The 144,179-nt window shown below is 29.0% G+C and overlaps 5 protein-coding genes across 6 annotated transcripts in view; 4 read left to right on the forward strand and 1 right to left on the reverse strand.

Moving 5' to 3' along the window:
- The first annotated feature begins 12,673 nt into the window (after positions 1-12,673).
- Positions 12,674-36,538, forward strand: LOC123305785 (nuclear receptor subfamily 2 group E member 1). Its single transcript, XM_044887614.1, has 9 exons — positions 12,674-12,767; positions 12,849-13,010; positions 30,207-30,863; positions 31,080-31,400; positions 31,456-31,535; positions 32,303-32,431; positions 34,611-34,850; positions 34,926-35,007; positions 36,264-36,538. Exons 1-9 carry the CDS (start codon positions 12,674-12,676, stop codon positions 36,536-36,538), a joined length of 2,040 nt encoding a protein of 679 aa, XP_044743549.1.
- A 3,142-nt stretch (positions 36,539-39,680) lies between these two features.
- LOC123305760 (beta-catenin-like protein 1) lies at positions 39,681-43,715 on the reverse strand. The gene is made up of 5 exons (XM_044887575.1): positions 43,578-43,715; positions 42,622-43,512; positions 41,680-41,828; positions 41,406-41,587; positions 39,681-40,201 (listed from the first exon to the last, which is right to left on the reverse strand). The coding sequence occupies exons 1-5, from the start codon at positions 43,605-43,607 to the stop codon at positions 39,720-39,722; spliced, it is 1,734 nt and encodes a 577-aa protein (XP_044743510.1). The 5' UTR covers positions 43,608-43,715; the 3' UTR covers positions 39,681-39,719.
- Positions 43,716-45,329: 1,614 nt separating this feature from the next.
- On the forward strand, positions 45,330-53,404 carry LOC123305782 (cAMP-dependent protein kinase inhibitor beta-like). Of its 2 annotated transcripts, none has more exons than XM_044887608.1 (3): positions 45,330-45,507; positions 49,699-49,932; positions 51,523-53,404. In XM_044887608.1, exons 1-3 carry the CDS (start codon positions 45,417-45,419, stop codon positions 51,579-51,581), a joined length of 384 nt encoding a protein of 127 aa, XP_044743543.1. In that variant the 5' UTR covers positions 45,330-45,416; the 3' UTR covers positions 51,582-53,404. The 2 variants fall into 2 exon arrangements, with proteins under 2 accessions (XP_044743543.1, XP_044743544.1); XM_044887609.1 differs by having other exon boundaries at positions 52,507-53,404.
- A 3,218-nt stretch (positions 53,405-56,622) lies between these two features.
- On the forward strand, positions 56,623-59,350 carry LOC123305755 (nucleolar GTP-binding protein 2). Its single transcript, XM_044887570.1, has 3 exons — positions 56,623-56,758; positions 57,199-57,417; positions 57,531-59,350. Exons 2-3 carry the CDS (start codon positions 57,208-57,210, stop codon positions 59,280-59,282), a joined length of 1,962 nt encoding a protein of 653 aa, XP_044743505.1. The 5' UTR covers positions 56,623-56,758; positions 57,199-57,207; the 3' UTR covers positions 59,283-59,350.
- A 59,223-nt stretch (positions 59,351-118,573) lies between these two features.
- LOC123305750 (TLD domain-containing protein 2) overlaps positions 118,574-144,179 on the forward strand; it is a 146,013-nt gene continuing 120,407 nt past the window's right edge. Inside the window, exon 1 of the mRNA XM_044887558.1 lies at positions 118,574-118,748. Within this exon, the coding sequence (XP_044743493.1) occupies positions 118,615-118,748 (134 nt within the window). The 5' untranslated portion in view covers positions 118,574-118,614. The remainder of the gene's footprint in view (positions 118,749-144,179) is intronic.

Here is a 144,179-nt window from a genome sequence, read left to right on the forward strand (position 1 = left end):
CTAGACCAGATTCAGTGTAACTTTTTTATTTCTTTGTATTTTTTCAAATAAAAGTAAGTAATTAAAGATTTGTCTAACTTTTTGTATAGTTATAATAATCTTCAGTGTGACATTCTGTAAGTAACTTGTTTAAAACCTTTGAAAATTCACTGTATATAATATTCTGTAAGTAACTGTATATAATATAATATATATAAATTAAATATAATATATATGTATATAATGTTGCTAAATTCTAGATCAATTTGGCAAACTGACGAAATGTTAAAAGTAAGTAACTTCATATAAACCTATACCTATATCTATAACAGTATAGGTACCAGTAGCATGCACAAGCAAGTGAAGTGATCATATCGTATCATATATATATATATTAATTAACAGGAGATGAACATTTATATAACATATAAAGTGTATATACCTATCTACATACTTATATAACAACAGTAGATAGATATATAACATACATCAGTTCAGTTCACTTGAATTGTAAAAGCTTGAGTGTATGTCTGTTGTTACAGAGTTAAATGTTATATGTATATATCTATATAGCTCTATCTACCTACCTACATATGTAACTATAGCTCTAGTAGCTATATAGCTCTACGTATGTATATATACCTAACAATCTGACCTAACAAACTGATGAACATGATGACATTATACTATCTTTATTTAACATATATATAATATTATATAATATGTATTCATTCTAACTTATAGATAGATATAAGTTAGACAATATAGTAGATACACAGATACATATAACTGATATAACGGTATCGTTCTATATTCTGTTCGTTCGTCGTAAAGTTACGTTTTATGGTTGTCTAACTGACTACTATATCTATGTTTGTTATCTACATTATGATTGGTTCATATCACATTTATATGTAACGCCCATATAACATTGTTAGGTACGCCCTGCCTCTGTTTTCACTTCACTTCACTACACTTCACTGTATATGTGACTGTTCGACTCATTCGACTTGAAACTTAACTAACATCGAACAATAATTATCATTATTTATAAGAGTAGGTAGGTAATGTTGTAGGTAACTGCATTGTAATATAATATGATTCAATATTATAGATTGTTTATTAAGTAAAGTATTTAAATAAATATATTTTATACACCTACTATGACAAACGAGCCAGCATTGATATATATGTTTATATAATTGTATCTAGTTTATTAGCCTTCTAAACTTTTCTCGGTTTAAGTCTTCTAGTTTTTGAACTTCTTGCTTACTCTCTATTTTGACCTTTTAGTTTTTTTAGTCTTTTAGTCTTTTAGTCTTTTAGTCTTTTAGTCTTTTAGTCTTTTAGTCTTTTAGTCTTTTAGTCTTTTAGTCTTTTAGTCTTTTAGTCTTTTAGTCTTTTAGTCTTTTAGACTTTTAGTCTTTTAGTCTTTTAGTCTTTTAGTCTTTTAGTCTTTTAGTCTTTTAGTCTTTTAGTCTTTTAGTCTTTTAGTTTTTTAGTTTTTTAGTCTTTTAGTCTTTTAGTCTTTTATCTTTTAGTCTTTTAGTCTTTTAGTCTTTTAGTCTTTTAGTCTTTTAGTCTTTTAGTCTTTTAGTCTTTTAGTCTTTTAGTCTTTTAGTCTTTTAGTCTTTTAGTCTTTTAGTCTTTTAGTCTTTTAGTCTTTTAGTCTTTTAGTCTTTTAGTCTTTTAGTCTTTTAGTCTTTTAGTCTTTTAGTCTTTTAGTCTTTTAGTCTTTTAGTCTTTTAGTCTTTTAGTCTTTTAGTCTTTTAGTCTTTTAGTCTTTTAGTCTTTTAGTCTTTTAGTCTTTTAGTCTTTTAGTCTTTTAGTCTTTTAGTCTTTTAGTCTTTTAGTCTTTTAGTCTTTTAGTCTTTTAGTCTTTTAGTCTTTTAGTCTTTTAGTCTTTTAGTCTTTTAGTCTTTTAGTCTTTTAGTCTTTTAGTCTTTTAGTCTTTTAGTCTTTTAGTCTTTTAGTCTTTTAGTCTTTTAGTCTTTTAGTCTTTTAGTCTTTTAGTCTTTTAGTCTTTCAGTCTTTTAGTCTTTTAGTCAGGAACAAGATATACGATGATCTCAGTTATTAAAACGAACTCAATTTTTTAACCCGTTACTTGGAAGGTTCCTTCACTTAACATATTTCATCATGAAAAATAAATAAATATTGCTAAACTTGAAAAAAGGATTACTTCTAAAAAAGAACACAGATGGAGAAGGAGAAACAGTTGAAGTATCAAACATCTCATTTCCTCCAGAGTACAAAAAAACTTAAGATAACAACAAAACTCAAATGATTGAACCAAATATTAAATATGAGCTGTAATATCAGCCAAACATGGGTCATAAACATATGAATAGCAAGGAAATTTCCTGTAGCGGAAATTATTAAGATAAAATAAGTTGATGGATTGATCATATCTTTTGTAAATTTGAAAAGCGAATTTAACGCTTGATTCTTGATTAAAATTATAAAGGCAATTTTAAACATTGAAGTACGCAATCGTAGATGAAGAAAAAATGCGCAGTGTTAGCAAAATAAAGTAGCCAGTAACAGCCATTACTGAAAAATGAAAGAAAGAATGAACTACTAACATCAAATAAAGACTGTATTAAATACTACACAGTCAAACTTAGCACTAAATAACAGTAAGTATTGAAAATTGAAGTGAATAAAGTCAATCATTAAAGCACCCTGTATAATATTATGTATAGAATGAACAACTTGTAGTATTATAAGAGGGCTGGTAGGTTGGTAGGTTGGTAAGTTGGTAAGTAGGAAGGTAAGTAGGTAGGTAGATTGTTATATACAGTACAGTATTACAGTATTATGGTTGTATACATACATACGTACATACATACATGCATACATATAGTTATATAACAATATAATAGAACAGACTTGTATAATATAATGGTATGGTGTGGTGTATATAACATTATATTTAAAGGTGGTGGTTATATTGACAAAATGGCCTGCGGACTTGATGAGAACTGTGAACATAACATAACACTATATACTGTATACATATACATGTTTTATATATATATATATATACATAGTATATACTTTACTTTACCAGTCATTGTTAGTATGTAGATAGTAGTCAGTATATGACTAGTTGTAGTCAATGATATATTATATGGTCTAACGTTAGTCACTATTATATGACTGATAGTATCTGATCTGATCTGATCTCAATAATATATTAACTTACACTTATCATTCATTTATTGTGATTATATTTTAATTGTGATTATATTAATTATAATTTATGTAGAATTATTATATTATTGTTAAAAGTGTGTTCTTATTAATTGCAGTGTGATTATATTATAATATATTAATTTATTTAATATATTTAATATAAATAGTGAATAGTAATTTTATTTTAAGTCTTTAATATAATTTATTCAAAATTGAGCCGGTTACATCATTTTGGGGTAAATTACGGGCCGGTCAGGTCCGAAGAATGGGAACAGGTATGTTTTATGACAACAATTTTATCTTATTTAATATTTAAATTATAAAAATAAATGATTACTATTAGTCTTTAATCACATTATTATATGTATAAAGGATGTCTAGTAATCAGCGCGTTTGAACAACATAGTGTTAGAGAGAATAGACGAATAAGTAGAAAATTACATGTATTCGTTAGGTGCATAGTAGGTGGAGGGTGCAACTGAACCGATTGCAGCGCTATCATCTTTTAAAATTTGCAATAAATTGTTTTATTTAAAATATGACTCATTTTCAATTGTTTACATGTTAATGGTATAGTAAATGTTACATTAAAAATTATGGAAAAATAACAACCTTGTTGCATTATAAATTGTAAAAATAAGAGAAGAAATTTCATAAATAATATTTTTTAAATGTCAATTAACATAATTATTTATTTATATTTGTTTAGATAATAGTATTTTATTTTCAATGTAAATCATTTCCAAACGATAGACTTAAATAAGAATAATAGAAAGAACTAAAACTCATGCATGGTGCGAATACGCTTTTTTTAACTTGACATATTATGCTTAAAATTCGACAATAAATTAAATTGAGTAATTCGTTTCAAACGAAAAATGTTGTTTTCAAAGACGCAAGTCTTACGCGGGTATTTAATTTAACCTAAGCTTTCACGTTCAATTAAAATCACACTCTGATTCATAACTAGTTTTTCTAAACTTTAACTAGAAAGTTTTTTTCGAAAAGCATCCAGATTCTGTAGAAGACATACGAAAAAATATATGGGCTACTGATAGCTATTGGTTGCTAAAAAATGTTTCGTATTTAATAAAGTACAACTTATTATTATTATTTTTTGTGTTGTTTACTTTTAAACATGTATACGATATTTTATTTACATCAAAGCCTCTCGAATATAATTGACGATTTTTAATATGATACATACAGCGTAAACTAAATATTGACAAATATATTGTCTAGTAATCTTAATTAAAGAGAATTGAAAAAAATACACTCGAACCAGGACACGAACCCGGACTTCTTGGATTCATGCCAACTTTTTAATTTAAAACGTTCTTCTGTCTCTTACCAGTTTAGAAGCAGAGAGATTGCCATCTCTTACCAGTTTAGAACCTGAATAGTATTTATGGGCTACTGGAAATGGGTAGTAAAAATCTATTTTAATTTAATAATGGAATCCGTGGGAGTATACTTTACGATAAACATCCTGTATATATAGGAAGAGTCAAAAAGATTGTTCTTATCGAATTTCCTTTTGATGTTTTGATTTTGTTTAAATAGGTGTTAATACTTTAATGATAAAAACTCAAAACTGAACATCTATAACTGCCATACACCAAGATATAACCACAATGGTTAGGTTATATAGGCTGTCCACGAAGGACACACTTAGGCTATAGAGCCCATTGTGATACCATATATGTGTTTGACCACCTTTCCGCTGATAATTTATAACCACAATAATCATAACAATAAAACTTATGTTTTAATATGATTGTTATTTGATAATCCGATTTGAACATGTGAGTTTTTCTTGCATACGCTACTGAAATTCGAGCCATTTATCCTGCCTTATCCAATATATTAATCCATTAAATGTATACTTGAAGATACAGTAATAATTTAAGACTGATTTTTAGTGCCCAGGCTTCATAGAAATGGGATGCAAAGTATAAAACTCAAATCGAAATTAAACATATAAAAATCGTATCAATCGCTATGATATAGGAGCTTTGGAAAATTAATTTTAAACAATTTTTGTTTAAATGATTTTGGATCTAAAGGTATCATAGCTTGCTGGTATGACGTGAAAAAAACTACTAACTCTTTGTATTGGGAGTCAAAATGCAGCCGACAGACGATTTGTGCTCAATGTGTTTTGTTATTTCACCGTAATTGTTATAACACCTTAAATTGACCTACGCTAGAATAATACGTCATAAATTGTGAAAAATTAATATTTTGTGAACTCACACCTATGGATTATTTTCTATTGAGATGTGTGAAGTCGTTAAATTGCGTCGATAAGCCACGCGCATAATAGGTGAAAAATACATCTTTCAGTCACTGTGAGATTAATACCAAAACCAAAAAACACAAATAGCATAATAATTGGCCTTTTATTGAGATCAATGCAATGGCCATTCATATTACTTTTATCTGTTAATTTTTGATTTAAGGTTATTGTTTCGCTATGGGTATACCTAGTGTCAGAAAATTATAATTGTTTAATGCGCATTAGCTTCATACGTATGTTAGTTTGTTAGTATGTAACGGAAAATTTAAGCATGATTTTGACCCTCTTCAAAACGTCGGTTTAACTCGATTTAGCATATTTATCAAGGACCAATGACAATACAATAATTTGATAATATTTGTTTATTTGATTATCCTAATCAGGATTTTCAGGATTAACGATTTCCATATCTGAAAATATACACATTTACTTGCGCTTCCACCATATTTATACTAAATTTTTGATAAATAAATAATAGTCTAAAAAATTAAAAAACCCAAAATAAATAACTTTTTAATGACTATACTTTTACCTATTTAAATTTATTTTCTTCCTTTTAGTGCAGCTCTTTACAAAGGCGTGTTTTTTAGTTTTTTTTTTTTTTTTTTTTTTTTTTTTTTTATATTAATAATTTTTATTAACTATTAATAATTTTTATACTAAGAATATTACAATTATTATAAAAGTTTGAAGTCGATAGACCGTCTCTAAGTTGACATACCTAAACTTAATTGAAGTTCAGATCATTAGCACGTAAAGCCAAAGGAAAAGTTGCAGTGTTTTTGACAAGTTTTTTAATTCTAGCCAAAAATTAACTGTCAGATATTTTCAAAAAGAAATAGCTGAAAATTGAAGTTAAAATATTTTAACGCAAAGTTGAGCAATTTAATAGTTGAGGAGAAATAATTTTATTAACAGAATTTTTTAACTGATTGTACATTGTATATTGTATGTATAGAAACAGTTGATTTGTACAGTATAGTTAAAAATTATACATTATTTCCCAACACGCTTATATACTCTTATTGTTCATATAATCCAAATTTTGTTTACAATATTGTAGGTTTATTAACAGGGTAGTGATATATATCGAGGGGAGAGAGGTCAATAAAAGATGCACCAACATGATAAAGCAAGTTAACCGCGCAACACTAGGCATTACACCTACTTCGTATATACAAATATCTCGAGTAATTTATTGGATCAAAAGACTTCTAAGTACATTCTGCTTGGTCTCTTACCCATATCACTGATCTTTTCGAATGTAATCACTATAGAATAACCTTATATGCAATTTGTACCTACTTTTCACGTTCTCATTTTTTACCCACTTAAGAATATCCCTATCTCTTTAGTTCAAAAAGTTAAACTTAAGTATATACCTCCTACTTTAACATTTATCTATCCATCTTCTTCATTTATAATGAATGTTAGACACTTGTTATCTTCGTACGTACGTAACTACCTACCTACCTACCTACCTACCCATTTGAAGTTGTGAGTAGTAGATAACTTTTTTTAAATGGTTTTTTTATAATGCAGCTGTTATACACATTTAAATAAAGATAGATAGATGTGTATATATTTAGTAAGATAAAGATATAGAAAAGTATACACATAGATATATAAAGTATATAACTGCGTACCCACTTAGTTATATAATTACAAGTCAAGAATAGCAGATACAAAGTAGATAGATACATACCAATAATTACATTAGATTTTTTTATTTTTTGTTCAAATCAAAGATTTAATTTAATTATTTAATTATATAATTTTATTTTTACATTATATTTTTGAATATTTTAATTAATTTTATTATAATAATAATCATTATATTTTAAATATAATTGAAACTAAAGACTTATCGAAAGAATATAAATGAGCAATTAGATAGTTAAATAAAAAAAAATCAATTTTTGTATTTTATTTCAATTTTTGTCATAAATAATATTGAAATCCACCAAGAAAATTTAAATATAATTAATAAAAATTTAAAAAATAATTCATAGATTACAAATGTTCTTTGGGCGCTGTGGCTTCACTTCGATGTTAATTGATATTCTACTAGACACAGAGCTACTGTGACTTCATCTATTTCATTTTAACCGATTTATATTAAATTTCATATAATTTTACAAATTCATTCTCGTTGATTTTCACTTCAGTATTATGTTCGATAATATACAGAAATAAAATTTTATAGATTATAATAAAAAAATAATAATAAAAAAATTAATAAAAAACAAGTGAAAACAAACAATTGACTGAGTTAATTGTTGAAATACCATGCATAGACAGTGTTGTTGATTTTGAGATTAGTCTATCACATTTCACATACATACATGTCACACATATATAACTAATATAACTGATAATCCCATATATTACATACTATAGAATTTTCGCCTTATTTGCGTCCTCACGGGTAAACAGTGATGTTTACGAAAAAATTTATCAAACAAAAGTTGTTTTGTTTTTTATGAGGAACATTTTTTACATTTAAACCCTTGTTCTATCTCTAACGGTTTACAAGATGGATCCTACGGACTCATTGACCTATGTTGCTCATTTACGAACTCGACCTCACTTTTTATGTCCTGAGTACGCTATAAAAATTTCATCTTGATATCTCTTTTCGAGTTATCGTGTTGGCAGACAGGCGGACAGACGGACAGACAACCGAAAATGTACTAATTAGGTGATTCTATGAACACCTTTACCAAAATTTTTTTCGTCACATCAATATTTTTAAGCGTTACAAACTTGAGACTAAACTTAGTATACTTTGCATATTACATTCATGCATGGTATAAACACAGTTATCATAAAGTTTTAAGTTTTCACTTCCGTCGACAGTTTCTATGACTAACTATCTATTTTTTTCTATTTAAAAGCTGTATAGACTCACTAGAACTATGTCTTTCAACAGTACCCAATTTCATAGCAAACGTCACAGTTAATTTAATAAACATTAAAATAAAGATCAACGATTTTGGAACTCAAAATTGATTCTTTCGACCTCGAAAATAAAATCATTGATGAGTCGAAAATCTCAAGAATTTAAATTTCCCTGTGAAATTCAAGTTATTCTACAATCGACTGTTATATATTTGATGTATATATACCAGCAGACCTATATAAATATATAATAATATATTCCATGTATATAATATAAAATAAATTATTCATACAGTTAGACTGATAGTAGGTATTAAAACAATAAACAGATTAACAACATAAGATTAAGTCAAATTAGTTGGTTGGTACTAGAATACTAGAATACTAGATAGATAGTAGATAGGTATAGGTATGTAGGTTTGGTAGGTAGGTATGTAGTTACTTTCTAGATTGTATATTTATTTAAATTAGATGATCAGTATCTTATCTAGGTTTTATTCATGTTTTGGTTACTAACCACACGATTTAAATATATTTTAATATATTATAAATTCAACTTTAAAGTAACTACAGCAGTGTATACCTAGTGTCTCATTTTAAACCATCAAACTGAAATTTCTTTTAACGAAGGGCTTTTGTTAAATGATCCAAGGAAAAGTTGTTCAATTCGAAGGGGGATTTCTCATAGAGGCCTTAAATTTGAATTTTACTTGCAAGTCAACTCAAGTTCATAGCTAAGATTGAAGAAAAGTTAAAATTAGAAAGATATTCTTTATAGAATAGCAAACAACTTTTGTTGGAAACATTTTTTCGTTAATCTTAGAATTTTGGGGGAAAATCAAATACAAAAGTTTGTCGATACTGGTTTTTTGATTTGATTTAAACGGAAGCTAATCAATTTTCAGCAAAAATTGTCAGTTTTTCTATAAAGAATATAAAAGTTCGAGATAAAGCATCACCGTCTTTCATCCTTTCTCTTTTACTTCTCTCAACAAACCTTTGACATGTTACATGATGTCTTTGGCACCCCTGGTTTCCCCTAGTACTCAACCTTTTGGCCACTCAAGACAAAAGAATTTGTCTTTGATAACTGTATTCAGACTCAAGGGAGCCCGATTCACTCCCATTTCGGTAAAACTATTAAAGTTTACATAATAAGGATTGTAAAAATATGCCATTTAATGCTTTAATTTTAACTTCCGTTATCGTAGTGGGATAAAATATGCATGATGTTTTAAGTGTAATTATCAAAATCGGTCCAGTAGTCTATGCATAATGCTGGAAGAAACAAACAAATAAATAAATAGAAAACCATAAAAATATAATAGAGTCTGTAGTAAATTAAAGAAAGTATCATTATATTATAGTATATTAGTATACTTGACAAAAAAAAGAACAATAATCTTATGATGCAACAAAGCATTTGTAAACAGAATAAGTGCAGCTTTATTATCTTCTAAGAGAAAACGTTTAAAGGTCTACTACTATATTATCTTTACAATATGAATTTCAAACCACGAGGTACTACTTTTTGGAAGCTAATAAAAAAATATTACGCAAATATGTTGAATGTAAAAATGTTAAGTATGAAAGTATATTTGCTTTAATTTTGAATAGAAATATATTCTGAACTTATGAAAAAGATCATAGTACCATTAAGAGAAAAAATTAGAAATTTTTGCCTCAAAATTTGCAAAATTACATAGGTCTTATGAGTGTCAATTCATAACGCCGGAAATTGATGAATTGTAAAAAATTTGCACATTTTATCTAAAAAAAAACTTTTCAATGCAGGTAGAAGTATTCCTTAGATTATAAATAACGAATTTATGAATACTATTCAAAAATTATAAGTTTAAATAATTGGGTTATAAATTTTATTTTATACAGAATCAAAATAATATATAACTTAAAATTACGTTGACTTTTGTAAGCAAAATGAGTAGATTTTAAATTCTAGTCAAATCGGTTTTTATAAATTTTTACAATGCTTTTTTTAAATTTTGATTATGTAATAAATTTGATAGATAAATAATAAAATTAAGATAATAAATATTGTATTATCTTAATTGATTATAAAATCACTTGTATCCCTAGTTGAAAAAACAACTCAGAAATGATAGCTGATTTTTGTCCACTGTTTCCTGCCTCACCAATGCTTTACTACCTTAACAGTTAGTTTTGAATAGAGTGAAGAGCTTTACAACCACGGTTAATAAACTAAAATATCTTATATTAAAATAGATTTAGTTTGGGCATCTACATTTATAATGACTTATTTATATTTATTGAAGCAAAATAACATTGGATTAGTTTAAATTTAATGTATTCGTTGCGAACAGAATCAAAATTAGCGGCACTTCTATATCGTTTCACTATATCCACATAATCCAACATTTATGTATTAATATTGCCTATACTTTTAATTAATAATATTATTTATCAGAAAATTTAGGCAATATTATTTGCATAAATGATGACAATATTTGGCGATTGCGAAAACTTATAAAGAATAAAAAATAGTGCATGCGTTCTAAAATTCAAAATAGCTGATATCATTAGCTTTTTATAACAACGCGGTTTATTAATCAATCAGTAGGCAGCAATTTCATGCTGCTCAGCATGATGGATTTATTTTAGAATCAATCCAATATAATGAAATAATGTAGAGCTTATATATTCGCACTCCACACTAAGCTCAGTTCTGCACGCAACAAATATGTAAAGCTTTAATAACTTGAAGGTCCATTCATCTATTCATCATGCCAACATATTTAAGAACAGATTTAATTTGATATATTTACAAAAGAAAATTTATTGAAATTATTGTGCTTCTAGAAGACTTCTTTCTTATCTCATTCAAACTATCGAAGTGAAAATCAAGTAACTCTAGACTTTCTAATAGTGCTATCATGTTTGTGTAAAATCTTTAAAACATTATTTGTAATAAAATCATACAACTTTTAGACCTGCCGTTTCTGTTAAAAGAAAGTCATTGAGAACATAAACGTAATAAAAACAAAGAATAAATTTTTCAACCATTCGACAATTAGAAACATTCTATTTAAAACCGTAATCGTAATATACAGTGTGTCTATTTAAGTTGGTTCCATATGAAAAAGTTTTTTATTATAAAGTTTAGGAAAAAAAGTTATTCTTTATAAAAATCTCCGCTTTCGAAAATATTAACATTCAGCTATTCACTTTTGACAACAAATGCACAGGGTGTTCACAAATTGAAAAACTTCGATAGGAATGTTAATGGTCGTTTAAAAATGGAGACCATTTAGAACAGATAGTAAGGGAAACGGTTCAAGAAATCACCATCGAGATATGTAAGAGTGTATTTAAAGAATTTTGTATGGAACACGAACGTGGATACGTTGAGGCAAAAACGAATTGAAGATAACTAACTATTGTTACTTATATCAACAACAATAATAATTGTATTTGTAATGTAATGTATGGAAAATAAATGTCCTGCATTAATCATTTTGTTACATATCATTCAAATAACGTGTTTTATAAATACGATTTGCAAAATTTAATTTCAAATTGAAGTAGTCAAAATATTTCCATCGTTAAACAATTCATTCCTAAACAGTTATCTTCAGTTCGTTTTTATCTCAACGTATCCACCTTACATACATGTCATTGTTCTTTCACAAAATTTTTTAAATACACTGCTGCATATCTCGGGAGCTATTTCTTGGACCGTTTCCCTAATTATCTGTTCGAAATGGTCTTCGTTTCAAAACATCCATTAACATTTCTATCGAACTTTTTCAATTTGTAGACACTCTGTACATTCATACATGTCAAAAGTGAATAGGCAGCCAACTTAAGTAGAAAACCATTTGCGATTCCTTATTTTGCGATTGATAATAACTATACAATATAAAATAGGTAGGGTGGAATTGATTGGTGAAAATCTCTTTTAAATGCGATGGTGGAAGCGGTGAGAAGCTGTATAGCAATATTCTATTTGCTCATTAAATTACTTTGTGCCTGTAATAATGGTTCAAGTTTGATTCTTCTTTCTTACTTGTATATGCACGAGTGGTAAATATATCTTCTTAACACATTGGTTTCTTGTAAAGGGCCCCAAAAGGTTCGAAATACTTTAAAAAATCACTAATTAAAGCGCGAAATGAACTAGAGCAATAATGACTAATGAATAATGATGTTCTAGAAATTTGTCGTGCTTACCCTGGCAATGCAGCTAGTATTATTATAAATTAATTTTCTTGGGAGTTTCCATAAACTTCCACACTAAAATATCTGTGTAATGTTTGTATGTTTGTTACAGGTGATCGTTTATTGGATATACCATGTAAAGTATGCGGTGATCGCAGTTCTGGTAAACATTATGGAATATACAGTTGTGATGGTAAGTAGTAAATTTTTAAATCAAACTAAATTACATTAAATAACAATAATTTATATCATATATGATGTATTTGTATCGTAGGATGTTCAGGTTTTTTTAAACGTAGTATACATCGTAATCGTGTGTATACATGTAAAGCTGGTGGTGATTTAAAAGGACGGTGTCCAGTTGATAAAACACATCGTAATCAATGTCGTGCATGTAGATTACAAAAATGTTTTCAAGCTAATATGAATAAAGATGGTTAGTACAAAAACATTACTTTTTCATTTTAATTTACTAGCTTTTATATTCTATATTTGAAATTATTATATGAACTTGTTCAAATAGTTTCCAAGTAATCAGTGCTACGGCTGTTGATCAGAAGAAGACAATTGATTTTAGAGCATTTATATACACGACAATAGATTTTAACGATATCTAATTGACACTAAAATTGATTTTAGTATTGGGTTACTAGTACTAATATATTGACTAATATATGGTAAAATTCGGACATTTTTACACAAATCAATAACATTGGTAAAATAAAATCATGAGTTGAACAGAGCCAGAACAAACGCTTATAAAAACACCGTGTTTTTGAGTTATCATATCACCGCACCGTCCAATATATTGATGGATCTTCAATCAAAACTGGCATCACAAATTATTTATATCAATAACGTTTTAATATCCTCTTCAGATGATCAATACATTAATCACTCTCGATATTGACTGAATAATATTGAGTTTGTGAAGTTAAACTAAACGTTCGATTCTCTTTCAAATATACTTCTCAGACGATCAATATATTCTTTAATATCGATATTGGTTCAGTAGGTAATATTGACCGAGTGTTATCGTAGTTGGGTTAAATTCAAACAGGTTCAATTATGCTGGGCTTTTTTAATAACTCGAATTTGGTACCTTTAGCACCTAATCTAATACATATATGAAGGTAGAAACAAATTTATAATTTTTGTATGTAGTACTTTTAATGGTTGGGCTACACAAATTTGATTTATTTGACAAATATACTTCAATAATGTAAATTTCATTAAAAAACGTACGGTTCAAATGTCGACAAATCAATTGTTATGTGGAAAAAATTTCGCGGATTTTGTCGCAGAAGTCTATAAATTTTCTTCGCTTCAATAGCCAAGGAACCATTATCTATTTTTACATTTAGTTTTAATACATTTATATGAGAAAGTAATTGAAAAAACGTTTATTCGTAAATATTTCTGTTAAAAGAATAAACTTTGATAGTTTTTAATATCATATAAAAATATTTAACATTTATATAAATGAAAAGTTGAGAAAAATAAATTCATATATAAGGGAATCAAACCATATATTAGGGCACCATATCTAAGTATGTTTATAAGTTTATTATGGCACTGTTTTTACAAAATTTAGGCACACAATTTAAAAAACAATTTCAATTCAATTATAAATTATAAAGTAACCATTGTTCTTAATCTGCGAGACACAATAATATGCAACACCTATCCAATTATCAAAATTATTGTGAATTACGATTTTTTTAAAGGACTCCGCAATATTAGATAGGAAAATGGCTTTCTGTGAAACTTTTTCTAACCCATCTTAAAATGTTCTTTGGATCACTTCGATGAAAGATACAAATACATTATAGTTTTAGTATATGACTAGGAAAATGGGTTTTTGGGAAACTTTTTGAAACCACCCCTAAAATATTATTCACATTCATTCTTATCAAAAAATCTTCGACCACAAAACTTTTGAACGAGTAGTTTTCGTGCTACAGGCGATTAAAGCAAATCATATATTACATTTATAGTACCTATATGTCTAGGAAAAGGAAAAGTTTCTAAATTGTCCTCAACATATTCTTCGGATCGTTCTGATCAAAAGCTCTCTGGTAGTTTGCGAGCTACGGGCTTTCAAAGCTACACATACATGACAGTTTAGTCCGTAGCTCAAAAACTACCCATTAAAAAGTATTGCAACTGTGAGAACTTTTGATCAGAACGATCTGAAGAAGATTTTGGAGGGGGTGAAAAAATTTCACAAGAAAGCCATTAGTACTATAAATGAAATATATATGCATTGCTTTAATCGCCCGTAGCTCGAAAACTAATAGATAAAAATTTTTGTGACCGTGAGAGTTTTTTATCAGCAGGATACAAAGAACATTTTTAGAGTGGGTTAGAAAAAGTTTCACAGTAAGCCATTTTCCTATCTTATATTGCGGGGTCCTTTGTAATTTGTATACCTCATAAATTTAAGATCTCGCGAACATTTTATTTTGTCCGAAGTCCGAAATAATAATGCAAGGTGACTTCTTACTTAATTGACTAAGAGTAAACCTTAGCTATTTTATTGAATATAATGTAAGTATTTGTATGTAGGTTCTACTATACTTGATATAGTTTATATGTAGGTCCTACTATTTGTCTATGTTGTAAAAGCATATAGATGCTTACTTCACGAACTTACACACTTAGGTACAGTAGAACTTATAGAGTTAAATAATAAATAAAACTTTAATTAAAATTAAAAGTTAAAATAAATATTAATTGTTTATACTTACCTACGTAGGTAGGTTCATGTAAGTATTACAGGTATCTATCTATAATCTGTATCTGCAGTATATAAAATTTATATATATATATATATATATATATATATATATATATATATATATATATATATATATATATATATATATATAATATTTATATTAAATTTAATTTCTAATTTAAATTTAATAATATTAATATTTTACATTAGATTTACCGTACTTTTAAATTGATTTTATATACTACTCACATTATCTTTTTCATTTTATATAAATAAAACTTTTTAGTTATTTTTAGTTAGTCTTAGGTTGAATTAGAATTTAAGAAGGCAGTATGTATTTTGTGTGTACGTACTCACCTATTTTCTTTCATCTCATTTATTTTCATACGTATAAAAATACTTCAAATTTTTGATTTGATTTCAAATTTCTCAAATACAAAAAAAAAAATTGTAACGCAAGAACTACGTTAGCTAAGCAAATCTCCTCAGGAATTGAAAAAATAACACATTTTTCTTAAAATCGAATATTGAATTTTTAATATTTCAAGAATTTTTATTCCGAAAATTAAGCGTCCAGAGAGAGAGTCCTTTTTGCTGAAAACTGATCAAAAAATATAAAAATATTTTATTTTTTAAAAATTCAAAATTTTTTACCTTGCGGTAACAACTACCTGTCCCCTCCAACGTTTATTGAACGATTTTTTTCATTCACGAATTTGACCTTTCGAGATTAAATTGCTACCGTTATAAAGCGTATATATATATATATATATATATATATATATATATATATATATATATATATATATATATATATATATATATATATATATATATAGGTAGGACAGATGAACATTTGAAGAAATTTTTTCAAAATTCCATCATCAGTACAAAATCAATGGCTCCATTTCCTTCGGAACTTCGCTAAAAAAGATCATCAAATAGGTCAAATATTTCAAGAAAGTATACGACTATGACTTTAGTACGTATAGATTGTGCATATAGACTGATTGTTCACGGCTTACAAAACAATGCTAACTTTCGCTTAGCGAAAACAATGCGCTTTCCTAATGAATACTTGAAAAAGTAGGAATTTTAAAAATTAAAAACAAATATTATTTTTATAAATTTATTTCAATCTTCTCAAAGTTCCTAAAACTCCGTCAGCAACAAAATATAACTGAATTTTTACATGAGTTATATAAAAATAAATTGTTTGATAACAAAAAATTGTCAAAATTTTAATTAATTCTTCGAATTTTAAATAATTTGTACCCCTTGGTTAGTAAAATAGTAGTATAAAGTATCCAAATGTTTCTACATGTCATATGAGCACGTGCAGATGAATATCTCGTTCCTCAAAAAAGCGGTACTAAAGAGTACATTTATCTAGGAAAGGGTTAAGAAAAAAAAATCGTACAGGTGTGAAATAAACTTTATGTTAATATATTTTCAACAGTAAGTACATTTTCTTAGAGTACTCATCATATGTAATGTTATAGTAATATCATCTACAATATTTTAACTGGTGCGTTTTTAACGATATAGACTTATAGTATAGATATCAAATGAGAAGAGAAACAAAGAAAATTACTTGTTTTTTTATTTTATTTGCTTTTTTAGTATTTAATTGAGAATTCATTTTTATATTGTCTATCTAATTACGTGAACTATAAATGAAAATATTGAATTAAAATGAAGTAAATAAATACTTTGTAAATACAGTAAATAAATGGTGGAAACGCAAATAAACCATGCAATATATATCTTGTTACAATATACTATACACTTATTTGCGCTTCCACCATATTTAATAATTTTTGTAAAACACAAATTACATGTTCTTTTTAACACCTATTTTTCCCAATGGTTTGATATAATTCTAGTTATGTAGGACATTCACTATATATTATATTGATATCAATACTGTTATTGATATATTGATAATATATATAAAATTTATAATATAGATAGGTATACTGATATAGTGTTCTGTAATATAATATTATTTATTATTTAATATAAAAATTGTATTGTCATATAAATAGATATAGATAGATGGATACAATGTATGTAATATATTAATGTATCTACCTACCTATGTATGTACATACATTGTACCTATGTAGGTAGCAGTAGTGTATAGTATAGATACAATATAATGTATTCTCGCTGCAGGGTATTAATTGCATTATGTTAGATGACAAAGGATTCGATTTATTTATTACTAATGTATTTTATTTTATTTATATACCTACCTATATAATATTATTGTAGGTACTACCTACATAGATACTATCTACCACTAAATTAAATATACAAAATTCATATTATTATCAATACCTAAATAATAATGGCAAAGTAGGATATTTATTGAATGAACAAATTTATGTTATGGACATTACTTTTTTATAAATCAACATAATGTACATTATATCTAACTGTAAAATAGCATCAATGAATCAAGACGGTCTGAAAATCACTTGCATTATTTAGATATAACCTTTACATTTTATTTGACTACAAGCCGCTATTCATACGCTTTGCTGAGCAATTTAAAAATTAAAAGAAAAAACTAAAGCGTTATAGCGTTCGCCTACTTTGCCCTTACTTATCTCCCTCCTCCATAACACTCGCAATATCAATAATGTCAACTTTAAAAACAAAGCCATCACATGGTATTCTTCAACACTTGCCCCCGCTTTTCGCCAATTTCAACAAAAAGGATTTTTTTGCGATGTTCACCAAAACGGTAAGTTTTATCATAAAATTAAATGGGACAAAAATTGTACATCTAGATTCTAGATGATAAAATATAAAAAGTGTCTCATTACTTTTTTTTCTAAGAGCCACTGTTTCTGAGATAAAACGATTCATAAAGTTGGAATAATTGTAATCAGCATAATATGCATAAGTATGCCACGTATCGGTGAAGCTGTAATAAAATATGTTTCTATCGGTGTAAATTACATATATAAAATTTTTACTTACCTAATTTAAAGATAGCAAAGAATTAACCTTGTTGCATTAGAAATTGTGAAAACAAGATACGAAATTTCGTAAATAAATTTTTTTAAATATAAATTAGCATAATTACCTACTTATTTAAATTTGTTAAAAAATATTATTAAATTTTCAATGTAAGCCATGTTTGCAACCCATAAAATTACATATCCATCCATAGAATCATACTACGATTACAACTCGTCCAACTTTTTGAATCGTTATATCTCAGAAACATATTGGCTCTTAGGAAAAAAAGTATTGAGACATTTTTTTAATTTAATTATCTGATCGACAATTTTCGTCTGAACCAATTTTATGTTAAAACTTACCGTTTTGCTAAAAATCGTGAAAAACCCACTTTTTGTGACCTATGACTTCGAATACTCCAATCCTAGCAACTTTAAACCGGGTGCGAATTTCTGTACATTTACTCCTATTTTTTTGTTTTTGTTTAATAGGACCGGATAATTACGGACTAATGGAATTTTAAAACTTTTGTTTTGACTTATTATTTGATTTACATAAAATCTTTGCTTGAATGAATAACTAATTATAATGATAATTAAAATTTAAATAACTTATAATGATAAATCTACTATTATATTCAATAATATTATACAAAAAAATAATAATACTTTAAATATAAGATTTTAAATAAATGGTTATTTAGTTTGTATGGTAAGTAATATGAGGGTGCAAGAGTGAACATTGAGCATTAAATGGTTGCTGCATTACTACTATATTTATACTTACAACTTATCGCAACATGTGTTAAATATCTCAGAAGTATTAATTTGTTAACAATATCGTCCCAATATAATGATTTTATTTTAGAGATGCATTTCATGCTTTTAATCATATCTGATATTAAATATATATATTTTTAATTTATATATAATATTTGATTAGTTCTTTAGAAACTTACAAATAGCATCCCCATCTTCATTTGAATACAGAAATTAATTACATCAATTATTCCCGGTAAAGTCTACTAAAACTCTTTGATCCTCAAAAAAGCACCCCAAAACCCAATCTCATGATCAAGCAGAGTGAAAAATTTCAAAGCATTTCACGTACAGATAAAAAATATTCGTTTTTATATTAGGAACAATTTTCTGATTTAAAATGTTCTTCTCTTACTTTAACGGAACGGAATCGAGTATACCTTTAACTGATCTTAGAGGTCGAAGTCCAATCCAACGTATTTATGAAATGCCCACCTTTGATACGAACATGCTCATAATGAAACATTTGTGTGTATCTGACTTACCATGGAAAAAATACCTCATTAAAGGGTGATCAAAGACTTCTGGGACATACTGTGTAGGCTATGCTTTACATGGATGAGTCGTGGGGAATACACCAGAATCCAGAACAAGAGTGTCTTCTATACGTGAAAACAATGCAAATAAGTGAAAACAAACAATTGATTGAGTAAATTATTGAAATACCATGTAAAGACAGTGGATTGCGCAATCATTTGTGTTTTTACGTCATGTAAGTAAAGACAGATAGCCAAACATACATACATACACACTTATCTGACATTACCATATAATACATACTATATAATAAGCGCCCAATTTGCGCTCTCGCGAGTAAACAGTGATGTTTACGAAATAATGTTTCAAACAAAAATTGTTTATTTTATAAGGAACATTTTTTACATTTTAATTTTTGTTCTATCTCTAACGATTTACAAAATGACAAGACCCAATTGACCCATGAAGCTCAATTACGAACTCGTCCACACTTAAATGTCCTGAGCACGCTATAAACATTTCAGCTTGATATCTTTTTTCGTTTTAGAGCTATCGTGTTAACAGACAGACAGATGGACAGACAACCGAAAATGGACTAATTAGGTGATTTTATGAACATCTATACCAAAATTTTGCTCGTAGCGTCAATATTTTTAAGCGTTACAAACTTGGGACTAAACTTAGTATATCTTCATATATACATGGTATAAAAACCCAAATGTTGTTATCCAATTTTCATTTGTTTTCAAGATATAGCGTAATTAATTTTTTTTAATTCGTTACGTAAAGAACCCTTTAAGCAGAAATGCTACAACATTGAGGTTTTTTAAAATCACTTTCGTGAGTAGAAGACACTCCTGTAGTTCGCTGCATTACTCAGAACTCATCCAGTATAACAAAAACGGTCGTACTCAAACTTATGCAGGACATGGTCTATCAGATAAGCTAAATAAACAAAAATTATTATTTAATTTAACTTAATAATATTACCATTCGACATTAACTAACTGAACTGTTTAAGATATGAATATCAAATACATAATAATAACAAGTGAAAATAAACAATTGATGGAGCTAATTGTTGAAATATCCTGTATAGACAATGTTGAATATGAGTGCTTGCATTATTTAAATCAGATAAGTTGAAAAAAACCAACAAATTTATGGCAACCTTCCGCCACCTTTAGTCCTAGTTTTCAAAAATTATCTAAAATATTTTCTTTTAGTTTTTTCACAAGGCTTACCAGTTGAAGGAATCAGCATACAAATTTTCAGAGAATGGACATCAAATTTTTGTATGAAATAAAAGTTGTTTGTTTTTTTATGAGAAACATTTTTTACATTTAAATTTTTGTTCTATCTCTAATGGATATAAGATGGGTCCTACCGAATTAGACTCAATTTTTATATTTTCTCATTTACGAACTCAAACTCATTTTTTACGTCCTGAGCACGCTATAAAAATTTAAGCTTGATATTTTTTTTCCTTTTTGAGTTATCGTAAACGTTATGACGGATATACGGACAGACGGGTGGACAAAAGAAAATGGACTAATTAGTTGATTTTTTGCACATCTATACCAACATTTTAGTTATATCAATATTATATTCGTATTATCAATATTTCATTTCAGCACAAACTTGGGACTAAAATTAATATACCTTGATATATATTTCATATATACAGGGTATAATAATTATTATTAATATACATATAATATAAAGCTATATATATATAGGTAGCTACATTGTTATGCAATAATAATAATGATAATAATGACAATATAAATTAAATTTTTGGTTGGATTAAAGGTGCCATTAATCAAATAATATATACATATATATAACCTATAGGTATTATATGTATACCTGCTAGATATATACATAAATGATACCATAGGTGTATATAGCAAGGTGGTTGGAACATGTTAATAATATTACACTTTTACAAGGTGGTCCAAGTTTAAAAAACAACAGGACTTTAGCAAATGGTAGAAAACGTTAAAATAATGACGATTGAAATTTACACTTACAGCCGGGAAAACTTTTCTATATACAGGGCGTTTTAATTTTGGAAAAAGTGACATTTTTGGAAGTATTAACAATTCGGTTACTTAGAAAAATTGAAATCTTAGTACATAGTATAGCCTAAATATCTTTCATGATTTAAAGATTATGGTGATAAATTACGAAAACCAACGGTGGAGACTTGGCCATAACCCTGTTTCGAAGCGATTTGACACACCACTGACTTCATTGAAAATGAATAAATACTAACGTTATGGTATTTTAATGAAGTCAGTGATGTCAAAATTTTCTTTGAAACTGAGTTATGGAACACACATATATCTATTGCTAGTTTTTGTAATTTAGGTCCATATAAATTTTAATCATGAATCTTAGTTCATAATGTTTGCTAAATTACAATTTTTGCTAACAGCATTTTTGGCAATACCTCACAAAAATGATATTTTTTCCCAAAAAAACATTCTATTATTAGAAAAGTGAAATTTACAAAATTTAAAAAACTCCCGACAAATGTTTCGGGTACGGAACCCTAAAATCACATTTGAAACATATCCAAGAACCGCCAATTTTAGGGAACGGGACCCTAAATTTGCACTAGAAACATAGCTAAGAGCACTCTCCATTAAATTACCTTTCAAACAAAACTAAAAAAAAACAAATTTTTTCATCAGTTTAGGTCCTACGATGTCACAGACAGGCAGACACACACACACACATAGCAGTCAAACTTATAACACTCCTTTTTTTTTAGTTCAGGGATTAAAAAGGAGGCTTTTCCAGCTATAAATGTATTGAGAAATTATCATTATTTTAACGTAATTTACTATTTGTTACTATTTTAACGTTATCTACTAAGTTCTGCTGTTATAACTTGAACGACCCTTTAGAAGGAGAAAACACCTAAACACAAGGTGTTGAAACATTGGAAAAAAATGTTACGTTTGGATTCGAAAAATTGTAAATTTAGCACACAATTCCCCAAACATTAGATATTTCATAACGTTATTGTATTTGCAATAAAGTCAATGGTGCTAGAGATTTTTTCCTCGAATCGAGGTGTCACAAAGATACTTAGCTTTTATTGTCAAATTTCCAATTTTTCCAAGCAAAGCAGCTATTTTGACCATACATTCACTAAATATCCTTTTTCTTCAAAAATTAGAAAAAATGCATTTTCTTGGATATAAATATAATTTTAAATTTTCATTATTTTAACGTTATCTACTATTTAATGAAGTTCTCATGTTATAATTTGAATCATCCTGTATACATACATAAATTGTAATATGTTATTATGGTACGTAGATAGGTAGTAGGTAGGTAAGTAGTTATAATGTTATATCATCATCATATCATATCAAATCACCCATAGCTATACATATACATATATATGCATACAATCATACATAGAAATGAATTAAATTCATAATGTAACATCCACATCACATAATAATAAAGTGCCAAAAGCAAAAGGTGTTAAAGTTCATCACATTATTGTAAAGGTTACTTTTTAATAAATACACACATATAATACATATATCCGTATTTTCAACTTAAATAGTTACTGATACGTAGGTAAAATGAAATCTTATGTAAAAGAGTTGATGTATTTGTAGGTGTATTTATTAATTCCTATCCTATGTATAAATTTTTCTCAAAGTCAACAGTTATTGGAACTATTGGACCTATTGGAACTATGTTCCTTATGGCACGTTATGATTTGTTTGCTGGTTGGGAGGTAAAATAAAAAAAAAAGTGCAACAAATAAAAACGACCCCAAAATTCTACAGTTGGTTACCTAGGAAGCTAAAAGCTTTTTAATCGATTCAGCTTGTCATGAATTTTGAGAATATGCAAAAATATTTTACAATCTGTCAATTTGTATTTTATGTTCAAAATTTATGTTTTATCATTCAAAAAAAAGAGTTGTGAGTTCATCAGAAGTTAAACATAATAGAGAATATTTAAAGTAAGTACAAGGAAATTTTATGTTATGTCATATTAAATATTTTGATCAAACAAATTGTGGTTAATGTACGCACACATTGGGCTGACTACTAATTCAGAAGTATGTCTTTTTTAAAATTTAAATTAATTCATAAAGTATAGAGTAAAAGTAGCTATAATATTTAATTCTTTAAACACTAGAACAAGTATTTGACTTCTTAGATAAATACATAAAATTTCATAAGTTATCAATATTGTTTTTTTAACCTACGAAAAATACAAGAAGTTATGTCCTATCGATTCGACTGTATTCTTGTTGTTGTGTATGTTACGCAATATCTTTGTTAATTAAAATGAACCAATTTATGAATTCATTTACTGTTAAACCAAAAATTGCATAACTAAGAGAGCGCGGTACATTGATTTCAAAAAAGCACAAAAGTAAAAAAGAAATTAAGTACCTCGACCAATAATTTTCTTGGGAACAAGCAATTACGTTTTTAAATCGATGATAACCATATCCTTAGCTTTTCGCGAATCTAAAATACTGACCGGCTCTCTGACTCAGGTATAAAACTGCAAGCAAAATGTAAACATTAACTTAGAAAATATAACAAAATGTAAAGTAAAAGTGAAGTTCCAATAGTTGACTTAGAGAAGTGAATGTTACAAATTAGGTTATATGTTCTATGAGTTCTTATTTATTTATTCCATGGAGACAGATTTTTAGTCCTTTTTCAACCGCTAGGACCGCCAATAGTTAGTCTTGAATAAATTGAATCATTGGCGTGGCCTAAATTTAAAAAACATAACGCAGACTTCGTTTAACTAGCAACCTGGTGCTGAAAGAGCAATAAAACAGGAATTAATCATAATTTCCACTTTTACTTCAAGTTGTAGTGGACACAAATTTATGTTTATGTCTAGAAGGGCGTAGTTACAAGTAAAAACTTACATACAAACTATAAATATAAAAATAAATGAGAATTTAATTAATTTATAATAGATAGGTACAGTTGTTTTTATAGTTAACATTTAAAAAAATAAATAAGAAATAGGTACATTTTATTAAGAAAATAATACATTTAATTAAATAGAAGATATATACCACAAAGATAATAAAGATATCAGAACATATTCATTGTATATTTTATATACCTTTTACATTATATAGACATCTATTAATTTAATTATCTTTTACATAAAAAAATAATAACAAAAATATAACAATATAGGTACTTATATAATAGATATATTATGTAATGGCATAGAACTGAAAATTAAGTGAAATTAAAAGAATATACTTTATTTAAGTAGTTAATATCTTTTATTTTATTTTTTACATAAAATCTTTTTTAATTTTAACTAACTAATTATCAATTATCAAAACAAAAAAAGATATTAGAAAAATTGATAGACGATAAGTTTCCATTTGAATATTAATCTAATAGTAGGTAATTTACAGTAATTCAAAACAGATTATTCGAATAGGAAAAAATGTCAAAAAAATACTTGCAAATATCTCCAAAAATATTTGAAAAAAGTTGTGTTAACGATTTAAGAAACATGCAATTCTCTATATAAAAGTTTATTATCAAACTTGAAACATTTTTCACAAGATCTGAGGAAAACGCGATCAAAGACTTCTTGTTGTTTTTGTTTATTTTATACATGTTCTGTGATCATCGTTTACAAAAACGTACATATCTTGAAAACGAAAAATTGTACGGTAATGAATTATAAATCAAATTCAAGAACAAAAACAAGACATTCTTATGAATGTGATTAGGGTTGCGTACCCGATAAATATGTTGGGGTTTTTTAAATTTTGTAAATTTCACTTGTCTTTATTATTAATGAAACTGTAATGTGTAATTATCTATTGATCAATTTTTTGTATTCTTTTGGATTCTTGTTATACCATGTATATGAAATATTCCAAGGTATTCTAAGTTTAGTCCCAAGTTTGTAACGCTTAAAAATATTGATGCTATGAATAAAATTTTGGTATAGGTGTTCAAAAAAACACCTAAATGGTACATTTCCGGTTGTCTGTCTGTCTGTCATCACTCAAAAACGAAAAACCAAAAGAGATATCAATCTTAAATTTTTATAGCGTGCTGAAGACGTAAAAAGTGAGGTCGAGTTCGTAAATGAGCAACATAGGTCAATTGGTTCTTGTAAACCGTTAGAGATAAAATAGAACAAAAGTTTAAGTTTAAAAAATGTTACAAATAAAAAAATTTCTTCGTAAACATCACTGTTTACCCGTGAGGGCGCAAATTATGCGCAAATTGTATAGTATTAGGGAATATCAGTTATATATGTGTGACATGTATGTATGTGTAATGTAACAGAGTAATCAAAACTGTCTATACATAGTATTCCAACAATTAACTCAGGCAATTGTTGTTTTCACTTGTTTAGAATATAATTTTATTTAAATTAATATTGTGGATAATTCTTAATTTTTTTTATATATTTATCCGGATAAATAACAAAAATCGATAATTATTTTTCGTTCGATTTTTTTCTAACCCAAATTATAATCAATGAAAGACTTATTGATACTAATAAGTATCTATAAGTCTACATTGATTAGAATGTGGCATAACAACCCCTATATACTAACTTATACATTCTTGGATATATGTAGATACTTAAATAAGTACCTAAATATACACTGTAGTATGACTGAATACATCCGTTTAGTAATGCATCTAAGCGAAATGTATTATATACATATATTGTAAGGCTACAGATACGATACACAAGACTTTTGTTGTATGCATGCAGAGAGTGGGAGTTTTGTTGCATACAAATATTATTAATTATCTAAAAAACTTCCACTCTCCAAGCGTCTCCCAATTAATGTTAAATACATGTATATAATACATCTCGCTTAGATGCATTACTAAACGGATGTATTCAGTCATACTACAGACATGTATATGCCTAGATGGTACAAAAACGGCCTGTATAGTTATATGTTCTAATAAATTTAACTTTATACATATATATACATATAGTTAGTTAGAGTTGTTACTGTTACATTGTAACTTGTAAATATAAAGATATCTAACTAACTACCTACATAGGTACTTAAATACAATATGTATGTATGTATGTATATATGTATATGTGTGTATTATATAAGTTATATGTTATATGTTCAAGATGTTCAAGTTCTCATCATTAAATATAACTATATAACTTGTTATAATAGTACATACATACATACATAGTATAATATAAAAAGAAATTATATATAAGTATCTATGTATGTAGCTAATATTGACTATAATATACTAAGTACAGTCTGTATAAAAACATTATTATCATCATCGTTTATTCAATTATCTGTAATACATAATAACACCTCAATCAGTAATTATGCTCTAAAATCATCGCAGTGTTTTTCAAAGCTGCAAATTTAATTAAATGTCAGTGTGGATCATTCCTTTGCAGAATAAATCTCCGTTTTCCACCCAAGAGTCCCCAATAGGTTCACAGTGTTTCCTTTAAATAGCACAACAGGTACATACATACTTACCCACACTTATCTCGACGCCCTCGTTAGTGTGCAGCGTTTTTACATTGAATTGGCTTGAAAATGTATGAATGAAAAAAAAATAGAAATGAGAGACATACAGCACGCAAATTAATTGTTAGAGCTGCACAAATCAGAAACAAAACTGCACAATTTGAGTAGAACAGTACCTTAAAACAAATGTGCTAAAATTCTGATATATTTGTAAATATTATCTCAAAACTTGTTTGAGTATATGTATCGAAGTTCAATAAAGTATGTAGGCGAAAGGGCAAATTAGGCAGTGCATTCACTCATTGGCCAGAGGAATAATAAACAATTTTTGGAATTTTATTAAGGAAAATTGTTTAAAAGTTTTCCGATCACTTTTCCCATCTTGCAACATGGATTTGTATTATCATTATGATAATTTGAAGAAAATGGCATTGATGATGCATAAAGGCATATATAAAAATTGGTCTTGCTAATATTTTTTTAAAGTTTTTCCTTAAAGCAACGCATTATTCGTTTTCGACGGAATTTTTAACTTCTTTATACAAAGTAAAGAAATTAATGCAATAACAAAAAAATCGGAAACAACAAAGCGAAAAAAAAATGGAAAAGTAGACTCGATACCATTACAAAATTTATTGTTAAATTAAAATTGATTAAAAAATGAAGAAGTTATAAGCATTCAAAGATTTCAAAGATTGGTGCCCGCATCTTTCTTGCAAAACATAGTTAAGTAATATCTATGGCAATACCGTGCAATGTGACATCACTAGTCTATATCTTCGTCTTTATTTAATTAGAAGGTATAAACCATTATAACTATTGCAACATCTTGTTTCCTTTTAGGTACTTCCTTTTATGTACGTAGCGATGTAGAAATTTTGCTTTTTAGAGAGACATTTTGACTATCCCCGAAACCATTATGACTACTAATTAAATAATTAACTTTTAACAACGCCTAGGTTAATTATCAAAAAATTTAAAACTTTTGTTTTTTTTACCATTGAAACGTTCTATTCTTAAGAAAATATGACTTCAGAACTAACATTTTCCTCATTTTCTGAAAATATGACAGGGACGACTGACTAGTCTCTTCCATAAATAATTAATTTTAACGAATAAGAATGAATTTTAATATATTTTTAAAAAAGACATGTTGTATACCTATCTATTTTACATAATTATAATAACAATTATATACAGATATATAATCAAAGTTAAATGTTTTATTAAATCACATTATAAATAAAATAAAAAATAAAATCAGCGAATTCATCCATCTCATGAATCTATCCATCTGTATTCTGTATTTACATTTCTTTATATCTTTGATGTGTATAAGTGAACTAACTAAGTGATTATAAATGTTTGATGTATTCATATACATACTACATCTACCTACCTACCTACCTACCTACCTTTATATGTTTGATCTTTTATATTATAAATCTACTTATATAGGTAGGTAGTTAGTAGCTAGGTTGAATATACCTAATGTAGAATATAAAATAAAAAGGTAAAGACTTATACTTTTATATACTTATTTACAAAAGATAGCGTTATAAATTGTGGTTACTTTATATCCTTTACAATTTTATATCTACATACTACCTACATAGGTAGATACGAATTATAAAAACCACATTTTATTTAATTGCTACTAATCTAAATACTTACTTAGAGCCGTATTAAGGTTGGTGGAGTCCTTGGAGTCTGTTGATGGTGTTGGATCGTTACCAATAAACGTGAAAAGTCGGGTGAAGAAAAATGAATGCGGATACATTCTTATTTTGTCAACTCAATGATATTTATTATCATACGCGTCGGGAGGGAGTCCAAGGGAGTGTGGACCCGCACCCCGTTGTATTGAAGGAAAATACACAGAAAAATATTAAAAATTAATTCCTCTACTCTTTTCTATCAGTTCCACACGAAAAAAATTCATATTTCACCATTAATTAAACGTACAGTAAATATGCTCAATTCGTCAATAAAACCATACCATCGCTGCTTCCAGAAGTTTTTCTTTTCTTTTTGTCACATTCCACGATTTGCATGCATACTATAAAACAAGCCATACATACAATCTTAGCATCCAAGTCTTTGTTTTTTTAGAAACGTTTTTGTTTGCCAGTAATGACCTGAATTTATTAAAAGCTACATTTGCGAGGGTTACACGCCTCTTGGTTTTAAGTGCACATCTACCGTTTTCAACTATAAGAGCTACAAAGTAGACATATTGGTTCACTTGTTCCACCATGATGTTATTAATTTTTAACTCGCATTTGGTTTTTGTTTGCTTATCACCATGCACCTTGTCTTACTTCTGTCTTTTTTAAGAATTAATTCCAAAAATAAATTATTTAAAATCGTATTTTCTAAGGTATTTATTAAAAACTTCAAAAATCAGTATGCTATGAACTTGGGATACGAATATCATTTATGTCTGTCACATTAGCCTTGCTTTTTCAAGAATATTCTTCTTTAAATGGAAGTTTATACCAATAAAAATTGGTATGTCCCAAATCAAGTTACTACGATTTTGTCGAAATTGAACTTACAAGAGAGTAAAATGGAGTTTAATTATATATGTTTACAGGAAATTACATCTTGCATGAATCTATTTAAAACATGATCTAAATAGTATTCAAAACAAATGGTAAAAAAATCACAAATTATTTACATTTTTACGGGAAAATCTAATTTTCTATGAACATTTAGGTACATGCCGAGATACTAAACATGAAAACTAGATTTTTTAATATTGGTTTATATTCAAATAATCTCAAAATAGAAACTTCCAAATTTTAGTGTATGTAATTTTAAATTAACTAGTTAACCAATTCATTCAGAAGTACTTTCCATGAGATCAAAATAAATTTTTTTTTTATAAATAAAATCAATGAATAACAATCATTAACAGCCATAAGATAACTTGTACAATTACAAAATCAATGAATAAACTAATGATAAACACCTGTAGCACGTATTTAAAATGTAGTGAATTATAAAATAAGTCTGTATTAATAATTCAAATATTCAATGTTTATGTATATAAGCTGTATGTTAATGCGATTACATTTATGCATATAATTATTTATTTTATAGCTGTACAACATGAACGTGGTCCAAGAAAACCAAAATTACATCAACAACAAACAAATCATCATCAACATCAATCACACCACCATCATCATCAGCATCACCAACATCATCATCATAGTCAAGTTGTAGCTGCGGCTGCTGCAATGCAAGCTGCAGCCGCAGCAGCCGTTGCGGTTAATAATAACAATAATAATATGGAACATGGTGGATCAACATTATCATCAGTTGCAGCAGTAGCAGCGGCAGCAGCACAAGCCCATCACCAACATCCACATCACCATCATCATCATCAAAATGACATAACAAGTTTACATCATTATCATCATCATAATGCTCTACCACCAATTGTACCACCACCACCAACATCATCATCATCATCATCATTATCAGCAGTATTATCACCACCATCAGCATCATTAACAACAACAACAATACAATTACCTTTACCTTTACCAAATATATTGTATACACCAACGCATCATCAACACTACAACTTTGATTTATTACACCATCATCATCATCACCAACCGAATATACCAGGTGTATCAGCTGCAACTGTACGTTCAATACGTTCATTACGTCATAATGCATTCACTGCAGCAGCTACTGCAAATTTACATTCAATTATTACAAATACAGATTTAACACCAACTGTATCTGGCACAAATAATACAACTGCAACTGCAACCTATTTATCAAATTTATACCCAACAAATATCAATATAGATACAACACCACCAACAACACAAACAACTACAACATTATCATCATCATTATCATCACCATTATCATCTTCATCATTAGCATCATCAATAAATCATCATCATCAGTATAATAATAATAACAATATCAATAATAATAATAATATAAAACCAGCATTAAATTTATCAATGACATCAACAACATCATCATTAGCAACTACAACAACAACAACAACAACAAACACATCATCATTAGCATCACCTATACATTGTGATAATACAACATCATCGTCATCATCAATAACATCAATTATTGATGCAACTAATGTAACAACTACGACAACAATAATGACAAATACTAATGATAATATTATATCAACTAATTCAAATTTATCATCATCCGCATCATCGTCATCGAAATCGTCAATAAAATCATCATCATCATCTGTATCATCAGTGTCAGCGTTTACTTCACAGCAGGATATTGATAATACAGGTAATTATTCTACGAGTGATAGAAATAACATTCGTACTAACTATATTATTTTCAGGTGGAGGTGCTGGTGCACATTCAACATCAACAACACATCCTAGTTTACTACAAATATTAATGTCTGCTGAAAAATGTCAGGTATGCATATAATTACTTAACATAGCTTTTCAGTTTATTATTTTGGCAACCCAAACGTCAATTACAACTCATCTAATCATCTCTTTCCTTTGCTGACAAAAAGATTACCACAAGGCCAAGATTTTAAGGCCATTTTATTCTTACTTTATTAACAATTATCTAAAATCCCATCAGTTTTGATTTAGCCAAAAAGGATGGAAGAATATTCATCAGTATCGATCGGAAACATGATCACTAGCTTCATAATGGTTTCATAAACAATCGATTATAACTCGCAGATCCTTAAATAGAGATATACCTACATAAAGGCTAATAGGGTTTAAGCTCTAAGCCTACAAGTGCCACATATTACCTCTATTGGTTTTTAAATCTTGTTTTTTGCTGCCCTAAAAAAAATAAATTTTTCTCTGGCAGACTAAAATCATATCAACATTATCTGCATACCCCAGAAATTAACTAAAAATTGATCCTCTTGTATTTAAAAGTAACTTAAAAGACTTTTTCGGCTCTAAGTCTCTGAAAGTATTCCATTACTTTCAACTCTACAACATGTGTTCTTTCATGTCATTCTAATTAATTATATGAGTGTACAAAGTATCCCAAAAGTTCTCAAGTTATCAACGCTTTTTCATACTCTTTATACTTCAATTATTTTGACATTTCCTTCGCATTATGTTATCATCATTAATCTTCATATTTTCCTTACCTAGCCTTTTACCTTTTTGTACTTCAACTAAGATCTCTTACAATGATCTATCATATTTCAGGAGTTTGTATGGAGTGCTAAATTACAAATGCATAATGATGTGCTTGCTGCTTCTTCACATTCATCGTTAGCCACAAGTCCTTCGCCCGCTCTGCATTTAACATTATCCCCAACATGGGAAATATTACAAGTAAGTTTTATTATATCAGTTTCAAACCAATTTTTTTCTTATCAAATAATATTACAGCTGCTACAAGTTTTGTGAATTTTTCTTCGATTTTCAAAAGATCATTTTATTGTGTATTTACTTGCTTATGAATAATATCCGGCTCGAAGGACCATATTTATTTTAGTTATTTTTGATATATACTTCACATTATATACTTATATAATTACATATATTTGAATATCAATAATATTATTGGTGTAATTTTAGATGTTGTAGGAGTTGACTTTGTAACTTAATGTAACAAACATTACAATTACTACCAGAAGTTACAACCAGTTAGTTGTATGACATTACTTCTATATATTGACTTTATACATACATTGGTTGACTTTTATATAAACTCCGCCTTTTATATCAGGTTTATATTTTATTTATATACTTACATTATATTATATACTTGTATATACATTTTATTTATATTATATAAGTATACTTATGTACAGATAGATATACATGATATAACGTTATTTATTTTATGAAATTGATTTAGTTGTTGCAAACGAAAACCTTTTGCATTACTACGTTATTCTTAAATCACTATATAAATACATATTATGTGTTCTTTAAATAATTTTATATGGTTATTATTATCAAAAATTGTAATCATCTATGTGAAAAAGGCTCTAACTCCCACTATTTTCCAAATGCTACTTTAGCTTTTCCAAATCTGTCTACAAAAATACGCCTTTTCATGATACTAGAAAGCTCAAAATCCGATACACTGATGAATTATGTTAATCTCAATTCCAATTTGAGATCGTTTTGGATAGTTCTAAATCATTTTTTTCTTAAATTAATTAAAAATTAAATATATTAAAATTACAACAAAGTTTTGGATTATAAAATAATCTTTAAATATCAAAAGTATTTTAACAAATTTAAAATTGTTTTCATATTCTTATTTATTGTAATATTTGATTTTCGTAGATAGGGCTTTTTAACTTATGACGGCAACACACCAAACATACCTACCACTAAAAGTCGTTTTGGTGAGGTGAACCCAAACCCAGCGCAAGATTTAAGAATTTGCCGGTAGTAGACACTGGAAGACGCCAACTCCCTTATTGTATATTTGAATGTATTGTTAACTTTTTTTAATCTGCGTTATCGATAATGGGACTCTTTCTATAGAGAAAGGGATAACGCAGACAATTATAGAAATGAGGCCAAACCACCAAAAACTTGTTAATTTTTTTAAGCCTACGTAATCCACCATGGTGCTCTTTTTTATTTTTGGCCCATTCAAAAAAAATTGTGTCCTTTCTAAATCTCAATTTTTGTCGACGCCAAAATCTGCTGCCATAAGCACGAACCTTCTCTTCCTGCCGGCAAATACAACGCTGATAACACCTTTACTAAAGTAATGAATATAGATAGTTCTTATAAATTAAAACCTTATTAAATTTTACTAAATTTACTATCTACAGACAGTAAATTTCGATGCCTAAGGTTCTCAAATTCAATAATTATCTTCATAATTTACACGATTTTAGTTAGATATTATATATTTATTGGGTACCTAAATAAAACGACAATAAAACAACCGTATAAATCTTCTTGAGATTTTGAGGTAATTTTGCTATGTTCAGAGTTCGATAGCAGGCAAGGTCGATGCAAAAATTCTAACTATTTTAACTAACAATTTTTTTTTATCCGCCTTAATTCGATCAATAGAAACAGAGATATTCCCCAAAAAAACGTCCCCAAAGAAAACAATATAGAGAAAATGTGTCCAAAACTGCGTGCAGAAGGTTGTGCGGAACGTTCTGGAAAACTCTGTTTTTTACATCGAAAGAAATCTATTTAAAAAAAATTAGCCTCCCCAGAAAATTTTCTGAATTGATTATCAAAATCCGGTAGATACCCCCCTATATTCAAAAACTGTTGCATAAATTTTTTTAATGATTCAGAATATTTGGAAAACATCCCGAAGACCGCGTTAAGCTTGAGATACTAGTTCTAGATAAACATAAAATATACTAAATTTTTAGCTTACATGAAATTTCACCACCATGATTAGATAACTCAAAACTGCAAATTATATCTATTTCCCAACATTTATTATATTTTAGTCTTATAATAGTATTTTTAGTATACCTGTATACCAAATTAATAAATAATAAAAATTTTTATTTTAAAGGAAACAACGGCACGTTTATTATTTATGGCAGTACGTTGGGTACGTTGTTTAGCACCATTTCAAACATTATCAAAACATGATCAACTATTGTTATTACAAGAATCATGGAAAGAATTATTTCTACTACATTTAGCACAATGGTCAATACCATGGGATTTGTCAGCATTGTTGAGTTGTACGCAAGCTCAAGAACGTTTACCACATGACACGATTACAATCAATGAAATTAAAATTATACAAGTAAATATCAACAAAACATTCACTTGTTCACTTGTGTTTATACTGACATCTATGTTGTTTATTATTTTATTGTAGGAAATAATGTGCCGTTTTAGACAAATATCACCAGATGGCAGTGAATGTGGTTGTATGAAAGCTGTTATATTATTTTCACCAGGTATGTCAAAATTTTTATGAATAGAATAAAAAAAATTTTTTGGTAAAATTTCAATTAAAAAAGCCTAGGGGAGATTGTTTGGAACACAAAATCATCGAAATAAGCCATAGGTCTCTCCTAGAATAAAAAAAGATTACGAGAGTTTGAATACGAATACGAATATCACTCTACTAATGCAAACTGCCATAAAAGGTCAACCCGTGCTAACTCAGACATCTCTGCTGTGTTCAGTTCAGCACGAGTTAACCTTTTCTGACGAAGTCATCGCTACAATTCCTTAAAAACATCATTTCTCTAGCTAAGTTAGACGCTGAGTGTTTTTTACACAATTATTTTAATATGTATATATATAATATATAAAGTCATCGCCAATCACATTAGTCATTTTTAATTTTCAGTCAATAAGCGCTTGCTTACAGTATCTAATTTAAATGTGATCTTTAATAACAGTAAAAATTAATTTTAACACCGATTACTGAGAATTTGAAAAAAATACACAAATACCAGGAATCGAATCTGAGTCTTTTGGATTCTTGGAATATGTGTATTTTTTTTAAATTTCTTGAATTGATATGTTTGACAAGTTATTTGTCTTTACAGTGTACGCCATTGTATAAACATTAATAATAATCGAAAGACTTTGATGTTTAAATTTGTATACAAAAATATATTACACAAACAAAAGTCGCCTATAGTGGAGTTACAAAAATTGAACAATATGCCTCGAGAATATAATTTCCAATTGATTAAGACGCTTGGCATGAATCCAGGAGACCTTGGTTCGATTCCTTTTCTATTCTCTTTCACAAGGATTTTCGAAGTTATTTACCTTTACAGTCTACGCCATTATATCATGAAATCATCAATAATAATCGAACTTCGATATTTAAAATTGTATACATAAATATTTATTTTTTATTTATTCATTCTGGTAAAAAAATTCTAAAGAGGTGCATTTACACCTGTGAAAAAAAATCAAAAATGTTAGTACAAAAACAGTCCCAAATAGGGTTTTGTAAGCAAAGAGCATTTCTCATTGGCTGCGTTTACTCGAATTGAGGACTCTGTTGCGCTCAGTTAGTACCAGAACCCTCTTAATCTTCAAGACGAAATGAATTTTCGATATATTGGGAGCTTGGGCTATCAAGTGCTCGGTCTGGCTAAACACAGCCATTATAAAGTTTATTGAAACAATTATATTAGTTGCCACAGCCCTTATTGTAGATTATTTTTATAATATATTTTCCTTTTTACAGAAACAACTGGTCTGTACGATGTTCAACCAGTTGAAATGTTACAAGATCAAGCACAATGTATACTTGGTGATTATGTACGCTCAAGATATCCACGACAGCCAACACGTTTTGGACGTTTACTATTATTAGTACCATCATTAAGAGCAATACGTCCATTGACTGTTGAATTATTATTCTTTAAAGAGACCATTGGTGAAATACCAATAACACGATTATTAGGTGATATGTATCATATGGAAAAATTAACTACTACCTCAACACCATCTACATTATAATAATAAACAGGGGATATTTCAAAATTTTCAGAATTATGTTCACCATCGACTGTCGGACCAAACACATAGTCATAAAGATAGTCACGCTCTTTTAAAATGAAATGTATAAATTAAGAAGTTATACACTCATCAACAATATTAAAGAGATATTGTAAACATTTCAATTTTCTGAAATTACAAATAGCTATATCCACACGAAAAAATAATAGGACCTAGGTCACCCTTACCACGTTTGAAAGCTTGGTATTTGCTGGTTATTGAATTACAGAACAAACATTTATATCGTATGATCTTTACGTTAAAGTTTTGCAAAACTTAAACTTTTAATAGTTAATTAATGTTAAAATGAAAAAATACAGTTTTTGATGTGCTTTATAAACGAAAATTTAAAAAGGAAAAAAACAAAAATTATTTACAAAATCGAATGCATAGTTTTGTAAAAGAAAGATGGCACTTTCCGTATTCGAATGATGTCACACAGATTTCTGTGCGGCAATTATTCCAGAAGATACAATAGTTTAGAATCATAATTTAAGTAACACTTTGGATTTGATAGTTAACAAGTCAATCAAAGGGGACTGTATGGGAATGTATTAAAGCCCATTTTAAAGAAAAATTAACAAATTTTCAACTTAGAGTGTTTTCAAATTCATCAAAAATAGGCAATAATTAAACTTGTAATGTAAACTTTAATCGTAAACTAGAAAGCGTACAAGGTTTCGAATAGAGTAATGATCCAGAGCCGATCATTTTTGCGCGTAGGTATAGCTGTAAAAATATTTGTACATTGATGTTTTTACATTAAAATTGAAAAAAGAGTCAGTTATGTTCTTAAACCTTATTTTTTGAGTAAAAGTCATGATTCTATCTTTGTAATATTTATAATAATTATATTGATTGTTATGTATAAACTAAAATAAGTACCTATTTATCTATATGCCAAATTTATTTAATTTAAATGTTATATCATACTTTAAAACGATACTATTAAGTGAAAACCAGTCTTTACCACCTAGTATTTAGGCCATATCGGTAAAAGTTCATTTATCTGTAAATCGAAACGTGATACTGTTTCAAGGAAAATCAATGACCGCATGCAGTAAATAAAAATATATTATAATTTTACTAGTCATAATTAAAAATACTATATTAATTTATCTGTGATATTAATTTATACATTTTAATATTTATTTGAATTTTATTTAATAAAAGTCAGTCATAAAAACATGTTAAATAAAATAATAGCATTTTTAACTTCTACCAGATGCTCTTTTGGGCAGTATTGGGTATTCTCGAATAATCACAAATAGAATTCCGAAAATATAATCTAATGTACAGATATAATAAAGGAACGCAAACTATATTCATTTATAGTTATTATAACAAATCGTTATTTAGGATCTGACAGAAGTTGAACAGGCTATAATTCTTATAAAAAATACTACTTGTCAAATTTTATTCACAACTTAGAAAGTTATGTCACTTATTTATGTTCATTAAAAAAAAAAAAAAAAAACTTAAAGTCAAGTACGTAGTATTACTGACATCTCCTATATTTAATAACTTAAGACTTCAATACTTTTAATTAAAAGAATTTTTTTGTCGCGTTCATTGTATATAACTTGTTAGTTCCAAATTATAAGTCAGAAGTGGCAGCCCCAAGAATTTGATATTAAATAGCAATTAGTATAAGAGCCTTGAAGTTACTAAATGTCGGAGAGTCATCTAAAACTGTGTATGAAGATCCTTACGGTGTCTTATTGTTTTATTTCATTGATGTAAATATTGATTTAAAATAAAATAAAATTAAATTTTACCATCAATAAATAACTATTTTATCGGTAAACATTATTCACACCAGAAAATTGTTTAACATACGAGAAATTTAGAAAATACAATTTTTTAGAAACGTTTTTAGTATACAAGAAAAATTATCCTTATCAATATTATTTTTTAACAACCGTGGATAGAAGGCATAATAATTGAAAACTACTTTGACGATATTATTGGTCTAATTAGTTTAAATTATTTACGATTTACATCATCAGTGGTAATAATAATGAATCCACTAGGTATCTAATTTTTTGACTACAAATGAACACTCTCTTCGTCTCCACTAAGTTTTTATACCATGCATATATGAAAATTATCATTTATCAAGGTATACTGAGTTTAGTCCCAAGTTTGTAACGCTTAAAAATATTGATGCTACCAACAAAATTTTGGTATAGGTGATCATGAAATCACCTAATTAGTCCATTTCCGATTGTCCGTCTGTCACCACGATAACTCAAAAGCGAAAAGAGACACCAAAACAATTTTTATAGCGTGCTTAGAACGTAAAAAGTGAGATCGATTTCGTAAACGAGCAACATATGTTAATTGGATTTTGGGTCAGTAGGGCTCATCTTGTAAACCGTTAGAAATAGAACAAAAGTTTAAAAGTAAAAAATGTTCCTTTTAAAAAAATTAACAACTTTTAATTGAAACATTTTTACATAAACATCACTGTTTACCCGTCAGGGCGCAAATTATTTAGTACGTGTTATATGGGAGTATCAGTTATATGTGTATGGTATGTATGAATCATTTTTTACTTACGTAACGTTAAAAAAACAAACAATTGCGTAATCAACACTGTATATACATGATATTTCAACAATTAACTCAGTCAATTGTATGTTTTCACTTGTTAATACTAAACTGAGTAGATCAAACTGTAAAACTAGATTTACTATACCAAAACATAAAAATTAACTTAAAATTGAATAAGAAAGGAGCAAATTTAAGCTTACTAAGCTTTAACGTCTCTTTCTTGCGATTTATTTTCCTCTTTGTCTAATTACAAATTTTAAACTTTTGTTTTTCGAATTATTTTTAAAAACTAACTCACCTTCCTGCGCGTAAAGTAAACATTATTCACCTGAAGGGATTAAAAAAGTTCAGTTATCATACCCATTGCTAATTGCATAATTATGTTTAAATAATTGTAATGTCTGCACTATCTAAAGTGATGCCATTTAGCCACTAATCGAAAGTACCACTCACACGAAAATATTTATTCAGATATCTGAGCGTTGAAACGACACAAAAAAATATGTGACTCAAAGGGTTTTTAAATTAAAAAAATTATATTACATGGTATAACAATAATTTATTTCATTATTTTTTTAATAATTAATTAAAATTTATCAACTAACTGTAAGATGTGCTGTTGTTCTTGATCACGCCATTCACTATCACCAGCATCACCCAGATTACCAGCATATTCACGCATCACATGTCTAATGGTTTTCAATGATGCTGCACGTAAATTTAATATTTGTGAGACACGTTGTTTAATGGATGGTGGGCCACCACACGATACTTCCAATATAATGTAATCAACTAATTGTAATGTAAATAAACCATTCTCTAATCGTTTTAAATAATTCGCTTCATCGTCGTCCTCATCTGAATCATTCTCACCATCTTGTTCTTTTTTTTGTTTCTCTTGTTCTATTTGGTTATCTATCTCTTCAACTTTCTCTAAATATTTAAAATGTAACTCTAATAAACGATCAACTTTCTCATGATCATTTTCTGTGAATTTGCTTATTAAGCGTTGACGTTGTGATCCTCGACAATTTCGTAGCATACTTGATATGATCGATACAACGTGTTCTACAAAATTAATTAATGTAACGTGTGTAAAGTGGGTTCAGAAATAAAATAATACAATTGAATCAGTAAGTATAAAAACTCAATTAAAGTTAAAAAGCTTCCGAATAAAAAAAACTCGTTAAGGTTGTCCTGGTACGACAGCTGTTATGAAAAAGAAGAGTTTGTGAAAATTTGTATATAAATTCTGGAAGCAGTGTTTTATTACCCTATAAAAGGAAAATAAATAATTCTGAAATCGAGGAAAAAATTATCTAAGCTGAGTGAAAACACGAGTGCCACTGGCTAATTCTGTTATATAAGGTGAAGTAATTGATTAATAATTACTAAAAATTTATTTTTCGAATTTCTTAACATAATATATATAATATGAGCACTTCGATCTAGGAAATTATTTCATCCATAACAGTGATAAAATCGAGATCAACGCAGAATATTAAAAGAATGATGAATGCTCGTATTGTAGCAACGTTGATAGTGTAATGGGATTTTAATGCTTAGATGTCTGCGCCAAGAGTAAAAAAATGTAAGCCCTACCTGTTAGGCTCAGCTGATTTTTTTAATTGAATGAAAAGACAAAAAATACCTACTCCATTTTACATTTTAATGTGCTGTATGCACTATATTTGCTCCCCTAGTATTTTATGTTTGCGATAGTTTTCCTAGTTTTTTATAAAACTTTGTAGTTTGTGTCCTTATATAAATTTTGTACATATATTTTTATAAGTCGCAATTTACTTTTTTTGTAGTACACATTGGCACACTATAACGACACTTAAACGACATAGTGAGACAAATTAAAATAAAAACAATTATTTTAATATTTTACATAATTCATTAACAAGATTTTTGATGTAAAAATTGTTATATTAACCTATTACGTATGTATGTATGGTATGCAATATTGTAAACAACATTTTCGTTAAATATTATATATCTATGCGAGTTAACACATATAATTAATTTTTTTATCGCTAGAGAGAATAAAACAGTAAAAAAATAAGGAAACTGATTAAGAGCCAGGGATAGGTAGAGCAAAAGTATCAATGGTAAAGAGACGAATAGAAAAATAACAACTCGCCTTAGAAATTTAAACAACCAAATTTATGCTACTTCGTGATAAATTATGTAGAAATTCAATTTTGAAAAACAATAATTTTTTTCCCACGAACCGATTCAATTAGACGATACGTGTCATTACAATTACCTTCATGTTGTTCAGCAGATAATAATTTTTTTCGATTTTTAATTGGTGTTTTCATAAATAACGGAAAAATCGTACGTAATCCAAGAATGTCAACAAATTTATTACAATTATCTTTACCATTTGGTCCAGACATTGCATAATCTAATACTTTCAATGAACCATTTCTAGACATTTTCTTTTCTCTATAATAAACAAACAAATAACATTATTTTTATTCTTAAACTAACGACATATATATGATATTGTTTGTACTGTTTGTTATTGTTTTGTTTACCTTAACATTAAATTCATCAATTGTAAACCTTCACCTTTTAAGAATCGATCTCGATTTGAGACTTCTAAAAGACAACTGCATAAACAATTAAATAGATTCTCCATCATTTCTTGTTCTTCTGCAGATTGTGGATCATGTCGTTTATAAAACTAATCAAAACCATATTTCAAATTATAGAATTCATAGATTAAACGAGAAAATTTTTTTTGCATCATATACTCATACTTATACGAAATTTAGAAAGAATCAAAGCTTAAGGGTTAGATCACAAAGAAATGGGATTGTTAAAGCGGAGGGCTGATTTAACATTCAGCAGTGTATAATTTTGATTCCATGTAGACATGAATGACCATCTCCACCCTCACCCCTCTCAACAGCATTACGTGGTTTATGAAAAACCCCAATAAATACATTTAACGTGTAAAAATAAAATTTGTTTGCTTGAAATCGAGAAGTTTCAATTTCGAATCTCGATAACGGTAGCTTGAAAATTGTACTTAACGATGCAGTTAATTGTTATCGCATAAATAAGAACTATATAGACAACTATTCGTATGAAAGCTGTCAATTTACCTTTGCAAACTCCAGGGGAATGGATAGAGAAATGATATGGGTAGCTTCTGTTAATTTTCATAAAAACGGAGGTAAAACTCCATCATAAGTATAAGACAATGTGTAACGTAACTGATCTTTCTCTCTGTGATCCAATATTAAAATGTCATTAAATTTCAAGGAAACAATTTTCTACTTAATAGAAAAATTAGAATGAAATGTTAATTTTAAAAGTCATTAGAATGCGTTTGATGTCTTAAAGCATAAAACGTATTTTTACCTCCCTTCCAACTTTTAAAAAAGAAATATTTTTCGATTACCAGGTAAAGAGTATGAAACATTAAAAATGCGTGAACGTAAATGGGTAAAGAATGTGATAAATTGACTTACAGCTAATTGTTGCAGTAATACATCGATACCATCTAATTCACCTAAAGTAACACGGTTTTCTGCTGTAGTATCTTGTAACAAGATTGATAACAATTCACTTGCATACAACTTATTTGGATCGAATGTACCACGTTTTCGTAATCGTTGTAATAGCCATTGCATCAGTCCTTGTTTGGTTGCATCGATAGCAATATTTGGTTGTGTTTCAATTAAATTCTCAAATATATTCAAGGTTTGATGAACACCTGTCGCTTCTTCTTGAACAGCTTCATCTAAACGTTCCATATTTTGTACTAGTAACGCACAAATATGTTGTGCTAATAGAACATCTAATAGTGCATTTGCTCCTTCAGGGCTTTCATTTAAAATGTCTGCATCTGTTAATTCTTGTAATAAATCGATGACTGCACACGCAATATCGGTATTTTCATGTGATAACAATTCTAATAACGAAGGTATCGCTTGTAATTCAATAAATAAAGGATATAAGTCAGGAACAGTTGCAATACTATGTAAGTCTTGAATAATTTGATGTAATTCTACTTCACTTTCCATAAATTTTTCTGGATTTTCTGGGAATTTGATACGCATTTCACGATTTCGTAAACAGCGTTTTTCGAAGACTAGTACTAAACGTTTGATTGCACTTTCATCGAGTACCTCACCTTCTGTCTCTTCAGTTTCAACATATTTTAATATTTCAGCTTTTTCTTTCTCACTTAATTCGATTTCAGGAGCTTCTAAAACATTTTTGGATGAAGCTCTCGCTTGTTTTGCTATTTGGTGTGCTTTTGCTTGGGCCATACGACGTATTTTCTTTTGCCTTTCCATTTCATCATCAGAATCAGGATCATTTTCAGGTTCTGTAGGGCGTTTTAACGCTTGTGGAGGCTACAAAAAGCAAATGTTCAAAGTTACAAAATAATTAATTAATAATTTTATAATAATTCAATTACCTTGTACGAAAGTAATTCACCAATATCCATGTTTTTCTATTTGTTTCTTATCACTTCTAAGTAAAATTTGTTTATAAACTCAATTTTTTGACGTATGGTGAAAGTGTGGTTATGTTCAGAATTATAACTATTTAGAACACGAACGCAGTTAAAATTGATACAACGACGGATTTATGCGTCAATTTTTGAAAGTTTTGCTTTTAGCTAAGTGTCGTAAGTCGGGCGGCTCATAAATTTTAGGAAATTCAAGTTTAGAAAGATAACTTAAAATCAAATATCGAAACGTATGTTTCCATTATCGAGAAATTTTTAATAAAAAATCATGGACCTATGGAGTAATTGGCGAACGAAATTACCTAGAGATGGCTCTTGTGTGAATGCAATATGGCCGATATAGAGGATTTTCGTTCAAGTTGTCAAAATAAATTTTTGCATTTTTTTTTGTTTATTTGTTTTTTTAACATGGAGAAAGCCCTGGATATTAATATTGGTGGTATATTTTATCTACTTGGTGGATCAGTAAGGCCGTTGATAGAAGGAGAGGCGCTTTCTCGTTCCAAAAACTTGTTTTTCTGTGGTATCCAATCGAAGCAAAATAATTGTTTATTAATCAAATCTTCATGTTTGCAAACGTCGAACATCACCGAGAAACCTCATGAGATCTAAATCAAAGTGTTTGTAGCCAATGACAACAAAAAAATCGAATGCTATTGTTCTTGCAAAGCGGGCGCGGGAAGCAAGTGCAAGCATGTTTTTGCGACATTGTGCGACAACTGACGCCTGTAGATCTTGTTTCCCCACACTGGGGAACACCACAACGCTTTTCATTTTTGATAATTTTCATCTCAACAACAAAAACATTCAGCACTTGTGTAGCTGTCAAAACTCAAAATCCTCTATAATAGTTTCAAATTAATCCTCGCTGCGCGGCGCCACCGTATCTTGCGATCGCGAATAGAGAGCAAAAGCATTTTCTAGCACTATTTTGCAACAAACGCAGCACGATGAGCTTCAGCTTGTATATCAGTAAATGCGTTGACAAAAGAAAGGTTTAAACAACAAAAAGATTGACGATAGATTCACGACGACGTCTAAAATAGTTTCTTGATAGAATAAACGGCTTTTTAGTACATCAATAATCACATCAAAATATCACAATGTAATTTTCAGTTTAAAAATGTAACTTTTCAGCCATGCCAACGTAACTTTGGATCATGCTACACTGGCAACACTGATTGACTGATATGATCACTATAAGAAAATTGGCCCATTTTTATGGAATTGATATTTTTTTCAAATTAATTGCATACATATATGTATATTGTATGTATGTAATTGATATTGAAAGAAAATCACCTTGGTCTTAAACATGTCGAACGATCTTACGCACGTATATAGAGCTCTAGAAATATGGAAATGCACAACGTCAAATATTTTTTTTATTAGGTTTGTGTAGGTTAAAGCTGTCTGTAATCTCATAAACGCGAACGAACCTAATGAAGTATTGTGTATGATGTCAACGTCAAATGTCAAATAATAATTATTACGTCAATAGAATCGTAAAAATTCAATTAAATTTGAGTGAAATGATATAGAATTGGAAATAATAGCTTTACCCGAAGAATATTTACATAAAGATGATGATTATGTTGTTTTGTTGACGTCAAAGCGAAATGATAGATTTGTGAGACATTTTGAAATGCTAATAAATGTATAAATAATATTTAAATATTTGAATGGTATGTACAACTTTTGTGAACTAATGTGCTCAATGAACAAGCATTTTAAATGTGATATGATCTATTCGATTGATATTGATATTGCTAATTAATACAAAACATGTCAGACAAACGTGTTGCAGGATTAAATCCTGCATCAATACCTCCTTCATTGAGAAAAAAAAGTCCTCTACGTTTTTCACGAAGTTCAGGTAGGCTAGCATGCTGTAACGGTGTGGTGCTATTTAAAATTAATTCATTAATTATCAAATTTAATTTGTTCAGCTAATATTTTATTTATTTTGCATTTTTTAATACATTCAGAATGTTTTAAAATTATAACAGTAACTACAAGAAGATTGAAAACAGCATTTCAGTTTCCGTAGCGCTGCGATTAGATGGAATTATGCCAAACACATCAAAATAAAAATTTCCCATACATCGCTTTATGAAATTTGATGAATCACTTACTTGATTCATTAATTTTCTGTTAAAAAATTTTTTTACCGAGGAAATCAGCGGAATGTTTTCTCAAAATTTTCAAAATAATAGAATTGATAAATTGACTGAATATATTGAGTTAAGTACATAAAAAGTCGCTTTGCCCATATGATTTTAAGAAAATAATCTACTTAATTTTATTCCCCGTTTTATTATGAAACTAAATTCTTACATTTATTTCAAATTTTGGTGTATCTTATATAAGTCAAAGCCCCTCATATCTGGTACTTTTAATAGCTTTTTCTATCTTATCACTTAAAAGAGTGAGACTATACACTTCAATGGAAAACGCACATAACTTATTTCCATTTGAATAAATAAAAAAAACGAAAAAATTACAAGCGGAACTCGAACCTGGGTCCTCTAGATGGTCTAACTAGAGAAACTGAGTTCGAGTTCCGGCTTCAGTGTAATTTTTTCGTTTCTTTTTATATGTTCAAAGGTTATCTACTAGTATTTTCAGAATATAACCGTTGTCACGAATCAATTCACCGTGTTTTAACGTAACTTTTTACACATTCGTAAATTTGCAGGTTAAGACCAGAAGTACGGGGGAGGAAGAAATGGCCCTGAACACAAAATCATTTGAATTAGTACATTTTAACCTCTTTGATAGCTTCTATAGACAAAATATAACTTTATTTAAAGCTTTACGGTATAAAAAAGTTGTATTTTTGCCTTACGATGCTGTTTTGTTATCGTACATCGTATTTTGATTGAAAATATCGTAGTTGTACAATATGTATCTTTGAATAAGGTCTAAACCACGATTAATTCAAAACGGTTTTGTGACAATTGTAACCGTAACATCCGTTAAATGGACTACCGTTGTGATCAATTAGCTTTGGTAGAAAAAAGCTGTGTACTTACAACGTTAGGTTTCATTAACGCAAAATCAATCGACGTTTTGAAAATTTTTATAATTAAGTTTGGCTTTATTTTTACGTGTTTCGCAAACTCCATCTCAACAAATCGAAAATTTTTTGAACATACCTTAAGAATATACTACACTATTTTTAAATTTAAAGTAATATATAACTGTATATAAAGTATTTGTTGTATTTTCCAATAAATTAAAGTAAATTTTCCCATTGATAGATTAAAAATAAACAATTTAGTTAATTTCTCTTAGAATTCAATTTATTTTAACTAAACATTTCTTTGATTTTTTCATTGGGGAGGCAAAATTATAATATATATTACATGGACACATCATAAAATCAAAATACTTCTTTAAAAAAAATTTTTATCTGAGATAATACAAAATTTATCTAAATTTTACTTGGATCATCTCCATAAAATCAAAATCAAAGACTTCGATTAAAAAAAAACTTATTTTAGCCAAATTTATAAGAACTGTGATCAAATTGCAATAGCACGGAAACCGAAATTTCCCTATAACAATAATAATTAAAATATTCTGTATCTTTTTAAAAGAATGTACTAATAACAATAAATTTAAAGTTATTAACAACCCAAGCTTTTAGCTAATTTTAAATAATTATATTAACCATTTGGAATTGATTAAATATTTATATTGTTAACTAAAATTAGTTTGTAGGAATTGAGTGCTATATGAATAATAAAACGTTATTGGTAACTATTACTATAATATTACTTATAGCACTGCGTTCTAAAGTTAGACTTCCTAAGCACTTACTCAGCAGCATGACAGCCTTCAGCCTTTTTAATGTTAACTATTTTATTATAAATATGTAAATAATATTAATAATATTATGTTGGTATCATACGAGTTAGAATAGTCATAATTTATTAACATTTACTTCCCAAACAATTATTATAGTCATTAACTTCAGCGTGGGGTCTTTATGTTGTCATTCCGTTTTGATACTTAAAAAAGTTCAAAAAATACCTTTATACCCTAGTAAAAACATCAATAGATATCCTATTTGGATATCAATTGAGAATTAGCTTTTGAGAATTTTCTATCAAAATGTTGAATGACAAATTTATTTAATTAATGTTATGTTTTTCCGCTTCGTTCCCATTCATTTCGATTCAAAATTTAGAACGGTTTTGAGTTTTCAACAATCGATTTTCGATTCATTTTAATGGCAAATTTATTCAAACTTATTTTAAATATTGCTTAACAGATATTTGGAAACAGAATAGGCATTTGCCAAGATTACTTTTAAAATAACAAAAACGGTGGACTTTATATATACATATAAATACGTTATATTTGTTACTTTTAAGTTTTAGAAATTCGGCTAAGAAAATTAGACTTAATATGAAATTTGCTGAATGCTAAATGCCGTAATCCAGCCAGACACTCTTAGTCTATGAGAAAAGAAATTAAAAAATGTTTAAAATAAATAAAAATGATCCCATAATCTCACATTTTAAACTTTAATGTAAACTTCAAAGAGGAATTTTGAAGATACTAATTCATCTTTTAGCTTAAATTTCGAAAGGACTTAGAATCGCTCTACCACAATTTTTCCGTAATATGAGGGTGGTTCATAAGCCTAATAATGGGGAAAAACGAATAACGCATAATAAATGGAAATTTTTAAAAGAGGCCGCCTTTGGGTAGTAAATGTTAATATACTATTTTTATAATTTGAACTATTTTATTCATTTCATTTGTATAAAGAAATCTTTTATTTTTAATGAATAGTTCATGATTTTATAATTTTTTAGATGATGTTTTTATACGTAATCTATAATCATAGACATAAAGATTTGGAAATGTATACTTTCGGTTATGTATAGTTCGAAATTTTGCCGAAAAACTCCTCCTACATATATATTTATTAACGATTTTGATTGATACCATATAAAATATCCAACTAATCGTCGTACGGTTTTTGAATATTTTTGGGTAAAAAATACTTAAAAAATCGAGTTCAAATTACGCAAAAAACGTTGTTTGTGTTATCTACAGTTTCCATAAAATTCAGTACCTAAGGTAATTTTTTGACCTAAAAAAAAAAAAAAATCAGGTTCATTTGATGATTGAAAGCACAATCTGATATATCGCTCAAAATCTCTTAAGAAGTGTGATTTCTAGAATCGATTTTAATTTATTTCTTAGAAAATACATTTCTTATAATCAAATAACTGGAGTTTTGATTCCAAATTACTTTTAAAAAAACAGTTGCAAATAAATTCCTATAAAAGTTAATATAAATGGTAATTAGTATACAAGACAGCATTATTTGACTATTTAACGTAAATTTTTCTAGTATTTCAAAATCTACTAAGAAAAATAAAAAAATCGAGTTTGTATGGCCAAAAATTCTAGGTACCATTTAAATCCTATTGAATTTAAATATGGCTTTGATCTGTATAAATTTCTAACAAATCAGGGGAAATATATGATAAATTATTCTGGAAAATCGAGAATCTTCACGGAATTTAGAATTACTATTCTCACGGTCGTTAGCTGTAGCTCGCAAAAGAGAAGGGAACAACACAATAATTTGGTTTTGAATCAGTCAAAATTTTGCCATTCTGCGAATTTTTTAATATCTATGATTCTAAGGGAGCCTACATATGAAGGGTCTTGTGCAGCAGAAAACGCGTTATCTAAAAATACTGTCATTTTTTTTTTTGGCTGTGACCGCTCTCTCTGTAAATTTAGTTTCTTCATACATCATCTATCTTTTATCTAAAAGAAAATAATATATAACATGCTTACAGAGAAGATGGCTGCGCTTCTTTCCTTCTGAACTGAGCGAAAGATATTTCTTGTCACAACATTGTCAGTCTATATTTAATATGGGTTTGTCCATTTTTATCAAAGTGATAGAATCAAGTATCAAAATCTTGTCTTAGCGCCTATCTTTTATTTGTATACACCATCGAATTCTAATTGTCTATGATTTTTAGATTATAAATTTTTTGTATATATTTTGTAAGAAAAATAATAATTTCAGTATTAAAAATGGTGGCATTAATGGAACAAACACAATCACAAAATAATTTCGATACAGAGAATTCAGAGACTGATACAGTAAATAAAGATGGTACAACATCAAATGGACAAGTCAATGATTTTTTATCAACAGGTCGTACGGGACGACGTAATGCATTACCAGACATACTTAGTGAACATGCGCATGTTACTAGTTCTGATTTACCAGCTAGATTACAAGCGCTATCTACAAAAGGTATTTTAATTCATTAATAATTATGAATCCCCTAAAATGATCTCACACGCAATCAATTGATGAAAATTCACAAATACGGAAATCTCACTGAAATATAAATTATATACATTTTGTATCTTTGTATTTTGTATCTACATTGCTATAAATTTGATTGAAAAGAGTCGAGGCTTTCTTCTTTACGGATTTAAAATTTTCCGGAACGTAAAAAAGAAAGTTTTTCAATATATTTATATCCCGTACTAAAGGAAATATTAAGTAGTTCAGAATTAAGCAGGATTTCAATACGACCTGAAATTCAGACGATGGTTCTTACTTTATACTACTTTAATATGTATGTGTCTGAAAAAAAAAGATGGGACATAGGTGTCGCCGATTTTAAAAACGTTTTAAAACAAAAGCCCATCGATTGTTCCAAATAATTTATGTAGCATCTCAAAATACATAAAAAAGACATTTAAGAAATATACATAAATTGAATTTTAACTAAATAAAGTTAATTAAATAAGATATAATTTTGCCAGAATTAACAACTTGTGATTTTTGCGTATACCTGAAAAGAAGAGTATCTTAGGAGACAGAGAAACTGAATCAGAATAATCTACCACTTGCAGTTGAAGCACTGAAAGCATAAAATTGACAATAGGTGATTAAAATCCTGCAGAATTGTGATGAATATCTTAAGCGCCTTGAAGGATGTATACGCCTGAATGGGCGTATCTTATTGGATTTTTTTTTTTAAAAACCCAGCTATCAGTTACTTAAATAATTAAAGTTGTTAAAAATATAATTTACCTAATTTAGTTACAAATACAATTTATAATTCATTTGAAATACAATTTATGTAATTTTTTTAAATGCTTTTTTATGGATTTTAAGACGATATTAAAATAATTTGAAAAAATTTATGTGTTTTCGTTTTGCAGCTTCTTAAAAATCGCACATTTCTCTACCCCATTCTGTATATAAAAATGCAAAAACAAATATAATAATTTTTTTTTCAACTGCATACAATTATGCTACAATTTGTAATTTAATAAATGAACCACTTTATTGCTTACTCGAATTGTAATTTGTAAGAAACTATTTTCCATAAATCTTAGAATTTTATCTTATACTGATTAAGCTTCGATTTCAAGTAAAGTAAAATCGTATGAAATTTTTAATATCGTGTGGTAAACTTTATTTCTAATCAATTATTTATTTTTTTCATATGTATATATCCCTTTACGTTAGAATTTTGTATTTTCTAAACAGATTCTAGTAGGTACTTCTGTTGGTTACTCGAAATATAATCTTTGTTATTCGTATATCTCTAATCTATTTATATGCTGCAAAATATTAATTATTGATTAATGTGTGTGTATATTGGTGTTAAAAGTTAGAATTGACCGTCATCACCCCTAAATCGCCTTTTATCAGCTATTCTGCGTTTTAGCTAAATATTCACTTTGAGTCCATGAATCATTATGTTCAAACCAATCGACAAAATCGTTATATTTTAAATCGTAAAAGATCATTGTAAATAAATGTTCTTAAATTAAAAACTTATCTTAGATCATTAAAATTAATTACATTTTAATTTTTTTTCAGACTCAAAAAATGACAAAAATGATAATGTAAAACCAAGTACAAGTAGTTCTGGTATTTAATTCAAAATCTAGTCAATATTATTTAAAACTCTTTTTTTTCGTTTTAAACATATTTTAACTTTTAAAAACATTCATCATAGACATATAGAATTGGATAGCTCAAAATGGTTGATGCTAATGTACAAGCACAACACTATTTGTTAGAAATTTTTAATGTTTTTTTAAGCAGGGTTTATATTAGAAAGGTGACAACATGCATGTCTATGACATTTGAATGTGATTGAACAGAATTAAGATATAAATAAAAGATGTGATATGTTTTTTGCACGCATTTTTTAACACATTTTAGTCAATTATAGGTTGTTAATATTATAAAGGTCCTAACATAGCCTACATTTTAAATGTCTTGTCTCGAGTCTTATTTATTTTTTAGTATTAAAACGAAGTCAATTTTACACAAATTACAATGAATTTTACTTAAAACAAACTTGTACTGTATTTGTATTTGATATACTCTATTTTAGGAGTTGAGTTGTTGTATAATAGAATTATATTAAATGTGTGTCTAGATAATAATATTATGTAGAATTAATAACTGTCACAAAATGGCACAAATAACTTTTATTCAACATTTTATTATTTATTATTTACACATTGGACCAGAAAACTTCATTTCTCTGACTTTGACCAAAAAATTCTATTTGAAATATTTCTAAAAATAATTTATCAAATTCTAATATTTCTTTGTAAAACGCAATTATATTTAATTCTATTTAGATTTTAGTGAAACTTAAAGGTTCATGATATAAATTTTATTGTGAGTGCTTGAAACTGGGCCACATAGAAGATCTATTCATCATGTCGGTAGTAATTACGCGCTCATTCCATAAAAACGATAATACAATTTGCCAACTTTTAAAAATTGAGACAAATATCACCGTTTGTTTAATAATAATAGTAATGAAATTTTATCTCCGTTTTTCAGACTCTACGGTCTGTCACAGTGACTATTCACATTATTTATTAACTTATTGACAATAAATTTTTTCTTGATTTCAATGGAGAGGAAGGAATCATCTTAGAATTGATTGGTTGTACGTTTACAGCTGACTTTTGATTGGAATTAGAGACATATTCGCCTGAATAATTATTTTACTGATTTTATAATACATTATAACCATTTAGGAATTTCGTCCCATGGTGCCTAGACAAATTTGATATACATACTAAAGGTTGTGTCAATAAATAGTTGTATTATGACGAAATATGCAATTTATTACAAACTATGGCTGCACAAACAGAATTTTTTCCAACTTTATCTCAGGTCGATGTCATTTTTGAATTGTTTTCCATTCAAACTTTCTCTGGCCATCTAGCGACCATGTAAAGGCCTTATTTTTAAAATCTTAGTTGTGATTCACCCTTATTCATGGCAGGGAATTAATCATTTCGTTAATTTACACCGTTAAATAATTTATTTGACTAAATCAACGTTTTTTACTTGGTTAAATGTTTCACTTTGATGTGAAAATTGTTCTTGCTGTGCAGGATTAAGGAGTTATGTTATTAAATTCGCCCACCAGTTTGATTAGATTCCATTGCCAGCTGTGATACATCGCTCTATGTGCGCCCACGGTATTTAGATTCTACAAAGATGCGAGCAAATGAAAAGAAATAATAAGTGTAAAATTATTTTTAGAAGTTTTTTTTCGATTTTACGTTTTGAAATAAATAAAATAAAGCATAGCGCCTAAGTAAAACTAGTAAAACATAAATTGAATACAAAACTATGATGTGTAGTAATTTAGTAATAATTCTTTTGTAATTAAGAATATTTTATATAAATATAATTAGTTTACATGACAAATATATTTATCAAAAAGAATAACTTGGAGGCAAAAAAAAACTATATTACTTATACCAGGTAGCAATAGATCTGGAAAATCTAGACATCCTATATAAATCAAAGAATTTCTGGAAATATCAGAAAAAATGATAAAATCTATTATGTCTCTGAGATGGGACTTTAAAGACCTGATTCCTAATCTATTTCGAAATCCGATCTAATTCTTTTCAGTTCGATTTACCTTGAAAAATTATTTGTATCAGAATTTGATGCAAATAAAGTATTTCTACATTTGTAGCATTATTATAAGACTTCAAAGCAGTTAGGCAATTTTTGCTATAATCTTGAAACAAATTTTCTGGAAAGGAATTACATAACACCAATTTAATCACGACCGTTCTACACAAATTAATGAAAAAAATAAATTAGAATGTCTTATTACAATTATTAATATTAGCCTCCATATTATTCTCTTTGATATCTACATAACTATGTATATAAAAATTCGCAGCTAAAAACAAATATTTATGCCAGCGCACTTCAAGAGGTGATATTTCAATTAAACGAATACAATGAAGAAAATAGGTAATTTTAATACCTAAAAAGAGGCAAATATGTGATTTTAGTAGTAGAACCGACATAACGATTCATTTGTTTTGGAACACCGAATGGCAGCTACTTTGATTTCAGTTGCGAATACGTGATGAGGCCGAAGTAGCAGAACGATCGATTTAAAATTAAATGTTTTAATTTTTATTTAAATTATTGAACTACTAAACTGATACAATTAAAACTGTTTAATTACTGATACAAATAGTGAAAAGGAATATGTGTTTAAGTATATTCAATTACCTATTATTTGCGAAGCTTTTCAAAATTTATGATTACCTACTTCATATGCTTCACAAAGAGTCTGGATTTCTTATTAGAATGTAGATTCTGAGAAAGCAATCATAAATTGTGAAACGTTGCGCAAATAATTATTGATTACACTTAAAGAATTGTCTGCTTATACTCTGTTCATTTTTTATTATAATTTAAAATGATTTAAGCGCAAGTTGATTGTGTTTCGTATTATTCTCTTAAGAAAGTAGTAAACTACATAAAACGATAAAGTTAAATAACCTAAATAAATTAAGGAAATTTGTCAATTTTTGTGTATCAAAAACTCGAAAAATAAGTATTCAAATGTAATGAAATATGGTAAACACAATCTGGATATAAAAATGAAAGGTAAGACGTTCTTGAGGTTTTTGGAAAAAATAAATTAAATTTTTATTATCTTTTTTGGACTTTTTTCAAAAACCTCTACGCGCGACTATTTTTTTGTATTCAGATTGTGCATATCAAATTTAATTATATTACAATATTTACTTTTCAAACTATTGATTTGCGAAAATTGATACATTTACAAAATTTACTTAGATTATTTAAATGAGTTATCGTAATGTACACATTTACAATTGTTGATTCCTATACTTTGTTAATTTAAGGAATATTTATACAATTTGGAAACATAATAATGTTCGATCGTTGTGTCAATTTGGCCGTACTCTGTACAATATAGTTGATAAATAATGTAGTGATGATAATTAATAATAGAACAAATAAATAAATAAAACACGTCATGATAATTGATAATGACATTTACATTTACAATATAAATAAAATAATATGACAAAACAAAATGAAATAACATTTTTATATAAATATTTTAAGAATTTATTTAAAAAATAAAAACAGTATTAATTTATTAATGTTAAGTTTTGTAAAATATTATTGTATTATTTTGATCTATTAAGTATATTAATTATTATTAATATTATTTATTAAAAACTTTGCCTTTATTAATTATTATTATATTTCAATTTTAAATTGATTAAAATAAAAATGTTATTCTAATAATGTCGTTATTTAATATATACAAACCGGCAAAAAGTATTTTCCTTCCCAACGTTTTTAAATTTTACAGTAATTGTTTACAGCTAAATAGTGAACATATGATATATAAAATTTGTTAATTTACAAAGCATCAGCATTCGAAGAACGTGAAAAATCTACGTTTTGTTAAGGAAAAAATTAAAGGTATAGCTTTGGTGTACGTTATTCCATTATACATCGTGGCTTCGATAAAAATTCGTAAAAAATGACATAAAAAATTATTGAGTTGTCGAAAATTCATATAAGTTGTATAAAAACATATAGTTCTAATTTCGGGGATTTATTCTTGGAAGTCAAGCCATTGCAAAAATTTAATATGAATATGAGTGTGAAAACGGTTTCTTTCGGATAATTATTATTTAACAGTCGCAAAATACGCAAGTGTTCAAAAAATTTTGCGAAAAGTTAAGTTATTATTTGAGTTTGCGTTTTGTTTTTGTTTGTCCGCTCATTGGAAAACCTCCATAATGTATTAATTCTTTCATATTAATCTTAATGGAGTCTAAAAAATTGGAAATCTACACTTCATGATAACCACTTAGTTCATTTTTACATTCGTTAATAACTTTTGTACCAAATATGGAATATTCAATTTTCATTTTAGATGACGAAAAATCACAACCTATGATATTTTATGTCCCATATACGGGAAATTTTGAAAAACTGTTAAGATAACTTTTTTCAAAATTTCAAACTATCGAGTAGTTATAATAATCAACTCCAAATTTGAGAAAAAGAAAATTTTTTCAATCTATCAATTGAGCTCAACGGTTGTAAAATATTTTGTCCCATATATATGGGATAAAAGCATAGAACATCTTTGGATAAAAGTTATCATGAGGTTAATATGGTGTTTGTGACGTCAATGAATAATATCCCAACCATTGACGTTAGAGCATGAAGCTTTTATAACCTTCATGCGTTAGAGTTACAAACCCAACACCACAAAGCAAACGTATTTACATTGTTATTCAATTGTTGATTTGAGAGCCCTTTTAAAATAACAAAAGCTAGTAAAAGCTAGTTTCATAGTATTTTAAAAATAAATGTAGAACAATTTAACAAGTAATCACTGAGTTTTATTGCGATTACGCTTTATTACTAATGTGAGTTATTATTATTAATCTTAAAAAAGTTCCTTTGTTCTGTTCATTTTAAAAAAATCTTTAAAATAGTAGAATTCGTATCGAGCCCAAAGAGTATAGGATAAAAATTAGTTAAAATTAGACTTATAGTCTTTGATCGAGCCTTTGATTCGTATTTTAATATTTGAAAATATCCATTATTCTTACGTTATACAATTCCTATATTACCGATAGTTTTTATCCTAATGACGTATTGACAGATAATTAGGTTATGTTAAAATAAACGCATGGTTGACGGTGTTCTATATGTGGAAAATGGTACAATAATAAGTAATAAATTAAAGTGTGCTTATTGAATTTTAATTGTAAGTATTTTTATTCTTAAGTAACGACTTCAAAATAACCTCTAACCGGATTCGGCTTCCATTTGGATTCGCAGAAATATCAAAAGTGTTTAGTTTCAAAAAAAAGTCTGTCCGTTTAATCCAAAATAATTAAACTCTACTTTTCTTCTCTGAATGAAAGTTTATTACCCCATTTTTTTAAATAAAACTTGTTTTAATAAATATCTTCGACTAAATTATCAAGAAATGGGTACGAGCAGACAAGATGGGTGCATCGAAAAATTGTTATCAGTGGTCCAAACCCACTTGTTTCTTAACAATAGTTATTATACGGATGATGCAGGTTTTTAAACGAGTCCAAATGTATTCACGAAACGAGATCTTTGAACAAAATTCTGAATTCAGTTAAGGGTTATTCTAAGCAGGTGATCCTTCAATTGTGTGGCTTGATTTACTTTTAGAAAGACATCATGGGTAAAGTACGTTCGGCGTCTGGAGCACCTCGTAAAGAGGGCTTCAACCGTTCAAATCATTCTATGAATCCTGAACGACCTACAGAAGGCTTAAAAGGTGTTGCAAAAGTGCGCACCAAATCAACAATCAAACGTCTTCAAATGTATAGAAATTTTAAAGCTAAACGAGATAAAACAGGCAAAATTTTAACTCCAGCTCCATTTCAAGTAAGTTAGATTAGCTTTATTTTATGCTGGTTAGCGATTATAAATTACTGAGCTAATGGATCGTAATATTCGTATTTTTCGTGTTCAAATTCAATAATACGTATTTTTTGTAGGGTCGTTTACCTTCGGGTTCAATTGCGCGTGTTGAACCCAGCCAAAGATGGTTTGGTAATTCTCGAGTCATCTCACAAAACGCCTTACAAAAATTTCAAGATGAATTAGGTGTCGCTGTCAAAGATCCTTATCAAGTAGTGATGAAACCCACAAAATTACCAATTACTTTGCTCAATGAAAAATCAAAGTTCTCTCGCGTTCATCTATTAGAAACTGAAAGTTTTGATAATGTTTTTGGGCCAAAGAAACAACGTAAGCGACCTAACATCAGCGTACGTGGCTTAGATGAACTAAATCAGAAAGCAATGGAATTATCAGAAACATATGATGAAAAGAAGGATTTGGATTTAGTTCGAGAAGACGAAGGAATTAAAGACGCTCAACGGGATTGGGTTATGGGTGCAGGTCAATCAAGACGTATATGGAACGAATTATATAAAGTCATTGATAGCTCGGACGTATTACTGCAAGTGTTAGACGCTCGAGATCCCATGGGAACACGATCCCCTCACGTGGAAAATTTCTTAAAAACCGAAAAACCTCACAAACATTTAATATTTATTTTAAATAAAGTTGATTTGGTTCCTACTTGGGTTACACAACGATGGGTGCAAATTCTCATGAAAGAATATCCTACAATTGCATTCCATGCATCTTTAACACACCCTTTTGGAAAAGGTTCGCTGATCAATTTATTGCGACAATTTGGTAAATTACATTTGGATAAAAAACAAATTAGTGTGGGATTTATTGGATATCCAAATGTGGGTAAATCTTCTGTTATAAATACATTACGTTCGAAAAAAGTATGTAAAGTGGCCCCAATTGCAGGCGAAACTAAAGTATGGCAATATATAACACTTATGCGTCGTATTTATTTAATTGATTGTCCTGGTGTTGTGAATCCAACCGCTGAAAGTGACACAGAAAAAGTGTTAAAAGGTGTAGTGCGAGTTGAACTTGTACAAAATCCAGAAGATTATGTTGAACCTGTTTTGGAACGTGTTCGATCGGAATATATCGCAAAAACTTATAAAATTGATAAATGGACAGATTCAATTGATTTCTTAGAGAAGTTAGCTAAAAAATCAGGCAAATTATTGAAAGGTGGCGACCCAGATATACCTACCGCCGCTAAAATGGTATTAAATGATTGGCAAAGAGGTAAATTACCGTTTTATGTAAGTCCTCCAGGCTACGAAGAACCTTTGCCAAAATTAAATGAAAATATCGAAAATATTGAAAATAATACGATGAATGTAGAAACTGTAGAAAAAAGTGAAGAAGAAAAATTAAAAGATGATTTAATGGAAGATGTGATTAAAAAACAAGAAGAAGCAAGACGGTTTAGTGTGATGCAAGATTTTAGAAAAATACGTGTCGGTCTGGAATTTGATAAATCTGATATTAAAGAATTAGAACCAATTGATATGAATTTATTAGAAACAAAGAAAAAATCAAAATCTAAAAGGAAAACTGAAAATGTTGATTCAGATTCAGATAGTGATTCTGAAATAAGTAACTTTTATAAAAACGACGATGAAGAAGATGTTGAGGATTGTAGCAGTTTAAAACCATCAACGAAAGGTAGTACCATCAAAGATCAATTAAAAATAGCATCTAATAAAAAATTAACAAGTAAAGAACGACGTGCGATTGAACGTGCTAATAAACGTAAAAAGATTGGTAGTAACTTTTATGAAGTCACTAATGTTAAAAATAGAAATCGTAACAAAAAGAAACCATCATAGATTGTACAATTCAACACTTAGTTATTTAATTCATTCAGTAAAAATAAAAAATATTTTTCAAATAAAAATTTGTAATGTTTTATTTCATTTCATTTTCCTAAAAATTGAAATGGCGTTTGGTAAAATATGAAAAGGTAAAGAATAGATCTAATGAGGATTTTATTTTAAAAAAAATGCAAAAAGGCGCATTGAATATAGTTATAGTAGCAAATAGGCTCGAAAGTTGATTTTGGAAACTCTTAATTAGTTTTATCTTGTAATTAAAAATGATTTAAACAGCTTAATCAAATAAACGATTAATTTTATTTATCGAGACTATTTTAATCAGGAGTAATTTAATCGAATTGAGTAATTATTCAAATTAAATAATCGATTAATACAAAACACTGCCAAATTTTGAATATTTACTTTGTGTCGTAAATTTTTGAAGGCTATAAACATCAATCTTTCGATTATTAACAGTTTTTATGATACAATGATGTCCAATATAAAGACAAATAACTTGTGTAAATCTTAATTAAAGAGAATTGAATTGTAATGTGCAATTTTTTCAATTCAATTAGTTACTTTTTGTTTGTGTACTAAATCATCACTGACTACTCATTAGGTATACAGAATGTTCGATTTATATCTAGGCATATCAATATCACTAGTTTGACAGAATACATGCGTTAAGCAATGTATCTAAGTGAGAGGTATTATATACATGGGTTGAAGCTTCAATATTCGTTGAGATAGTTGTAAGACACTTGGAGAATGGAAGTTTCTTAGTTGAATAGATGAACTACAACAGATAAGCCACGATATAAGTCACTTTTGCAATTTCATATAACACCTAAAATACCTCCTACTTAGGTGCATTGTTTAACGTACTCTGTCATATTTATATGCCTAGATGTAACTCGAACATTCTGTATAATATTAGTATAAAAGTTGGGAGAATTCAAAATTGAACCGTAGATGACTTTAGACAATTTAGTAGTTTTCGATATTCGCTTAATTATTATCTATAAGTATTTTAATTAGTTCATATTTTCTTGAGGGTATAATTATCCAGTTTTATGACCATCAATGGCATGTTTTCAAGTCACATGGTTGTGCCAAACAAATGTCATTTTGTTTTTGACATGAACCATTGTTCTTAGTAATTGAATGCAAATATAGATGCCATTACATGTACATAACACACATTGATAAAACATGAAAGAATGTGTGCTATTCTAGATAAATAAATGTGAAGCTGAAGCTAAAACTCGAAATGGTCGAAAAGTAGTGTCATATATCGTGGATACATAAATGATGGCCATTCAAATCGATTGATTTGTATTCAAGTAAAGTGTTAAAGAATGAAATAAACATTAAATTTTATGTAGATATAATTTTACATATCTATTTGGGATACAATTATTTTTGAATGATAATGTTTGATGTACAACATTAGAGCTATTACATTTCTAAGTGTAGTGCTGTATACAATTTTAAAAGATTCTTAGTTAATGTGAGGCTATATTTCACAAAATACTGTTTTCATACAAAAAAACAAACAAATCAATGTAATGATTTGTTTTTGTTTTAAAAACAATAAATATAATGGTGTGTTTTTATTAAAGAAATAATGGATTGTACACGGTATTAACAATGTAAGTATAATTATTACTATTATTGTAATTTGTTGTGTTAATATTAAGAGTAAATAATTTGAAAATATATTTTAAATATTTATAATGATCACAGTTCAACGAGCTACATACAAAAGATAATAAATAAGTGTGAATTTATTTCATTTTCTTTTTTGAGACAGTTATTATAAAATGAATAAAATATCTAATTAATGCATACATGATCTGATTTGATCTTAATTCAAACAAGTGTGATCATTTTAGGTATAAATACAAAAACAATTATAAATCAATTAGTAAGTTTATGAAAGAGTTCGTTTTGAATTCTTTGCGTTTTTTTAAATTGTATTACTTAAAAATAATAAGCTGATGTGAGATGTGTATCAGTATTTTGACAATGTGTTTCTGTTATACATTGTACTATATTGTGATGCTGTAGAATCAGTATTGTTGATATTGATATACAAAGCTTACATTACTGTAGTGTATATATTGAATGAACCACGCCTGTAATGACTGCAAATTGTAACTTACAAATATATTATATTCAATATTTTATAAACCTATTATTAATTGTTCATTAATTTCAGTAATATGTTCTTTAATATTTACCTATCTATTGTTATTTAAATATAAAATATAATTAGTAATTAATTTACCTTTTTTTTTTTGTATATACATGGTGATTATTTTAAATATTTCCGATTGTCCGTGTGAAATTTCGATTACAGTTACACCGCCAAAATATGATTTTGGATGCAATTTCGATTTTAGTTCAAAAACGGCCCAAATTTCGGATAAGGCGAAATTTTTTAAACATAAAAGTGTCGACGTCTAACAACAGAACTCTTGTTAGGCCTAGTAAATTTGTCAAAATATTTTTTACAAATTAAAATGATGTCTGGTATCCGGGGGAATGGTAATGCCCTCGCCAAGTCGAGCGCGAAGCAAACAATGCCGTACCACCCTCTATTGGAACCATTTCGCCGCATTTTCAGCCCCCTATTTGAGAATCTCTGGATAAGTAAGCTACAATCACATACTTAAAATCCAAAAGTTCAAGTCTGTAGGTCATTTAGTTCCGAAGTTAAGCGAAAGCAAAGTTTCGCATTTATGACACTCACTCACTCATGATCATCAGAATAGAACTAGTACTTCCCATAAACTCAGGGAGCTGAAATTTGGTACAGGGTTAGGGTTTAATGGCCACATAAAGCGAAAACTAGGATAATCGAAGATTTGGAGTACCTGGTGACCCTCATTAGAAAACACAAGAGCCCAACCAAACTATTAGAGATCGACATACCGCCTTTACAAATGCGTAAATGTAGAACCCTCCGGATGTAAAGCACGTAGGCGCAAATACCGCACCGATTTTTCAGAAATTAAACCGTCTAAAAGAATAAATAATGAACGGGAATGGGCAATACGAAAAACTGTTGCTACTGTACAAGAATCAGAACCGGAAAAAAAGAAAAGAAAGATTTGTAATAATAAAAAAACTACTCCTAAAAAGAAAAAAACTGTGTCAAATAAGAAAATCTAATAAATTAAATCAATATGCCTACGTTTCTACAAAAAGAAGTGAAATCCCACCAAAAACATTCTGTAAAAGACTAGCCAAGTCTCGATGGAGCTGCTTGTTTATCTCTAAAAAGTAATGAAATCTAGACAAAGTCGTGCCAAGTCTAAGGTTCCTTAATGCGATTTCTTTATTATTATAGTTAATGTTGTGTGACTTGGCCGTTGAAGGGTACACAAGGGTACAAAACCAGGTGCTCCATGACAACATGGCATCAATCTGAGACCACATCAACGTCCACGGTCAAGTCACACAACATTAACTATAATAATAAAGAAATCGCAGTAAGGAACCTTAGACTTGGCACGACTTTGTCTAGATTTCATTACTTTTTAGAGATAAAAAAGCAGCTCCATCGAGACTTGGCTAGTTTTTTACAGAATGTTTTTGGTGGGATTTAATTTAACCAAAAAAACCTCAAATATTTCAAGATATAATTTAAATTTTAATTTCGGTCGAAAGTTTAGGGTTCCGTACTCAAAAAATTTGTAGGGATTTTTTAAAATTTTGTTAATTTCACTTGTGATAAAATAAACATATTATTGTTTCAAATTACATGGTGCTTTTTCAAAAGATTGGGAGATAGCGCCCCGAACTTATTCATTCCTCGGGACCGAATTTTTCTCGACGGCCCTTAGCACACATTCCCAAAAGTGTGTTTTATTGCTTATCTTGGTACTTTGAACTCATATACCTCATTAAGTTGAAATTTTAGAATTTCGAGTTTTAATTTACACTAATATATCTCTACGAGAGACGTAGTACAACTACAGACCAAAATAATACGATTTAGCTAAACTTGCCCAAGTACCAAGTTGCTTCGTTTAGGTGCTTATAGGCGGCTCTAAAGTTGAAATTTAGAAACTATTTTATGGAACTTACCCCAAACGCAAAATACTGTTTTGCTAAAAGTGGGTATGATATTGTTTTATAGGTTTATGAATCTATTGACGTAAAACATGGGGTTTCTAGATTTCAAACCGCCGTCTTTCTACGCCCATGGAGTATATATAGTACACCTGAAAAATCCATTTAGTTAAACTTCTATCTTAATACAATATTTCACTTTAAATTATCTTAGTATCAAATTGCTCAAAAGCGGTTCTTTTTAACTTAATGATACAAAGTTATTGTGTTTACCCTGAAATTTAATTTTAAAAGGAAATTCGTTTTACTCATACAGATGTTATGTGAGATTTGCACAAATTTTGCTCTGAACTGAATCGATTAAAAATATTAGATTATATTTAAATTTAAAATAATTTAATATATTACGTACCTCGTCCTCATGTTTACATTAGATGTCATTATATTTAGAGCGTTAAAAATACGCTTTATATTTTATACAGGGTGCCAATAACTATAAGGCTGCGCCTAACAAGCTTTTCTTCTGAGAAAATTCTCACAATCGGTGTCCTTTGAGGGTGAAAATTTTTTAATTAGGACAAAAGCTTAATATTGATGATCTTTATGTACTTCGGTGACAAAATCCGGTTTTGTTTTAATAGATACATTTAAGTATGATCTTTCGAAAATTTAAGAAAAGTGGGATGATGAAGTGATTTGGGTAACAAACTACCTTTAATGGTCTAGCTCAGGGGTAGCAAACTTTTAAATGAGCCCATACGCGTGCCGTCAAAAACTTTTACTTCATGATTATTGGAAAATAAATCAACCAACTCAAAAATCTTTATTTACTACAAAAAAAAAAAAAAATTTTTTGCAATGTCTCTGTTATTACGCGTAATTCAAATTAAAGTTGCTAATTACTTAGCGTGACTTCCGTTGTTGGAAATTAGATGACAAATAAACTGAATACTGGAGTTATTTGTCAAACGGTTTCTAAGCGAGTATTTAATGTTATTCATCTCTGAAAACAATGACTCTCAGGCATTGATAAATGGTAAGTAATTAGGAGGTCTAAATTTGTGCTACTGAAAAAGCGGTCCACTTCCTGTTTATGGATGGCAGGATTGCCATCTGGTAGTCGAAATTGCAACTACTGAATTCGGGTCTTCTTTTAAAATTAATTAGTACGAATTATTATCGCCAATTAGTACGAGTTATTATCCCCAGTTATCAATAGGTAGATGAAATATTGTTAAAATAATCACGAGCCAGTTTCCTTAAATAGTTAAATATGTCTGGTAACGAATTTACTTACATTGCTTGTCAAACTTTTTGTTTCAATTAATTAAAACTCTTTCCTTGTTTCAATAAATTTTGAATCCGTATTGAACTAGATTGCAAATCAATCAGCTACATTTCAAGTTTTTTAATTTCCAACCAATCGAATGTGGACAAGTAAGCACGCGTGCCATTCGTTCGCCATCCCTGGTCGAGCCATTCTTTAAACCATTGCTGTTTTTATAGATTACAGCCTGATAGCCTTTACTAAATATTGGCTCTAGACCAGGCATGGACGAGTTATTTTAAGTTGAAGTCACCATTGTTATAACTTTATTGTGTGTCATAAACTATATTGTGTGTCATAAACTATATTGTGTGTCATAAACTATATTGTGTGTCTCTTTATCCAAGTCCGCATTGCTCATAGACGAGGAAGCGAGACGGGTATACGAATCTTCTACCTATATCAGTTTCTCTAATAGTAATGAGATAGGTAGAAAAAAAAAAAATGTTGTCTCTCTGTCTTACTCGTATTTTAGTTTGTCGCTGGTTATGTTGTCTCTCTGTCTTACTCGTATTTTAAGTGAGGAGTCCGAGGGACTTCTCTAAGTCACATTTGCACATCTTGCTCTAGACCATCTCTAGACTTATAAGAGCAGTTTTTCATTTATGGCAACACTGACACACTGTAAAATATAATATTGTGTATTATAGAGATAAGAACCAACCATATTTACCAAAATTAAACGTGGTAATAAAATGGTTAACTTTAACACACCACACCAAACACACAATTCAAACAAATTTCAAACCAGATAGCTGAGAGGAACTAAAACCATTTATTTGGTTATACTTACAGTTAATACATATGGTAACGTTTACTTCAATTTAAGGTACCTACCTTTGGTATCTACCTACCTACCTACCTACCTACCTACCTCTACTAACAACTACCTAAATAATAATAAAAAGTAGATATTTGGTATATATTTGTTTGATAATGCGCATGCGTATATATATTAAATTACATTTTACATAACAACAATTTAACTTTACAAAATATTATCGAATCACTTCTTTATGTATTGTTGTTACATATCTTGTACCTACTACTTGTACTTGTACAGTACTTGTACTTATTTGAGGTACTTGTATTTTTATTTAATTGTTAAAAAATTTAATAAATAATTATAATAATTATAATGATAACACTAATAATTCAAAATCAAATTATAACTTTTTATAATAAAATAATTATCATTCTATTATTGTGATTCACAAGTGATTGTTGTTATAATGTGTGTGTATGTGTATATATGTGTGTTATCATTAATTAATTAATGATTAAAATAAATATTTATTTATTTATTTATATATATATTAAAATAAATTAATAAAATTATATTGTGTATTAAAGTGATTATATTTTATTGAAATTAATATTTTTATAAATTAGGTAAATATTATTAGAAAATGTATTTATTCATAGATTTGATTCTCAGATCATTATTTTTGTCAAAAGTAAGAGAAATAAATTAAAAATATTATAAATGTTTAGAAGTTCTGTGATTATAGACTAGTTTCTAGCCTGAAAAATGTGTCGAGACTCCGATCTGGACGTCACTCACATCGATGGTTAGAATCCTTACAAAGAACATTTCTAGATTACTCCGATAGTTATCATTCAAGTTTACTCGGAATATAACGATTTAAAAATGTTAAGTTTTGTGATTATAGACTATTTTCTAGCCTGAAAAATGTGTCGGGACTCCGATCTGAACGTCACTCACATCGATGGTTAGAATCCCTTCAAAGAACATTTCTAGCTTACTCCAATATTTATCATTCAAGTTTTACTCGGAATATAACAATTAAAAAAATTTTTTTTTAAATCTGAGCGATTTATGTCTTGAAAGATACTGAAAGTGATTTCTAAATCGTATATGCCATTTGACTTAAAAAAACGGATTTGAAAAAGGGTCGAGAATTTGATACAGAAAGACTCTTGCTTAATAATCCAACTCCCCTTAAAATATGTCAAAATCCTTAAGTCACTTATCAGTTTTGCATCTTTTATGGATATGCTCCCATCAAATTAGAAAAATTTCATATGTACGTTAAGTTTTCATATGCTCGAATAAAAAGGGGCGATTTCGGAAAATTCAACGATTTTCCACTATTTTTTACAATTTACTCGAAAGCAATGTATTTTAGGAGAAAAATTAGTCAGTCCAAAGTTATTGGGCGTAAATTTCCTATCGATTTATATATATTTTCTGTAAGATCTACATCAATGTATAATTTTTCGTGTTTTTGGAAATTTTTTTTTTAATTCTTAAAAACTTTGCATTTTAGGGAAAAAATACTTCTAATGAAAGTTGTTAAGCATCAAATTTTCTACTTGTTTTCCACCGTCTAAAATGCATAGTTTTGGAATAAATTTAAGAAAACTGCGGAAAAATTCGGAAAATTTTAAATAAAAATTGATTTTTTCGAAAATACGAAAGATTGGGAACAGATTGTTAGAAAGTTTTATGCTTAACTACTTTTATTAGAAGTATCTTTTCTTACAATGCATAGTTTTTTAGAAAAATTAAAAAAACCATCATAAACACTCAATAACTTTGGACAGATTTAAATTTTCTCTAAAAAACGGTAAGAAAACGTGGAAAACCGTTGATTTTTCCGATGATGGACACAGCGCCGATCGTTGGGGCGTGATCTAAGGACGCTTAAAGGAATGTGTCACAGACCTGCAGCAAAAAATTAGCTTGTAGTAAATAAAATAACTTATTCACTTATAACATCATGCCATACTTTACCACGATTCCATATAACCGCAATATTAACCTAAATATGCTTCCTTTGCAATTATATGCTGGCCATATAGAACCATCGAAAAATTTGGACATGATGATATTCGTGAATGAAGAAGGGTAATTATGATTTAAAAAATAATTAACCTATAGCAAATAAAATAACGCCTGTAACATTATTTTCATCGCCCTTCGATTACGCCTCGACGACTACCCATATAGCAAATAACATTCGGGCCAATATTGGTTCAAGCTTGATTGATGATTATTGAACATCGAGTAAACCCCGGGAACTAAGACTGATCCAATCTCGTATCAGCATCGAATGATAACATCGTTACAACGTTGGGTGTCAGATATTGGTCCAAGCCTGGTTCCGTCTTACGTTCAAGCGTGAGTGTAAGAAAAAAAAAAAAAAATCGCTAGTATGTATCATGGCGGCTTTTTATCTGGATTTTAATAATGTTCTATTCCCCATAGGTTCGATAGTACAAAAACACCAGTAGATGAATTGTTTGAAAACTTTGATATATTTTAATGTTTATTGTAAATGTCAGTGGACAGAAGTATAAACCGTCCATATCAACTATCCGTAGTGTATACCTAATTACGTTCTGTTTTTGTTATTCCCGCAACTACCTTAGATTCCAGACTTAATTGCCTTCTTTTTAGACAAAATCTTCATAGCCACCCACATTACCAGACTTATTACAATTTAATAATACCAGTGTATGTGTGTAATCTCTATACTAGTATAACTGCATGACAAATTTATGTAAATTAACAGCAATTTTGGTTTGTTTGTCTCAGAAAAGGGTTGGAGTGGCAAGAACTTAGCTAACTTTGGATAAGAGCTGACATACCAAGTCTTGATTAGCTTTGGAAAATATTGGGAAAAGCTGGGGAAAAAGTTGACGAACTTTTTTCATCATCTTTCAAACTTTAAAGAGCGATGTATAAGTCTTGACCTCGATTCGGGTCAAGGCTTGTTAAAATTATGCTGTCCCACCCTAGATTCCATCGTTAGTATTCTATTACTAGTGTTTAAAAAAAATTTAATGGATCTTATTTAATATTGAAGATTACCACATTCTCCGCCGAATCCCAAAGGAGCAAGTTATTTCCTTCAGTATAATGTTTTTCATATCATAATTACAGGATAATTTTTAAAAAAGTTTCCAGTGGATTGAAATATAAAAAATTCGTAGCGCAAGAGCTACGTTGGTTAAGCGAATTCACTCGAGATTGAAAAAATAATCCAATTTTTCTTAAAATCGAATGTTGCATTTTTGATTTTTCAAGAATTTTTATTTCGAAAACTAAGTGCCCAGAGAAAAAAATCACAAGAGTACTCTTTTTTTTGCCGCAAAAAAGAATAATTTTCTTCCTAAACTTCAATTTTAGGCGCCTGATTTTAGATATTTTCAGGTTAAAAAGTTTCTTTTAGAGACACTTAATTCTTTTAGAGAAACTTTTTAAGCAATACATTCCCAAAATAATAATATTTTTTATCGAAAAAGTTATTTTTGTCTACAAAATTTTTTGATTTTAGCCTTAAGCTTGATTATTGAGGCCCAGGAAAAAAATATTTAAAACAAAAGTTAATTTATTTTGAACAAAATTGATCATCGTTTGATTTAGATGACGCCTTTAGAAAATAAAACTAGAGATATTTTTTTCATTCCGCCCCAAAATGAGAAGACTTGGTTGTTTTTGAAAAAATAGCTGGAAACTTTTTTAAAATCCATCTGTATAGTTAAGTATGTACCTATTTGCAGCTACAATATTTATTTAATTATAAACATTATACTATACTTACTAAATTACATAATATTTGTAATTATATTAATTAGTTTACTATGTAGGTAATTAAGTCAAGCTCTGTTCTGATATAGGTGCGTTCATTTACAATATGAAAATACTGTTTTCTGTGCTTATGGGCAAAATGTATCTTGTCATTTATTTATAAAACAAATGTTTTATACATTTATTATTAATTCTATTAATAATTTTATAGTAAAATAAATAAATTAGATTTTTATGAGTTTTATCATTGTCAATATTTTATTATTATCAACTCAAAAAGTTCTAGCAGAATATACAGGATTATGTCAAATTCTAACGTTCCACCCTCTTTTTTTTAAGGGTGAGCAAAAAGAGAAGAAGTTTTTATTTTTAGTGAAAAAAATTTTTTGGTTCATGTTAGCTTCCAATTTTGGTTTTTCAAATACAGTAGCACTATATTTTAAACCGACTTCAAACAAAAAAGGAGGATGTTATCAATTCGACTGTATTTTTTTATGTGTGTTACCTCAGAACTTTCGACTGGGTGAACCGATTTTGATGATTCTTTATCTTTTTGAAAGCTGGTGCTTCCCGTGTGGTCCCATTTCATTTTGGTCCAGTTCCGACAACTTCATCCATGAGAAAACCATAAAAGTCTTAAATTTGCATTAAGTATGCACGACAAGAGCACGAATACCATGCCAACCGATTTCGATGATTCTTTTTTTATTGAAAAATTAGTTAGTGTACTTCAGATTCATTAAAAATCACAAAATAAAAAAAAAACTTGAAGAAAACAAAAAGAAAACCAACTTCAAAAGAAAAACTTTTCCAAAATAAATTAATATGCACTAAAAAGTACAAAAATAACGATAGGATAATGTAGTTAAAATTATTGTTATTTTTGGAGTCGACGTCAGCCAAGCTAATGTAGCAAACTGTTCTGTCAGAGTTGTTTCCTTGGCTGACACCGAATCCAAAAATAATAGTTTTTTTAAATTTATTTTGCAAATTTTAATAGTGCTTGAGTCCTGTAAATAACAATAAATTTTAAATATGAAAATAAAGAAGTTGTTCAAACTGAGCTCCACTTAGGTTTGGGTAACCCTAGGTGGTCTATACTCCCACGCTCGATTGTAACAGCATTTATAGCGACCTCATCGAAATCTATACTTAAGTTATTTTATCGAGGCCAACCTTAGGAAGTATGTTTTCGAATAATATAGAACAATCAAATTGATTCAAATTTATATTTTTGCTAAATATAAGTTATTTTAAAGCAGAATTAAAAAATCGAACTACTTAAATTAAGCCTTGTGCTTTAAAACGTACTTTTGACATCTCCACAAATTATTGTGCATTGAAGTAAAGTTCGGAAACCGAGGTGGCAATTGGATTAGACTATGTGTTCCTAACTACCTTCCTTGAAAATTTCGTTTCTCCTATTAATAGAGTGTGTTAGGTAAAGCCTAAAGCTTGTCTTACGTGCTAAGCATGGATGAAGCTCAGTTTGAATAGAATCCTTAAAAAATACGATAGTTTTGACATAAAACTGGTCAGTTTTAACAGTTTTTTCGCTGTTAAGTCAACTTAACAGACATAAAAGTAAGTCAACTTAGTTTGAATACTTTCACATTTAAAATCGTTGTTGGAGTTCACTTAAGGGTGTACGAGCTCCAGGGCAATTTTGGATAAAAGGCTTGTTTTTTTTAATAAGTAGTTGGATTAAATCTAAATGGACGATGGCGCGATTACGCCCCATCGAAGAAAATGATCCTCTCATATGGTGATATTGCTGTCCTCTTACAAGTATTATCTTTGATAATATGCGGTGTCACATATCCAATAAATAAGTATACGTCCCTATGTCCATTCTCAAGTAGTTCCGCCAATCATTAGGTTTGTCGCGTAATTCACGCAGTAACCTTATATGGGAAAATTTCTGACTTTTTAGAAGCCACTTCCGTGACCATTTGGAACTTTTTTTTTTGTAGCAAGACACCATGCCAAAATTGACCACAGTAGTACCTCCTTCATATCGACGATATCACACAAAACTCAGCGAAATATACAGATATATCTGCGCCATGTAGACGCACTAAAAATTGAAACTTTTTCATTCTGTTGTATGACTGCGACAACGACAAAAGGTTGTCCAAAACGTAGCGTGTGGACCTGCCTTTAGCCATTACTGGTCAATTAAAAATTTTTTTAACCTATAATCAACTATAAAAATTGACCACTTTCGGCTTAATTATATGTATAACGCAATATAATCAATATTTTTTATAACATCTACCTACCTAACTAACATAGTATATGGTCAGATTTTAATATTCAAGATATGTGTACCATTATTGAAAAGTATGGATACACATTTGGTAGTCATAAATACAATTATGGAAAAAACAATCATAAAACTTTTTTCATTAAACAATTCCGTTTAAAAGAAATAAAAAATTTTTATTTTTTATTATTTGAATTTAAATAATATTTCTAATAAAGTTTACGAATCCGTAAATAAAATACGAATTTAATAATGTATACATAACAATAACGAAAATATTGACTCTGTTCGTAGTCATGGTAGGGAGAATCAGATCGACGCTCACGCATCTATTGACTAATTTTGGCGTTAAAAGAAGCTGCGATTTTTTTTTTTTTTTTGTATCCTAATATTCTATTATCAGTTCCTAAAGGAACTTTAAATAGGTCTGATGAATAGATAACATGAACGGCAACTACCCAGTGATAGTCACCTAATCGAATTTATAGTATGTAAACTATAATTAAAACTACTTACGTAAATCTAAATCTTAAATCTAGAACACTTTGTCTATTTAGTCTATTTACTCTTTCTCTATTGTCTAAGAGATTGATTACTTCAACATTTGTTTGCCTTTCAAGGCGAGTCAAGTAACTTTCACTGAACCGCGTAATTTCTTCGCGCACTGTGGGCAATTCAAGACTACAGTGAATGTCGTCATTACGCACGTACCAGGGAGATTCACTAATTGTTCGTAACACTTTTGATTGAAACCGTTGAATAATTTCGATGTTACTGTTGCTAGCAGTTCCCCATACTTGAATCCCATAAGTCCACACAGGTTTTAAAATTGTTTTATACACTAACACTATTGTCTAATGATAACTTATATCTATGGCCTAACAGCCAGTAAAGTTTCGAAAATTTTAAATTTAATTGTTTTCTCTTGGACCAGATGTGTTTGCGCCAAGTTAGCCTTCTGTCTAAGTGAATTCCCAGGTATTTCACTTCGCTGTTATGATTAATTTTCAATTGTTTACATGTAAATGGTAACGTCATAAATGTGAACATGCCGTGTATAGTGTCTGGTGCGACCCTTGAAGTCCCCACGAATAACTCTCCAGCACAATAAATAGTAAAAAAAAAAACTCGACAGACTCGAAAAGATTCGATCGAATGTTATGAAATTCTTTTCGGATCATATTTCTGTGAATATGCTTCGAACGACATCTCAACGAAGTCGATATCATTTTTTGTTCGCGCGATATCGAAGATGAAAAAAATGTCTACGGACGTACGTACGTACACACACACGCATACTTGTTCTCAAAATTTGTGTTAAAGCTTCGTCCTAAATGTGAAAAGATATGTTAAAAATTTCGATTTCTGAAATCGGACCCATTACAATAACTTCCTATATTGGGAAGAAAATTAAAATAATTAAGATAATTACAGGGTAATGGGTCACATTTTTTAAGATACTTGACTGAAATCAGTATTTTAAGCTCAGCCTACTACAAATTGATAAATAGGACCGATTCTTAATATTTTGGCAAGCGTCAAAGATGGTTAAAGATATAAAAAAAATCATTAGAGAAAATTGCTTAGAATATTTTTTTATACTCATACACCGATTTGCATGAAAAAATTTGCATTTTTAATTTTTAATTATTTTGGTCTTTACTGAAAATTATTATAAGTTTATGGCAATTTCAATACAAAACACTATTAAATGATCAATTTATCCAGTTTTTACATTCCATAGCATACTAGTTATACAAGTTTTTTAATTTTATAAGAATAGTGTGCTATGGAATGTAAAAACTGGATAGTTTGATAATTTAATAGTGTTACGTATTCAAATATTTTAATAAACTTGTAATAATTATAAGTTTGGACCAAAATAAAGAAAAAATTTAAAATGCGTATTTTGTCATGAAAATTGGTATATAATTTGTTTCGATATCTCTAACCATCTCTGACGCTTCGCAAAATATTAAGAATCGGCCCTTCGGATTCCGGTTAAGAATCTTAAAAATGTGACCTATTAACCTGTACTTACGATTGTGCAAATTTTCAAATCGATATTTCTATAAATAACGAAAATTTGAGAGTGTCTTCACCTTAAATGCGACACATTGTATACAGTCCATAGACTTATATGCCTATCCATACAATTATATTCATAGAGTAGTTGTAGTATAGAAACGCGTGAAATACATCTCATTTACGGTAAATAGTCAAGTTCATAAAAATATGCTCATACGTATACTATTTTTCACATCAGATGTGTTATTGTAAATAATACTTAGACATCTTTTAACAAGACGGTCAAAAACCGTTTTCTTGACACCAAATAAAATTAATTGTATTTAATAACTTTTTTTATCTTGAAAGGTTTTAAGTTATGGTTTAAAATGTGCCAGTTTTATTCAACTGGTACCCATGCAAAAAGTTGCAACTTTGATGACGAATTTAGTAATTCTCAAAGAGGCGGTTATTGTCAACATTTACTCAAAATTGTATTTCATTCTTTAAAAAAGTGCGTTACGTCATGGGCAACTCACCTTAAATACATCAAACCGTCTTCTTAAAAATATTTTAATTCAAAATAAATGAAAATTTATATACTAAGTTTGATGAACAAGCTCATTGAGAAACAAACACTTCCTTTTTTAGACATTTGAAATGAAATATAACCAAAGTTTAATTAACATCTAGACATTTAATAAAATTTAATACATTTCATGGCATCACTGTCTGAGTTACAGTTGTATTTGATTTGACAGACCAACCACCGGAATTTGATTCATGAGCAGCTATCTACAATAATACAATACAGGATGTTGGTAAACAAGTAGGCCAAAAATATAATATTATACAATTTCGTTTTTGTACAGTGAAGTGAACGAACCACCAGAGAATATATCGGTAAAGGATATTGTCTCTGAAACTACTAAATATGATTCATTTTAATCTTTAAATCGAATATTTAATTATAGCACAAGCAATAGAATTATTAATTTAATTTTGATCTCAAAAATTTTAAGAACTATAAGCTGACATACAGGTATTTGAAAGGGTATAAAATGCCATGTAAAAGTTCGTAAACTGTTCGTGGAGATTTCGGAAAATAGGGTAATTGAAAATGAAGAAAAAAGTTTTCTTCCAACAACTAGAAAGGTATACATAAACTGCAAAAAAAAGTAAAATAAAAAATAACAAAAACCCGACTGCATTAAACAAAAACTGAAAAGAAAAAAAAGAAATGCAATAGTTAAATACCGTAACTCGGCCAATTTTGAAGTTAGAAGGTCGAATCGAAAATAAAAATGTGCAGAATTTCGTTAGGTATAACTATTACGTTTATCTTATTTTCAGTTAATGTATACCTTTTAAGTTTCAAGAAGAAAACATTTTATTTAAATTTTCATTTTCCATTGCTTGTTTTTCTAAAAGTTTCAAGCGACAGCAACTTTGACATATTATTTTACATGCTTTCGAATTTAAAACGCGTTGCTACTGATGAAACTTATTAAACTAAAAATTTTTATTTCTTGTACTATTATAATAGTGAATCGCAGCATTTACGTTTACAAAAACGTTTTTTATTATTTTAATGTGAACAAATAAAACTTGCTTAAATTAACTATAGTAAATAAAAGCGTTACAATTAATTCGACAAGAGTTTATTAATGTATTCATCAATCTTTTATTCACTCGGAATAATCCTCATAAACCTTATCAAATCTTTATAGAAATACTAGCTTGATACCCGCCCTCTTCACTGGGTTAAAAAGTAAAAAACCACCCCTTTATAGCCTCCACCTCCCTTGATCTCACTTATCCCCCTTCCATAACACTCGAAGAAATTGTTTTACACAGCTAGAATATATGCATAGTTTTCAAATTTTTAAAGTATAAAATGGTCATAATTCATAGAGTATATCAGAAAATATAGCCATGAATTGTTTGACATTTACTATTATAAATTTTTACAGAAATCTTTAATTTACGGTTCAAAATAATGATCATAGATGGAGCAGTAAAATGTCAGATTAAATTAGTTTTTTTTTTTATAAATATTTTTTATAAATTATAGCTCATTTGTTATTCTGATGTATGAGCTATATCATTGTTAAGTCATTGTCAAATCCATTGATTAGTTTTTGCGTGAAAGCGTAACAGACAAACAAACGAACATCCTTTCACATTTATATTTTATATATATATAAGAATATAAAGATTAAAACTCTTTAAAGCGATTTTTTTCGTGCGGTTTTTAAAGCGGCATGTATAAAAATTCAAAATCTGCATATGAAACAAAATGAAAAAGTTCACGATAAAAGTATACTTTTCGAAAAACCGAAAATTAAACTTTGTTATTCAATAATATTATTATTGTCTGAATACATGCATACGAATTTTGTGTTTAGAATTATCAAGAAAAAATCGTTTTTTAAAATTTAAGATACAATATTATTGATTTTCCCAATATGTTATAAGAAATATGTGTAACAAATTATGTTTCTCAACTTCATGTCTCCAGCAGCTTAGGCTATACATTGTCAGACAGTTAGGAAACTGTTTTATTAATATTTATGTCGATAAAATAATAGATCTATTATTTGATATATTATACAGAGTGTTCCAAAAGCTTCATATATAAATTTAAGGAAAATTGCTTTGCAAAAGTTTTTTCTCTGCCGATTTTTTTTTCACAAATCAAAATTGGTGGACTTATTAACAATTAAAGACAGCCAAATCAAAGCGCGCCAACAGCCTGGCAAAGGTCAGCGAGCGCGGTGACCCCTTCCCAGTTTTGATTTCACGTACATGAATAATCCTTCTTGTTTGCCTCTATACCAAAAGTAATGTACCCAAATTAAGCTTGCCATAGAGCTTTCAATTTACTGCATTATGAAACCGAAATGAAAGTAACAAAGCGTTTCCTTAACGTTATGGTCAATTTGAGATTTTACTAAAACTAATAGAATTGCACTAACTTATCATGGCCTCAAGGTATTCGAATATTCTGCTATCTTTAACCTAACAAATAATTAATCAACCAAACAGTAAACGCCAGTCATAAGTAAAGGAAATCGAAGCCATCACGGCCGCTGCCCAATGTGGGGCTATTGGCGCGCTTTGATTGGCTATCTTTACTTGTTAATAAATCCGCTAATTTTGCAGTTCTAAAAACGGTAAAGAAAAACATGTTGTAAGAAATATAACCTCAAATTCATATACGATGATTTTGGCAACCTGTATACAAACTATGGAGTGTAGAGTAAATGGAGAATCATCTCTTATGACTGTTTGACCAAAAAAGTGTCCACAAAAAGCTGTTAGATTATAGTTCCAAAACCAACTAAAAAGGCGCTGATGACCACTGATGACTGATGGTTCATATTCATATATATATATATATTCATTCAAATGCCGTCATCAGCTTACGGCATCGCCACTACAATTTCACATGACTTTATGGACACTTTTTATATACAGAGATGATTCTCCTTTTACTCTACACTCCATAATACAAACATAGTATTGTAGTTGTAGGGTAGGTAACCTATTTAAAATATATTTATTTATATATTTAAAATATAAATTGATATAGATGATAGATAAATAGATACACCTACCTAAATATTATATAAAATATAATATAAATAAAACAATGAATATGATATAATATAAAACATATTCATTATTATATAACATAAAGTATACAATATATACAGTATACAGTATGCAGATACAGACAGTACTGTACTGTGCTGTATAAATATTAATGTGGTTACATCATACAAACTGAACTGACCTACCTTAACTCTGATTATATAATTAAAACTATACGATATCATACACATGCATGCAACCTGCAGCATACCTACCTAGTACCTACCTATTACATACTAATATAGTATTCATATCAGTTGTTTTGTTAACAAAACTTATTTTATGTTGTTGCCAGCTTTCATCTGTGGTTTACAGTTAAGGTAGTTCCTCCGCGACAGTCCAGTCAAAAAGTGGACTAATACTATCATTCAGTGCATTAACTGTGCTATGACTATTATACATATACCATATATTATTTTCACAAGACTGTAGTTACTCACTATTAAATCTTCTATACGTATACACACACACACACTATGATATATACCTTTACCATTAGTCTTTATATCCTTTCCACAAAAAATTATCGCTAAAACGAGTTATTTATTTAAGTTTTTTATCGAAACTATATGGTAAATAATTTATATTTTTTTAAATATATTTTCTAAATATAGTATTCTACATTATATTAGTTTTTCATAAAGATGGTGAACGTCATTCATTGATAAATAAATATAATATTTGTAAATTTGTGTATTTTTATACGCTTCTCCCATGTACACGTACAAATTGCGTCACTTTTAATTGCTAATATCTCATGTATGACATGGTAAATCATCTTCTAATTTTAACAGCATGTGTATTATAAATTAAATATTTTATATTCTGAGTTTTGAGAAATTCTTGAAATATCACTTTCGTGTAGGTACTACCTTAAATTAGAAAAGTGATTATAGTTAATTATTTATGATAAGTAATATTGGAACTTAAGGAATATTATAAAGGAAATATTTAAATAATTAGAAAGAAACGAAAAAATTACACAGAACTGGAACCTTAACCCGGATTCTCTAGATATCCGGCCTAAGACGTAGGGGGCCGTTTATTAATAACGTAAGCGTTTTGGGAGGGATTACGTAAGGTTATTTAAAAACTTAGGTTTAATTATAATTTAATAATATCCCAAAGACTAGATAGTTGTGTAATATTCATAATAGAACCTCGACGACTGAGCTAGATTGATTAAAAAAACTTAGCTAGATTGATTTTTCGCCCCCGAAATCACCTGCATACTAAATGTCATGAAAATCGTTGGAGCCGCTTCTGAGATTAAAGTTTCCGAGAGAAAACGACGTTTTCTTAAAATGAAACCTAGCTAAATCGATTTTTCGCCTCAAAAACCACCTGCATATTAATGTGCAACAACGCCATCTATTGTAACCTATCTTCAGAGATAGGTTTCAGTAGATGATTGAATTTGCATTTAACCAATATATATATGTGTTTAATTACTACCAAACATAAAGAATGAAACATCTCAATAAAGAATAATGCCAATGAATTTTTCAGTAACCATATACTAAACTACCCTTCAATAGTTTTTATAAAGAAAGTAAATTTTTCGGTTTTAAGGTACCTTTACACTTAATGATAAAAAAAGCTCTTGTTTATTATTTTTTTACAGTGATTAATTATATTTATTATAAAAAATTTAAGTATATTGTTAAACAGCATGGTAGCTTTATAAATTAAAAAAAAAAAAATTAATTTACATCTTCTAGAATATTTTGAAGTCAGCGTAAAAAAAATGGCCAAATCATCCCCATAACATCTCAAATAAATAGTTAGCACATTTGTAAGGAAAAAAAATGGTTATCAAAGACAGGGGAGATGCTTAAAGTCCTTAATTATACGCATTAAATAAACCAAGATTTAAGAAAATTGGTTAAATAGAGTGAGTTCGTGTTATGATGGCAGCCGACTTAAAACACCATTTCGAAAAAAGTGTATTTAAAGTTTTAATAAAGAGAGAGTGAGAAAAATGTATACTTATAATAATAAAAATATTTTCTTGAATTTTGAATTAAAATTTGAGAATATTCTTATGGTATTAAGGAACACATTTAATCAGGAAAGAAATCGATTTTTAAGTATAAGTATTAAAAGTATCTTAATTTAATATAATTAATATGATGGAAGCGCAAATAAATGTGTAGTACATAGCAGAAATGTATGTATTGTATAATTTATTTGCGCTTCCACCATATCTTTACTGAATTTACAAAGATAATATTTTTATGCTTTTGTTGTACTCATACAATAATTTACTCGCAAAACTATAAAATTTTCGAGGGCTTAATTTTTCTTTTTACAAAAAAATTTCTGGTTTTAATATTGTCCAGATCATTTTTAGTTTTTACGAGTATTTTCTGATCTATATAACCTAATTTTTTATTTGCAATAAAATGTCAAATAGAATAAAACTACAAAACAATTTACGGGTAAAGTATCAAATTTTTATGATTAAATATTTGCCGAATTTCTCTGAACTTTAAGGTTTATACGAGAGCCTGATGGCACTCAGAGCATACTATACTATAATTAATTAATTTTCCTGTTAGTATGCTCTTGATATCGTAACGAACATCCGACGTCGGAAGCATGGTTAGAATTTCTTATAAGATTTTTTGATCGTGCGCGTTATACTATCGGTACGAATGTCCTGCGATACATTTCTTATAAAATTTTCTAAAGGTCATCTTTAAATCATGCATACGCATTTCATTATCGCCCTTTAAGCAGATAATTTCTTCCTTTAATATCCCTTACGTTGTTAAAATTATTGATTTAAGATGTTAAAGTTTGCGTTTTAAAGTGTTTTTAAAGGTATGCTTTATGTAACAAGGCTAATTTTCTTAAGATTAATTTAAAACTAATATTAATTATTTAAAAGCATGTCAAATATTTCCCTATAAATAAAATTATGATAAGTGCCACTCGTTTTTCCTTAAAATACCTTTAAATTGATGAAATAAATGGTATTTGTGTGTTATTTCAAGTGATTTTGTCTAAATCTTTATACATCAATATTTCAAAAACTATGATATTTATCGAAAAATGTTACTCTTAATTTTCGTCTAATTTTTCCCATTTTCTAACAGAACCCAACGAAACGTAGGTCTTAAATATTTTCAGAAATGATACAGACAAATCGTCATGGGCTTGCGTCGTTATGATTTGCGTTGTGGATCAGATTTTCTTGTTTATAAAAAATTCTTATCATGTAGGTATATCTTAAAGTAGCTACACACTTGTTTAGTCTTCTTACAAATAAAGCTATAAAAATGAACTTTGTTTAAAAAATCTAAAGCAGTAAAATTATAAATACCATGTTCAACAGTTTTGTTTTTAGTATAAATAATACTATTTAATTCATGATAAAAACTTTTAAAATATTCAAAATCCTATTTAAAGAATTTTAAATTGAACTTCAAGAACTTGTGTATTTATTTTATCTCATTTCGTTCAGTGTTCACTGTTCAATTCATATAACAATAACATAGTTACATTTATTAGTGAGAATGGGATCAGTTAGGACATATTTGGGTACATTTATTATGTTACAGTTGGCTAGGCGCCAATAAATATATTTATTGTCTAACAGTCTACTTAAAATTATTCAAATTTTTAGATAAACATTTTTCAATACATTTAAAGACAAAGTTTTTGTTTGTTACAAACGAGTGAAAACATACAACATTTTCGCAAGGAAAGTAGCGTTCAGACAAATTTTCTGTAACTAATTTTAAGTTCGTGCTGACAATCTAACAAATGAAGGAAATTATTAAAGTTCGAGCGAGTCAACAGTGCAGAATTTTGTAAGTGAGTTTGTTATAATAGCTGAAGAAGAAAAGTAACAGGAAGACTTCTATTCTCAAGTCTTTAAAAATCCATCCAGAAATAACCCCACAAAACATAGTGAGTGATAAAAAGTTTTGCCAGAAAAAGATTATATCCATAAAACTGGTAGCTTATAGAGCTCCTGAAATTATTGCCCTTGCATGAAATTTCACTCGCTCCGATTTACCGTACCTCAAAAACTAGAATTTCAAAAATTCTGAAGCGAAAACAGAACAAAATAGAGAACATAATTTTTATACCATGTATATGAAATATACCAAGGTGTATTAAGTTTAGTCCCAAGTTTGTAACGCTTAAAAATATTGATGCTTTGAACAAAATTTTGATATAGGTGTTCATAAAATCACTTAATTAGTCCATTTTCGGTTGTCTGTCTGTCTGTCGTCTGTCGTTTGTCCGTCTGTCATCACGATTACTCAAAAACGAAAAGAGATATCAAGCTGAAATTTTTATAGCGTGTTGAGGACGTTAAAAGTGAGGTCAGGTTCGTAAATGAGCAACATAGGTCAATTGGGCTTGGGTCCGTAGAACCTATCTTGTAAACCGTTAGAGATAGAACAAAAGTTTAAATGTAATAAATGTTCCTTTTAAAAAAATAAACAACTTCTGTTTGAAACGAGAACTAGAGAGAACCGAGAGATAGAGAGAACAGTTCGAGACAGAGAGATAGAGAGAACGCTGCTGAGTTAGCATATCATTTCCTCTATGGTGACGTCGTATCCCAATAGCGCTCTCTCTCTTACCTTCGGATACTCTTACTTATGACAAACATATTCATTCGCGCACTCTATTCTTGTAATATCTCTATGGTAAAAATTGCTTATGTAATAATTTTTTCCTTAATTGTTGATTTGATTCCCCGAGGATGATTGGACTACCTTAAATTAAATTTTAAACGATATACTAATGTTAAATAATATTTTTTTTATAACAAAATAAAATGATAAGGCTTGAGGTGGGTAGAAAGTAGGAGGAAATGGTAAAATGTAGAAGTAGGTGAATGGTTGGAGATAGGTTAGGATAGGCGGAAGATAGTTAAGTATTTAACATTGAAGTGGTAAAAATGAATGTTTTGGATGGAAGTCATATGCATATACCTACTATCTACTTGAAGCTAGTAACAGTAACAGTAATAGTTGATTGAGGACTGACGAGTACCACCAAAATGGTACTTCACATAACATATAGTCAATGAGGGTAACACATTTATACAGAAATATATGGTGTGATCTAGCATACATTTTCATACAAAATAATCTATTGTTTTAGACCGCTAGGACTTAAAAAAGTCCTTGAATTTTCATTAAAGGTTCTTTTAAAATCAGATACAGAACCAACGTTCTTTGATGAGAGCCAGAGGCTTCAAAGAACTCCCAAACATGCCTGCTGAGGCTACTTGCAAGAGGTGTTTCAAAAGAGCCTAAATCCTCAAAATTTTGATTTAAATCTAAGCAATCCCAACTTACAGTGCAAGATTGTGCTCTTTTACGTGAAACACCTCGTTGCTTTTGGCTAGGAGAATCCTAGGTTTCGAAAAAGGAGTGTTTAAGATTACTTCCGTCACATAAGCGAACATTGTTCTATCTTGTTCTCTTTATTACCATAACGACTCGATATACAGATGAACTTGACTTGTTCAGCGACAATGGGTTCATTCCATAAAAGCATTGATAGACAAATCTTGAACAGAATGTCCTAGCTAATAGAATCGTCTAACTAATAAAAAATGAAAACGGCTGGGACATCTTTCTTTTCATTTTGGATATTTTTCATAAACTTGCAAGCGCTTCCAAAAGCAATGATTAATGATATGTCGTGTTCTTGACAGGGAAAAAGAACAGAAACGGATCATGTTTCTCGATATCGAACTCAAATTGAACGAATTGTGCAAAGATTGTGGCTTCACTTATGCTTCACAATGACTACTTATTTTTAATCTAAAAAATTTAAGTTGAGTATAGTTCGTTTTGCTAACGGTTTTTATTAAATTACTTAAGGAGTCAGTGAGTATGAGCATTAGTTTGATATCTAGCTTTCTTTTTCAAATTAATACAAATTTATTGTAGAATTTATATAAAATAAAACTTGTTCTCATGGATAAAAATCAGATTTTCTCAGATAATGATTGCAATAAAAGTGCACGCACAAAGTCAACAGTGCTGACATAGGTATTTATGTATTTTGTTTTTGATCCAAGGATGATTAAACTATTAGGCTATTTGTGATAGGCTACGAACTGTTGATTATCTCGAATAAAAATTTAATAAATAGTGCGAGAGCTGGCTAAGTTTTCGAGATTTTTTTAAATGATGGATGAATTTTTGATATTTCTTTTCTTATTTAACAATAGGTAGGGATATAGTATGTACATACTTCACTTGGATGTGCCCTAGTAAAGCAAACAAATTTTTATCTGGCAAATTAAAACTTTAAAATCATATTATTTATAATTTCACAACTAAATCTTATAAAATTACAGCCACACTAAAACGATCTGAAACGTTTATTTTTAATTATCGGAATAATAATTGGCACGGTATTAGCATCGGCGAAAGTCTCTGACAATAATATTACTTGCTGGACTCTTAAATGGTTCAGAAGGTATTGGCTAGGAAGTAATTTTATTTTATCGCCACTCTAGTCTTTATAATTTGAGTGTGCCATCCCTATCGATCCCAAGACAATTTAACTTAACAGTAATCTAACTTTAAGTCCAAAGAATGATGAACAAATGAAGGTAAGAAGATCTAAATCTTATCGTAAGTAGCTAGCAAGCAGATTCAAAATCACAAAATATATATTAAAATTGCTCCAATGAATCAATTGTTTATTTATTTACTTTAATAATAAATATTAAATTCCTGAAGGTTATTTAGCAGATAGGTATAAGAACTAAGAGATTGTATCGTACATATTTTTTCGATCATTATTGATGTATCACAGAAGACTTTAGAGATTAATTTATAACATCGTTAAATCTTTACAGTCAACATTGACTTCACTACTAATCTTAAGAACAATGAAATAAATTTTTTGAAAAGTATTTTGAACGATTGTTTGAAATCCTCTTATTTTTTTCAACAATGTATATATAATAAACATAAGATATATAAAATAAAATATACGTATAGTAGTAGATTAGTGGAGCACATAACGGCGTATCCATCGGGAAAAAATATGAATCGGATTCGATTTCTTTGAATATTCACTTTCGAAAGAGACTCCTTAATAAGGATCAAGTATTTGTCGGGCCAAAATGAAGTCTAATTTTTTTTAAATGTATATTTTTTTGAACTTAATGAAGTGATTTTGCCATTTTACACCAAAAAATTGTCATGTAGTTTTTTCATAAAGGTCACCGTTTTCAAAATGTTTCAAGGCCGAAAAATAATGCTAAAAAGATAAATTTTTAAGGTTTCCAAACTTTAAAAAATAGCTTATCTTTGAACATCCATCCCTCAAGAGTAATCCATAGTCAATACACAAACGAACATAACATTTTTATATATGTAGAAGATTCCGAGGGAAATATGCACCTATGCCGAAAACCGAACTGGGCAGAATATTTGTTTTAGAAGGAGGTGATATACATACATTAGACGGAGAACTCCTAGTGTGTACATTTAATTGAAAACTCTTTCTTTTAAGTGTGAATATGCAAAGAAAATGAATCCAAATTTTTTTGCCGTCGTGTGCGCCCTTATGTGCTCTACTAAGACATCTATTACGTACGTAGAAACAGTACGTAGAACAGTAGAAGAGTACAGAAACAAATCGTTACAAAAGGGATGTGTTTATGTTTCATGTTTTATGTTGTGAATGTATTTGTTCTGTTGGTTATGTTCATGTTAGTTAGTCCATTTTGTATAACGTACGTATCTAATATGAAAGATATCTTCTGTCATGTAGTTGTATGTAGTTGTAGTTGTCGTCTACAGCTACAGTTACAGAGAATGATTTATTATATACCAAAGTACCTTACCTACCTAACCTAAATAAGTTTAAATGGTACCGATCCATAAACGGATCAATCCATTCTATACTATATCTATGTTAACTCAGTTAAAAGTGAAAGACTGGTCGTTTAGCGTTTAAACGTTACCAGAAAAAAAAAAAAATAATAATAATAACAACAACAATATTTTTAACACTTGTTACTTGTTGGTGTTTGTCTTGCTTAGCAAATCTAGGTTCCATTCAGTTTACGATTTAAAAAGAATTAACTTCGAAGGATTTATAGTATCTTAACATGTTCACATTACTAAACAAGAGCTTCAGTTATGATCTTAATATTATGCTGAAAAATTGGGGGGGACTTGCCTTGGTACTCGTACTACCTTAATAGGCTTTTATTAGCTTGTTTAATATCATTACATTGTAAACAAAGTTACAAAGTACAGATAACTTTTTATCCAACTTTTATTATCGTATGTTTACAGATAACTTTTTGTCCAAATTTAATTATCATATTCCTTATAATTTGTACATTCCGAAGATAATACGGTACTATTTTTCTGATTTTGTTATGTTTATTCTATTAGGTATATTATTAGATAAAGTTGAAAAGTCAAGACCTCGGCCAAAAGATTTAACAAAATTATAATTAACAGTAATTTTGAATATACAAATTAAAAAAACCAATTCAAGTTACCCTTTCTTTTGTTGCTAGTCATTTATTCACTTCTAATTATGTAGATAACTTACCCATAAATTTTTTCCTCACTAATTTACGTAAGCATAAAGATCGCTAATCATTTTGTTGTAACGTTTTAACATTCGGGAATATAGTATGGTTCAAAGTTCTTACCGAATTTCTATAAACGCTGTGAGTAAAAAGATGCAGGTTCGTATCATTTAATTTATTTCTTAATGATACTTTATGGCATATAAAATGTATAATATTATGTAAGAAAATAATGAAAAGATTCAAATTTGTATCTTTACATTAAATCGTTGTGCACGAACGGCTTAATATCGTATTATGCGTAAGTTTAAATTTTTGAAGAAAGTTCCAATTGAAATCTATAGAGCTAAAGCGTAGTTCACAAATCTCGCGTTATATATATATTTGGTGAATCATTTTAATGTATTATGGAAAATAGCTCGTTTTTGTAGTTAACCAATCAAAAAATAACTTGAACAAAAGTTGCAGAGTTTGATGGAGGACATCATGTTCTGAGGTCAGATTAGACCCAGTTTTTCGGGTTTCTTTAAAAGTTAATTTAAATACTAAAATGTAGTAGAGAGAATAACACTTTACTTAGAAAGTTAGAATCCTAATAAAAAATTAACATTGTTTATTCAAAACATTTTTTCGAAAAACTGTTTGATATAAGACTTAAAAATATGTCAAAAGTTATTAAGGACCATAACGGTCATTCGTCTATGCTAATAACCTTTAAGTCTAGGTAAATTTCCAAGATCATTTGAAGATCAAGGTCCAATGACCATGGATTTCAGGTCAAAGTCATAGATACAGATGAATGTCTTCTATTATCCTTGATAACTTTTGGCTAAAACATTTTTCGGCAGCTAGCGTATTTTCTTTCGATTAAATGCAATAATGACATATTTTTATGACCCCTTTCCTCCGAAAGCTAACGATTTTCGGATGTTTTAAATAAAATTTTTTTATGAGGACCAACATTCTGTTTTTTAATTTAAAGTATTATTCTATCTCTTACCTTTTAGGATCTAAATTGACTATTAAAGGAACCCAGAGAACTAAGTTTAATCTGATTTAAGAACATGATGCCCCTCATCAAACTTTGCAACTTTTGTTTAAGTTATTTTTTGACTGGTGTACTACAAAACGAGCTATTAACCATAATAAATTATAATGGTACGCTCTGTATATATATATATGACGTACTAAGAGATCCAATTAAGAACTATAATTACAAAACAAAATCTAATATTTTTACAAATAAACTTACATTATATTGTATTGAAATTCATTCATAAGTCTGAATTGGAATAAATCGAAAAAAATAGTTGTATTTTTCAATTTATTTCTTATTAAAAACCATCTTCAGTTTTAAATGATTAGTAAGGTTCATACCCTAAAAGACCTTTCCAATTATACAAATTTTATATGGAACTACATATGTGAAAGTTACAAGATTTTTGAAACACGGATGGTTTACTATATTATATTATGATACACATGCATGGGTATGTGTATCAAAATATGGCAGAAACGATGAGAAAAACACTTTCATTTCGTACGTAAAACGAGCTGGGTAATCGTAGAAAGACGTTAATAATGCGTTATCGCGCGTTTATCATGCAAAACTTTGCGCCTTTAAAATGTGAAAATAAACGGTAATTATAATTTAAAATTTGTTTGTTTGACTGCTTTAATTGATTGAAAATGATGTAACGCCTGTTTAAGCTCAATTGATTCGTTGAAAATGAGTATGGTAATGGAAAAAAATGAACTATTTTTCGCATGCAAAGTGAGTGAGAATAGTGATTCTTATTTTACGGGCGTAAATAAAAGTATTTTAGAATCGTCTCTATAACGTGTCGTATATATACACAAATATATGATTTGAATGTATGTTATGTATTATAGAGAGTTTGTTGTTAGTGTGATTCATATTCAGTTGTTGTATACAACAAATAAAGTAGATACAAATACAATAATAACAAACTGACTAACACCACCAACGTTACCTAACTTATAACGAATATAACCGATGGATAACGACCGTTATTCACGACGTTATACGATCAACGAACAGTGAACAGTGAGTGTAACACATAACATACATACATTCTTCATATATATACACAAATACTTAAAACACATTGCTAGCATTAGTTCAATTTTTTAACGATTGGTGGTGATGTGGTAGTGTGTAATGGTGTAGTATACAAACTACAGACTACGATACAGACTTACAGACTGTATGTATGTGTGTATGTATGGATGGTATCCATGGTGGTTGTACACGCCCTGTCAAGTATCAGCTGTTGTTTGTTACTTGTTCGGGGTTTTGTTGGTTGGGTCAAGGCCATTCTATATTATATATATATATATACAAATACATAATATTATGTATATATAAGTATTTAGGTGTGTTTTTTTTCTTTATATGAATTGTTTTTCAAATATTTATATTTAAAAGACTAATTTATTTTTTAAATACTTATCATTAGCCATTTTACAGTTTATATGAATATTCTTGGCAGGGCCATTTTAACCGGAAGGCCAAGGGGTGCGTGGCACTCAGGCGTAGGTACCTAGGAGTAAGCCGGTCTAATAGGCATACCATGCGTAATCTGCTAGTTATGAAAATTACCTAACAAACATTCATTGCAGTCATAAAAATACCTCTCGCTTAGATACATTACTAAACGGATGTATTCTGTCATACTACAGATATGTATATGCCTAGATGGTACAAACACACATGGTATATATCATGTATACAGGATTTCCAAAAAGACATAAGTATCAAATTTTGGTTTTTTATTGACAAGGTGGGGCATATTCAGACTAAGTCGGGGCGTAGGCTTATTTTGGCACCCTGGTGCCCATTCTAGTTAATAAGATAGACTTCTAGATAGACTAGTGTGAACAATTTTTAATTAATGGAGGTGCAGATTGATCACTTTGTCATCGCTTGCATAAGAACGAAGTAACCGATTCCACCCACATCACAAATGTAATTGTAAATATGTAATTCAATAAAGTAAAGATTAACAAATAATGATGTGGGTGGCCTCTGTGATAAGGCGTATGTCATAAAAACGGAGGTTAAACCCCATTATTATATTATATAAGAGTTGTTATTTCCAAATTCCATTGGACTCAATGTGGTGGAGATAACCGCATCAAGAGGTCAAAACTTCAGTAAATAATACCCAAACCACTTACTCGGAGATTTTTGGAGTGGCTTATTATAAAACTGTTATCAGAATTAAAATTTTCAAAATGGTGGACTTAATGATAATTGATAATGATAATGATAATTTTTTTTTCAATATAAAAAATGTTAGTATAGATACTAACGATAAAATTTTAATTTTACAGTTGATGTTTATTAGGTTGAAGTCGTCGTTAATTTGATGTGAATGTGAACAGAACGAATTCATTTATATTTATTTGGAATGTTTATTTTAAATCAATATTTCAAAGTGTTCTGATAGTCATAGGGCTTAGCGAAAAAAAACTGCATTTTATGCAGAAAGCAAGCCACTTTGCCCAGTGATACTAGGGACCAATATGAATGATTTCATCCGAGGAAACACAAATTTCATCCACTGGAATTCAAGATGGCGGACCTTTTCCAAAATGGCGTCTGCATACTTTAAAAAATTTATAGAATCAAAACGGTTGCACCGATTTAAGTGATTGAGGTGTCATTCGATTCCTATTAACATCTCTAATCAAAAGAAAAACATACCATTTAAAAAAATAAAGATGGCGGGCGAATATTAAGAAAAATGTGTAATTTTTCCATAAATTTTTTCATTCTAGTGAAAATAACAACTAAATATCCTATGATATGGTCACATATTTTTTTATTTAAATAAAACCTGATTATATTAGCTACAAAATAAAAAAAATTGCTTGATAATCCGTCTAGTAGTTTTTGAACTATAAGCATTACAAAAGAAGCGTCTGGTTTTGAAAGCCTTCATTGCACGTAATGTGATGCAATGTACATACTAAAGTAGACATGTACTTTCTACCTGGAAAGTACTCCGAAGTTAATGAAATTTTTACAGGCTATTTGGGGGTACTCTAGGATGTCTATAATAAGTTTTCGACCTTGAGAATCCTGTGCTAACTTGAAGGGGAGGGGCAAAAACACCAAAATTTTCGGACTTTTTACAGTTTTTCGCTTATATCTCGTTACTTAAGCCAATTTTGTGATCTATAGTCGCTTACAAAGTTGTAGAACATTAAATTTTCTAAAATTTGGTATCTAAAAGGATTTTCTAGACTTATTAGTGTCCGAGATACAGCCGATCAAAGGTAGACAAAGTTACTCGAAATGTAAAAAAGTAGCCGAAACATGAAGGTTTTGTCCCTATAACTGTTTATTACCATCATATCACGTTAATTATATTAATCGCACATCAATATCAACAGTTAAATTCAACTAAGGCCACAGTCCTACCCCCTACCCCTTCCCTAACTATCCCCCTTCCCCAAACGTGAAGGTCTCTCATTTTAATGTAAAAAGTGCATTTTTAGAAACCTTCACCCACATCAAATACTCTTACGTTGTACACACAATGTCATGTCAAGGGGTGGGAGGAGGTTCCGCCGACCTAGATTATTGGTTTGATTTGCAATTTCCATATTTTCGTTATTATTTTTTCAAGATAATAATTTTTTCATCATTAATTATTATTTTCATTCAAAATGTTTTATGATTTCGGAATGTTTTTATTTATTTAAAACATTATACATTTAAAAACTCGGAAAAGTTTAAAAATTTGTGGGAAAGTGTAAACTTCATTATTCAAGTGATTGTGTATGATATTTAGTAATAAAGCTCTTATTTAAAGTAAATAAGTAAATTTGTTAATACAATCTCTACCTTTGTTAATCAAGTTTACCGTCATGCAATTGAATAATTGATTGATTGAAAATGAAAAAAAAAACATCCATTATTGGGGTAGCATTTTCTATTTTATCGAATTTCACAAACATTTTCATTGATGTTATTTGGAAAAATCATTAAATGTCAGCTTGTCAGACTACCGTCAACTAGAGATGCTTCCAAGTACCACTCATACAAGACCTACTTTTTAAGTTCAGGCGTAGGTGGGAAGTCAAGAAAGCCATCAACATTACCCTTTTCAATGGGGAAGGAAGTTTACCAAACAAGGTAGGTATTTTGTTAATTATTTTCGTAACAACATGCAGGTCTACAGGTCTGGTACCCATCACCACAACGATGGACACTGCTCCAGAACATCTGCTTCATATAATAAGCTGCAAGTGTGCGAGTGGTTGTCCTACTGCAAGCTGCAGCTGTTAAAAGCCTGGTCTGTTGTGCTCTGCAGTGTACAAGCCCTGCACAGCAAGCTTAAACTTCAATCGGCCTGACACCAACGAAGCTGATACGAATAATGAGACTGAGGACACCACAAATCTCCCCTTTTCTCCATTACCAAAATTACATGAGGAAGACAAGCCCATGGACTTTGATGACGAGGAGTCCAGCAGTCACCCAACGCTTAAAGATTTTCGTGCTACCTCTATGAGACTTTAGATTATTTAATCCTAATTATTCATAATTATCTCCTGAATTTGATTTTTTGTAAATTTTTTCCACTAAATTTTCCAGACCTTTCCAAATTTTTTTAATGTGTAGTTTTAAAATAATTAAAGACATTCCAAAATCACAAACCAATAATATTTTATTTATTTGTTCAAACCCTTATAAAAGAATAAACGCAAGCAAAAAAATTAGTAATGAAAGTGTGAAAACCCAAAATCAAAACAATAATCTTGGTCGGCGGAAGAGTATTTGATGTGGGTGAAAGTTTCTAAAAATGCACTTTTTACATTAAAATGAGAGACCTTCACGTTTGGGGAAGGGGGATAGTTAGGGAAGGGGTAGGGGGTAGGACTGTGGCCTTAGTTGAATTTAACTGTTGATATTGATGTGCGATTAATATAATTAACGTGATATGATGGTAATAAACAGTTATAGGGACAAATCCTTCATGTTTCGGCTACTTTTTTACATTTCGAGTAACTTTGTCTACCTTTGATCGGCTGTATCTCGGACACTAATAAGTCTAGAAAATCCTTTTAGATACCAAATTTTAGAAAATTTAATGTTCTACAACTTTGTAAGCGACTATAGATCACAAAATTGGCTTAAGTAACGAGATATAAGCGAAAAACTGTAAAAAGTCCGAAAATTTTGGTGTTTTTGCCCCTCCCCTTCAAGTTAGCACAGGATTCTCAAGGTCGAAAACTTATTATAGACATCCTAGAGTACCCCCAAATAGCCTGTAAAAATTTCATTAACTTCGGAGTACTTTCCAGGTAGAAAGTACATGTCTACTTTAGTATGTACATTGCATCACATTACGTGCAATGAAGGCTTTCAAAACCAGACGCTTCTTTTGTAATGCTTATAGTTCAAAAACTACTAGACGGATTATCAAGCAATTTTTTTTATTTTGTAGCTAATATAATCAGGTTTTATTTAAATAAAAAAATATGTGACCATATCATAGGATATTTAGTTGTTATTTTCACTAGAATGAAAAAATTTATGGAAAAATTACACATTTTTCTTAATATTCGCCCGCCATCTTTATTTTTTTAAATGGTATGTTTTTCTTTTGATTAGAGATATTAATAGGAATCGAATGACACCTCAATCACTTAAATCGGTGCAACCGTTTTGATTCTATAAATTTTTTAAAGTATGCAGACGCCATTTTGGAAAAGGTCCGCCATCTTGAATTCCAGTGGATGAAATTTGTGTTTCCTCGGATGAAATCATTCATATTGGTCCCTAGTATCACTGGGCAAAGTGGCTTGCTTTCTGCATAAAATGCAGCTTCCGATGAAAATATCACCGTAAGCCCTAAGACTATGACCTTATTTTATTATCACTAACATTATCGTATTAGAAATAACTAGTAGCCCACATACATTCTAGTATTCTACTTTCTAAATCGAAACACAAATAGAATATGTAAATGAATGTTCTAAATTATGACTTAGAATTTAACTTTCAATGAATAGTACAAATAAAATAACTTTTAATTAAAATAAGATAGTTTTTGATCAGCCATTTAAAAAATTAAAAAAGATTGGAAATGCAAGTTTACATTTGTTTTTATTACCATAATTTCATGTGGTAATAATGACTCAACGAAACATAGTCAGAGTGGAAGATACTTGAATATGAGTATCTGACTTCGAATAGCTACTGGAACAAACATATCATGTCCAATAACATCTCTACTCGTAGAAGCAAACGAACAATCACTTGGGGCAGAAGAAAATATCTTATGGTAAAATATACGTTTAATATGGATATAACAAAAAATCACCAAATCAAAAAACTATTTTCCGAAATTCAAATGAAAACATTTGCATTCAAATTATATTATCCAAAACTCTATTCAACCAAATTAAAGATTATAAAAGCTGAAGAAAAATCAAAATCTATCCTCACTTATGACTGAAATTCATACAATACTCAAATAGAAATACAAAAAAATTACAGTACAAATGTTCCAAAATGAATAATATTATCAAAATATAAAACAGTGCAAAACCACCTACATATAACTGGAGACCTCAATAGTTAAGGAAGTACAAGCTGGGTAGCAACTTTTAATAATAATTAATTTCAAAGGTATGCAACTTAACATTGGTCTTATCGCAAAGTGGCTGATAGACCTGATAATTTCCACCCATATTTGACCGTATAGAAAATGAAAAAAGTCTAATTAGAAGTTAAAAACAAGTGAAAAGAAACAATTGACTGAGTTAATTGTTGAAATACCATGCATAGTCAGTGTTGATTTCTTTATCACATAACACATACAAAAATGTATAGACAGTGTTGATGCGCAATCGTTTGTTTTTTTTGTTTGTAAATAACAAAAGATATTCACTTTTAAATAGACACACACACACACAGCTGATATTCCTATATTAATACATACTATAAAATTTGCACCTAATTAACGCCCTCGTGGGTAAACAGTGATGTTTACAAAAAAATGTTTCAAACAAAAGTTTTTTACATTTAAACTTTTACAAAAAAGGAACATTTTTTACATTTAAACTTTTGTTCTATCTCTAACGGTTTACAAGATGGGTCCTAAGGACCCAAGACCCAATTGACCTATGATGCTCATTTACGAACTTGACCTCACTTTTTACGTCCTGTGTACGCTGTAAAAATTTCAGCTTGATATCTTTTTTCGTTTTTGAGTTATCGTGTCCACAGACGGACGGACGGACGGACAACCGGAAATGGATTAATTAGGTGATTTTATGAACAGCCATGACAAAATTTTTTTCCTAGCATCATTATTTTTAAGCGTTACAAACTTGGGACTAAACTTAATATACTATGTATATTTCATATATGCATGGTATAAAAAGATAGCCAGCCATGAGGACTGTCGACATATAGCTAGCTGAATTGTGTTATGCGTTTGCTCGCATATAGCTAGCTGAATTCTTAAGCTAGCACTAAAATACACTCATATCTTAAAGAAAAAGAAAGCAATAAATATTTTTATGTACTCAATTAGCACATGTGCTGAAATTGTTGTGCTGGCTTAATAGACCTTATGGAGATATGCAAGGATTGAATAATTCTAGAGATTTCTTTAAAACTTTATAAATACATTTTTTTATTAATAAAATTTCCAAAAATCACAAAAAATTCATCATCATCGGTTTTATTATTTATTTATTTTATCGTTCAAAGTTGGCTAAAAAAATGATGAATCATATAGGTTATCCTTTTCGATTGGATATTTCTATATCAAAAAAATCTAGAGAGTGTGATAAAAAACTATCTAAAATATTTAGACAATCTTGTAGTTTATAATAATACCATAAAAATATAAGGTTGTCGATGATATAAAAACAAAATTTTAATTTTAATTTAATTATGAGTTCATCGAAGATCCATTGATGAACAGAGACGACTATAGTTAGAGTATTGATGATTGAAGAGAGATATCTATATTATCAAATTTATAAGCAGCACTTGCACACAATATTTTATATATTTTTGTAGTTGCGTGGTATTGCTAAAAAAACACATTATTTGACTACAAAGCATGTATTTGGTTAATATGTAGATACCGTGAAATAAACCAAAACTTTTTTACAATATTGTAGGGAAACAAACACTTTAATAAGATCAAAGTCAATTTGATTTAAAATCATTGAATAAATCACAAATCGTAGTTGTATAAAAACTTAATAGAATCACTTTAATAACATATAATAAATATAATCATTATTTATACATATCTAGTCTATATTATACATATATTGTATTGTATATACCACATAAGTATTATTTGTATCACATCTGTTGGCATTAATCCAAATTGGATATTGTGTGGATAAAATATCCACATCCATATGGTATGTTAGTATGCTACGTAGTACGTAGTAAGTATTATCTACGTATACAATTCAATATGGTTATTATTATACATTTGTGTCTATCTATAGATTATTTAAATTTTTTGGTAACAATCCAAATAAATAAATACACTTTAACTATACTAATACTTATTCACATGCATATTAATAAATAGTCCAATCATCTGTTTGTTAGTTAATAAAACTTGAATAAAATTTTATAAAATTACTACTATTCACATAAATTTAGAACTTTGTTTCAAAATATATTATATTACTAGCGGAACCGACAGATGTTGTCCTGTAGAAACGTAACTCTAGTTCATTAATACCTATACTATGCTTAGCTTGCCCGCTAAACCCGTTCCGCTTAACTCATCCCGCTAAACGCAAATTTTACTCTTATCTATTGGACAGGTCACAGCATGACCTTCGTTCTGGCTGGAGCTTTCAGCAGTGGAGCTCGCTGCGCTCGTTTATAGCTCTAATAAATACCTATTCACAATACCTGAATAATAATAAATAATATATGATTTATATGCGCTCCCACCATTAAATGAAATTTAATTTTTGTTGGTGCTGAACTCTCAAAACAGTTGTAGTGGCTCGAATGATATATTCAAACGATAATCGTATCCACTTGAACACAAATACAAAATTTCATCAAATTCGGCCCATCCGTTTAGGGGGAGTACAGTGACTAACGTCTATACACTCGAAATATATATAATTGACTAGCTTGATACCCGCTCACTTCACTGGGCTTAAAAGTAAAAAACCACCGTTTTATAGCCTCCACTTCTCTTGACCTCACTTATCCCCCTCCCATAATAGTTGAAGGGATTGTTTTACGCAGCTAAAAGATACAGTTTTCAATTTTTTAAATTTTAAAATAGTCATAATTCATAAAGTATATCATTAAGGACTTTAGCTGTTTTAAATTTTTACCGAAATCTTTAATTTATGGTTCAAAATGACGATCATTCTGCTTCATCTGTGATCATAATTTTGAACGATAAAATAGTAAATGTCATATTAAATTTAATTTTTTTATTTTTTTAAATCTATGTCTTTATAATTTATAGGTCATGCGTTATTCTAATGTATGAGCTATATTGTTGTACAGTTTCATTAAAAGTCATTCGCTAGTGTTTGCGTGAAAGCATAACAAACAAACAAACATTCTTACTTTCACATTTATAATATATAGGGATAGGGATTTTGTATAGAAGAAAAACTATTTTCACACATAAGGCACCCAACTTATTTGGTTTTCCGGTTAAAAGATACTCTATCTGTGAAATCCAAAAGTGAAATGTAATCTGAAAATGTTTGTTTTTTCTCAGTGAAGTATATTAAATGACTATACGTTATTACGTAATTGGAGATTGTGGCGTTCACACTAAATTTCTTAGAGCTAAAACGGATTTTATTTTTGTTTGTGTTCTTTTTGTATACAATGAAAGATCAAAGTCTTTTAATTATTAATAATGTTTCTTATCGATAATATTTCGCACGTTATGCTTAAATTGTCACACATGTATGCATAGATATACATAGATATACATAGAAGAGCCCTTTTTTAATAGAGTAAATTAGATTATACTGAAATTAGGCACAGCATATTTTATCCTATAATAATATAGTTTCATTTCAAAACATATATGATTGTTTGTTTAATTATTTTTCGGCACCACTCTGTATCATGTTCTTAACAATCTTTGCATATGCTAGCAAATTTAATAAAAATATTTGATTTTAAAAATTTATTTCGAGAACATTCAAAGGACCCCGGACACAATACGTTGATTTTTGTTTTCAATTAAAATTTTTTGAAAACGAGTTACGGCCCTGCAAAGGTTATCGATAGGTAGCAGTTTTTAAATAATTTGCCATACCTCTTAAAAATGTTAAATTTTGAAAAAAATTCTCTATTTTTAATAAATAGTTAGAGGTAGAGTTAACTTTAAATTTAAAAAAATACCAACGACTTTGGTTTGTTTGAAATATTTTTTCAAAAACAGAACAGATTCTGTGTAAATTTAAATAGCTGCTGATAGTTCTGAGGAATGTAGCTCTAAAAATGCCTTTTCCGGACACATTTGAATATATTTTTAGTAAAGAATAACGTTTTGAAGTTGACCTTCAACCATCGTAAACTTCAAAACGCAATTGCTCACAAGGAAATTATTGACAGGATTATTTACTTCAAAATTATTTTTTAAGCTATTTTTAAGTCATTTTGAATGAACGCTTTAAACCTTAATTCTTGAATACTACCTTTTAAAAGTGAAATTTTTTGTTGAAATGTATATGGAACAACAGCAAACTAATCAAAAGCTTGTAAAAAAGAACAATTCACACTTTTAAAGTTGTAACTTTAAGACTTAACATTTTGAATGTACGTGGGAGTATTTTGATAGCAATATAGATAAATCGAGTATGAATTATGATCATTATGTAATGGACACACATAAAATATCCAATATGACATAAAATTTCATACTTAGTACGTATTGCAAATGATGCTATGTGATAAAATAATATTACTATCAATTATATCTATAGATTTACTTGGTATATATAATATATACTATACTTATAGTATAAATAATAGAATAGGATGTGTTAACAATGAATAAATGTGTTATGTTAACACTTGAATTTAACACATTTATACCACTGCTAGTGATAGATAAGGGTAGATGATAGGTGGTAAGTTTAACATAATATTTATTAACTTACTAATAAAGTGTTATTTTTACTCATATTGTTGATTAAACAACTTAATATTTATATAAGAATAGGAAATTTTTAGTGCACTTAAGTCAAGGGGGTACTAACTAACAATGTTAACTAACTTGTAAGTGTTAAGTACAAAAATAAACAAGCTTTTATCAATGCGGTCTCTCGGAGTCAGACCAATACCTTTACGATTGAAGAAGTTATTGTATTCATTGATCAGTGGCAGTTCATACTTATTTACTACAACTTATGATAAATATTTCGATTTCTTTGTTATTAACAGACCTTGATAAAAAGTTTCATGTGCTTGAAATTTATTTCCTGCGAATGGAATTTTTCTTACGATGAATAATATATAAACAAATAACTATGAAAATTGATTAGTTTCCAACTGGTTTGGCTCCAAGGCCTTAGATTTCCATTTATGTACCGGGAAATCAAGTCATTCAACAAGGAAGAAAAAATAGTGTTATAGCATTAGGAAAATCACTAATGACGTCAAGCAGTCAATATTTCAGTCATAAACAAACTTAAATCTCAAAAAAGCAGTAATGGTCTTTGGAATGACTACACCATTAAAAGGGTTGGCTGTTTTTACTCGATAGCTCATTCCATATATGTAATATGTCTATATTGCTAGCAGAGTGGGAGGTACGGGGGATAACGTCACGATGCAGACCATGGTGGAAGGACCGTGACTGTTATGCGCATGAGTCGCTTCATGGCCAATAGTTTTCGTGGCGCGATAGTAAATGACCAGTAGTAAAAGAAGGCTTAATTCCGGTGAATGCGCATAACGTAAAAAGTACTTTTGTCTATCTCGCTTGTTTTTGCCGGTCCTTTTCATAGAGGAACATAGGACAATGGCAATATACGAGTTTTTTTGTAAGTTATTATGGCATTTCTATCCATTTATTCATAGCCTAAGGAAATCAATTTTAAGCCTGTTATCGTTGTTTTATAGACATCGGTTGTTTAAAAATATATTTAAAAAAAAAATTTGATTTCGTTTTTCATGGGGAAAATAATAACCTTCGATCAATTTTCTTAATCATAGTAAACTAAGAACGTTACTTACAAGTACAAAAAAGCAGCGTATACTTACACAGTATACAATATGTATAACGGATGTTGAATCTTGAATCGTTTTATTTTATATTCTAAAACTTTACACAAAGTGAGCAGTTATAAGTAAATGTAATTACTTGTGCTTACTTACAAACAGGATATTTTACTTCTTTTTGTTACAAGTACATATTTTATTTTCATAAATAACTAGAAAAGCAACTAGCTACTAGCTGTAGAAGCCTTTTATTCATATTAAATGTGTACAAATATTACATTATTATAGGGGAAGGTGTAGTACCTAGAATCAAAATTTACATTTATGTTTTTTTTTTAGATATGCATTAAAATGTCACTATGGAAATCGCCTCTGTTTATTAAAATTATTTCATCAAAATTATGCATTCTTCTGCTTATTTAGATATTAAACAAACATCGATAAAAACGTGTTAGCCATGATATAACTTCATAATGTATCATGGCTCACACCCATAATATATAGACTTAAAATTACCTCCAAATATAAATACCTGAAGGGGCTCTCCTCAAAATATAATCAGTTCAGTACAGTTCATTTTAAACTATAGCATCAGCGATTTATGTGATTGAAATATTGAAAGCCCTACGTGTTTCTCTTACAGGCATCCACTACTCTTAGCGTCCAGCAACAGCTTCAACCGGTATTTAGTACAACTCAGGGTGAATGAGACTTTTTTTCCTCCACTTATACTGCGCTTATCTATGCTTGGAAACCAAAGAGGTTATATAACATAAAGGCTTAAAAGCATAGGAAACGCAATAAGTGAATTATTGACCGCTAAAAAAGAGACCGAAAAAAGGGGACCGTCTTCCCTCTTTGTCTCGCAGCCTGACAAAGCGCGAATATTACTATTTTGAATTATTGTATAATCACGTGCATGTCTGTGTGTTTCTTAGGGATAATATAAGATTTAATGTGTTTCATAGAGTTAATATAAGACAGACGAAAGCAGCTATACGCGTACTTTTTTTAGGTCTCTCTCTATAACGATGAACCGCTAGATTGCCACATTACGGTTCTGAGTTATTACCTCAATGTTGAAACACATAAAACATTAGAATACAAGTTCTTAAATTTAATGCATGCATATTACCATGTATAAATTGTTGTACATTTTGTTGATAGACTCAAGGTACATCACTTTGCATATTTAAAAATTAAACTACTCAAAATTTGACGTTATATTTAAAACTGAAATATGGTATAACAACTTACTCACCTATAACCATACATTGAGTATGATTTATAGAACAATATCCAATTGGAAATTTGCAAATAGGCAATCAAATTAATCAATTTTTTTACTTTTTTTTGTAAAAATTATTTATTTTATTATTTTTAATTTATTTAACAACAAAACCCCATTGATTTAGTCTTCAGTCTACCGGTCTTCTGATGAATAACCCTTATTTCAATTTCAAATGCTACCAGGAAATATCAATATCTGTCGAGATACAATGAATGGTCTAAAGTACATCCTAGGTACTACATTTTACCCTATACAAAGGCATACTAGGAATTATCTAGTGTCATTGGATGGATAAAGGTACGTTCCATCCAAGTGTATTTTGTTTAATTTCTACTGCATAGAAAGAGTACTGCATTTAACCTTTTTTGCAAAAGAATTATCTACTCGTTAAATATTGCGACAAAAATTGAAGTTGAGTCAGTTGGTAGTGCGCAGTTTCTGAATCAACGATGGTACAAACAAAAAATAAAAGAATCTAAGATGAAAAATGCATTATCTATTGATGAAGTAAAGAAAAAAAATTATACTTTACGAATTATTAAAAAAGCCAAAATGCGCACTCTTTCCCAATCAGCTAGTCCAGGAGTTCAAGAAAAGGCTAGGCCAGGAGTACAATTCTACATAGTCTGTGAATGAATTTTTCGTGGTACCTTAACCGTACAGATCGTCTCCAATTTGGCAACGATTATTTAATACATAATTACTATTAGATAATGCCTACTGATGATGACTACATGGTAGTCGAAATACGTATTTGTATAAATGTAATACTAAAATTGATCTCGGTAATTGTAGCAAAAATCGAAATCTATATGATCCAAGGCTTTTGAGATATACGATGATCTTAAAGATTTTAAAATACATTACTTAATTATTAAAGCGAAGTTCAAGATGAATTAAAAATTTGTCATTTACTCGCTCTTGTCTTGAGAGTGTATAGAAAATTACAATGTTAATTAAATTGAGGGAAAACGTAGAATGAGCTATATGAAATAATATAGCAAACAATTCTTTTTTAATTTTTCATGCTCCAAATCTTACTTGACCACCCGTAGACTTTATGACTTAGGATATGCATGTGAGTTTCATGCTACTTTCTTCGATTGCCAGAACAGTTATAAGATATGTGCTTACATAAAGAGTTAATATACTTATTTTAGTTCTTTTTGTTTGCAACCTTTACACATATCATTTTTCGATGCTAATTCTATCATAGTATTCATTTAGTAAATATGGCTTAACCTACAAAACCGTGGTTTGAAAAATGAAAAACTAATTTTTTCATTTTTCGATATGTCAGAACATGTTTCATTTACTAATTGAAATGAGTGTTTAGTGGCGGTGACGGGGGGGGGGGAGAGTAAATGTAGGTTAGGTGGCAAAACTGTGTAACGAGAGCTACCTTTGTAATTCCTATAAATCTTTTAACCATAAAATATCGAAAATTTTCGAACTTGGTTTTGTGTATCAAAGAGTAACAGTCATGCATTAATAATAATAATAATAATGGGGTTTAACCTCCGTTTTTTACATACACGTCAATAACAGAGGCTACCCATATCATTATTTTAAGTTTTATTTTAGTACATCCGGAAAAATACATACAATTAAATTCATGATGTGGGTTACATACAATTAAATTCATGATGTGGGTGAAGTCGGTTACTTGGTTCTTGTCCAAGCGACCACAGTGTAATTTACCACCCCCTTAATTATACTTTTTCCAACTACCGTTGCCTGGATTCGAACCCGCAACCTCCTTGTCAAACGATTAAAAGTGAAAGTGATGTGTTGCAATTTTACAGAAAGTTCTAGAACAGTATTGCAACTATGTTTGAAAATAAATTTTTGTTGTTGATATAAGTATCATATTATTAGATAACTTGAAACCGAATGAAAAAAGACAAAAATAATATTCTATAGATATTAATGAATTGATGAAAAAAAATCGATTGTTATTCACATTTACTATTAAAAAGTAAAAAGTGCTTGAAGTGAAAGCACAAGCTCATATACAGTCACAGTGACATACATACAAGATATCAAGTTCTTTTGATACTTTTATAACTACCTATCATCTTGTCGTGTATTTCTCGTTCCTGTTCCTGTTTTTTAATAAAACTCTTCAACATGAATGATAAAAGAAAGTAAAGTCTAATATTAAAAAATTGTAAATATCAGCCAGAAGAAAGAACAATAGGATGACATCATACAAGAAAAGACTGATTATATACATATACACATATAAAAATTGTTTTTATAGGATGTTCCAAAAAATTCAACTTCGCAACAGAAAAACGCAATTATTATTTTTGTTAAAAATAAACAATATTTGCAAACATGTAACTTTGCAATCTATGATTTTTTTCAGCTTTATAATGGCTCATTCTAAATGAGCATAAAGATCCACTACTCTAATATACCCTAAGACTCCAAGTGTTATCATAGCAACCGGATATTCAAGAATAAAAGGAAAACAAGTGAAAATAAACAATTGACTGAGTTAATTGTTGAAATACTTTGTGCAGAAAATGTTGAATGTGAGTGTTTATGGAGCATTGCAAAAATAGAATTGGAATAGTTGTATTTAAGCGAGACTGTACACGCAGCATTAAACAAATGTTATTGTAATGCTATGAGCGGTGTGAAAACTGCGGGCGGACGAAAAGTGTTCCGATTACTAGATGTTTCCGATTTTCGTGACTCTACAATACTTCGAGATATTTGAATTTAAGGCATATTTAATCACTGCTTACAAAATCGCTCATATCTTGGTAACGAATTAGTATAAATTATTTTATAAGGGCTATTATGTTTTACTTTATAAATAGGTCAACACTAAACGATATTTCATTTCAATTTATTTAAAGAAGCAAGCAAACGAAGGGTACTTTCTCTTGCTTTGAATAAATTTTATAATTTTCGGTGCAGAATATAATATTATGTCATTAAATTCACTTCTACAGGTTGGCCTTTTAATCGACTTCAAAAAAAGAGATGGTTCTCAATTCGACTGAATTTTATAACAAAGTTGTTCTTTATAAATACGCAAAGATTTTTTGTATAAACAGAATAGTTTAGACAGTAATTGATAGCAAAAATCTAGCTTTTTGTGCGTTTGTTCATTCAGTCTGAACAAAAATAGTCTCATTCAGTCTGAATAAAATTTTTTTTCGAAGAATACCCAGATTTCGCAGAAACTATTGTAGGAAATTACAATTTTGATACGAAAAAACAATTTTGAATAAAACTTGTCAGTCCATTTTTGCCTAAACTATACAGTTTGCGGAAAAATGTTTTGAACAAAATATGTTACTTTTTTAATAAATAACAACTTTCTAATTTAAAGTGTTCATTTATCAATTACTAGTTATTACTAGTTATGGAGTAGAGTGAGCTGGAAAATCTAGGTCAAGTTTGAGATATAAGTTTTATCAAGTTTTGATGTTTGATACTCAATCAGGCAAAAGAGGCAGAACTGATGAAAATTAGCAAACAAATCGCGGATAAATATTAGGGTCTTGTGGGATTATCAAAAAATGAACTAGAGAACCCATATTTCACTTGAAATTTGATATAAATGTGACTTATGGAACACTATTCCGAGATAATAACGAATAAAATAGTCTACTTTTATTTTAGAAAAAAAGGAACTCCGCATAACAAATTGAAACCCATGAAATTGTGAACAAAAGGGGGGGAGGTAAGTGACTGTAAGGGAAGAGAAGGCTATAACGCTATAGTCTTTTTTTTTAAAGTAAGGCAATTTCACCCAGAAAAGCGGGTGGGTAAATGCTAGTATTCAATTTTTAGGTTTGCGCAGAGTAATATTTGGAAGACTGTACCCAGTACCGAAACTGAATAGGAATTTTTTTCGTATGCTTGATTTTGGTTCTTTATGCGAATATCAGGGGTCTGCGACATTCACATCGAAGTAACAGTTATGACATTATAATGAAAGACTCTATTCGTTTGATACGATATACTTTGTGCACTAATTACTAACCTGTATGAATAAATAAAATTGTAGTGTCTGTTTGTAATGTCAAAATAACAGCTTTTTACTTAATGCATATGCTTTTGTTTTTCTGCCAATGTTTACATAGTAAATTATACTAAAAGACCAATTTTTAAAATTTTTATCTGTTTATTCTAACAAATCTTCGAAAAGATTGAATCAATTTTGACAGGAGATAGCTGATCTTTTCTCTGACAGATAGCTGATCCTGATGTTATAAGGCCAATTTCAATTTAAAAAACAAGTGAAAACAAACAATTAACTGAGTTAATTGTCGAAATATCATGCATAGACAGTGCTGATTACTCTATCACATTTTACATACATACATGTCACACATACATAACTGATATCCCCATATACTATACCGTATACGCCTAATTTGCGCCCTCACGGGTAAACAGTGATGTTTACGAAAAAATGTTTCAAACAAACGGTTTACAAGATGGGTACTACGGACCCAGGACCCAATTGACCTATGTTGCTCATTTACGAATTCGACCTCACTTTTTACTTCCTGAGTACGCTGTGTAAATTTCAGCTTGATATCTTTTTTCGTTTTTGAGTCATCGTGTCCAAAGACGGACGGACAACCGGAAATGGACTTATTATGTAATTCTATGAACACCTATACCAAAATTTTGTGCTTAGCATCAATATTTTTAAGCGTTACAAACTTGGGACTAAACTTAGTATACCTTGCATATTACATATATGCATGTTATAACAAAGGCTAAATAATAAAAAGTAACATATTTCGAGTGGTTTGGAGAAAGAAAAGCAAAGGCAAGGAAGGTGAAACCTAAACGCGATAGTCTTTTCTCATAAATTTGAAAATGTCGAGCAAATCGGGCAGGTAACTGCTACTACTTAATACACCGAATGCGTAAGTAGTAATTAATGAAAATTCAATGTAAAAATTAGTATTGATTAGTGAGTAATCATTAATTACTCTTAATTATTATCATTATACCAACTATAGGAAACATATAATTATTAAATGCCTATGTTTACAGTTCAAAAATATATACTACAGTTATAGGACCCCGCATTATTAGATAGGAAAATGGCTTTCTGTGAAACTTTTTCTAACCTACCCTAAAATGTTTTTGGATCATTCTGATTAAAAGCTCTCATGGCCACAAACATTTTTTATCAAGTAGTTTTCGATCTAAGGGCGATTAAAGCTACGAATACATTATAGTTTTAGTATTAGATAGGAAAATGGCTTTCTATGAAACTTTTTCAAAAACCAGCCCCAAACAGCAACGAGAGTAGTTTACAGCTAGTATTCCATATGTACATGGTATTAATATCTATCCACACATGAAAATGTGTTTTTGGAACTCTTTTGCATGCCATCGTGTATTTTTTTTTAAATTTCCCCAATACCAGAAATTGGAAGTTTAAAAGTTGAATAAAAAATTTTACAGTTTTGGTACAATTTTACATTCATTCTCTACTAAATTTATTTATATTTCGAAAAAAACGTTTCAAATAAAAAATTTTAGATTTGTATATAGAACAATATTCTAATTTCAAGTCTGCCATCTTTTATCAGTAACAGTAACGAACTGATTTTAACAGTCAAGGTACAATCCAAGGTGCTTACGAGACACTCCCTTTGAATACGCATAACATGAAACGTTTTTCTGTATCTGACCTACCTTATAAGAAAAACCATACTCATTATATAGTGGCAAAGGATCTCTGGGAGACACTGTATATTGTGGCATATTTCAATTTCAAAATTTGACTTAGTACGAGTCTGCGGGTTTGTAGCCATTCCGTTAACCTTGTGATTTGGCCGCCTCCGATCCACGGGCTATGCATGCCTTTAATTAGGTCGTATTAGCACGGGTCCACAGGCTTTTTAGACCTTGCGTTAAGCTTGTAATTTCTTGATCCACGGCCTGGTCAAGCCTCTAATGGGGTCAAGAATAGATTTTTGAATGTATTGTCATGAATCATTTGGTCTAAGGATAATCTGTCACGAGTGATTCGATCTGTATTTATAACAAACAGACAGACAAACAGACGGACAACAAAGCAAGTTAAATTAAAGCTTTTAAAATAGTGGTAAACAAAGCCACATAGTACCAAGTACATTTGTACATAACAATAAAATGATTGTTATAAATGCATGTAATCTATAATTGATGTAATAATTACAGTTAGTTAGTTACATTGAATTGAATCCATTGAACGATATAAATAAAAGTCAATGAATATAATTATTATCTACAAAATGCATTCATTTATATGTCCGATGTACCTACCTACTACACCTATACAGTATACCTACTTATGTACTTGTAAATGTACCTGTAATCGTCTGTAAGTACCCTTAATTGCGTAATTACGTAATTTACTTTTTATGTTCTATACAGGGTGCTCTAAAAAGTCTATACAACGCTCTACTAGATAAATTTGCCTTATTAAAATTGGATATATTGTTTTATAAGACAAAAATACTAAACCCAAATAAAAATTAAGTTTATCATACATCTTTTAGCGTAGGACGTGAGGACCCTTTTTATATTTCAAACCTCTCATATTTCTATGCTCATAGTGGTGAAGGGCGAAAAGTGTTTAATTTAGATTCCAGTAAATTGTTTACAAAATAAAAGGAGCACTTAGTAAGAATCGTTTATCGTTATAGTTTACTCAAAATTTGCAATTTTAATCCAAGGAATCGATTTTAATAAAAATTACGTTCAATTGTATAAGGATGAATTTTTGTTGACTTCGATTTGAGACATAGGTATAGTTATTAAAATAAATACCACGATACTCGAAATAAAATTGTATATTAAGAATCTTTGTTTAACAAATATAATTAGAAAACAAATAGTATATTTAATAAGCCGGAAAATACCATCAAATGTGGAAAAGTGAGGGAACAGCTCCGATTTCAAAAATTGTTTGTGTACTTGTTCCTTAGACCTTCAAGAACATCCAATCTCACTAACCTCGGCATTACAAAGAAAACTGAGAAAATTAGGGTAGTTTTCCTATGCCCAAAGCACTCCAAATAGTAACAGTGAAAGTAAATCAAAATTTCACCTCGAAAATCGTCTGCCGAGGGTTTTCGAGGCCGCTGATCATGAATTCAAGGTTAAAGAGCAACTGAATACGGCTGCAACCCCATTAAAATTACTCCTAGAAGTGACAGATATAAAAATCTTAGTAAATTCAAAAATTTACCTCTGAAATTGTCTCTTGAGGAGCTTTTAGGTTCGCTGATTACGAATCCAAGGTCAAAAAACAACTGATGATGATTGCAACCGTATTAAAACTACCCCTGGAAGTGTCAATGAAAAAAAAAATTAGAAAATTCTGAATTTCACCTCAAAAATAGTCTCTCTGTGGTTTTCGGAGTCGCTGATCTTGAATTTGAGGTCAAAAAGCAACTGAATGTCGCTCCATCGTCATTTCATCGAATTATTAAGAATTGAAAGTATATGCATTACAACTACTGTAATTGTCCATACTAGGGTCTCTCTTTCGATTTATCGATATTTTTAGGTGTAAAATACTTCAAAAATAATTTAACAAAATTTTTCATAGTTAAATTTTTTCGTTGAACCTGATTCCTTGGATTAAAAGTGCAAATTTCGAGTAAACCATAAGGATAACCGATTTTTACCAGGATCTGTAGTACGAAATTTACAGAATCTAAATTCAACACTTTCAATCCTTCACCATCATAGGTGTAAAATACGTGGGGTTTGATATGTAAAATACTATTTCGCATTTTTAAACAATTTCAAGAGCTTCTGCTTCTCTGAAATGTCCCAATGTCTCTTAACATGCCAGGTTTTCAGCGATACTTACCGATACCTCATTCAGAAAATATTGACAGTCCTTGCGTAAGCAGCGACTGCTAGTTCACTTATCAGTAAATGAAATAATCCACTCTATAAGAAAGTTCTTAGCCTCTATCTCTGAGGGTAATATCCACGACTTACTTGTTACTTGTTCCCATAAAGAATTTAATTTTTTATAATACTAAAATAAATCAATATTCTTAAGCTACTTACTAGGTAGTAAAATAGAATGTTTTTAGTCATATTTTCTCCGAAAATATAGATTTATTCACTGTATCAAAGGCCAACGGGGAATGGTGGGAGTGTGTATGTGAATTTCAAATCAATTTAACTGAAGTTGGCCGTTGGAGAAGAGTTGTTGTTGAATTATTATATTAAATAGTTGTCAATATTTAAAAAATCAAGTTTGTAAATTATAAATTATAGTTCATGTGTTATTCTTATATATCAGCTTTATTGTTGTTCATTTTCATTAAAAAACATTCGCTAGTTTTAGCGTGAATGCGTAACAAACAAACAAGCAAATAAACATGCTTACTTTCACATTTATAATATACTAGCTGTTACCCGCCCGCTTTGCGTGGCGTAAAATATACCCGCTTTGCTGGGCAACATCTCCACTTGCACCCCTCCCCACACATTTCCTTGCGTGGTATAACAGTTTTGTAATGTACACGTCATGCTCTTTTATTTGATACCCCACTTAGGTATATTTGTAAATATTCGATATTTCCTTCCCACTTTCTCGCTACACCTTTCTACCCTCCGAAGGTTAAAAAAATTTCTAAATGTAATTTAAAGCATTCTGACCAAGTTTTGAACTATTAAAAGCCATAATTGAAAAATATGAATTTTTTATTCATGAACACCCCCGCAACCCCCCTTGTGGGTGGAATTTCGTAAAATCCGTTCTTAGCTGACGTCTACTTGGCAAAAGTAATATTCCTCCCAAATTTCAAGTCTCTAGGTCTTATAGTTCCAGAGATATCGTGATGAGTGACTATCTATCTATCTATCTATATCTATAGAAAGTCTCCTATATATTTATAGATAGGGATTATCACGATTTTCAATTCTGAATAAAGCATCTAACAATAAGAATAACTAAATGAGGGGAAAATATAACTTCCGTAAGGGAGCTCTGCTACTCCGAATTTAAAAAAAAAAAAAATAAATTCTAGTAAAATGTAAAACAATAGTTTATTTGAGTTCAGTTCAGTTTATTAAATATAGGTATGTTATTGTTTAGTTATGATTATTATAAATTTTAATGATTGCGTGCTAAAATGCACAAAAACATTAATTATTTATCAAAAACTATGGTGTATTGTGTGCTTACTGCTTACTACTTACTGTTAAATACTTATATACTAGCTCTTAGGCGAGTCGGCGTGAAGTTAAAATCATCGATTTGCGTTATAAAATTGAACAGGCAATTAAAAAATTGCACGGAATACGATGGCGACAAATGATCGATATCTCCGGTTTCTAAACTTTGTGCATATGTTAGTTTTTTATTAATGTTTACGCTCATTGGGGAGTTGAACACACATATCTCTAACAAAATAGCTAATTTGTTTAAACAATTGAAAAATACCAGAGATATTTGCATAAATAAACTGTGAATTCTATGAGCAAATCACAAAAATCACTCATTATACTCCTATCTAAATTCTCCCTTACCATAAATGTTTTATACCATGTATATGAAATATATCAAGGTATACTAAGTTTAGTCCTAAGTTTGTAACGCTTAAAAATACTGATACTATGAATAAAATTTTGGTATAGGTGTTCATAAAATCACCATATTAGGCCATTTCCGTGTATCTGTCTGCCTGTCTGCTGTCGTCTGTTTGTCCGTCTGTCATCATGATTACTCAAAAACGAAAAGAGATATCAAGCTGAAATTTTTATAGCGTGCTTAGGACGTAAAAAGTGAGTTTGACATAGGTCAATAGGGTCTTGCGTCCGTAGTACCCATCTTGTAAACCGTCAGAGATAGAACAAAAGTTTAAATGTAAGTTCCTTATAAAAAAATTAACAACTTTTGTTTGAAACATTTGTTCGTAAACAACACCGTTTACCCGTGAGAGCGCAAATTATGCGCAAATTGTACAGTATGTATTATATGAGAATATCAGTTATATATGTATGACATGTATGTATGTGTAATGTGACAGAGTAATCAACACTTTCTATACATGGTATTTCAACAATTAACGCAGTCAATTGTTTGTTTTCACTTGTTTAAACGAAAATTTGAATCTTTTATTAACGTAATCAATCGTTTATCGTTAACTTAATTAATCTTTTGTTCTGTCTATTATTTAAATTATTTGACTTGATGTTGATTTTATTAATGATTTTTATTAAGAATTTAAAATATTTTAAAGTATAGTTAACTGCTGTTTTATTTTAATTATTTTTATTAAATTATAAAATATGTGACAGCACACCAAGAAGAGGGGGGAGCTTTAAAAATGTGACCATCTGTAACAAAGAGGAAGAAGGGGGTTAAAAATCGTAAAATTGGTGTGACGTAATATATGGATAGCCCCTAAAGATAAAAGTTTGGGGCTAAAAAAAATATAAATTGCAGCTAAAAAATATCGAAGCCGTGGCTTTATAAATTTTAGTCCATGTCGTATTTAGCGGTATTTTTTCGCTAAAAATATAGTCAATAAAATTGCGTCTTCAATTTTCTGATGGAAAATAGTTAACCCGACTCGCCTATTTACCTATATTTGAATTCTATATACCTATATACCTACACGAACATTAATTTTACCTACCTACCTATATATTTATTATTTAAAACTTAACTACCTACCTACCTACCTACCTACCGACAAAGTACCTAAATACAAACATACATATACTTTAATTCATTTTACTGACATGACACACTAACAAACAATCAATTCAATTTAAATCCATCCATACTATATGATGTTTCATAATGACCGTATTTAAACAAAATATTAGTACGCAATCGATCAATTCAATTAAGCACACGTGTTCAATAAAGTTGAAATTTGATATTAAGGATTATTTACTAGGTAGAACGATGTGATGGCTGATTTCAACAAATTGGATCATAATTTCGACGTTTTTAAAGCTCTGCTCATCTTTCGTAGCGTCCTAGCGTCTTGTAATTAGGCTAGAGGCTTTAAAATCGGTATGTACACGGTATGAAATGTATGGCGTTTATTACAAGGCTGGTATGGTGTAGTGGTAGATATAGCATCTATCTCTGTTAGCATAAGTAATATTACAGTATAGAAATGGATTATCCACCAGTATTGTGAGACCGCCAGATTTGGGCCTGATGCTCACACTGCATTGACTCATCTGCCATAACGATTGCGAATGTTACTATTCCCTTAAAGATCAAACCAGTATGGCGTTCACACCGATACTGGCATAGTGATATCCTCAAAAAAAATTCTTACCATGTAGGTTGATTTATTGTGAGGGACGTATCTGTTTGGGGGGTTGTCAACATTCTAGTATCCCCACCCCCTTTTTAAGGTTTATATTCATTTATTTCTATTATCATGGATTTTCGAGTCACCACCCCTCCCCTTCCAACCCTTTTTTGTAAATATTTCATGTAAACAAAATTACGGAAATAAGCATCCAATGAGGAGGCAGGTGATGAGCATCAGAAAGGATTTTAGAAAATTCCTCTGCTAAGGGGCTAAAATAAGGAATGTATGTCCGTAATGAAAGTTATTTATATTTAAGTAACTGCGAAGTTGGTATTTATAAATGAAATAGTGGTTATTATAATGATCTCTAACACAAAATTGTCGGACGGTTCCGAGTTCGTGGATTGTTTTCGATTCTGAATTTCATCGGACGTGCAGGTTTTATAATATAGAATTCTAAACATAAGAGTTCTTGATCCGATCCTCGAGTGAAAGAAAAGAACATGTTTTTACTTTGATCAATAAATACAAGAAATACACTATGAAAACAGATAAAATAATAAGCCACACCTAATTATATGATTATTATTGGTTTAATTAATTAAAATTAACGAAGGAATATTTCGTCCGTGAGAGATATAATCTGTAGCATTAAAAACACATCAGTTTAAAACATTCTTAGTGTGATTACTATAAACATTACACCTGATGATTACTCTAAAAATGCGACTTACTTGTTGCAAATATATGACAAATATAAGTGACAAAAAATCGAACAATTTCTATGGAAATTCACTACGTTTTGTTTGAAAGGGTTAAAAGAAGAAGAGGACGCTAAAGCATCTGTGGTGTGAATGCCAGAAACTGAAAATTCGGCATTTTATACTGTTGGGGAATGCTTCCTTAACGATCTGTTAGAGGAAATAGGTAATAAGAAGTCAATAGGTTCTTAGTACAGGCAATGTATTATTTGGTACAGGGTAGCACAATGGATTAGAGGTTTCAGTGTGAGAGCAGTGTTGCCAACTCAGTGGTTTTACTATCTGGGCTGTTCACCATATATGTAAATACAATATATTGCCAATAAAGTGAGATGTACGGGCGAAAACATTACGGTGCAGACGATATATTCATGGCCAATAATATTTGTGATGCGAAATAGAATGGCCAATAGGAATATATGTCGCATGCGTATATATCCCTTTTGATCTGTCTCGCTTGTTTTCACCGGCCCCTCACATAGAGGAACTTACCGCGTTGGCAATATAGTATTACATACTTATATGCTGTTGACCGATCTCATCAACCTAATCTACCATACTACAAAATTTGTGAACGAAATAATAGCGTCACAATTATAGCGTCGCTACTACATAAATGCGTCATATTTTTAAAATTAAATTCGCACCTTAAGGTAGTACCAGCATGAAATCACTTTTCGACAGATTTGGCCGAATTTTTTTTCTCGGGTTTATAATAGCTTTATTTATGAATTCCTAAAATTTCATAATTTTTGACCGTTTAGATCGCGAGATATTTAAAGACAAAGTTCGCGATTTTGAGGGTCATGTCCCATTTAAAGCATGTAAAATGTCCGGTCTCTCCAACTATTTTTTATGATATTATTATATATTGAAGAAAAAGTAGAAAAAAATGTTTATACAATACAATTCTAAAAAAAAAATTTAGAAATTAATTTTCACTTTCGAGATATTAATTTTGACGTAAATTGATCGAAATTGGGACGTTGGCATAATTATTTCCCATTTTAAACGGTCAAAATTTCTGAAACTTTGGGAATTAATAGTAAGCATTATTAAATTCTTAAATTTAATTTTTCGTTAAATTCTGTCGAAAAAAAAATTGTACCATTGCTTTAACATAGAAACTGCAAATACCATGCTGGAAATACCTTAATCTCCTTCCTCTATGACGGTGCAAAAGGAACACAACTGCTATCTTTTTTTTGACAAATATTTTTTGTGTACATGGAGTTGAGTGTCCAATTGTATATTGTCCAATGCTACAGAAACAGAATCTTTTACGTCTGTGCGTGTCTACACACTTGTCGAATTTTAATTAAATTATTTATTATTGATGAGTCAATTTTTAATACCGAAAAATTATTATAAGCTGATGTGTCAATATTGTTTTTGTAAACGAATAAATATTTATAAAAGCAATTTTATAGAGGATAACATTCAAGGGCATCCATCGGAAAACTTCGATTTCTTTGCATATTCCTCTTGTTCGAAAGACATACCTGAAGTATCAAAATTTTGTCAGGCAAAATCTGGTCTAATTTTTGTTAAATCAATTTTCTTTCTAATGACTGTGAAATGTTAATTTTTTTAACCAAGTTAACCTATGTTAGTAATAAAATTCTGAAGAGAAATTTTCTACAGATTATTCCATTCTAAACGGTTACTTTTTAATTGTTAAAAAGAATCCATTTTAAATATTTGCCAATGATGTTTTAAATTAACATGCAATTTTAAGTAGTATTATTTCTGTCGCATACGCTATAAGGAAAAACATTTTTGTAATAATTAAAAATCAAGGCTTTAGATTAAAAAAAGCTGCGATTGCTGTCCAGGATTGTATTAAGAGATTTCAAAGAATACAAAGATTATTGTTGGATTATGAAAAACTCAGAAATTTATTAATTTAGCTTTTTTTTCCAGAATCAGGGCCAAAACTACAACACGTTTTAAAAAAAAAATTACAAAATAATTTTTTTTTTTAATTTTCGGGATTTAAAATTATTTGCTGTCGATACTGTAGATAATATTTAAAATTTAGCGCCCCTAGAGTTTGCTTTATCAGTTACTTCAATTGATATACGTCGAATATGTATCTAAATCTAAGCACATAAGTTATTACATTTTTGGTTTTAATTACTTCAGTTGTTTCCCAAAAAAAAAAAAAAAAAAAAAAAAAAAAAACAGAGGAAAATCGATGAAGCTGCTAATGCCAAAAGTATGTAAAAATGGCTGAGTTGTTATCAAAACATCAGGAACGAACATATAGTAGTTTTAAATTTAATGGATAAATTTTGAAAGGCTTTTTCTTAATTTATTCTATTCTACTATTTGTTCTTAATCTGGGAACTGATTATTTTTATTGCCAAAAAGTTATAACTTTGAGTTATTGAGAATTCGAAAATGTGTTGTGACAGATAAAATTTTTTTAAGAGGTTAGGTTTGTACCGCCTGCTGTATTTCACCTATACGCTTGTAAAAAATTGAGAGTATATCATAAGTTTCATGACTGATTCTACAAGTTAGTATAGGTTAGGTTAGGTTATATTGGTTGTCCACGAAGGTCACACTTAGGCTATAGAGCCCATTGTGATACCATATATGTGTTTTACTACCTTTCCGCTGATAATTTCTTTTATCAGCTTCTCAATTATTTTCAGAGGCTAAGTGCACCTCCTGCATGCTTATACCATGCATTACACCAGCCCATCCTTGCGACAGCGGGAATCGAATTCGCTACCCTAAGGGCCTAAGCATACCGCGGACGGAATTGGTTACGGCTTAACCAACTGAGCCAATAGGGCGGAGTTAGTATAAGATATGAATAAAATATTTTTGGTCGACAAAATACTGTTTGCATTTCCACAATATTATTATAAAGAGTGATTTTTTGCTGGGGTCCCCAAATTTACTTTTGCCTTGGGGCCTTTTCAGATCTACTTTTGGCCTTGTCCAGAATTCACATTTTGTGTAAATACAAAAAAGAGAATGATATGTGGAGTTCATAAAGTTGATGAAGTATCTCTAGCAAGTATTCGCAGAGTTTTACAGTATTTTCACACACTTGCTATATCTATTCACATTGGGTACACAGTAAATAACAAGTGCTTAACCTCTTAGCTAAAGTAATAAAATGTCTAATTTGGTCCTTACATATCTAATTACAGACTTAAAAGTAAACATAATAAATGTTTATAAAAGTATTATTTTATTCAAGGATTTGTAGTCCAGCCATTAAAGCTGATGGTATGTTAAAATATTCATCAGACAATTTTTGTTTAAATAATTATTTGATTTGATTAGCTACATGTTAATTATATGTTTATATTTATTAAAAAGTAATAATTTAAAAATAAAATATGACTGACTGAGTAATAAAAATAATAATAATAACAAATAAATATAATAAGTATTGTATTAAATTACGATAAAAATTTATCAAAAAACAAACATGATTTATTTTATTTTTTTATTATAATTATATTAATAATATTGAACGAATGAAACGTCTCAAATTGTTGAATACATCCTACTCTAACTCTTATATGCATGCACTTTTTATTATTTTTCACTAAGTTGTCTTAAAAATATTTTCAAGACCTTCAAGCTTATCATTTTTTTTATTTCTTACTAATATGTACCTACATCTACATTCTATTAATTTTAAACGGTCGTATTCACTAAAAAATATTGAAGAATACCATTGACTTTATAGTTTTATATAGACTAAGCATCGCCTTCAAAAAAAAAAAATAAAAATAAAAATACGTTTATCAAAAAAATTTAGGGACATTTATCAAAAAATATACATTGAATGTCAAATTTTCATATCACAAAATGTTTTACATAAAACATCGTGGTTTCACTGAACTTCTCTTTTTGACTTAAAAAACTACTTATCACGTATCACTTTACATTTTTTCGTACGAATCTTCAATGCATTATACCTAAGCAATTACCTCAGATGTTGGCACGCTTAAAAGTTAGACACTCAGTATATAACTCTAAAGTCAATGGAGTATACACTATAAGATAACGGAATGAAAAATGAAAGCAAACAATTGGCTGAGTTGAAATACCATGTATAGGGAGTGTTGATTACCCAATCGTTTGTTTTTTTGTCGTCATGTAAATAAAGAACGATAGTCACTCTTAGATAACCACAGGCGTGTATATATAACACGACTGTGGTGTCACACACACACATAACTGATATTCCCATATAATACATACTATATAATGTTGTAATGTAATTTGTGCGCTCAATAGTAAACAGAGATGTTTACGAAAAAATGTTTCAAACAAAAGTTGTTTATTTTTTGATAAGGAACATTTTTTACATTTAAACTTTTGTTTTAACGGCTTACAAGATGGGCCCTACGCACCCATAATCCAATTGATCCATGCTCCAAATTTACCAACTCAACCGTTCAAGTCCGGAGTACGCTATAAAAATTTCAGCTTGATATATCTTTTCGTTTTTGAGCTATCATGGCGACAGACAGGCATTCAGCCGGACAGCCGGGAATGTATTTTAAAAACTCCTGTAGTATACCTTGATGTATTTCATATAAAACTACATGGTATAATAAACCGTGGTGTATACAGTGGCGTAGCTAGCTTTTAAGGAGCTCCATATCAGAAATGTTTGGGGGTCCATTTTTTGGAACATAGCCACTCGCAGAAACAAAATATATTTTAAAAAATAACAAAATTTAATGGAATTGTTACTAAAAACTCATATAAAATCTCTCTGATATCGATCTGTCTACTGATATCGATCACATTTTGGGAAGATTACGGTAGATTCGTGGACAATAAATTCTGACAATGAAACAAAACTAAATTTATCTCGTAGGATAGTTTACAAGTCGAAGCCAAAAACAAAATCATATTATTAAAATGATTGAGTTGATCTAATGTGGGTGGAATGTTTTGGCTGAGTTAGTTAGTCATCTCATGAAAAAATTATATTTAAAATGTAAGAGCAATAAGCTCTAATTTATTGATATTTTGATTACAAATTACTTTCCAAGGATATTCGTTCAATGTATGAATTTGATTGACCGATTAAAATAAGTTTAAGCCAAACAAAAACCGATAATTATTCGACTCATATCAACTCGACGCACACCAGATCAATCAAAAAATCCTATTACCTACACAAATAATAAGCAAACTTGTACTGCGCATAACATTACTACTTTGTACTGCGCATCAGGTCTTTTTTAGTTTTTTCCTCTCGTTCGAGAGAAAGGCAGCTGAAGCAGTGATGCGCAGTACAAAGTATAGCCTCGGCCTTGGCATAGAAGGATTTATGACCTTATGATATAAGTTCTTGCTCTCAGCTGTCTCACATAATTGCGTTTACTTAAAGTAGCATATGTATTCTCAGCCTAATAACAATTTAACAAACGCATAACTGAATAAAAGTAGATATCAGCGAAGTTACCAACTTAAATATTTTTTTATCCGCTTTAGCATTACTAAAACTAAAGTTTAACAACTTTAGTTTTAATTACTCTAAGATCGTGTTTTAAAAAAATCAATAAATATTATAATTTTTTAATGATTTTAAAAACATGGACAAGTCCATTTTTAATTTATGATTTGTATAAGTTTCTGATAGAATCAATATTTATGAAAAAGACATAAAACATTATACATGTACATATTATAAACATGTTGAAAACACTGATTATTATTACTTATTGTTAAATATTGAAAGCTATTTAATATATTTATTTACTAAAATTTTTACACTAAGTCTACATGAAAAGTAGCTTGGTGTGAAGACTTATGAATTTATTTCTGTGTACGTACATCTACAGATATACCTACATCTACGTGTAACAAATAGTTGTAGATAGTGATATGTTCAGTTATTTTTATTAATTAATAAATAATTATTTGACATTGAATCAAATTAAAATCTTAATTCAAATAGAATTAATGATTCTAATACTAATAATGTTTGATGTTTAGTTAGATTCATCATCACATCAGAGTCATCCGAATCAGTATAGTTATGCTATATATTTAATTTAACTGATGATATCAAGTGGTGTTTACTAAAAGAGGAGGACCAAACAATTTATTTTATAATTAATAATAAAACATAATATATTTATTATACTTCAAATAAAAACAAGTGATTTGTGATTTTATATATTTTTGATATATTATCAAGTGCTTTAAAAATGTGAATAAATGAAAATGAAATAAATAATAACATTTTTTTTATATTACAAATAATAATTAAAAATTAAACATAACCTACATTAAAAGTAAATTGTTATGATTGTATAATTTAGTTATAAATTTAAAGTAAAGATGGCATCATCAACAACATCAAGTGGTGATGAACTTGATGGTGATTGTGTGTCGGCAACACAAATACAACATACACGACAACGTTCGTTAAAAGATCGTTTAAGAGAGGGCATTGCTGGCAGCTTTCAATGGCAGTAAGTGTTGTGTTTTTATTTATTTTGCACATATGTATTGAAGGGCACTTAAATATTTTATTTTTGACATATGACCACCACCATATAACACAAAATAATTAATAATAAATGTCTGATACAAAAACAAAACATTGTTATATTTTATGAGTTCAAATTTTTCAATTTTTTTTTCAGTCATTTGTTTTTATAAAATAAATTAATATATTTTACATCAAAAACACTTACAAATTTAATAATATTGACTAACTGGTAATAAAATATGATTAATATTAATCGTATTACATTTTACTATGTAGTATGAAGAAATGTTAAGATTGGAAAGTTGATTATTAGATTTATAATTTACAGGAAGTAAATATCTTTCCTAATCAAGAAGTCAATATATTTATGTTTATATATTTTTTTAAATATAAATATTTATAAAAATTTTTATAATTAAGTCTATTTTTATAACAACAAGCAACTCACTTAAGAGTCTTTTAAAGAAATGATTTTTTAAATTAAGGAATAATATACTAATTAAAATGTTTTCTGAAAATACTGAAACTATTTATTATAATTTATTATGGAAAATTAACATAATTTATAGAATATAACTATAACGTATTCTACCCAAAAATATGGTTTATTTTGCGATTTAGCGGCAAGTTTCTAAGATATCGATTGAAAATGCTTCGAGATTACGCTTTTCGTAGTTTTTAGAAAACTATATGGAAAATGATTTTCACAAAATCATATATTTTTCCAATTTGTGGCAATCTTCTTAAGGAGTAACCCCTTTTCATACCACGATTATTTGATTTGTTTTTGAGATATCGGCTTAAATCATATTTTCTTAAACAAAAAAGACAAGTAAAGCTCATTTTGCAATCTCCTGTTCTTCCAAGAAATGTTAAAAAAATTCAATAATATATTCTGTATGATAAATTTTGGTTAGGACCAGAAGTTACTTTCTAATTACTTATAAAAAAAACTTTTAACAAAATGAAAACCGACTTCAAAAGAAAAACTTTTCTAAAACAAATTAATATGCACTAAAAAATAAAAAAATTACGATAATATAACGTAGTTACGATAAGTTAATGTCAGCCAAGGAAACAACTCTGACAGAACAGTTTGCTACATTAGCTTGACTGACACCGACTCCAAAAATAACAATAATTTTATAAAGTAACATAGGAAGCTTTCAAGAAATATTTAACAAATACTGGTTCCCTTATCATCAAAATAGTCGCTTAGAATATTCAATTATTTGTAGATTGAAAATAAATTAATTTATTTTCATTGTTTTTACAGTGTACCAAAGTTTCCGCAAATTGATAAGATAGGACCTTGTTTATTAACGTTTGCAATTTCGAGTTAATATTAATCTAATTTAAATTTTTGTATTAAGGTAGTTTAGCATTGACGAGACGGGAAACAGTCATAGTAAAAATTTATAAAAACTGAGTTGATTAAAATTTAAATGTCAAATTCATAAACATAACTTACAAATTACGCATATTTTTACAAAATCCAAATTTAATTTATATATTATTTTGATTATGAATAAACTAAAATTTATAACATATATTATTTAAATTTATTAATATTTGAAAGCATTTAAATATTATACCATTCATAAATGTGCTATACCTACATAATCTAAGCAATTTTTTACAATTCAAATTTAAATTCATAAACATAACGTGGGGTTAATGGTTAATTTTCCATCCCTAAACTAAGATTTGTGTTGCCCGTTTAAGTAAATAAAAAATAAGTGGCCCATAATTCGATTCTCGATGGATGCATAATAATTTCACTTTACTGTTATTTCTAAATATAAGACATGTAATTATTTAATAATTATTTGATTTGATTTATTGTATTTAAACGTAACAAATAAATAATTTAATGTTGTTTATAAACTAAAGTGAATCTTTTTAATAGACGTGTACGTTTGATGACCATTTATAGCGACATAACCTTAACATAATAATTTTGTATCTATTAATAGATATAGTTGTTCATAAATTAATAATATTTTTTATTTTATCACATTTTATTAATTTATTTATTTGTTACACTTTTTATTTAGATAGATAATAACAGAATTTTTAAACAATTGTAGTATAAATGTGCCTGTTCGCCGTCCACGTTCTGGTTTAGTTTATTTGATGGGCTTTTAAGGTAGTATAAGACTGGTGAGGCGAGAAATAGTTTAGCAATCATTTTTGAGTTTGTTTTTTACAACTAATCCATACATATAAAATGCTTTGTCCTGAATGGCTGACGGATCATTGTACAGCCTAAACCGCTAATCGTAAAGCCCTGAAACTTGAAGAGTGTGTTCTTTGTATGACATAAGCATTCGATAAGAATGGATTTTCCAAAATTCTACTTCTAGGGGGGGGGGGGTAAAAAGGGGATGCGCATTTTGTATATGGGAAACCCATGTTAATAATTTTATAGACAAATGTAGATCAACGTTTACATGTTTGTCATGTTACTATAGTTTTTTTTAACTTCATGTGGTTTATATATATTTACAGAGAAATTTAATTATTATTCTCACAAGTGGTATGTTAGGAATCATTATTTATAAACTGAAACTCTGAAAATTTGTTTTATTGTTGTACGAAATATATGAAACAATTTGAAATTAGAAATATAAAACTTAGATATTCGCCATGGGAACTGTTTGACTTGTCATAAACAGATTCTATTTTCTACCACCAGACAGCGCTAGAATCAGTTCCCATGGCGAATATGAGCTCATGGTTTGAAATAAAAGTTTATTTTACTTTTTTCATAAAAATTCATTCTTTAAAATGGTCAAATTTGAGCGGCATGTTTATATGAAACTCTTTAGTTTTTTGGTTGTGAAAAGGGGATGATAGTTTGTATGATTCCGCTATTTTTGAATTAACACTACTTAATCGATTGTAAAAATTATTTCTCCTATAATAAGTTACAATGCAGAGTTTCTGAGATATCGCAATGTTTGGTTTGATTTTAGCCCGTTTCTCAAAAACCATTCGACCAGTCATCAAATGTACCCGATTTTTGTACCTTTTGGTTCAAAATTACCTTATATACTGAGTTTCATCGAAATTGGACATTAAAAAAAATGTCTCGATTTTTTGCAATTTTTTTAAGGGGTACTCTTTGAAAAAATGGAGAAAAAAGCAAAAAAATTTTAGTTTTGGAATTTGATGAAACTCGGTGGGTAAGGTAATTTTGATCCAAAAAGTATAAAAATCAGGTTAAATTAATGATTGGACCTATAGAAAGTTACAATGTCAGTGAGTATCATGGGCAAAACTCCATTTTCAAAAAAGAAAAGGAGGATAAGTGAGAGTTATAACGTGTTAGTCTTTGTTTTTAAACGAGAAATTGCCTAGCAAAGAGGACGGGTATCTGCTAGTGATACAATAAATTTAAATAATGGAATATAATATTTTATTGATCAAAATACGTATTAAAAATAAATTAAAGTCACAAAAAATTGATAAAAACTGAGTTAACTAAAATTTAAATATCAAATTCAACGGTCAGCTGTTATTTTGAAAAAAATAAAATTTATAGCAATCCTTTTTTTTTTGGGAAGGAGCTATACCCCATTCCTCAATTTCATGGATTTTTATGGTATATAAAGTACAAATTCTTCCCAAAAATCCTATGAAATAAATTTGTGTTCCAAATTTGTGAGAGGTAGTTTCAGCAAAATAACTGGACTATTATAGTGTATCATTTTTCCTATCATTAATAATAATAGATGCAACAATTCCCACAAGGGCCATGAAATGAAGCTACATAATATTGTATTTTCGAATAAGTAACATAGCAGATAAGTTTTAAAAATTGTTTATTTGAAATAGCAAGATTACTGAACGATAAAATTAATTTTTCAAATAACCATTAAATTTTTAAAAATTGAATTATTTATATTTAGAGTGGGCACTGTATGGGATTGAGTGTGCAAAATATGAGTACAGCATTTTTCAATTGATTCTTTATCAGAAAAGCTTATAGATTAATATTCTGGATTTTGCCCGAAATCCCATTGGTCCAATTTTTGCACACGCCTCGTCCCCCCTCCCACCCCACAGAAACAGTTAAATGACATTTTTTTGAATCAAGTATAAGTTACTCTAGGTTCTATGGGTTATTTAATGTCAAACAGGCTCTTTGTGATTTTTTCGTAAACTTCTTCGTTTTCGAGATATTAACAGTTTAATATTTGGAAAAATTCCAAAAAAGCCATTTTAAAAGCTGAAAAACGGGGCTCACAATTACATTTTTGAGCATATCAAAATTTTAAAATAATGTTTGAAAATCCTTTATGAAGTTCTGAACAGTTCTGAAGCTCTTCTGTCAACAATTTTTCCTTGAATATTTTTCAGCATAACCTCTAAAATTCTGAGATCCAGCATTGATTCAAAATTAAGATACGTACATACAATATGTAGCCTAATAAAATGGAAAAACAGTGTTCTATAATTAAAATATGTCTATAGAATACATAATTTATTTATCCGTGGGAATATATGAAACAAATTTCGGTTATGTAAATAAAATAAACCTACCTTGCTGCTGTTCGTCATAACCAACAAATTTTCGAACATAATTTTCTTAGTACTCGAGTCAGCCGCAGCTAAATTCATATTATTTTTGTCACTATACTCAACAATATTGTTACTTATACCGACGCCATATTGACAGTGTGTGGCTTTCAGCGCCAGGTGGCAGAAAATGAAACTAAATTTAAATAGCAGGGCTAGCCAACTAGTGGAAAATTATCGACCCAAGTCATTTTCCTAGTTCTTTCATTGAATGGTTGAAGTTATTCAGGCCGCCAGTTGAACGGCGCCGTTTTGTAAAAAAGCTACTCGGTTAATTAAACGGCTTATTAAGCTAGTTGGCTGCGACATACACAATACTAGTTAATAAAAGACAATTTTATAAATATGTAAATAAAATTTGAAATACTTAAGAAGATAAGTATTAAAAAATGTTATATTGATTTAGTTAAGGTGTGGTGTTTAGTTTGGTTTTATGTGTAACAAGTGTATAAGATCAGTATTGTACAAATAGATAAATATCAGATAAAGATTTACAGATACACAGATACATTTAATACTCAATAATAACTAACATTTTGATAGAAATTTATTGTTTTTAACCAGAAAATTGAAAATCATCGGAAATATTTACATTTTGAGATGTCCGAATTGTAATGACCAAATTTTTGGCCACGCTTTAACTTTTGCACAAAATTCTTTGAAGAAAGATTTGGAAACGGAAAAGAGCGTTTGTTATGAACATTATTTCAAGAATTTGTAGTTGCTTGTATTTGCCTGTTTATGAAACGTTTGAATGATACATCCATACATTTTTGTAATTGCTCTAAATATTAAATTTTTTAAGAGATATAGTCAAATTTCAAGAATGTTTTTTTATCAAATTACTAACAATTTTTGTTTGAAACATTTTTTCGAAAACTCAACGGTTTGGACAAATACTGTGTGAAGTTTAAATTGGAGCAAAATGGTTTTCAATGATATTCAGAATAGTTTATGACTATTCATATTTGGCCACCAATTGTTTTAAATGGTTTTCAGAATATTTTTTGAATTTTAAAATTTGACTACAAATTGATGATTTTAAAATTTGATCTAAATTTCTACATTTTCATTGGCAAAATCTATCGCATGGGGTTAGTAGTTCAAAGGTTTTCAAATGGTTAAAAAACAATAACTTTTCTAAGGCCGATATTAGGAAACCATGACCCAACCTAGACCGAGAACTCAAATCTCTCATACAATTTTCAAGTGATATGGGAAACTCGAGGTCGGTTTTCTAACATATGTATTTTGTCATGCAGAACGCGAATCTGTAATGAAAAGACATAACCTTTGCTAACATTTCTGCTATGGGATCGTTCATAAAATACGTTATCATACTTGAGGGAGGTATATCGCTTAGTATGACAAGAGGGCGGAAGAGGAGGGGTCCAAAAGAAATTTAACTTACGCACGTTCGAAGTTCATCAAACAATTTTTCTTTAATTTTTTATTTTATTTTTCTGCCAGGATAGACAGTCATTTGTGTTGAATGTGCAAAATTTATAGGGCCGAGAGCCTAGCTTTCGTGATGTAACATTTGTAAGGGGATCAGAAAGAGTGTAACGCAACGTGGCAAAAGAGGAAGGGACAAAAATAGCCAAATTTAGCGTGACTAAGTTTATAAGCGGCCGCTATTCAAAATTGGCTACCATGACATTTTAAAAACATCATTTTAATTGGGAAATCTTTATAATTTGATTAATGAATTCAATATATTTAATTTACTTTTGGAAAGTTATTGGTTTGGCCCTCAAAAGCCTAGTCCACCTAGTAGTGGATGGCTTGTACAGTATTGGTACGATACGAGGATAGTTGTTTTAATATATGTCTAGACAATAAACAACTTAAAATAATAATAATGTTTAATTAATATATTGTGAATGAATAAAAAATACATTTAAAAGTATATAAATTATAACAAATATAACATAATAACAACATCTATGATTATTAGTGATTATGATTACCTTCATATAATTAAAGTATGACCCTTTATGTCATTTTATTTTTATTTATCTATATGTTTTTATTATATTTAGAATGCATTGCATCTAACTAATAGACCGCAAGTTCATAATCAATCGAAATTTGCACTATTATTTTTGTTTGCTATTTGGTGTAATAGACAAAAATGAGATTTAATCATGCCTAGAGTGTCCATTTTATGCAAATCAAGTTTTCGATATTTGTTTTGTTTGTTCCCAGTACCTTTAAAGAGAGCGATTGTCAATTTTCTTTCAATAGCTAGTAATTTTATGTATAGTCAAACCTGGTTAAGTGAGAACTGGATAAGTGAGAAAACTCTATAAGTGAGAGTAATAGCCAGGAACCGTCATTTTAAATTCCCAAAACCTCTATTAGCGAGAAACAGAAACCTCTGTAAGAGAGAATTGTTTTTCCCTCATAGTCCTCCGTAAGTGAGACTGCTACTTATCTATACCTCTATAAGCGACAGTCGAGCCTCTATAAGCGACAGTCATTTTATCATATTACATATTTACTACACTCGTACTTGCTGTGACTTGTTATTGCTGCGTACCTATATAAAAGAGAAACGCTACCCATGTACCTGCATTAGCGAGAAACTCGGGTTAGTGAGAAACCTCTATAAGCGAAAATGAGATTGTGCCCCCTTGAACTCTCGCTTATCCAAGTTTGACTGTATATGTTTTTAACGAATAAATCTTTATATCATTATTCGTTATACATTGGAAGAAAGTTCCTTAACACGGCTTGCCATGGTGAGCAAACTGGCAGAAATCGTCACGTAACGGTGTGAGATATTCTTTGAATGGTGTGTCATAGCCAAGGCAACCACGATATCTTCACCTTATATTGTACTATTTTTATTTATTATAATAGTACTCGAATTTTGTGTTTTTAACCCCCGAACTAATAAAAAAAGAGGTGTTATAAGTTTAATCGCTGTGTGTTTGTCTGTCTGTCTGTGGTATCTTAACACCTAAACGGATGAACCGATTTTGTTTTTTTTTGGTTTTGTTTGAAAAGTAATTTAATGGAGAGTATTCTTAATTATGTTTCAAGTGCGAATTTAATGTTCCGTACCCGAAAAAACTAAAAATTGTACAGAGACCTATCACATGAGAGAGAACTCGAAAATATTGTAAAAGTTACAATAATAAAGATCTAATTTTAGACTACGATGTTACCATATTAATTTTGCTATGATTTTTTCACGTATTTTGCTTTGTCAATAACTATTTTTTAAATATATACGCCAGGCAAAAGAAAATTAGTGGAAAAACACGTGAATCGGAAATAAACCTAATTTGCTTTATAAATCCTCAGAAAAAAGTAAAGAAATTTCGCTTCTTTATGAGCCCACGGTCACTAAGTTACCAACTACTAATACAGCACACCTATTATTTCTAATTTTTTATTTAAATGTTAGATATTGATTAAAACTTATCTTAAATAATCTATCCATGATATTTAATTGATATAAGGTTAATGAGGCTGATTCTGAGTACAATTGGAATATAGGTGCAAAGTACAATATAACCATTCAAGCACACACTAATTTTGTATTTAATAGCCCAATTAAAGCAGAGAATTAAACACAAATTAAAAAAATATCCCTTAGAAATTTGTTTACGCCGTTATTTTGTTATAAAAATGTGTAATTTTCAAACAAAAAATTTCCTTCGTTTTGGAAAAGAAAAGAACAAGTTTTCTTGAAAGAAAAGTTTTGGAATAAAAAATCTTATACACAATATTTAGGTCCCTTTTCATATATAGTTTACGAGCACCAAGGCAAGTTTTAACTTGTGTTTGAAATTATTTGTATCTTATTATAAAATTTTCGATATCCGCCTTGGTTTTCGAAATATCGAAAGCTAAATAATTAAACAAAATTTCCAATTTTCGATATTTTGAAAATTACTCCAGATATCGAAAAAATTGCACTAAGGCAACATGTAGCATGCGTGTAGCACATTGAAGTATGCTACACATATAGTCTTTCAATAGAAATATAGGGAAAACACAAGCGACAAAAAATATGTTTCCTTGCCGCATGCTACAAGTTGAACACAGTGTCGTCGTCTATTCAACAGTGAACGGATCGATGCGGCTTGTAGCACGCAGCATGGAATTTGGACAAATTCCATTGAATTTTGTGCTACGTTGTCGCACACCTACAATAAGCAACACTTGACAACCATATTGAGCCACATGTCATCCAGTGTTGCTTCAGTGGAATTGTGCCTTAAGATATTTGATTTTTTTACAAAAAAAAAAAAAAAAAAAAAAACTATTTTACTATTTTTCCTTTAAAATAATTCAAATTCCTTACTTCAATGGTTTTCACCTCGACTTTTCTGCCGGTTAAAACCTTAAACGTACAGCTATATAATTGTTTCAAATATTTCGTACAACGATAAAATAAATTTTCAAACTTTCAGTTTATAAATAATGATTCCTAACATACCGCTTGTGAGAAGAATAATTAAAATTCTCTGTGAATATATATAAACCACATGAAGTTTAAAAACTATAGTAACATGTCAAACATGCAAAAGTTGATCTATATTTGTCTACAAAATTATTAACAATGGTTTTCCATATACGAAATTCCCATTCTCATTTTACCACCTCAGGGATAGAATTTCCTTAGGGGGAAATCCTTTCTTATCGGATGCCTACGTCATACAAAGAACACACTCTCCAAGTTTCAAGTCTACGATCAACGGTTTAGGCTGTGCAATGATCTGTCAGTCTTCAGGACAAAGCATTTTTTTTTATATGTATATAAGATTTGTTTTCTCTACATTTGCCTGGAAAATCCCACCCTTTTCAAATATTTGGTTTTTGCTTGCTCGAAAAGATTAAATTTAAAAATTTTATCTGATCTAACTGAGTATTATCGACTTATCGAGCACCAAATGAACCTACAATTACGTAGTCGAAAAAAAATGTAATTTGAGTTTTTCCAAAATGAAAAATGATTTTCGAATTATTAATGCGTCTAAAAATTGAAAGCGTTCTTACACTTGTCTGCAAATTTTTTCTTTAAGAAAATAAAAACTGTATGTATTGTATTAATGTTGTCGCGATATTTGAGTAGCGTCAGAAAATTCTAAATTTTTGTGTACTTACTAGAGACATAATTATACAATTACCCTTAAAATTTGAATCTGATTGACCGTCTAAAATCCGAGATAAATTTAATTAAAAGTTCGATATTTAACATGTATGGTATACACTCTTTATACTTTTGCATCAGTTAGTAATTTATAAAAAACAAACTGTCAGATATTTTCCAAAAACTAACAATTGATTTGTATCGTCTATTAATTGCTTTGTATCGATTCTAAAAAAAAATTAAAAAAAAATGTTTGCCCGTCTAGTTATTTTTAAAAAATGGTTTAAAGTTCAACAATTTATAAGCAAGTATACATAGTAGCGAGTCAGACAGAAAGAACTAGTAGCGAGTATACATAGTAGCGAGTCAGACAGAAGAGTGTTAGGATTGGTGTTGTATACGTACACATGAATATGGTATGTGTAACGTCTCCACGAGTACAGGCTTGCTTAAATATTATGGATTACTTAGCTATAAGCTCGTATACTTTTACAGCGCGCATATTCCATAATATTTATATATATATATATATATATATTGTACCACGACAACTACCTTAATGCTGGTATTTGGCAAAATTTTTTTTCGAATATCCATAAAATTTATCTAATAGGTGCCTTATGAGTATGACTATCATTAAAATTCCGTTCTTCATAGGTTGATTGGACTAAAAAAAACAAATTTGTTTATATAAATTTTGTATACTCACCTATTACGTACTTCTGTATATTACTCAGATAAATAAATATTTATAAATAGAATGTGAATAGAATTAATTTAATTATTTTGTTTACAATCAAAATATTAATTTAATAAGTATATGTATGGTATGTAGTTTTACGTATTGAAGTTTTGTTATTGTACATAATTTATATAATATACGTATCTGTTTAATCTAAAGAGAAGAGAATTTTAGAAGTTTAGAAATACGGATCCATCGATTCTTGAACATGTTATATGGAAAACTTTCATTTTTCAGCGTTTTTCCATCCGCAAATTCTTTACTTTTGCATTTTAAAGTGCGCTTATATAAACAATTTCTGTTTAGTTACTGATCATTGGTCATTCTAACGTTCCGAAACACCTAAATCATTTTATATATGCTTAAGATTGTAAGTAGACATAATCTCTATCTCTATTTATATTATAAATGTGAAAGTAAGCATGTTTGTTTGTTTGTTACGCTTTCACGCTAAAACTAGCGAATGGTTTTTAATGAAACTGTACAGCATTATAGCTGATATATCAGAATAACTCATGATAAATTTATAAAGATATATTAATAAAAAAAAATGTTTTAAATTAATTTAATTTGACAAGTAGTCATTTGACATTACCATAAATTACAGATTTCTGTAAAAATAGTCAATATAAAATACGGCCATCTTTTTTGATATACTCAATGAATAATTACGACTATTATACATTTAAAAAAATAGAAAACCATACATATATTTTACCTGCGTAACCTTACCATTGTTTCGAGTGTTATAGAAAGGGGATAAGCGAGAGCAATCTTTACCAATCCTTACTTTTAAGCCCAGCGAAGCGGGTGGGTATCACTCAAGTTTAATTAAAATATACGTCTCGGTTTAAGGATATATGAGTGGGGGCACAAATTTAAAAAATTGATATTTTCAATTTGGTTTATGAATTATGTTATAACTTGACGATATAAGACGCAAAGTAAGAATACAATTTTTCGATATCTGGAGTAATTTTCAAAATATAGAAAATTGATAATTCTGTTTAAATATTTAGCTTACGATTTTTCGAAAACCAAAGCTTATTTTTCGTCTACATTAATGAAGTTATAACAGAATTCATCATCAAAGTTGAAAATAAGGTACAAATTATTTCAACCACAAGTCTAAACTTGTCTTGGCACTACCTTAGATAAGAGGTAGTATAAAAAATATTGTTTTTATAAAATACATTTAGTAAAAACAATATGCAATATATCAATTATTTAATTAATACTAAAACAAAATTAATATTTTTATGTATAATTCATCTACTTAATGAAAAATAAATATTATGAATACATAGTAATATAATAATTAAAAAACCTTATAATTTGTTAATAATAACATAATATAATACCTATTTTAGTAATAAAAAATGACTATTAAAAAAACAATTAATTTTAATTAAATTATATAAATAAGTATATAATATATTTGTATGTATGCAGTGGAAAGTTGTCGAATTAGGCCCATTGTCTAAGTCGGTCCACTGCATTTTGTTAGTTTTTCAATAAGCTGTCGTGAAAATTGTTTGTTCTTTTCATGGCATCCAAAACTAGAAAGTTTTATCAATAAATATGTTTGGCAATATCAGTAGCATACGAATTTTGAGATTTTTAAAAAGAGAATTAAAGTAAAAAAATTATTTTTTTTTAAATGATTAAAAATAAGTTGAAACAAATGGAAACAGACAATTGGCTGAGTTAATTGTTGAATTACCATGTAAAGAGTTGATTATGTAATCGTATGTTTTTTAGGTCAAGTAAGTAAAAAAAGAGTCACTATTTTATATTTAGGTTAGATTAGGTTATATTGGCCTTCCACGAAGGACACACTTAGGCTCTAGAGCCCATTGTGACATCATATATGTATTTTACCACCTTTCCGCTGATAATTTCATTTATCACCTCCTCAATTATTTTCAGAGGCTGAGTGCATCTCCTTCATGCATATACCATGCACTACACCAGCCCATCACAACTATTAATTAAATTAATTTTTAGTATTATATTTGTTCTAGCCTAATTTGCGCTCTTACGGGTAAATAATAATGTCCACGAAAAAATGTTTCAAAAAAAGATTTTTATTTTTTTATAAGACTAACGGTTTACAAAATGGGTCCTACAGACCCAAGATCCAATTGACCTTTGTTGCTCATTTACGAACTCAATTCTTTTTACGTTTTGAGTAGGTTATAAAATATGCAGCTCGATATCTCTTTTCGTTTTTGAGTTATTGTGTTTACAGGCAGGCAGACGGACAGATGAATTTATGAACATCTATATGAAAATTTTGTTCGTATCATCAATTTTTAATCGTTACAAACTTGGGACTAAACTTAGTATACTTTGAAATATTTCATATATACATGGCATAAAATCCATGTATTTAATATGCGACCGAATTTATCGAATTATTGATGGGTGTATTGTAAAGTGGATGCCATTTTAGCCACCAAGAATCACATGAAGAATCATGAAAAAGTTTTATGACCCATCATGCTTTTTTTTGGAAAATTAACGAGTTATTTCATTCTCTTTAATGAAGCAGAAACTGAACAGCAAGACCTTCACAATCTTCTCATTGCATGTGTATTTATGTGTCTTGCCGATAATAAATTGCAACATATACCTGTACATCGGATATGTTTGGTGGCATTAAAACACACTGATACATAGATTGTGTTGCAACATTATTGTCCGCAAGTATACATATACATGTAGGTATGTTATAACAATAATTGTAATAAATTTAATAGTTACAATTAGTTATTTAATAGTAGTGTTTTACTAAATAAAAATAGAAAATAAAATAAAATGTTTATACTTGTTATGCTATTTTTTAATCAAAATAAATTGATATCAATTAAATATTCATTTATTTATATTTATATATTAAATTTCTGTATATCATCCGTTAGCTGTTACAATCAAATCGGACAATAAGAGAAGGTGTAATACCTTGTTTTTTGAGTATTTAAATATTAAACAACTATCAATAAAAATATATGAAGCATGGTATGTGTGTTCCATGGCTCAACATCATAATATGCCATTAGTCACATTCAAATGTATCTAGAATAACTCCCACAGATTGTCTTTCATCGCATATATTTTATGTGAGATTTACACATTGAAGATTCACAGAGGCACCTCTTTTACAGACATCCTTTTTTAAAAGCGCCTAGCAACAGCGCAATTGGACTTTTTATTGATTTGGCGTGAATGAGAATTAATTATAACAAAGAAGAAAATTATGGTAAAATTAAGTGCGTATCTATTATCATGAATCCGTGGTACAACACGTTGATTGATTCGTAGTACATTACGGACCGTTTTTTTAAACTTTTTTACATTTTACGTTACGTTTAAAAGTAAATTATGCCATAACAAAAGTATCACCAATAAATTATGATTTAGCCTGTAAGGAGGCTTAGATCACAAAAATCAATAGTCAACTTGTAAATAAATAAAAAGTAAAAGCAAAACTTTCTACTATGAAATACTAATTCATGATATTTCCATTTTATTTAAAAAAATGCATGGATAATCAACAAGTAGCTCAAATTTATCTTCATATGTAATGATTATGTCATAGGCAGCATTATCTGTGTAGAATAGAAAATGGATCTAGATATGGTACTCTTGGTACTACATCTTACCTTACTATATAATTTGTAACTAACTTGGACTTCTGAACTTTTTGTAGCTAAAATTTTTTAAGTAAAAATTTGTTTCAAAACATGTAGATTCTAATCATTCAGAATCTATAAGTAATAGTTTTTGCGTGGTACAAACTGCAAACAGACAGAAGATAATTATCTATCTATAAATAACATTTAAAAAAATAGTTAATAAATTAAAATATATAGATAATAATATAACGTCATATTAAACTGTCTAGTGTATTAGTTGTATAAAAAGCACTATCTATTTTACAATTATTTTCCTTGTTTTTAATAATTTAAAATTTTCCAAAATTATTAAAATAAGATATATACAAATAAATATAACATAAAATAGTAAATAATATGCATAATTTACAATACAATAGATAAAATTCATTATCTATTAGTTCATAAAATTAATAATAAATATAATGTTAAATAAATATTTTGAATATAATTTATAATATTATTATTATAACACATTTATTTATATTATATAAATAATAAAAAAATTAATTATATAATAATAAATAAAATCGTCATTTATTATTATATCTGTTCTTTTATTTTATACAGGGTGGTCCAAGTTATAACAGCAGGGAAAATAGTATAAAAATTCACTTCCGAAAAAATCCGCTGGATACAGTATGTATTTTGGAAGTAAAAGGCTATTTTTGTGAACATTGGCAAAAATGCCTGCTTATACAAATAATAAAAATAATTATAATTATAATGGTTATCTTGTCTAAAGGACCTGCTTGCCCTTCTTTATATAGTAAAAATAGACTTATTACATAACTCTCAGTAAAAATAAAAACTCAATTCTAATATTCAAAATGACAAAAAATATAAAAAGTTCAAAAAAACGAAGAAAAAAAAAACAAACATAAACAAAAATTAATTAATTTATGTTGTATTTATGTATTGAACTACTGTGGTTCTTTGTTCTGTGCCGAGTCTCTCCATCAAAAATTTCAGTTAATTCTGAAAAAAAATAATAACAAAAAATGTATTCACTAATTACCTCACCGCCCTCTAGTAAAGGAGGCTTTCCAGACTGTAATTTTATTAAGGTATTGTCATTATGCTAATGTTATCTACCATTTAATGAAGTTCTGCTGTTGTAACTTGGACCACCCTGTATGTGTAGGTATTATAATATTTTTATCAATAATATATATTCATAATATTTATTATTTTATTTTCAATAATTTTATGTGATCAATCATGTCTGTGTCGCAGTTAAATTAAACAATTATAAAATTCCCCATCAATAAATTAAAAACAATCTTTCACTTCATAGTTTCATGATTTAAAATATTTTTCTTGGGAAAATTAAATAAATCTTTTGCACTTTATCCAATCCCTCCCAGCCAGGTTGTCGATTTCACCATCGACACATTCGCAAGTTATCAACATTAATATTTTCAATGAGCTTTAAATATGTACTCAAAAAAACCCACAGCTCTCCAGTTAAAAGGTATGAAAGTCTTATCGATTAAGCAACCAAGCGAAATGTTTCTGAGATATCGTCACATAACACAGGTCTGCAAAAAAAATCTTTTTGTCAGCTGCATGAGATATTTTTACTAAATTATATGTTTTAGAATGCGCTGATTTCAGAAGTGATGGGCATTTTTTTTCTATCACGTAAGTTTTTTTTGCAAATTCAAACACAAAAAATTGGTAAAAGCACTCCTTTATTAAAAATTATACAGTAGCCTGCAAGCATAGTGACATCTCATCTTCCTTGGTACCGTCTCTCGATATCGCGGATATCCTGGTGAAACCGTTCCCCCTGTTTTTCACTGTGTGCTCCCAAGTTTTCAGGAAAATATTCTATGTGGGAGTGTAAAAAAAGGACCTTCAGGCTTATCTTGTAGCCTCGAGCTTCGTATGCTGCTAGTTGAACAATGGTTTTGTAGTCAGGATCCTTATTATTTCCCAAAAACTTTCGTACTACATCCTTGAACGATACCCAAGCTTCTTTTTCCTTCCCAATCATACTTTCCACAAAGAGGGTGTCAGTTAAAAGCCTTCTTATGTCGGGGCCAGTGAAAACTCCCTCTTTCAACTTTGCTTCTGACAGATAGATATAGATAGATATTTAAAACAGTCTCCATCCTTTTGCAGTGATTTTGCAAATTGTTTCATCAACCCCAATTTGATATGGAGAGGTGGCAACAAAAATTTTTCTGGCGGCACCAAATTAGTATTGATAAAATTTTTCTCCCCAGGTTTTAAAGTTTCTCGGGGTGGCCAATCACTGGAAGCGAAGCTAATTTATTTTTATTGTGCAATAATATTACTTTAAGACTACTTTTATATAATATTACTATAAAATACTACATAATACTAGTTTATGTTGTTACTAATATCCTGTTACCTATTTTTCCTGTTTTTGGAAGGGCAAATTCTATAAGAAAATGTAAAAAAATCCTAGGCAGTTTTTTAGTCGCAGACCTGTGTAATTTTTTTATATTTGTCCACGGTTTTTGTCGATCTCCGACATTACTCGTCCAACCGTCAAAGATATCCAATTTTTGTATTTTTTGTACCAAAAGTACTCTAAAAATAATTGCTAACAAAATTGAAATTGTTTCCAATTTTTTAAAATTTTCTTAAAATTGAAAAAATTATAAGCAAATGTTAAAAAATACAAAAAGGTTCCTTAAACGATTGGATCAGTAATTTCACCTAAAATCCTCTGAGAAAAGACTTTATGCTGAAGTGATTTTGCGGATTACTTTCAACATTTTCAATAGACAATTCTAAAACTATAAAATAGGTATCAGGAACTATAAACTAACTATACTATAAACTATACACGTACTGAAATATAAACATCGCTTATTTTAAGTGAATTTAATCCACACACTCTCATGTTATTATTATATTACTTATATTGAATTAATAATACAATTTTATTTTATTCATTTTAATTAATTGATTACTCTTTGTTTCAGGTAAGTAATCAATGAATTTGTTTGTCTACATTAAATTATAACAACATAATATATAATAATAATATGTTATGTTGTTTACACATCTAATTGTAAGTATGAACCTGCATTTACTTTAATATATTAATGCTGCATTATGATTTATAATATTAATTTATAAAATAATATGTACCTCATTATTTATATTATTTAATAAAACGTATGTTCTTGTTATTTTAGTGTAATACACTAAATATAAATCTTATGCTTTGTATTTTATGAGAAAAATATAGTGTTATTCTATAATATACAAATGAATCGCTGAATGTGTTGCTAAGCTCAAATCTCGAGAGCAGCTGAACCGATTTCGCTGATTATTTATTTATAATATTTTTTGAAGTACGAGGATGGTTCTTAAGGGGAGAAAAATTTTAAAATTGCCTCAACAAGTCTAAAAACAACACTTTTCTATGTTCCCATACAGAAGATTCGTAATAATAATTAAAAGTCAATTTGAACTTTAATACCATACCATAAAGTTCAAGTGTTAGTAGAAGGGTTCCGGGAAAGCAAAACAATTGAGTGACGTTTGTATCGTATAAATATTAATGTCAATATTTATACTATTGTAACATTACTCAAAAACAAATTGTCTACTTGGCGCGTAAACAAACAGAGCAAATGGTTTTCCAACACGGGAACAGGCAACATACAATTGACCATGCGAGAAAAATGGGTTTTCTAGATTAATACCACATACACTTAATGACTTCCCCTGAGATATGTTGCCCCCTCACGGGTAAACAGTTATGCTTACGAAAGAACGATTCAAATAAAAGTTATGAATTTTTTTATAAGGAATAACTTTTGTATTTAAACTGTAGTTTTATCTCTAACGGTTTACAAGATGGATAATTTTTGATGTGATTGAATAAGCAAAAAAATTCCATTTTAAAATTGGCATGTCTCGGTCTATTTTGAAGATACAAAGTCGAAAAAAAACAGAAATGTTCACAATTAAATCAGCTAGAACTTTTGGTTGAATTTTTTTTATTTGATTCATAGTTTTTTTCTAATTTGTAAAAAACTGATTAAAATCGCCAACTACCTCCCAAAAGAGAGGGTTAGGCGCTCCCCTGAGAGGTCGTCTTTTTTTACGAAGTTTTTACAACCTAATAAACAACTGTGATTATTACCATGATATTTATACCATGCATATATGTAATATGCAAGGTATACTAAGTTTAGTCCCAAGTTTGTAACGCTTAAAAATATTGTTTCTACGCTAAATATTTTGCTATAGGTGTTCATAGAATCACATAATTAGTCCATTTCCGGTTGTCCGTCCGTCCGTCCGTCCGTCTGTGGACACGATAACTCAAAAACGAAAAATGATATCGAGCTGAAATTTTTACAGTGTACTCAGGACGTAAAAAGTGAGGTCGAGTTCGTAAATGAGCATTATAGGTCCATTGGGTCTTGGGTCCGTAGGACCCATCTTGTAATCCATTAGAGATAGAACAAAAGTTTAAATGTAAAAAATATTCCTTATAAAAAAATAAACAACTTTTGTTTGAAACATTTTTTCGTAAACATCACTGTTTATCCATGAGGGCGCCAATTAGGCGGAAATTTTATCGTATGTACTATACTTGAATATCAGTTATTAATGTCACATGTTTGTATGTGTTATGTGATAAAGAAATCAACACTGACTATGCATGATATTTCAACAATTAACTCAGTCAATTGTTTGTTTTCACTTGTTTTATTTAATTTTAATGTGCTAATAAGGTTAATGTTAAGAGTAAATAAAACACTGTTTCTATCCTCATGACAACATTTGTGTAGACGAACTTAATTAGAACATTTTACAATTTTTGCGAACATATTACTTAAAAAATATTTATCCAAGTGCAATGTAATTCAGGATGCACATAAAAACGCCCGGATTGAGACAGAGTTTTCGTCACGTTTTTATGTTAATTTTGTGCGTGTTATATTTTATTGCATTCGAATAAATTATTTTTTGAGTATTAAATCCACAAAAATTGTAAAACCTTCTATTAAAGCCCGCCTACCGTCTACATATTTAATATACCAAGTGATTTATATGAGCTCTTAATCAACAAAATCAATTCACAGAAAAGAGAAACAAAATTGAGAATTGCTTAGTCAATATTAGTTAAATTAAAATACTTGTCATAAATAAAGTTGCCCAACAAAAATAAATTTTACTACTATTAGAGCGGGCGCTGGATGGGGTTGAGTGTGCAAAATATGAGTACCGAATTTTGTCAATTGATTCTTGATCAGCAAAGCTATAGATTAATATTTTGGATCTTGCCAGAAACTCCACTGGTCCGATTTTTGCATACCCTCCCCGTCCACAGAAACAATTAAATGCCATTTTTTGGAATCAAGTTACTCTAGGTTCTATGGGTCATTTAACGTCAAAAAGGCTCTTTGTGATTTTTTCGTAAAATTCCTTCGTTTTCGAGATATTAACAGTTTAAAGTTTGGAAAAACTACAAAAAAGCCATTTTAAAAGCTGAAAAACGGCGCTCACAATTACATTTTTGAGCTTATAAAAATTCTAAAATAATGTTTGAACATCCTTTATGAAGTTCTGAAGAGTAATTACAGATTCTGTAATTCTAAAGCCTCAAGCTTTAATTCTTGAAAGATGTTATAATTCTTATTAATAACAGTGTGTAAGACTGAAATATTTAGTACCTCTGTCTTACTTATTGTTCATAATGGGAATTAAAAACCTTTTTAAGAATTGACAATTGACCCTCTAGAATGAAGTAACCTGTATTAGTCTTCAGATCTTTATTAAAGGATGCTCAAACATTATTTTAGAATTAGCTCAAAAATGTAATTGTGAGCCTCGTTTTTCAGCTTTTAAAATGGCTTTTTTGGAGTTTTTCCAAACATTAAACTGTTAATGTCTCGAAAACGAAGAAGTTTACGAAACAATCACAAAGAGCCTTTTTGACGTTAAATGACCCATAGAACCTAGAGTAATTTTTACTTGATTCAAAAAAATGTCATTTAACTGTTTCTGTGGAGGGGGTGTATGCACAAATTGGACCAATGGGGTTTCTGGCAAGATCCAGAATATTAATCTATAATCTTTTCTGATCAAGAATCATTTGACAAAATGCGGTACTCATATTTTGCACACTCAACCCCATCCAGAGCCTGCACTATACATACTATCACTGTTTTTCAATAAAATTGAATATTTATAGAGAATGATATTTATTTGCATAAATAAAATCATACATCACATGAGGATTTTATTAAAATTTTAATGGTTACTTTCTGTAATAAAATTTTTCGAATGTTTACTTTTATGTAGGTATAATAAAAAGTTTTTAGTGATGTTTTTTTCGCGTGCTTATTTACCATTTAAAAATACACTGTTTGAAGTTGAACATTTTTCTTAAATATAATAATTATTGTAGTTAAATATTAGTTAAGTCAGTTTGTAATTGTAGCTGTAGCCATAGTTGTAGATTGTAGAATCAGTCAGAATCACATCACCTTGGCCTACATAAAAATAAAATAAAATAAAATAAAATGCTTAGACATATTATTATTATTATTATTGTTTACATAAATAAATATTAATAAAAAAGATGTACAAAGCTAACATATACTACCACATAACTAATGCATATATAATAAAATTCGTCAAGCAAGAGTTGCGTAGACTAAACGAATTACTTTTTAAAAGAATTTTCTAATTTAGAATTTTCACATAAAAATGATTGAAATGAAACTTTTTTTTTTACATAAAAATGGTCCTTAGTATCATAAAAATAATATTCTCCGCGTGTATTTTTCGAAACTACGTTTTCAAACTAGAATGACGTTTTTTTCGTACTCTACGCGATCGATCTTTAAAAACCAGTAAGGTTTTTGATTCGTATTAATAATAAAACTGGATCATAAACCTTTTGAAAAAAAGCACGTTTGTATTTTGAAAAACATTTTTACAGGAGAGTATCAAAGTGTTACACCAGCTTAAATGCACTTTTTGGAAAACGCTATAGCTATCTATAGCGATCAAAATGTTCTAAAAGGGCCATAATTTTTTTGTAAACTTTAAGATGCGTACCAGGACTCACATTAAGAAGTATATTAGTTTTTTTTTTTAATGAATATTTAAGAGATGTGTTTTTTCTCAATTCTAAAAGAGAGAAGATACTTCAAGAATAATTAAAATTAAATTGTTACATGTTCTAAAAAATTATAAAAATTAATTAAGAAATTAAAAAGAAGGAAAAAACTGTATAAAAGGTGTTAATGCATATTTTTTATATCATAAAAAAATCATTATGGACATTTTTTTTTTTTCATTTCAAGAGTATGGCTTGAGATCAAACAGCAGTCCTTCCAATTGAAAGTCCAATATTGTACCAACTCGGTCACTGCGGGATATATATTAATAATTTTTTCAATGGTTTTATATTACTTTTAAAGTGTAACTTTATATTTTCAAGAAACGCGACGATAAATTTTCGAAATAAAAATATGATCTGAGACTATATTTTTGTTCGAGATAGGCATCATGAATTTTTGGATCAAAAATATTAAAATTTAACAATAATTCTTTGGTATATTAATTATGCATTTTTGTTTGTTTTTATTAATGGATATCGTAATATTAAATTTAAAACTCGATTATCGTGTATTTCGAAAATGAAACTTAACCCATATTTTCGTATGAATTTTCTTCTTCTTCTAGTGTATGTATCGTCGTTGGATATACAGAGTGTATCATTTTAAATGAACTAGATATTTTTGTCCTTAGGAATACATTTTGAAAAGAAAGTTTCATTTGAAGAGAAAATATACTAGTACTATATTTTCCACTTCAAATAAATCAACTTTTGTGCGAAAAATGTTTTTCCAAAATGTTACTTTCATGAGAAAAATACCTGGTTCATTAAAAATAAAACATCCTATATACGAGCGTTATTTTCAATTGCCATAAGATAAAATCGATACAAGGATAGAGTGCGCAAGCGCCTAGGCTAGTCATAAGTGAGAGTGTCTGCAAGTAAGAGAGAGATCGCTGCGGGGCTACATCATATGATGACGTCACTATAGAAAAATGACGTTAGCACGACACCGTTCGTTCTCTTACATATGGACACTGTCTTTTACCCTCGCGCACTCTATTAATAATAACTCTATGGTTATCATCGGTATCATACCAATAGCCATTTTCCTAAAAAAGAAGTTCACTAATACATATACACATTCTTACTTAGCTAAGTCATTTACTTTTATATTTTATTTATTTCCTATTTTTATTATTTAAGAAACTAATTACAATTACATTTGACTTAACTTAACCTTACTTTATCTGTATTTAATATGTTTTTTTAATAAAATTATTTATTATTTATGTACGTCATTAAATTTTAAGTAATCCTTATCAAATTACATTAAATGACTGTCACTGACTTTACTGTTTGTACACAGGAAATTAATTTATTATTATACCGGAATGGAGTAGACCATACCGCTATGTAATTATTTAGTTAAGATGGTTTTAAATTTAACACATAGACTTATTAAAGCATTGCTTATGATGGATTCCACACAAACTGCTGTTTCCGTTTTTATTTTCTGTTGAATTTTTGTCTTGCTAAAATTTTTTTGTTTTATTTCGGATTTTCGACCAAAACAGCTATATACATACCAAAATGAGTTTCGAAGTACATTGCAAAAAAATGACATATTTAATTTCCTCTTTTCATCCCCTTGACAAAATCAGGGGCGGTTGATAGTAGGTTCAACAAACGTAGCATTCGAATATCCCCAAAAATTATCAACCTTCTACCTTTTATAGTTTCGTGAAAAACCTCTGTAAACTAAACATGGGAAAATGATTTCCTTTCACACCCTGAATATTATGAGATAGAGTTGGTATGAAATTATGCACTATAGACCAACAACTCGAAGCTACGTACCGATTGGAAACCTTCTATCTTTAATAGTTAACACCTAGAAATTAAATTACACAATTTAGTTTCCTGCAATTTCCAGATCTTTTTACAGGAGATCGAAGGTTCCCGTTTGGTAGGGAAGTTCATGTTATTAATTTATTGTGCCTAATTTCATACCAACCCGATTTAATTATACTAAAGAGGGTAAAAAGGGGGTTAGTATTTTTTGAGAAATTGAATTTCATCCTTTTCAGCCTCTTAATATTATTAGATAGGATTGGTATGAAATCAGGCACAATAAATTAATAACTTAAAATTCCCTACCAAACCGGAACCTTCATCTCTTATAGTTTCGGAGAAATTATCTGGAAACGACACAGTACTTATTTGCGTAATTTGACAGACTTTTTTTTCGTCACTATAAAAGTTGAAAAACGGATATAATAAGTTGGAAGAAAACTGATATGAAGCTTCGAGTGTTTTTTTTTAGTGCCTATTTTCATAGTGCGTCTTCCAAAAAGTACTATTGAGCTGGTGCAACACTTTACTAGCCTACTTTAAAATTTTTTTTTCAAAATTCAAGCATGTTTCGATTTGCGAGTCTTAAAACTAAACAACTAACTTTTAAAGAGTTAATTGTTATTATTTTTATGGTTTTTATACACGTTTTTCTGAAAATTTCAAAAACACACTATTTGTTGAAGTGAATTTACTCCTGTATAAAATAAGGAGGGGTAGTTTTCTTACTTTCTAGGGATTTATTTTCTAGATTTTATAAATTAATTTTAACGAATGAAAAACCTTTCCGGTTTTTAAAAATCGGTCGAAGAGACTACGAGAAAGACGTCGTTCCAATGTAGTTTCCCGAAACAAACTCTAGAAGTTTTTTACAAAGCGCAGCTATTTATGGAAACCTATTCCTGTATATCTTTCATAGTTTCGGAGAAAAAGTCTAGAAATTAAATTACGCAAATAAGTCCCGTGACGATTTGAGCTGTTGAACAAACTCATCGAATAATTTTGCTGACACGATAACAATAACTTCTATTTATTGTTTTTTGCAAAATCGTGAAAAGAAGTTAAAAAACTGCTAATTAGTCCACAGGAATTTCTATTCCCATTTTGCATCTTTTTCTAAAGCCATAAATATGTTTTTTCTTCTTTTAGCGTTTGTATCAATATTCGAAGAACTTCGTCTTGGTTTTAATAAATTGATTTAAATTTTAAGGTTCAAGGTAAAGCTCTCTGTTTACAAAAATATTTTTCCAATTTTTTTAAGGTAGTACGAGCGCCAAGGCAAATTTCGGCTTGTGGTTGAAATTATTTGTACCTTATTTTCAGCTTTAATGATGAATTTTGTTATACCTTCATGAAATATCGAAAGCTAAATTATTCACCATCAAAATTGAAAATATATATTTTTTAAATTTATATTCCCACTACCGTTTTCATACATCCTTAATTAGTCGGGCACAACGGTTTTTTTTTTTGTTTCAAATAATTTATTAAGGATTTAACTTTAAATTAAATAGTTTTTTTTTTTTAATTTCCACCCACTAGTTTTGTTAAATATGCCTACTTTTGAAGTCATTTATTTAAACAATCGGGCAACCCTTCCTAAAATTTTCAGAATTGATTAAGACTTAGTCCAACTTCATATAAAAAAAAATCAAGCCTTTAACCTAAATTGCCCCGGGATTCGTACATCCTTAAGACACTAACCGGATTGCATTGCAATATTTAGTGAAAAAAAAACCCACTTTTATCCCAACTGATCTTATAGATTGAATATAATATAAATAATATGATGATGTTGAATGAAGGTAATTGTAATAATCTTTAGTTTTATATATTGACCTTAAAAATAGCAAATTATATTTTATTTATAAAAATAAATAATAAATCAGTGCAATCAATGCGTTTGTGTGGAAGTGTGTAAGTGTGTACATAATAGTAAGGTTAAACATGTCATAATATTATATTTTAAACTTTTTTATTTTATTTTGTTCAAAATTTTATAAACAATTTTTTAATTTCATTATGTGAAGGTTGTGAATTGAAAACGTTATTGTAGCTTGTAGGTAGTAGGTAGTAGGTTAGTTCTTGTTACAAAAATAATGTCTACAAGTTTTATTTCCTGTTAATAAGCTAAAGTGTTGTGCCTTGATGACAATAATAGCCTTCGTACATACATCAAAATAGATAATTCATAAGTTTGGTGGAAACGCATGCCACTGCAGTAAATAGGTCTGAAAATATCTCAGATTTAAAAAAAATTATTCCGTCCGGTTTTTCAACGAGATAACTAGGAGAGAAATAGTAGTTGTTAAGGTAAAACATACTTTGTAAAAAAATCGGAGTGTGAAAGTTGCTTAAAAAAATTGAAAAGTTACAAA

The sequence above is a fragment of the Chrysoperla carnea genome, chromosome 1, assembly GCF_905475395.1.
Source record: "Chrysoperla carnea chromosome 1, inChrCarn1.1, whole genome shotgun sequence".
Taxonomy (NCBI): domain Eukaryota; kingdom Metazoa; phylum Arthropoda; class Insecta; order Neuroptera; family Chrysopidae; genus Chrysoperla; species Chrysoperla carnea.

What these genes read in the sequence shown, in the direction of transcription:
- LOC123305755 (XM_044887570.1), top strand. Translation starts at nt 57,208, where the DNA reads ATGGGTAAAGTACGTTCGGCGTCTGGAGCACCTCGTAAAGAGGGCTTC. An exon ending in TAACTCCAGCTCCATTTCAA is followed by an intron (nt 57,418 to 57,530) that starts GTAAGTTAGATT and finishes TATTTTTTGTAG; the next exon opens with GGTCGTTTACCTTCGGGTTC.
- LOC123305782 (XM_044887608.1), top strand. Translation starts at nt 45,417, where the DNA reads ATGTCAGACAAACGTGTTGCAGGATTAAATCCTGCATCAATACCTCCT. An exon ending in ACGTTTTTCACGAAGTTCAG is followed by an intron (nt 45,508 to 49,698) that starts GTAGGCTAGCAT and finishes TAATAATTTCAG; the next exon opens with TATTAAAAATGGTGGCATTA. An exon ending in ACAAGCGCTATCTACAAAAG is followed by an intron (nt 49,933 to 51,522) that starts GTATTTTAATTC and finishes ATTTTTTTTCAG; the next exon opens with ACTCAAAAAATGACAAAAAT.
- LOC123305760 (XM_044887575.1), bottom strand. Translation starts at nt 43,607, where the DNA reads ATGGATATTGGTGAATTACTTTCGTACAAG. An exon ending in GTGAATTACTTTCGTACAAG is followed by an intron (nt 43,513 to 43,577) that starts GTAATTGAATTA and finishes TGCTTTTTGTAG; the next exon opens with CCTCCACAAGCGTTAAAACG. An exon ending in ATCTGCTGAACAACATGAAG is followed by an intron (nt 40,202 to 41,405) that starts GTAATTGTAATG and finishes TTAATTTTGTAG; the next exon opens with AACACGTTGTATCGATCATA.
- LOC123305785 (XM_044887614.1), top strand. Translation starts at nt 12,674, where the DNA reads ATGTTTGTTACAGGTGATCGTTTATTGGATATACCATGTAAAGTATGC. An exon ending in GCAGGATATTGATAATACAG is followed by an intron (nt 31,401 to 31,455) that starts GTAATTATTCTA and finishes TATTATTTTCAG; the next exon opens with GTGGAGGTGCTGGTGCACAT. An exon ending in CAACATGGGAAATATTACAA is followed by an intron (nt 32,432 to 34,610) that starts GTAAGTTTTATT and finishes TTTATTTTAAAG; the next exon opens with GAAACAACGGCACGTTTATT.